Raw genomic sequence first — 144,179 nt, 5'->3', positions numbered from 1 at the left:
TCCTAGCGGGTACTTGGACTAGATAGGTTCCCTAGCGGGCACTTGGTCTATCTAGGTTAACAAGCGGGCACTTGGACTATCTAGGTTAACTAGCAATCACTTGGACTATGTAGGATAACTAGTGGGCACTTGGACTATGTAGGTAACCTAGTGGTCACTTGAACTGTCTAGGTTACCTAGCGTGCACTTGGATTATGTAGGTTAACTAGCGGGCATTGGACTATCTAGGTTAACTAGCGGGCCCTTGGACGATGTAGGTTAACTAGCGGGCCCTTGGACGATCTAGGTTAACTAGCGGGTATTTGGACTATGTAGGTTAACCAACGGGCCCTTGGACTATGTAGATTCCCTAGCGGGCACTTGGACTATGTATGTTCCAGAGCGGGCACTTGGACTATGTAGGTTCCCTAGCAGGCACTTGGACTATGTAGGTTCCCTAGCGGGCACTTGGACTATGTAGGTTAACTAGCGGACACTTGGACGATCTAGGTTAACTAGCGGGTATTTGGACTATGTAGGTTAACTAGCGGGCCCTTGGACTATGTAGATTAACTAGCAGCACTTGGACTATCTACTTTAACTAGCGGGGCCCTTGGACTATGTAGATTCCCTAGCGGGCAATTGGACTACGTAGGTTCCCTAGCGGGCACTTAGACTATGTAGGTTCCCTAGCGGGCACTTGGACTATGAATGTTCCCTACGGACACTTGAACTATGTAAGTTAACTACCGGGCACTTGGACTATGTATGTTAACTAACGGGCCCTTGGACTACTTAGGTTAACTAGCGGACACTTGCACTATGTAGGTTCCCTAGCGGGCACTTGATTATATAGGTTCCCTATCGGGCACTTGGAGAATGTAGGTTAACTAGGGGGCACTAGGACAATGTAGGTTACCTAGCGGACCCTTGGACTCTCTAGGTTACTTAGGGGGAACCTGGACTATATAGGTTAACTAGTGGGCACTTGGACTATCTAGGTTACCTAGCAGGCACTTGGACTATGTAGGTTAACTAGCGGTCACTTGGACTATCTAGGTTACCTAGCGGGCACTTGGACTATGTACGTTACCTAGCGGGCACTTGGACTATGTACGTTACCTAGCGGGCACTTGGACTATGTACGTTTCCTAGCGGGTACTTGGACTAGATAGGTTCCCTAGCGGGCACTTGGTCTATCTAGGTTAACTAGCGGGCACTTGGACTATCTAGGTTAACTAGCGATCACTTGGACTATCTAGGTTAACTAGCGGGCATTTGGACTATTAGGGCCCCTAGCGGGCATTTGGACTATATTGGTTACCTAGCGGGCACTTGGACTATGTTTGTTAACGAACGGGCACTTGGAATATGCAGGTAACCTAGCGGGCACTTGGACTGTCTAGGTTCCCTATCGGGCACTTGGACTATGTAGGTTAACTAGCGGGCATTTGGACTATGTAGGTTACCTAGCCGGCACTTGGACTATGTAGGTTCCCTATCGGGCACTTGTAGAATGTATGTTAACTAGGGGGCACTAGGACTATGTAGGTTACCTAGCGGGCCTTTGGACTATCTAAGTTACCTAGCGGGCATTTGGACTATATAGGCTCCCTAGCGGGCATTTGGACTATACAGATTACCTAGCGGGCACTTAGACTTTGTAGGTTACCTAGCGGGCACTTGGACTATCTAGGTTACCTAGCTGGCACTTGAACTATCTACATCACCTAGCGGGTACTTGGAGTATGTAGGTTACCTACCGGGCTGTTGGACTATCTAGGTTACCTAGCGGGCACTTGGACTATCTAGGTTAACTAAAGGGAACTTGGACTATGTAGGTTCCCTAGAAGGCACTTGGAGAATGTAGGTTAACTAGGGGACACTAGGACAATGTAGGTTACCTAGCGGGCCCTTGGACTATCTAGGTTACCTAGGGAGAACTTGGACTATGTAGGTAAACTAGCGGGCACTAGGACAATCTAGGTTAACTAGCGGGTACTTGGACTATGTAGGTTAACTAGCGGGCCCTTGGACTATGTAGATTAACTAGCAGCACTTGGACTATCTAAGTTAACTAGCGGGCCCTTGGACTATGTAGATTCCCTATCGGGCACTTGGACTATGTATTTTCCAGAGCGGGCACTTGAACTATGTAGGTTCCCTAGCGGGCACTTGGAGAATGTAGGTTAACTAGGGGACACTAGGTACAATATAGGTTACCTTGCGGGCCCTTGGACTATCTAGGTTACCTAGGGAGAACTTGGACTATGTAGGTTAACTAGTGGGCACTTGGACTATCTAGGTTACCTAGCAGGCACTTGGAATATGTAGGTTAACTAGCGGGCACCTGGACTATCTAGGTTACCTAGCGGGCACTTGAACTATGTACTTTCCCTAGCGGGCACTTGGACTATCTACGTTACCTAGCGGGCACTTGGACTATGTACGTTAACTAGCGGGCACTTGGACTATGTATGTTTCCTAGCGGGTACTTGGACTATCTATGTTAACTAGCGGGCACTTGGACTATGTAGGTTTCCTATCGGGCACTTGGACTATCTAGGTTACCTAGCAGGCACTTGGACTATGTACGTTAACTAGCGGGCACTTGGGTTATGTACGTTTCCTAGCGGGTACTTGGACTATCTATGTTAACTAGCGGGCACTTAGACTATGTAGGTTCCCTATGGGTCACCTGGACTAGGTAGGTTCCCTAGCGGGCACTTGGTCTATCTAGGTTAACTAGCGGGCACTTGGACTATCTAGGTTAACTAGTGAGCACTTGGACTATGTAGGATAACTAGTGGGCACTTGGACAATGTAGGTAACCTAGTGGTCACTTGAACTGTCTAGGTTACCTAGCGTGCACTTGGATTATGTAGGTTAACTAGCGGGCATTGGACTATCTAGGTTAACTATCGGGCCCTTGGACGATGTAGGTTAACTAGCGGGCCCTTGGACGATCTAGGTTAACTAGCGGGCATTTGGACTATGTAGGTTAACCAACGGGCCCTTGGACTATGTAGATTCCCTAGCGGGCACTTGGACTATGTATGTTCCAGAGCGGACACTTGGACTATGTAGGTTCCCTAGCAGGCACTTGGACTATGTAGGTTCCCTAGCGGGCACTTGGACTATGTAGGTTAACTAGCGGACACTTGGACGATCTAGGTTAACTAGCGGGTATTTGGACTATGTAGGTTAACTAGCGGGCCCTTGGACTATGTAGATTAACTAGCAGCACTTGGACTATCTACTTTAACTAGCGGGGCCCTTGGACTATGTAGATTCCCTAGCGGGCAATTGGACTACGTAGGTTCCCTAGCGGGCACTTAGACTATGTAGGTTCCCTAGCGGGCACTTGGACTATGAATGTTCCCTACGGACACTTGAACTATGTAAGTTAACTACCGGGCACTTGGACTATGTATGTTAACTAACGGGCCCTTGGACTACTTAGGTTAACTAGCGGACACTTGCACTATGTAGGTTCCCTAGCGGGCACTTGATTATATAGGTTCCCTATCGGACACTTGGAGAATGTAGGTTAACTAGTGGGCACTAGGACAATGTAGGTTACCTAGCGGACCCTTGGACTCTCTAGGTTACTTAGGGGGAACCTGGACTATATAGGTTAACTAGTGGGCACTTGGACTATCTAGGTTACGTAGCAGGCACTTGGACTATGTAGGTTAACTAGCAGTCACTTGGACTATCTAGGTTACCTAGCGGGCACTTGGACTATGTACGTTACCTAGCGGGCACTTGGACTATGTACGTTACCTAGCGGGCACTTGGACTATGTACGTTACCTAGCGGGCACTTGGACTATGTACGTTTCCTAGCGGGTACTTGGACTAGATAGGTTCCCTAGCGGGCACTTGGTCTATCTAGGTTAACTAGCGGGCACTTGGACTATCTAGGTTAACTAGCGATCACTTGGACTATCTAGGTTAACTAGCGGGCATTTGGACTATTAGGGCCCCTAGCGGGCATTTGGACTATATTGGTTACCTAGCGGGCACTTGGACTATGTAGGTTAACGAACGGGCACTTGGAATATGCAGGTAACCTAGCGGGCACTTGGACTGTCTAGGTTCCCTATCGGGCACTTGGACTATGTAGGTTAACTAGCGGGCATTTGGACTATGTAGGTTACCTAGCGGGCACTTGGACTATGTAGGTTCCCTATCGGGCACTTGTAGAATGTATGTTAACTAGGGGGCACTAGGACTATGTAGGTTACCTAGCGGGCCCTTGAACTATCTAAGTTACCTAGCGGGCATTTGGACTATATAGGCTCCCTAGCGGGCATTTGGACTATATAGATTACCTAGCGGGCACTTAGACTTTGTAGGTTACCTAGCGGGCTCTTGGATTATCTAGGTTACCTAGCTGGCACTTGAACTATCTACATCACCTAGCGGGTACTTGGAGTATGTAGGTTAACTAGGGGACACTAGGACAATGTAGGTTACCTAGCGGGCCCTGGACTATCTATGTTACCTAGGGAGAACTTGGACTATGTAGGTAAACTAGCGGGCACTAGGACAATCTAGGTTAACTAGCGGGTACTTGGGCAATGTAGGTTAACTAGCGGGCCCTTGGACTATGTAGATTAACTAGCAGCACTTGGACTATCTACATTAACTAGCGGGCCCTTGGACTATGTAGATTCCCTATCGGGCACTTGGACTATGTATGTTCCAGAGTGGGCACTTGAACTATGTAGGTTCCCTAGCGGGCACTTGGAGAATGTAGGTTAACTAGGGGACACTAGGTACAATATAGGTTACCTAGCGGGCCCTTGGACTATCTAGGTTACCTAGGGAGAACTTGGACTATGTAGGTTAACTAGTGGGCACTTGGACTATCTAGGTTACCTAGCAGGCACTTGGAATATGTAGGTTAACTAGCGGGCACTTGGACTATCTAGGTTACCTAGCGGGCACTTGAACTATGTACTTTCCCTAGCGGGCACTTGGACTATCTACGTTACCTAGCGGGCACTTGGACTATGTACGTTAACTAGCGGGCACTTGGACTATGTATGTTTCCTAGCGGGTACTTGGACTATCTATGTTAACTAGCGGGCACTTGGACTATGTAGGTTTCCTATCGGGCACTTGGACTATCTAGGTTACCTAGCAGGCACTTGGACTATGTACATTAACTAGCGGGCACTTGGATTATGTACGTTTCCTAGCGGGTACTTGGACTATCTATGTTAACTAGCGGGCACTTGGACTATGTAGGTTCCCTATGGGGCACCTGGACTAGGTAGGTTCCCTAGCGGGCACTTGGTCTATCTAGGTTAACTAGCGGGCACTTGGACTATCTAGGTTAACTAGTGAGCACTTGGACTATGTAGGATAACTAGTGGGCATTTGGACTATGTAGGTAACTAGTGGTCACTTGAACTGTCTAGGTTACCTAGCGTGCACTAGGATTATGTAGGTTAACTAGCGGGCATTGGACTATCTAGGTTAACTAGCGGGCCCTTGGACGATGTAGGTTAACTAGCGGGCCCTTGGACGATCTAGGTTAACTAGCGGGCATTTGGACTATGTAGGTTAACCAACGGGCCCTTGGACTATGTAGATTCCCTAGCGGGCACTTGGACTATGTATGTTCCAGAGCGGGCACTTGGACTATGTAGATTCCCTAGCGGGCAATTGGACTACGTAGGTTCCCTAGCGGGCACTTAGACTATGTAGGTTCCCTAGCGGGCACTTGGACTATGAATGTTCCCTACGGACACTTGAACTATGTAAGTTAACTACTGGGCACTTGGACTATGTATGTTAACTAACGGGCCCTTGGACTACTTAGGTTAACTAGCGGACACTTGCACTATGTAGGTTCCCTAGCGGGCACTTGATTATATAGGTTCCCTATCGGGCACTTGGAGAATGTAGGTTAACTAGGGGGCACTAGGACAATGTAGGTTACCTAGCGGACCCTTGGACTCTCTAGGTTACTTAGGGGGAACCTGGACTATATAGGTTAACTAGTGGGCACTTGGACTATCTAGGTTACCTAGCAGGCACTTGGACTATGTAGGTTAACTAGCGGTCACTTGGACTATCTAGGTTACCTAGCGGGCACTTGGACTATGTACGTTACCTAGCGGGCACTTGGACTATGTACGTTACCTAGCGGGCACTTGGACTATGTACGTTTCCTAGCGGGTACTTGGACTAGATAGGTTCCCTAGCGGGCACTTGGTCTATCTAGGTTAACTAGCGGGCACTTGGACTATCTAGGTTAACTAGCGATCACTTGGACTATCTAGGTTAACTAGCGGGCATTTGGACTATTAGGGCCCCTAGCGGGCATTTGGACTATATTGGTTACCTAGCGGGCACTTGGACTATGTTTGTTAACGAACGGGCACTTGGAATATGCAGGTAACCTAGCGGGCACTTGGACTGTCTAGGTTCCCTATCGGGCACTTGGACTATGTAGGTTAACTAGCGGGCATTTGGACTATGTAGGTTACCTAGCGGGCACTTGGACTATGTAGGTTCCCTATCGGGCACTTGTAGAATGTATGTTAACTAGGGGGCACTAGGACTATGTAGGTTGCCTAGCGGGCCTTTGGACTATCTAAGTTACCTAGTGGGCATTTGGACTATATAGGCTCCCTAGCGGGCATTTGGACTATACAGATTACCTAGCGGGCACTTAGACTTTGTAGGTTACCTAGCGGGCACTTGGACTATCTAGGTTACCTAGCTGGCACTTGAACTATCTACATCACCTAGCGGGTACTTGGAGTATGTAGGTTACCTACCGGGCTGTTGGACTATCTAGGTTACCTAGCGGGCACTTGGACTATCTAGGTTAACTAAAGGGAACTTGGACTATGTAGGTTCCCTAGAAGGCACTTGGAGAATGTAGGTTAACTAGGGGACACTAGGACAATGTAGGTTACCTAGCGGGCCCTTGGACTATCTAGGTTACCTAGGGAGAACTTGGACTATGTAGGTAAACTAGCGGGCACTAGGACAATCTAGGTTAACTAGCGGGTACTTGGACTATGTAGGTTAACTAGCGGGCCCTTGGACTATGTAGATTAACTAGCAGCACTTGGACTATCTACGTTAACTAGCGGGCCCTTGGACTATGTAGATTCCCTATCGGGCACTTGGACAATGTATTTTCCAGAGCGGGCACTTGAACTATGTAGGTTCCCTAGCGGGCACTTGGAGAATGTAGGTTAACTAGGGGACACTAGGTACAATATAGGTTACCTTGCGGGCCCTTGGACTATCTAGGTTACCTAGGGAGAACTTGGACTATGTAGGTTAACTAGTGGGCACTTGGACTATCTAGGTTACCTAGCAGGCACTTGGAATATGTAGGTTAACTAGCGGGCACCTGGACTATCTAGGTTACCTAGCGGGCACTTGAACTATGTACTTTCCCTAGCGGGCACTTGGACTATCTACGTTACCTAGCGGGCACTTGGACTATGTACGTTAACTAGCGGGCACTTGGACTATGTATGTTTCCTAGCGGGTACTTGGACTATCTATGTTAACTAGCGGGCACTTGGACTATGTAGGTTTCCTATCGGGCACTTGGACTATCTAGGTTACCTAGCAGGCACTTGGACTATGTACGTTAACTAGCGGGCACTTGGGTTATGTACGTTTCCTAGCGGGTACTTGGACTATCTATGTTAACTAGCGGGCACTTAGACTATGTAGGTTCCCTATGGGTCACCTGGACTAGGTAGGTTCCCTAGCGGGCACTTGGTCTATCTAGGTTAACTAGCGGGCACTTGGACTATCTAGGTTAACTAGTGAGCACTTGGACTATGTAGGATAACTAGTGGGCACTTGGACTATGTAGGTAACCTAGTGGTCACTTGAACTGTCTAGGTTACCTAGCGTGCACTTGGATTATGTAGGTTAACTAGCGGGCATTGGACTATCTAGGTTAACTAGCGGGCCCTTGGACGATGTAGGTTAACTAGCGGGCCCTTGGACGATCTAGGTTAACTAGCGGTCATTTGGACTATGTAGGTTAACCAACGGGCCCTTGGACTATGTAGATTCCCTAGCGGGCACTTGGACTATGTATGTTCCAGAGCGGACACTTGGACTATGTAGGTTCCCTAGCAGGCACTTGGACTATGTAGGTTCCCTAGCGGGCACTTGGACTATGTAGGTTAACTAGCGGACACTTGGACGATCTAGGTTAACTAGCGGGTATTTGGACTATGTAGGTTAACTAGCGGGCCCTTGGACTATGTAGATTAACTAGCAGCACTTGGACTATCTACTTTAACTAGCGGGGCCCTTGGACTATGTAGATTCCCTAGCGGGCAATTGGACTACGTAGGTTCCCTAGCGGGCACTTAGACTATGTAGGTTCCCTAGCGGGCACTTGGACTATGAATGTTCCCTACGGACACTTGAACTATGTAAGTTAACTACCGGGCACTTGGACTATGTATGTTAACTAACGGGCCCTTGGACTACTTAGGTTAACTAGCGGACACTTGCACTATGTAGGTTCCCTAGCGGGCACTTGATTATATAGGTTCCCTATCGGGCACTTGGAGAATGTAGGTTAACTAGTGGGCACTAGGACAATGTAGGTTACCTAGCGGACCCTTGGACTCTCTAGGTTACTTAGGGGGAACCTGGACTATATAGGTTAACTAGTGGGCACTTGGACTATCTAGGTTACGTAGCAGGCACTTGGACTATGTAGGTTAACTAGCAGTCACTTGGACTATCTAGGTTACCTAGCGGGCACTTGGACTATGTACGTTACCTAGCGGGCACTTGGACTATGTACGTTACCTAGCGGGCACTTGGACTATGTACGTTTCCTAGCGGGTACTTGGACTAGATAGGTTCCCTAGCGGGCACTTGGTCTATCTAGGTTAACTAGCGGGCACTTGGACTATCTAGGTTAACTAGCGATCACTTGGACTATCTAGGTTAACTAGCGGGCATTTGGACTATTAGGGCCCCTAGCGGGCATTTGGACTATATTGGTTACCTAGCGGGCACTTGGACTATGTAGGTTAACGAACGGGCACTTGGAATATGCAGGTAACCTAGCGGGCACTTGGACTGTCTAGGTTCCCTATCGGGCACTTGGACTATGTAGGTTAACTAGCGGGCATTTGGACTATGTAGGTTACCTAGCGGGCACTTGGACTATGTAGGTTCCCTATCGGGCACTTGTAGAATGTATGTTAACTAGGGGGCACTAGGACTATGTAGGTTACCTAGCGGGCCTTTGGACTATCTAAGTTACCTAGCGGGCATTTGGACTATATAGGCTCCCTAGCGGGCATTTGGACTATATAGATTACCTAGCGGGCACTTAGACTTTGTAGGTTACCTAGCGGGCACTTGGACTATCTAGGTTACCTAGCTGGCACTTGAACTATCTACATCACCTAGCGGGTACTTGGAGTATGTAGGTTACCTACCGGGCTGTTGGACTATCTAGGTTACCTAGCGGGCACTTGGACTATCTAGGTTAACTAAAGGGAACTTGGACTATGTAGGTTCCCTAGAAGGCACTTGGAGAATGTAGGTTAACTAGGGGACACTAGGACAATGTAGGTTACCTAGCGGGCCCTTGGACTATCTAGGTTACCTAGGGAGAACTTGGACTATGTAGGTAAACTAGCGGGCACTAGGACAATCTATGTTAACTAGCGGGTACTTGGACTATGTAGGTTAACTAGCGGGCCCTTGGACTATGTAGATTCCCTATCGGGCACTTGGACTATGTATGTTCCAGAGCGGGCACTTGAACTATGTAGGTTCCCTAGCGGGCACTTGGAGAATGTAGGTTAACTAGGGGACACTAGGTACAATATAGGTTACCTAGCGGGCCCTTGGACTATGTAGGTTAATTAGCGGGCCCTTGGACTATGTAGGTTAACTAGCGGTCCCTTGGACGATCTAGGTTAACTAGCGGGTACGTGAACTATGTAGGTTAACTAGCGGGCCCTTGGACTATGTAGATTAACAAGCGGCACTTGGACTATCTAGGTTAATTAGCGGGCCCTTGGACTATGTAGATTCCCTAGCGGGCACTTGGACTATGTAGGTTCCCTAGCAGGCCTTTGGACTATGTAGGTTCCAGAGCGGGCACTTGGACTATGTAGCTTCCCTAGCAGGCACTTGGACTATGTAGGTTCCCTAGCGGGCACTTGGACTATGTAGATTAACTAGCAGCACTTGGACTATCTACGTTAACAAGCGGGCCCTTGGACTATGTAGATTCCCTAGCGGGCAATTGGACTAGGTAGGTTCCCTAGCGGGCACTTGGACTATGTAGGTTCCCTAGCGGGCACTTGGACTATGAATGTTCCCTACGGACACTTGAACTATGTAAGTTAACTACCGGTCACTTGGACAATGTATGTTAACTAGAGGGCCCTTGGACTACTTAGATTAACTAGCGGACACTTGCACTATGTAGGTTCCCTATCGGGCACTTGGACTATGTAGGTTAACTAGCGGGCATTTGGACTATGTAGGTTACCTAGCGGGCACTTGGACTATGTAGGTTTCCTATCGGGCACTTGGACAATGTAGGTTATCTAGGGGGCACTAGGACAATGTAGGTTACCTAGCGGGTCCTTGGACTATCTAGGTTACCTAGGGGGAACCTGGACTATGTAGGTTAACTAGTGGGCACTTGGACTATCTAGGTTACCTAGCAGGCACTTGGACTATGTACGTTCCCTAGCGGGCACTTGGACTATGTACGTTACCTAGCGGGCACTTGGACTACGTAGGTTTCCTAGCGGGTACTTGGACTAGATAGGTTCCCTAGCGTGCACTTGGTCTATCTAGGTTACTAGCGGGCACTTGGACTATCTAGGTTAACTAGCGGGCATTTGGACTATTAGGGCCCCTAACGGGCATTTGGACTATATTGCTTACCTAGCGGGCACTTGGACTATGTAGGTTAACGAACGGGCACTTGGACTATGTAGGTAACCTAGTGGTCACTTGAACTCTCTAGGTTACCTAGCGGGCACTTGGACTATTTAGGTTAACTAGCGGGCCCTTGGACAATGTAGGTTAACTAGCGGGCCCTTGCATTATGGAGGTTAACTAGCGGGCCCATGGATTATGTAGGTTTACTAGCAGGCACTTGAACTGTCTAGGTTACCTAGTGGGCACTTGGATTATCTAGGTTAACGAACGGGCACTTGGACTATGTAGGTTACCTAGCCGCCACTTGGACTATCTAGGTTAGCTAACAGGCCCTTTGACTATCTAGGTTCTCTAGCAGGCACTTGTACTATCTAGGTTACCTAGCTGGCACTTGGACTATGTCGGTCAACTAGCGGGCCCTTGGCCTATCTTGGTTAGCTAACAGGCACTTAGATTATGTAGGTTAACTAGCGAGCACTTGGAATATGTATGTTAAGTAGCGGACACTTGCACTATGAAGGTTAACTAGTGGGCCCATGGACTATATAGTTTTACTAGCGGGCCCTTGGACTATCTAGGTTCCCTAAAGGGCACTTGGACTATCTAGGTTACGGAACGGGCACTTGGACTATCTAGGTTACCTAGCGGGCACTTGGACTATGTAGGTTAACTAGGGGGCCCTTGGACGATCTAGGTTACCTAGCGGGTACATGAAGTATCTAGGTTAACTAGCGGGCACTTGCAGTATCTAGGTTACCTAGCGGGCACTTGGACTATGTACGTTCCCTAGCGGGCACTTGGGCTATCTATGTTAACTATCGGGCACTTGGAATATGTAGGTTAACTAGCGGGCACTTGGACAATCTAGGTTAACTAGCGGGCACTTGGACGATCTAGGTTAACTAGCGGGCACTTGGACTATCAAAGTTAACAAGTGAGCCCTTGGACTATGTAGGTTAACTAGCGGGCCCTTGGACTATCTGTGTTACCTAGCGGGCACTTGGACTGTATAGGTTACCTAGCGGGCACTTGGACTATGTAGGTTACCTAGTAGGCACTTGGACAATCTAGGTTAACGAACGGGCACTTGGAATATGCAGGTAACCTAGCGGGCACTTGGACTGTCTAGGTTACCTAACGAGCACTTGGACTTCTAGGTTAACGAAAGGGCTCTAGGGGTATGTAGGTTGCCTACCGGTCACTTGGACTATCTAGGTTAGGTAACGGACACTTGGACTATCTAGGTTACCTAGCGGGAACTTGGACAATGTAAGTTACCTAGCGGGCACTTGGACTATCTAGGTTACCTAAAGGGCACTTTGACTATCTAGGTTACATAGCGGGCACTTGGACTATGTAGGTTACATAGCGGGCACTTGGACTATGTAGGTTAACTAGCGAGCACTTGGATTCTAGGTTTCCTAGCGGGCACTTGGACTATCTAGGTTACCTAGCGGGCCCTTGGACTATGTAGGTTTCCTAGCGGGCACTTGGACTATGTAGGTTAACTAGCGGACACTTGGACGATCTAGGTTAACTAGCGGGCACTTGGAATATCTAGGTTAACTAGCGGGTTCTTGGACTATGTAGGTTAACTAGAGGGCACTTGGACTATCTAGGTTAACTAGCTGACCTTGGACTATGTAGGTTAACAAGCGGTCACTTGGACTATCTAGGTTAACTAGCTGACCTTGGACTATGTAGTTTAACTAGCGAGCACTTGGACTATCTAGGTTAACTAGCGGGCACTTGCACAATGCAGGTTCCCTAGCGAGCACTTTGACTATGTAGGTTCCCTAGCGGGCACGTGGACTATATAGGTTCCCTATGGGCACTTGGACTATCTAGGTTCCCTAACGGGCACTTGGAATATACAGGTTCCCTATCGGGAACTTGGACTATGTAGGTTCCTCAGCGGGCACTTGGACTATGTAGGTTCCCTATCGGGCATTGGACTATGTAGGTTAACTAGCAGGCCCTTGGACTATCTAGGTTACCTAGCGGGCACTTGTACTATGTAGGTTAACTAGCGGACACTTGGACAATCTAGGTTACCTAGCTGGCACTTGAACTATGTACATACCCTAGCGGGCACTTGGACTATCTTGGTTACCTAGCGGGCACTTGGCCTATCTAGGTTAACGAACGGACACTTGGACTATGTAGGTTAACTAGCGGACACTTCGACTATCTAGGTTAGCCAACGGGCAATTGGACTATCTAGGTTACCTAGCGGGCACTTGGACTATTTAGGTTACCTAGCAGGCACTTTGACTATCTAGGTTAACTAACGGGCACTTGGACTATGTAGGTTGCCTAGCGAGCACTTGGACTATGTAGGTTCCCAGCGGGCACTTGGACTATGTAGGTTCCCTATCGGGTACTTGGACTGTCTAGGTTAACTAGCGGGCAATTGGACTGTCTGGGTTACCTAGTGGGCACTTGGACTATGTAGTTTACCTAGCACGCACTTGGACTATGTAGGTTAACTAGCGGGCACTTGGACTATCTAGGTTACCTAGAGGGCACTTGGACTATGTACGTTCCCTAGCGGGCACTTGGGCTATCTACGTTACCTAGCGGGCAATTGGACTATGTAGGTTAACGAACGGGCACTTGGACTATGTAGGTAACATAATGGTCACTTGGACTGTCTAGGTTACCTAGCGGGGACTTGGACTATGTAGGTTAACTAGCGGTCACTTGGCCTATGTAGGATCCCTATCAGATATTTGTACTACTTAGGTTAACTAGCGGGCACTTTGACTATCTAGGTTAACTAGCGGGCACTTGGACTATCTAGGTCAACTAGCGGGCCCTTGTACTATGTAGGTTAATTAGCGGGCACATGGACTATGTAGGTTAACTAGCGGGCACTTGGACTATGTACGTCCCCTAGTGGGCATTTTGACTATCTAGGATAACTAACGGGCACTAGGACTATCTAGGTTAACTAGCGGGCACTGGACTACCTAGGTTACCTAACAGGCACTTGGATTATGAAGGATCCCTAGCGGGCACGTGGACAATCTAAGTTAACTAGCGGGCACTTGGACGATCTAGGTTAACTAGCGGGCACTTGGACTATCAAAGTTAACAAGTGAGCGCTTGGACTATGTAGGTTAACTAGCGGGCCCTTGGACTATCTAAGTTAACGAACGGGCACTTGGAATATGCAGGTAACCTAGCGGGCACTTGGACTGTCTAGGTTACATAGCGGGCACTTGGAGTATGTAGGCTAACTAGCGAGCACTTGGACTCTAGGTTACCTAGCGGGCACTTGGACTATGTAGGTTTCCTAGCGGGCACTTTGACTATCTAGGTTAACGAACGGGCACTTGGAATATGTAGGTAACCTAGCGGGCACTTGGACAGTCTAGGTTACCTAGCTGGCACTAGAACTATCTAGGTTAACTTGCGGGCACTTGGACTATATAGGTCAACTAGCGGGCCCTTGTACTATGTAGGTTAACTAGCGAGAACTTGGAGTATCTAGATTAACTAGCGGACCTTGGTCTATGTACGTTAACTAGCGGGCCATTGGACTATGTAGGTTAACTAGCGGGCACTTGGACGATATAGGTTAACTAGAGGGCACTTGGACTATCTAGGTTAACTAAGGGGCACTTGGACTGTCAAAGTTAACAAGCGAGCCCTTGGACTATGTAGGTTAACTAGCGGGCCCTCGGACTATCTAGGTTACCTAGATAGCACTTGGACTATATAGGTTCCCTAGCGGGCACTTGCACTATCTAGGTTAACGAACGGGCACTTGGACTATGCAGGTAACCTAGCGGGCACTTGGACTGTCTAGGTTACATAGCGGGCACTTGGACTTCTAGGTTAACGAACGGGCACTTGGACTATGTAGGTTGCCTTGCAGGCACTTGGACTATCTAGGTTAGGTAACGGGCACTAGAACTATCTAGGTTACCTAGCGGGCACATGGACTATGTACGTCCTCTAGCGGCCACTTGGACTATCTAGGTTACCTAGCGGGCACTTGGACTATGTAGGTTAACTAGCAGACACTTGCATGATCTAGGTTAACTAGCGGGCCCTTACACTATGTAGGTTAACTAGTGGGCCCATGGATTATGTAGGTTTACTAGCAGGCTCTTGGACTATCTAGGTTAACTAGCGGGCACATGGACTATGTAGTTTCCCTAGCGGGCATTTGGACTATTTAGGTTACCAAGCGGGCACTTGGACTATGTAGGTTACCTAGCGAGCACTTGGACTATGTAGGTTCCCTAGCGGGCTCTTGGATTATGCAGGTTCCCTTTAGGGCACTTGGATTATGTAGGTTAACTAGTGGACACTTGGACTATCTAGGTTAACTAGAGGGCCCTTGGACGATTTAGGTTAACTAGCGGTCCCTTGGACGATCTAGGTTAACTAGCGGGTACGTGAACTATGTAGGTTAACTAGCGGGCCTTTGGACTATGTAGATTAACAACCGGCACTTGGACTATCTAGGTTAATTAGCGGGCCCTTGGACTATGTAGATTCCCTAGCGGGCACTTGGACTATGTAGGTTCCCTAGCAGGCCCTTGGACTATGTAGGTTCCAGAGCGGGCACTTGGACTATGTAGCCTCCCTAGCAGGCACTTGGACTATGTAGGTTCCCTAGCGGGCACTTGGACTATGTAGATTAACTAGCAGCACTTGGACTATCTACGTTAACAAGCGGGCCCTTGGACTATGTAGATTCCCTAGCGTGCAATTGGACTAGGTAGGTTCCCTAGCGGGCACTTGGACTATGTAGGTTCCCTAGCGGGCACTTGGACTATGAATGTTCCCTACGGACACTTGAACTATGTAAGTTAACTACCGGTCACTTGGACAATGTATGTTAACTAGAGGGCCCTTGGACTACTTAGGTTAACTAGCGGACACTTGCACTATGTAGGTTCCCTATCGGGCACTTGGACTATGTAGGTTAACTAGCGGGCATTTGGACTATGTAGGTTACCTAGCGGGCACTTGGACTATGTAGGTTTCCTATCGGGCACTTGGACAATGTAGGTTAACTAGGGGGCACTAGGACAATGTAGGTTACCTAGCGGGTCCTTGGACTATCTAGGTTACCTAGGGGGAACCTGGACTATGTAGGTTAACTAGTGGGCACTTGGACTATCTAGGTTACCTAGCAGGCACTTGGACTATGTACGTTCCCTAGCGGGCACTTGGACTATGTACGTTACCTAGCGGGCACTTGGACTACGTAGGTTTCCTAGCGGGTACTTGGACTAGATAGGTTCCCTAGCGGGCACTTGGTCTATCTAGGTTACTAGCGGGCACTTGGACTATCTAGGTTAACTAGCGAGCACTTGGACTATCTAGGTTAACTAGCGGGCATTTGGACTATTAGGGCCCCTAACGGGCATTTGGACTATATTGGTTACCTAGCGGGCACTTGGACTATGTAGGTTAACTAGCGGGCCCTTGGACAATGTAGGTTAACTAGCGGGCCCTTGCATTATGGAGGTTAACTAGCGGGCCCATGGATTATGTAGGTTTACTAGCAGGCACTTGGACTGTCTAGGTTACCTAGTGGGCACTTGGATTATCTAGGTTAACGAACGGGCACTTGGACTATGTAGGTTACCTAGCCGCCACTTGGACTATCTAGGTTAGCTAACAGGCCCTTTGACTATCTAGGTTCTCTAGCGGGCACTTGTACTATCTAGGTTACCTAGCTGGCACTTGGACTATGTCGGTCAACTAGCGGGCCCTTGGCCTATCTTGGTTAGCTAACAGGCCCTTAGATTATGTAGGTTAACTAGCGAGCACTTGGAATATGTATGTTAAGTAGCGGACACTTGCACTATGAAGGGTAACTAGTGGGCCCATGGACTATATAGTTTTACTAGCGGGCCCTTGGACTATCTAGGTTCCCTAAAGGGCACTTGGACTATCTAGGTTACGGAACGGGCACTTGGACTATCTAGGTTACCTAGCGGGCACTTGGACTATGTAGGTTAACTAGGGGGCCCTTGGACGATCTAGGTTACCTAGCGGGTACTTGAAGTATCTAGGTTAACTAGCGGGTACTTGCAGTATCTAGGTTACCTAGCGGGCACTTGGACTATGTACGTTCCCTAGCGGGCACTTGGGCTATCTATGTTAACTATCGGGCACTTGGAATATGTAGGTTAACTAGCGGGCACTTGGACAATCTAGGTTAACTAGCGGGCACTTGGACGATCTAGGTTAACTAGCGGGCACTTGGACTATCAAAGTTAACAAGTGAGCCCTTGGACTATGTAGGTTAACTAGCGGGCCCTTGGACTATCTGTGTTACCTAACGGGCACTTGGACTGTATAGGTTACCTAGCGGGCACTTGGACTATGTAGGTTCCCTATGGGGCACCTGGACTAGGTAGGTTCCCTAGCGGGCACTTTGTCTATCTAGGTTAACTAGCGGGCACTTGGACTATCTAGGTTAACTAGTGAGCACTTGGACTATGTAGGATAACTAGTGGGCACTTGAACTATGTAGGTAACCTAGTGGTCACTTGAACTGTCTAGGTTACCTAGCGTGCACTTGGATTATGTAGGTTAACTAGCGGGCATTGGACTATCTAGGTTAACTAGCGGGCCCTTGGATGATGTAGGTTAACTAGCGGGCCCTTGGACGATCTAGGTTAACTAGCGGGCATTTGGACTATGTAGGTTAACGAACGGGCCCTTGGACTATGTAGATTCCCTAGCGGGCACTTGGACTATGTTTGTTCCAGAGCGGGCACTTGGACTATGTAGATTCCCTAGCGGGCTATTGGACTACGTAGGTTCCCTAGCGGGCACTTAGACTATGTAGGTTCCCTAGCGGGCACTTGGACTATGAATGTTCCCTATGGACACTTGAACTATGTAAGTTAACTACCGGGCACTTGGACTATGTATGTTAACTAACGGGCCCTTGGACTACTTAGGTTAACTAGCGGACACTTGCACTATGTAGGTTCCCTAGCGGGCACTTGATTATATAGGTTCCCTATCGGGCACTTGGAGAATGTAGGTTAACTAGGGGGCACTAAGACAATGTAGGTTACCTAGCGGACCCTTGGACTCTCTAGGTTACTTAGGGGGAACCTGGACTATATAGGTTAACTAGTGGGCACTTGGACTATCTAGGTTACCTAGCAGGCACTTGGACTATGTAGGTTAACTAGCGGTCACTTGGACTATCTAGGTTACCTAGCGGGCACTTGGACTATGTACGTTACCTAGCGGGCACTTGGACTATGTACGTTACCTAGCGGGCACTTGGACTATGTACGTTTCCTAGCGGGTACTTGGACTAGATAGGTTCCCTAGCGGGCACTTGGTCTATCTAGGTTAACTAGCGGGCACTTGGACTATCTAGGTTAACTAGCGATCACTTGGACTATCTAGGTTAACTAGCGGGCATTTGGACTATTAGGGCCCCTAGCGGGCATTTGGACTATATTGGTTACCTAGCGGGCACTTGGACTATGTAGGTTAACGAACGGGCACTTGGAATATGCAGGTAACCTAGCGGGCACTTGGACTGTCTAGGTTCCCTATCGGGCACTTGGACTATGTAGGTTAACTAGCGGGCATTTGGACTATGTAGGTTACCTAGCGGGCACTTGGACTATGTAGGTTCCCTATCGGGCACTTGTAGAATGTATGTTAACTATGGGGCACTAGGACTATGTAGGTTACCTAGCGGGCCTTTGGACTATCTAAGTTACCTAGCGGGCATTTGGACTATATAGGCTCCCTAGCGGGCATTTGGACTATATAGATTACCTAGCGGGCACTTAGACTTTGTAGGTTACCTAGCGGGCACTTGGACTATCTAGGTTACCTAGCTGGCACTTGAACTATCTACATCACCTAGCGGGTACTTGGAGTATGCAGGTTACCTACCGGGCTGTTGGACTATCTAGGTTACCTAGCGGGCACTTGGACTATCTAGGTTAACTAAAGGGAACTTGGACTATGTAGGTTCCCTAGAAGGCACTTGGAGAATATAGGTTAACTAGGGGACACTAGGACAATGTAGGTTACCTAGCGGGCCCTTGGACTATCTAGGTTACCTAGGGAGAACTTGGACTATGTAGGTAAACTAGCGGGCACTAGGACAATCTAGGTTAACTAGCGGGTACTTGGACTATGTAGGTTAACTAGCGGGCCCTTGGACTATGTAGATTAACTAGCAGCACTTGGACTATCTACGTTAACTAGCGGGCCCTTGGACTATGTAGATTCCCTATCGGGCACTTGGACTATGTATTTTCCAGAGCGGGCACTTGAACTATGTAGGTTCCCTAGCGGGCACTTGGAGAATGTAGGTTAACTAGGGGACACTAGGTACAATATAGGTTACCTAGCGGGCCCTTGGACTATCTAGGTTACCTAGGGAGAACTTGGACTATGTAGGTTAACTAGTGGGCACTTGGACTATCTAGGTTACCTAGCAGGCACTTGGAATATGTAGGTTAACTAGCGGGCACTTGGACTATCTAGGTTACCTAGCGGGCACTTGAACTATGTACTTTCCCTAGCGGGCACTTGGACTATCTACGTTACCTAGCGGGCACTTGGACTATGTACGTTAACTAGCGGGCACTTGGACTATGTATGTTTCCTAGCGGGTACTTGGACTATCTATGTTAACTAGCGGGCACTTGGACTATGTAGGTTTCCTATCGGGCACTTGGACTATCTAGGTTACCTAGCAGGCACTTGGACTATGTACGTTAACTAGCGGGCACTTGGATTATGTACGTTTCCTAGCGGGTACTTGGACTATCTATGTTAACTAGCGGGCACTTGGACTATGTAGGTTCCCTATGGGGCACCTGGACTAGGTAGGTTCCCTAGCGGGCACTTGGTCTATCTAGGTTAACTAGCGGGCACTTGGACTATCTAGGTTAACTAGTGAGCACTTGGACTATGTAGGATAACTAGTGGGCACTTGGACTATGTAGGTAACCTAGTGGTCACTTGAACTGTCTAGGTTACCTAGCGTGCACTTGGATTATGTAGGTTAACTAGCGGGCATTGGACTATCTAGGTTAACTAGCGGGCCCTTGGACGATGTAGGTTAACTTGTGGACCCTTGGACGATCTAGGTTAACTAGCGGGCATTTGGACTATGTAGGTTAACCAACGGGCCCTTGGACTATGTAGATTCCCTAGCGGGCACTTGGACTATGTATGTTCCAGAGCGGGCACTTGGACTATGTAGGTTCCCTAGCAGGCACTTGGACTATGTAGGTTTCCTAGCGGGCACTTGGACTATGTAGGTTAACTAGCGGACACTTGGACGATCTAGGTTAACTAGCGGGTATTTGGACTATGTAGGTTAACTAGCGGGCCCTTGGACTATGTAGATTAACTAGCAGCACTTGGATTATCTACTTTAACTAGCGGGGCCCTTGGACTATGTAGATTCCCTAGCGGGCAATTGGACTACGTAGGTTCCCTAGCGGGCACTTAGACTATGTAGGTTCCCTAGCGGGCACTTGGACTATGAATGTTCCCTACGGACACTTGAACTATGTAAGTTAACTACCGGGCACTTGGACTATGTATGTTAACTAACGGGCCCTTGGACTACTTAGGTTAACTAGCGGACACTTGCACTATGTAGGTTCCCTAGCGGGCACTTGATTATATAGGTTCCCTATCGGGCACTTGGAGAATGTAGGTTAACTAGGGGGCACTAGGACAATGTAGGTTACCTAGCGGACCCTTGGACTCTCTAGGTTACTTAGGGGGAACCTGGACTATATAGGTTAACTAGTGGGCACTTGGACTATCTAGGTTACGTAGCAGGCACTTGGACTATGTAGGTTAACTAGCAGTCACTTGGACTATCTAGGTTACCTAGCGGGCACTTGGACTATGTACGTTACCTAGCGGGTACTTGGACTATGTACGTTACCTAGCGGGCACTTGGACTATGTACGTTTCCTAGCGGGTACTTGGACTAGATAGGTTCCCTAGCGGGCACTTGGTCTATCTAGGTTAACTAGCGGGCACTTGGACTATCTAGGTTAACTAGCGATCACTTGGACTATCTAGGTTAACTAGCGGGCATTTGGACTATTAGGGCCCCTAGCGGGCATTTGGACTATATTGGTTACCTAGCGGGCACTTGGACTATGTAGGTTAACGAACGGGCACTTGGAATATGCAGGTAACCTAGCGGGCACTTGGACTGTCTAGGTTCCCTATCGGGCACTTGGACTATGTAGGTTAACTAGCGGGCATTTGGACTATGTAGGTTACCTAGCGGGCACTTGGACTATGTAGGTTCCCTATCGGGCACTTGTAGAATGTATGTTAACTAGGGGGCACTAGGACTATGTAGGTTACCTAGCGGGCCTTTGGACTATCTAAGTTACCTAGCGGGCATTTGGACTATATAGGCTCCCTAGCGGGCATTTGGACTATATAGATTACCTAGCGGGCACTTAGACTTTGTAGGTTACCTAGCGGGCACTTGGACTATCTAGGTTACCTAGCTGGCACTTGAACTATCTACATCACCTAGCGGGTACTTGGAGTATGTAGGTTACCTACCGGGCTGTTGGACTATCTAGGTTACCTAGCGGGCACTTGGACTATCTAGGTTAACTAAAGGGAACTTGGACTATGTAGGTTCCCTAGAAGGCACTTGGAGAATGTAGGTTAACTAGGGGACACTAGGACAATGTAGGTTACCTAGCGGGCCCTTGGACTATCTAGGTTACCTAGGGAGAACTTGGACTATGTAGGTAAACTAGCGGGCACTAGGACAATCTAGGTTAACTAGCGGGTACTTGGACTATGTAGGTTAACTAGCGGGCCCTTGGACTATGTAGATTCCCTATCGGGCACTTGGACTATGTATGTTCCAGAGCGGGCACTTGAACTATGTAGGTTCCCTAGCGGGCACTTGGAGAATGTAGGTTAACTAGGGGACACTAGGTACAATATAGGTTACCTAGCGGGCCCTTGGACTATGTAGGTTAATTAGCGGGCCCTTGGACTATGTAGGTTAACTAGCGGTCCCTTGGACGATCTAGGTTAACTAGCGGGTACGTGAACTATGTAGGTTAACTAGCGGGCCCTTGGACTATGTAGATTAACAAGCGGCACTTGGACTATCTAGGTTAATTAGCGGGCCCTTGGACTATGTAGATTCCCTAGCGGGCACTTGGACTATGTAGGTTCCCTAGCAGGCCTTTGGACTATGTAGGTTCCAGAGCGGGCACTTGGACTATGTAGCTTCCCTAGCAGGCACTTGGACTATGTAGGTTCCCTAGCGGGCACTTGGACTATGTAGATTAACTAGCAGCACTTGGACTATCTACGTTAACAAGCGGGCCCTTGGACTATGTAGATTCCCTAGCGGGCAATTGGACTAGGTAGGTTCCCTAGCGGGCACTTGGACTATGTAGGTTCCCTAGCGGGCACTTGGACTATGAATGTTCCCTACGGACACTTGAACTATGTAAGTTAACTACCGGTCACTTGGACAATGTATGTTAACTAGAGGGCCCTTGGACTACTTAGATTAACTACCGGACACTTCCACTATGTAGGTTCCCTATCGGGCACTTGGACTATGTAGGTTAACTAGCGGGCATTTGGACTATGTAGGTTACCTAGCGGGCACTTGGACTATGTAGGTTTCCTATCGGGCACTTGGACAATGTAGGTTATCTAGGGGGCACTAGGACAATGTAGGATACCTAGCGGGTCCTTGGACTATCTAGGTTACCTAGGGGGAACCTGGACTATGTAGGTTAACTAGTGGGCACTTGGACTATCTAGGTTACCTAGCAGGCACTTGGACTATGTACGTTCCCTAGCGGGCACTTGGACTATGTACGTTACCTAGCGGGCACTTGGACTACGTAGGTTTCCTAGCGGGTACTTGGACTAGATAGGTTCCCTAGCGTGCACTTGGTCTATCTAGGTTACTAGCGGGCACTTGGACTATCTAGGTTAACTAGCGGGCATTTGGACTATTAGGGCCCCTAACGGGCATTTGGACTATATTGCTTACCTAGCGGGCACTTGGACTATGTAGGTTAACGAACGGGCACTTGGACTATGTAGGTAACCTAGTGGTCACTTGAACTCTCTAGGTTACCTAGCGGGCACTTGGACTATTTAGGTTAACTAGCGGGCCCTTGGACAATGTAGGTTAACTAGCGGGCCCTTGCATTATGGAGGTTAACTAGCGGGCCCATGGATTATGTAGGTTTACTAGCAGGCACTTGAACTGTCTAGGTTACCTAGTGGGCACTTGGATTATCTAGGATAACGAACGGGCACTTGGACTATGTAGGTTACCTAGCCGCCACTTGGACTATCTAGGTTAGCTAACAGGCCCTTTGACTATCTAGGTTATCTAGCAGGCACTTGTACTATCTAGGTTACCTAGCTGGCACTTGGACTATGTCGGTCAACTAGCGGGCCCTTGGCCTATCTTGGTTAGCTAACAGGCACTTAGATTATGTAGGTTAACTAGCGAGCACTTGGAATATGTATGTTAAGTAGCGGACACTTGCACTATGAAGGTTAACTAGTGGGCCCATGGACTATATAGTTTTACTAGCGGGCCCTTGGACTATCTAGGTTCCCTAAAGGGCACTTGGACTATCTAGGTTACGGAACGGGCACTTGGACTATCTAGGTTACCTAGCGGGCACTTGGACTATGTAGGTTAACTAGGGGGCCCTTGGACGATCTAGGTTACCTAGCGGGTACTTGAAGTATCTAGGTTAACTAGCGGGCACTTGCAGTATCTAGGTTACCTAGCGGGTACTTGGACTACGTACGTTCCCTAGCGGGCACTTGGGCTATCTATGTTAACTATCGGGCACTTGGAATATGTAGGTTAACTAGCGGGCACTTGGACAATCTAGGTTAACTAGCGGGCACTTGGACGATCTAGGTTAACTAGCGGGCACTTGGACTATCAAAGTTAACAAGTGAGCCCTTGGACTATGTAGGTTAACTAGCGGGCCCTTGGACTATCTGTGTTACCTAGCGGGCACTTGGACTGTATAGGTTACCTAGCGGGCACTTGGACTATGTAGGTTACCTAGTAGGCACTTGGACAATCTAGGTTAACGAACGGGCACTTGGAATATGCAGGTAAACTAGCGGGCACTTGGACTGTCTAGGTTACCTAACGAGCACTTGGACTTCTAGGTTAACGAAAGGGCTCTAGGGGTATGTAGGTTGCCTACCGGTCACTTGGACTATCTAGGTTAGGTAACGGACCCTTGGACTATCTAGGTTACCTAGCGGGAACTTGGACAATGTAAGTTACCTAGCGGGCACTTGGACTATCTAGGTTACCTAAAGGGCACTTTGACTATCTAGGTTACATAGCGGGCACTTGGACTATGTAGGTTACATAGCGGGCACTTGGACTATGTAGGTTAACTAGCGAGCACTTGGATTCTAGGTTTCCTAGCGGGCACTTGGACTATCTAGGTTACCTAGCGGGCCCTTGGACTATGTAGGTTTCCTAGCGGGCACTTGGACTATGTAGGTTAACTAGCGGGCACTTTGACTATCTAGGTTAACTAGCGGGTTCTTGGACTATGTAGGTTAACTAGAGGGCACTTGGACTATCTAGGTTAACTAGCTGACCTTGGACTATGTAGGTTAACAAGCGGTCACTTGGACTATCTAGGTTAACTAGCTGACCTTGGACTATGTAGTTTAACTAGCGAGCACTTGGACTATCTAGGTTAACTAGCGGGCACTTGCACAATGCAGGTTCCCTAGCGAGCACTTTGACTATGTAGGTTCCCTAGCGGGCACTTGGACTATATAGGTTCCCTATGGGCACTTGGACTATCTAGGTTCCCTAACGGGCACTTGGAATATACAGGTTCCCTATCGGGAACTTGGACTATGTAGGTTCCTCAGCGGGCACTTGGACTATGTAGGTTCCCTATCGGGCATTGGACTATGTAGGTTAACTAGCAGGCCCTTGGACTATCTAGGTTACCTAGCGGGCACTTGTACTATGTAGGTTAACTAGCGGACACTTGGACAATCTAGGTTACCTAGCTGGCACTTGAACTATGTACATACCCTAGCGGGCACTTGGACTATCTTGGTTACCTAGCGGGCACTTGGCCTATCTAGGTTAACGAACGGACACTTGGACTATGTAGGTTAACTAGCGGACACTTCGACTATCTAGGTTAGCCAACGGGCAATTGGACTATCTAGGTTACCTAGCGGGCACTTGGACTATTTAGGTTACCTAGCAGGCACTTTGACTATCTAGATTAACTAACGGGCACTTGGACTATGTAGGTTGCCTAGCGAACACTTGGACTATGTAGGTTCCCAGCGGGCACTTGGACTATGTAGGTTCCCTATCGGGTACTTGGACTGTCTAGGTTAACTAGCGGGCAATTGGACTGTCTGGGTTACCTAGTGGGCACTTGGACTATGTAGTTTACCTAGCACGCACTTGGACTATGTAGGTTAACTAGCGGGCACTTGGACTATCTAGGTTACCTAGAGGGCACTTGGACTATGTACGTTCCCTAGCGGGCACTTGGGCTATCTACGTTACCTAGCGGGCAATTGGACTATGTAGGTTAACGAACGGGCACTTGGACTATGTAGGTAACATAATGGTCACTTGGACTGTCTAGGTTACCTAGCGGGGACTTGGACTATGTAGGTTAACTAGCGGTCACTTGGCCTATGTAGGATCCCTATCAGATATTTGTACTACTTAGGTTAACTAGCGGGCACTTTGACTATCTAGGTTAACTAGCGGGCACTTGGACTATCTAGGTCAACTAGCGGGCCCTTGTACTATGTAGGTTAATTAGCGGGTACATGGACTATCTAGGTTAACTAGCGGACCTTGGACTATGTAGGTTAACTAGCGGGCACTTGGACTATGTACGTCCCCTAGTGGGCATTTGGACTATCTAGGTTAACTAACGGGCACTAGGACTATCTAGGTTAACTAGCGGGCACTGGACTACCTAGGTTACCTAACAGGCACTTGGATTATGAAGGATCCCTAGCGGGCACGTGGACAATCTAAGTTAACTAGCGGGCACTTGGACGATCTAGGTTAACTAGCGGGCACTTGGACTATCAAAGTTAACAAGTGAGCGCTTGGACTATGTAGGTAAACTAGCGGGCCCTTGGACTATCTAAGTTAACGAACGGGCACTTGGAATATGCAGGTAACCTAGCGGGCACTTGGACTGTCTAGGTTACATAGCGGGCACTTGGAGTATGTAGGCTAACTAGCGAGCACTTGGACTCTAGGTTACCTAGCGGGCACTTGGACTATGTAGGTTTCCTAGCGGGCACTTTGACTATCTAGGTTAACGAACGGGCACTTGGAATATGTAGGTAACCTAGCGGGCACTTGGACAGTCTAGGTTACCTAGCTGGCACTTGAACTATCTAGGTTAACTTCCGGGCACTTGGACTATATAGGTCAACTAGCGGGCCCTTGTACTATGTAGGTTAACTAGCGAGCACTTGGAGTATCTAGATTAACTAGCGGACCTTGGTCTATGTACGTTAACTAGCGGGCCCTTGGACTATGTAGGTTAACTAGCGGGCACTTGGACGATATAGGTTAACTAGAGGGCACTTGGACTATCTAGGTTAACTAAGGGGCACTTGGACTGTCAAAGTTAACAAGCGAGCCCTTGGACTATGTAGGTTAACTAGCGGGCCCTCGGACTATCTAGGTTACCTAGATAGCACTTGGACTATATAGGTTCCCTAGCGGGCACTTGCACTATCTAGGTTAACGAACGGGCACTTGGACTATGCAGGTAACCTAGCGGGCACTTGGACTGTCTAGGTTACATAGCGGGCACTTGGATTTCTAGGTTAACGAACGGGCACTTGGACTATGTAGGTTGCCTTGCGGGCACTTGGACTATCTAGGTTAGGTAACGGGCACTAGAACTATCTAGGTTACCTAGCGGGCACATGGACTATGTACGTCCCCTAGCGGCCACTTGGACTATCTAGGTTACCTAGCGGGCACTTGAACTATGTAGGTTAACTAGCGGACACTTGCATGATCTAGGTTAACTAGCGGGCCCTTACACTATGTAGGTTAACTAGTGGGCCCATGGATTATGTAGGTTTACTAGCAGGCTCTTGGACTATCTAGGTTAACTAGTGGGCACATGGACTATGTAGTTTCCCTAGCGGGCATTTGGACTATTTAGGTTACCAAGCGGGCACTTGGACAATGTAGGTTACCTAGCGAGCACTTGGACTATGTAGGTTCCCTAGCGGGCTCTTGGATTATGTAGGTTCCCTTTAGGGCACTTGGATTATGTAGGTTAACTAGTGGACACTTGGACTATCTAGGTTAACTAGAGGGCCCTTGGACGATTTAGGTTAACTAGCGGTCCCTTGGACGATCTAGGTTAACTAGCGGGTACGTGAACTATGTAGGTTAACTAGCGGGCCTTTTGGCTATGTAGATTAACAACCGGCACTTGGACTATCTAGGTTAATTAGCGGGCCCTTGGACTATGTAGATTCCCTAGCGGGCACTTGGACTATGCAGGTTCCCTAGCAGGCCCTTGGACTATGTAGGTTCCAGAGCGGGCACTTGGACTATGTAGCTTCCCTAGCAGGCACTTGGACTATGTAGGTTCCCTAGCGGGCACTTGGACTATGTAGATTAACTAGCAGCACTAGGACTATCTACGTTAACAAGCGGGCCCTTGGACTATGTAGATTCCCTAGTGTGCAATTGGACTAGGTAGGTTCCCTAGCGGGCACTTGGACTATGTAGGTTCCCTAGCGGGCACTTGGACTATGAATGTTCCCTACGGACACTTGAACTATGTAAGTTAACTACCGGTCACTTGGACAATGTATGTTAACTAGAGGGCTTTTGGACTACTTAGGTTAACTAGCGGACACTTGCACTATGTAGGTTCCCTATCGGGCACTTGGACTATGTAGGTTAACTAGCGGGCATTTGGACTATGTAGGTTACCTAGCGGGCACTTGGACTATGTAGGTTTCCTATCGGGCACTTGGACAATGTAGGTTAACTAGGGGGCACTAGGACAATGTAGGTTACCTAGCGGGTCCTTGGACTATCTAGGTTACCTAGGGGGAACCTGGACTATGTAGGTTAACTAGTGGGCACTTGGACTATCTAGGTTACCTAGCAGGCACTTGGACTATTTACGTTCCCTAGCGGGCACTTGGACTATGTACGTTACCTAGCGGGCACTTGGACTACGTAGGTTTCCTAGCGCGTACTTGGACTAGATAGGTTCCCTAGCGGGCACTTGGTCTATCTAGGTTACTAGCGGGCACTTGGACTATCTAGGTTAACTAGCGAGCACTTGGACTATCTAGGTTAACTAGCGGGCATTTGGACTATTAGGGCCCCTAACGGGCATTTGGACTATATTGCTTACCTAGCGGGCACTTGGACTATGTAGGTTAACGAACGGGCACTTGGACTATGTAGGTAACCTAGTGGTCACTTGAACTCTCTAGGTTACCTAGCGGGCACTTGGACTATTTAGGTTAACTAGCGGGCCCTTGGACAATGTAGGTTAACTAGCGGGCCCTTGCATTATGGAGGTTAACTAGCGGGCCCATGGATTATGTAGGTTTACTAGCAGGCACTTGGACTGTCTAGGTTACCTAGTGGGCACTTGGATTATCTAGGTTAACGAACGGGCACTTGGACTATGTAGGTTACCTAGCCGCCACTTGGACTATCTAGGTTAGCTAACAGGCCCTTTGACTATCTAGGCTCTCTAGCGGGCACTTGTACTATCTAGGTTACCTAGCTGGCACTTGGACTATGTCGGTCAACTAGCGGGCCCTTGGCCTATCTTGGTTAGCTAACAGGCACTTAGATTATGTAGGTTAACTAGCGAGCACTTGGAATATGTATGTTAAGTAGCGGACACTTGCACTATGAAGGTTAACTAGTGGGCCCATGGACTATATAGTTTTACTAGCGGGCCCTTGGACTATCTAGGTTCCCTAAAGGGCACTTGGACTATCTAGGTTACCGAACGGGCACTTGGACTATCTAGGTTACCTAGCGGGCACTTGGACTATGTAGGTTAACTAGGGGGCCCTTGGACGATCTAGGTTACCTAGCGGGTACTTGAAGTATCTAGGTTAACTAGCGGGCACTTGCAGTATCTAGGTTACCTAGCGGGCACTTGGACTATGTACGTTCCCTAGCGGGCACTTGGGCTATCTATGTTAACTATCGGGCACTTGGAATATGTAGGTTAACTAGCGGGCACTTGGACAATCTAGGTTAACTAGCGGGCACTTCTACGATCTAGGTTAACTAGCGGGCACTTGGACTATCAAAGTTAACAAGTGAGCCCTTGGACTATGTAGGTTAACTAGCGGGCCCTTGGACTATCTGTGTTACCTAGCGGGCACTTGGACTGTATAGGTTACGTAGCGGGCACTTGGACTATGTAGGTTACCTAGTAGGCACTTGGACAATCTAGGTTAACGAACGGGCACTTGGAATATGCAGGTAACCTAGCGGGCACTTGGACTGTCTAGGTTACCTAACGAGCACTTGGACTTCTAGGTTAACGAATGGGCTCTTGTGGTATGTAGGTTGCCTACCGGTCACTTGGACTATCTAGGTTAGGTAACGGACACTTGGACTATCTAGGTTACCTAGCGGGAACTTGGACAATGTAAGTTACCTAGCGGGCACTTGGACTAAATAGGTTGCCTAAAGGGCACTTTGACTATCTAGGTTACATAGCGGGCACTTGGACTATGTAGGTTACATAGCGGGCACTTGGACTATGTAGGTTAACTAGCGAGCACTTGGATTCTAGGTTTCCTAGCGGGCACTTGGACTATCTAGGTTACCTAGCGGGCCCTTGGACTATGTAGGTTTCCTAGCGGGCACTTGGACTATGTAGGTTAACTAGCGGACACTTGGACGATCTAGGTTAACTAGCGGGCACTTGGAATATCTAGGTTAACTAGCGGGTTCTTGGACTATGCAGGTTAACTAGAGGGCACTTGGACTATCTAGGTTAACTAGCTGACCTTGGACTATGTAGGTTAACAAGCGGTCACTAGGACTATCTAGGTTAGCTAGCTGACCTTGGACTATGTAGTTTAACTAGCGAGCACTTGGACTATCTAGGTTAACTAGCGGGCACTTGCACAATGCAGGTTCCCTAGCGAGCACTTTGACTATGTATGTTCCCTAGCGGGCACTTGGACTATATAGGTTCCCTATGGGCACTTGGACTATCTAGGTTCCCTAACGGGCACTTGGAATATACAGGTTCCCTATCGGGAACTTGGACTATGTAGGTTCCTCAGCGGGCACTTGGACTATGTAGGTTCCCTATCGGGCATTGGACTATGTAGGTTAACTAGCAGGCCCTTGGACTATCTAGGTTACCTAGCGGGCACTTGTACTATGTAGGTTAACTAGCGGACACTTGGACAATCTAGGTTACCTAGCTGGCACTTGAACTATGTACATACCCTAGCGGGCACTTGGACTATCTTGGTTACCTAGCGGGCACTTGGCCTATCTAGGTTAACGAACGGACACTTGGACTATGTAGGTTAACTAGCGGACACTTCGACTATCTAGGTTAGCCAACGGGCAATTGGACTATCTAGTTGGACTATCTAGGTTACCTAGCGGGCACTTGGACTATTTAGCTTACCTAGCAGGCACTTTGACTATCTAGGTTAACTAACGGGCACTTGGACTATGTAGGTTGCCTAGCGAGCACTTGGACTATGTAGGTTCCCAGCGGGCACTTGGACTATGTAGGTTCCCTATCGGGTACTTGGACTGTCTAGGTTAACTAGCGGGCAATTGGACTGTCTGGGTTACCTAGTGGGCACTTGGACTATGTAGTTTAGCTAGCACGCACTTGGACTATGTAGGTTAACTAGCGGGCACTTGGACTATCTAGGTTACCTAGAGGGCACTTGGACTATGTACGTTCCCTAGCGGGCACTTGGGCTATCTACGTTACCTAGCGGGCAATTGGACTATGTAGGTTAACGAATGGGCACTTGGACTATGTAGGTAACATAATGGTCACTTGGACTGTCTAGGTTACCTAGCGGGGACTTGGACTATGTAGGTTAACTAGCGGGCACTTGGACTATCTAGGTCAACTAGCGGGCCCTTGTACTATGTAGGTTAATTAGCGGGCACATGGACTATCTAGGTTAACTAGCGGACCTTGGACTATGTAGGTTAACTAGCGGGCACTTGGACTATGTACGTCCCCTAGTGGGCATTTGGACTATCTAGGTTAACTAACGGGCACTAGGACTATCTAGGTTAACTAGCGGGCACTGGACTACCTAGGTTACCTAACAGGCACTTGGATTATGAAGGATCCCTAGCGGGCACGTGGACAATCTAAGTTAACTAGCGGGCACTTGGACGATCTAGGTTAACTAGCGGGTACTTGGACTATCAAAGTTAACAAGTGAGCGCTTGGACAATGTAGGTTAACTAGCGGGCCCTTGGACTATCTAAGTTAACGAACGGGCACTTGGAATATGCAGGTAACCTAGCGGGCACTTGGACTGTCTAGGTTACATAGCGGGCACTTGGAGTATGTAGGCTAACTAGCGAGCACTTGGACTCTAGGTTACCTAGCGGGCACTTGGACTATCTAGGTTACCTAGCGGGCCCTTGGACTATGTAGGTTTCCTAGCGGGCACTTTGACTATCTAGGTTAACGAACGGGCACTTGGAATATGTAGGTAACCTAGCGGGCACTTGGACAGTCTAGGTTACCTAGCTGGCACTTGAACTATCTAGGTTAACTTGCGGGCCCTTGTACTATGTAGGTTAACTAGCGAGCACTTGGAGTATCTAGATTAACTAGCGGACCTTGGTCTATGTACGTTAACTAGCGGGCCCTTGGACTATGTAGGTTAACTAGCGGGCACTTGGACAATATAGGTTAACTAGAGGGCCCTTGGACTATCTAGGTTAACTAAGGGGCACTTGGACTGTCAAAGTTAACAAGCGAGCCCTTGGACTATGTAGGTTAACTAGCGGGCCCTCGGACTATCTAGGTTACCTAGATAGCACTTGGACTATATAGGTTCCCTAGCGGGCACTTGCACTATCTAGGTTAACGAACGGGCACTTGGACTATGCAGGTAACCTAGCGGGCACTTGGACTGTCTAGGTTACATAGCGGGCACTTGGACTTCTAGGTTAACGAACGGGCACTTGGACTATGTAGGTTGCCTTGCGGGCACTTGGACTATCTATGTTAGGTAACGGGCACTAGAACTATCTAGGTTACCTAGCGGGCACATGGACTATGTACGTCCCCTAGCGGCCACTTGGACTATCTAGGTTACCTAGCGGGCACTTGGACTATGTAGGTTAACTAGCGGACACTTGCATGATCTAGGTTAACTAGCGGGCCCTTACACTATGTAGGTTAACTAGTGGGCCCATGGATTATGTAGATTTACTAGCAGGCTCTTGGACTATCTAGGTTAACTAGCGGGCACATGGACTACGTAGTTTCCCTAGCGGGCATTTGGACTATTTAGGTTACCAAGCGGGCACTTGGACTATGTAGGTTACCTAGCGAGCACTTGGACTATGTAGGTTCCCTAGCGGGCTCTTGGATTATGTAGGTTCCCTTTAGGGCACTTGGATTATGTAGGTTAACTAGCGGACACTTGGACTATCTAGGTTAACTAGAGGGCCCTTGGACGATTTAGGTTAACTAGCGGTCCCTTGGACGATCTAGGTTAACTAGCGGGTACGTGAACTATGTAGGTTAACTAGCGGGCCCTTGGACTATGTAGATTAACAAGCGGCACTTGGACTATCTAGGTTAATTAGCGGGCCCTTGGACTATGTAGATTCCCTAGCGGGCACTTGGACTATGTAGGTTCCCTAGCAGGCCCTTGGACTATGTAAGGTTCCAGAGCGGGCACTTGGACTATGTAGATTAACTAGCAGCACTTGGACTATCTACGTTAACAAGCGGGCCCTTGGACTATGTAGATTCCCTAGCGTGCAATTGGACTAGGTAGGTTCCCTAGCGGGCACTTGGACTATGTAGGTTCCCTAGCGGGCACTTGGACGATGAATGTTCCCTACGGACACTTGAACTATGTAAGTTAACTACCGGTCACTTGGACAATGTATGTTAACTAGAGGGCCCTTGGACTACTTATGTTAACTAGCGGACACTTGCACTATGTAGGTATCTTATCGGGCACTTGGACTATGTAGGTTAACTAGCGGGCATTTGGACTATGTAGGTTACCTAGCGGGCACTTGGACTATGTAGGTTTCCTATCGGGCACTTGGACAATGTAGGTTATCTAGGGGGCACTAGGACAATGTAGGTTACCTAGCGGGTCCTTGGACTATCTAGGTTACCTAGGGGGAACCTGGACTATGTAGGTTAACTAGTGGGCACTTGGACTATCTAGGGTACCTAGCAGGCACTTGGACTATGGACGTTCCCTAGCGGGCACTTGGACTATGTACGTTACCTAGCGGGCACTTGGACTACGTAGGTTTCCTAGCGGGTACTTGGACTAGATAGGTTCCCTAGCGGGCACTTGGTCTATCTAGGTTACTAGCGGGCACTTGGACTATCTAGGTTAACTAGCGAGCACTTGGACTATCTAGGTTAACTAGCGGGCATTTGGACTATTAGGGCCCCTAACGGGCATTTGGACTATATTGGTTACCTAGCGGGCACTTGGACTATGTAGGTTAACGAACGGGCACTTGGACTATGTAGGTAACCTAGTGTCACTTGAACTCTCTAGGTTACCTAGCGGGCACTTGGACTATTTAGGTTAACTAGCGGGCCCTTGGACAATGTAGGTTAACTAGCGGGCCCTTGCATTATGGAGGTTAACTAGCGGGCCCATGGATTATGTAGGTTTACTAGCAGGCACTTGGACTGTCTAGGTTACCTAGTGGGCACTTGGATTATCTAGGTTAACGAACGGGCACTTGGACTATGTAGGTTACCTAGCCGCCACTTGGACTATCTAGGTTAGCTAACAGGCCCTTTGACTATCTAGGTTCTCTAGCGGGCACTTGTACTATCTAGGTTACCTAGCTGGCACTTGGACTATGTCGGTCAACTAGCGGGCCCTTGGCCTATCTTGGTTAGCTAACAGGCACTTAGATTATGTAGGTTAACTAGCGAGCACTTGGAATATGTATGTTAAGTAGCGGACACTTGCACTATGAAGGTTAACTAGTGGGCCCATGGACTATATAGTTTTACTAGCGGGCCCTTGGACTATCTAGGTTCCCAAAAGGGCACTTGGACTATCTAGGTTACCGAACGGGCACATGGACTATCTAGGTTACCTAGCGGGCACTTGGACTATGTAGGTTAACTAGGGGGCCCTTGGACGATCTAGGTTACCTAGCGGGTACTTGAAGTATCTAGGTTAACTAGCGGGCACTTGGACTATGTACGTTCCCTAGCGGGCACTTGGGCTATCTATGTTAACTATCGGGCACTTGGAATATGTAGGTTAACTAGCGGGCACTTGGACAATCTAGGTTAACTAGCGGGCACTTGGACGATCTAGGTTAACTAGCGGGCCTTGGACTATCAAAGTTAACAAGTGAGCCCTTGGACTATGTAGGTTAACCAGCGGGCCCTTGGACTATCTGTGTTACCTAGCGGGCACTTGGACTGTATAGGTTACCTAGCGGGCACTTGGACTATGTAGGTTACCTAGTAGGCACTTGGACAATCTAGGTTAACGAACGGGCACTTGGAATATGCAGGTAACCTAGCGGGCACTTGGACTGTCTAGGTTACCTAACGAGCACTTGGACTTCTAGGTTAACGAATGGGCTCTAGTGGTATGTAGGTTGCCTACCGGTCACTTGGACTATCTAGGTTAGGTAACGGACACTTGGACTATCTAGGTTACCTAGCGGGAACTTGGACAATGTAAGTTACCTAGCGGGCACTTGGACTATATAGGTTACCTAAAGGGCACTTTGACTATCTAGGTTACATAGCGGGCACTTGGACTATGTAGGTTACATAGCGGGCACTTGGACTATGTAGGTTAACTAGCGAGCACTTGGATTCTAGGTTTCCTAGCGGGCACTTGGACTATCTAGGTTACCTAGCGGGCCCTTGGACTATGTAGGTTTCCTAGCGGGCACTTGGACTATGTAGGTTAACTAGCGGACACTTGGACGATCTAGGTTAACTAGCGGGCACTTGGAATATCTAGGTTAACTAGCGGGTTCTTGGACTATGTAGGTTAACTAGAGGGCACTTGGACTATCTAGGTTAACTAGCTGACCTTGGACTATGTAGGTTAACAAGCGGTCACTTGGACTATCTAGGTTAACTAGCTGACCTTGGACTATGTAGTTTAACTAGCGAGCACTTGGACTATCTAAGTTAACTAGCGGGCACTTGCACAATGCAGGTTCCCTAGCGAGCACTTTGACTATGTATGTTCCCTAGCGGGCACTTGGACTATATAGGTTCCCTATGGGCACTTGGACTATCTAGGTTCCCTAACGGGCACTTGGAATATACAGGTTCCCTATCGGGAACTTGGACTATGTAGGTTCCTGAGCGGGCACTTGGACTATGTAGGTTCCCTATCGGGCATTGGACTATGTAGGTTAACTAGCAGGCCCTTGGACTTTCTAGGTTACCTAGCGGGCACTTGTACTATGTAGGTTAACTAGCGGACACTTGGACAATCTAGGTTACCTAGCTGGCACTTGAACTATGTACATACCCTAGCGGGCACTTGGACTATCTTGGTTACCTAGCGGGCACTTGGCCTATCTAGGTTAACGAACGGACACTTGGACTATGTAGGTTAACTAGCGGACACTTCAACTATCTAGGTTAGCCAACGGGCAATTGGACTATCTAGTTGGACTATCTAGGTTACCTAGCGGGCACTTGGACTATTTAGGTTACCTAGCAGGCACTTTGACTATCTAGGTTAACTAACGGGCACTTGGACTATGTAGGTTGCCTAGCGAGCACTTGGACTATGTAGGTTCCCAGCGGGCACTTGGACTATGTAGGTTCCCTATCGGGTACTTGGACTGTCTAGGTTAACTAGCGGGCAATTGGACTGTCTGGGTTACCTAGTGGGCACTTGGACTATGTAGTTTACCTAGCACGCACTTGGACTATGTAGGTTAACTAGCGGGCACTTGGACTATCTAGGTTACCTAGAGGGCACTTGGACTATGTACGTTCCCTAGCGGGCACTTGGGCTATCTACGTTACCTAGCGGGCAATTGGACTATGTAGGTTAACGAATGGGCACTTGGACTATGTAGGTAACATAATGGTCACTTGGACTGTCTAGGTTACCTAGTGGGGACTTGGACTATGTAGGTTAACTAGCGGTCACTTGGCCTATGTAGGATCCCTATCGGACATTTGTACTACTTAGGTTAACTAGCGGGCACTTGGACTATCTAGGTCAACTAGCGGGCCCTTGTACTATGTAGGTTAATTAGCGGGCACATGGACTATCTCGGTTAACTAGCGGACCTTGGACTATGTAGGTTAACTAGCGGGCACTTGGACTATGTACGTCCCCTAGTGGGCATTTGGACTATCTAGGTTAACTAACGGGCACTAGGACTATCTAGGTTAACTAGCGGGCACTGGACTACCTAGGTTACCTAACAGGCACTTGGATTATGAAGGATCCCTAGCGGGCACGTGGACAATCTAAGTTAACTAGCGGGCACTTGGACGATCTAGGTTAACTAGCGGGCACTTGGACTATCAAAGTTAACAAGTGAGCGCTTGGACTATGTAGGTTAACTAGCGGGCACTTGGACTATCTAAGTTAACGAACGGGCACTTGGAATATGCAGGTAACCTAGCGGGCACTTGGACTGTCTAGGTTACATAGCGGGCACTTGGAGTATGTAGGCTAACTAGCGAGCACTTGGACTCTAGGTTACCTAGCGGGCACTTGGACTATCTAGGTTACCTAGCGGGCCCTTGGACTATGTAGGTTTCCTAGCGGGCACTTTGACTATCTAGGTTAACGAACGGGCACTTGGAATATGTAGGTAACCTAGCGGGCACTTGGACAGTCTAGGTTACCTAGCTCTCACTTGAACTATCTAGGTTAACGAACGGGCACTTGGACTATCTAGGTTAACTTGCGGGCACTTGGACTATATAGGTCAACTAGCGGGCCCTTGTACTATGTAGGTTAACTAGCGAGCACTTGGAGTATCTAGATTAACTAGCGGACCTTGGTCTATGTACGTTAACTAGCGGGCCCTTGGACTATGTAGGTTAACTAGCGGGCACTTGGACGATATAGGTTAACTAGAGGGCACTTGGACTATCTAGGTTAACTAAGGGGCACTTGGACTGTCAAAGTTAACAAGCGAGCCCTTGGACTATGTAGGTTAACTAGCGGGCCCTCGGACTATCTAGGTTACCTAGATAGCACTTGGACTATATAGGTTCCCTAGCGGGCACTTGCACTATCTAGGTTAACGAATGGGCACTTGGACTATGCAGGTAACCTAGCAGGCACTTGGACTGTCTAGGTTACATAGCGGGCACTTGGACTTCTAGGTTAACGAACGGGCACTTGGAATATGTAGGTAACCTAGCGGGCACTTGGACAGTCTAGGTTACCTAGCTCTCACTTGAACTATCTAGGTTAACGAACGGGCACTTGGACTATCTAGGTTAACTTGCGGGCACTTGGACTATATAGGTCAACTAGCGGGCCCTTGTACTATGTAGGTTAACTAGCGAGCACTTGGAGTATCTAGATTAACTAGCGGACCTTGGTCTATGTACGTTAACTAGCGGGCCCTTGGACTATGTAGGTTAACTAGCGGGCACTTGGACGATATAGGTTAACTAGAGGGCACTTGGACTATCTAGGTTAACTAAGGGGCACTTGGACTGTCAAAGTTAACAAGCGAGCCCTTGGACTATGTAGGTTAACTAGCGGGCCCTCGGACTATCTAGGTTACCTAGATAGCACTTGGACTATATAGGTTCCCTAGCGGGCACTTGCACTATCTAGGTTAACGAACGGGCACTTGGACTATGCAGGTAACCTAGCAGGCACTTGGACTGTCTAGGTTACATAGCGGGCACTTGGACTTCTAGGTTAACGAACGGGCACTTGGACTATGTAGGTTGCCTTGCGGGCACTTGGACTATCTAGGTTAGGTAACGGGCACTAGAACTATCTAGGTTACCTAGCGGGCACATGGACTATGTAGGTTAACTAGCGGACACTTGCATGATCTAGGTTAACTAGCGGGCCCTTACACTATGTAGGTTAACTAGTGGGCCCATGGATTATGTAGGTTTGCTAGCAGGCTCTTGGACTATCTAGGTTAACTAGCGGGCACATGGACTATGTAGTTTCCCTAGCGGGCATTTGGACTATTTAGGTTACCAAGCGGGCACTTGGACTATGTAGGTTACCTAGCGAGCACTTGGACTATGTAGGTTCCCTAGCGGGCACTTGGAGAATGTAGGTTCCTTTTAGGGCACTTGGATTATGTAGGTTAACTAGCGGACACTTGGACTATCTAGGTTAACTAGAGGGCCCTTGGACGATTTAGGTTAACTAGCGGTCCCTTGGACGATCTAGGTTAACTAGCGGGTACGTGAACTATGTAGGTTAACTAGCGGGCCCTTGGACTATGTAGATTAACAAGCGGCACTTGGACTATCTAGGTTAATTAGCGGGCCCTTGGACTATGTAGATTCCCTAGCGGGCACTTGGACTATGTAGGTTCCCTAGCAGGCCCTTGGACTATGTAGGTTCCAGAGCGGGCACTTGGACTATGTAGCTTCCCTAGCAGGCACTTGGACTATGTAGGTTCCCTAGCGGGCCCTTGGACTATGTAGATTAACTAGCAGCACTTGGACTATCTACGTTAACAAGCGGGCCCTTGGACTATGTAGATTCCCTAGCGTGCAATTGGACTAGGTAGGTTCCCTAGCGGGCACGTGGACTATGTAGGTTCCCTAGCGGGCACTTGGACTATGAATGTTCCCTACGGACACTTGAACTATGTAAGTTAACTACCGGTCACTTGGACAATGTATGTTAACTAGAGGGCCCTTGGACTACTTAGGTTAACTAGCGGACACTTGCACTATGTAGGTTCCCTATCGGGCACATGGACTATGTAGGTTAACTAGCGGGCATTTGGACTATGTAGGTTACCTAGCGGGCACTTGGACTATGTAGGTTTCCTATCGGGCACTTGGACAATGTAGGTTAACTAGGGGGCACTAGGACAATGTAGGTTACCTAGCGGGTCCTTGGACTATCTAGGTTACCTAGGGGGAACCTGGACTATGTAGGAACCTGGACTATCTAGGTTACCTAGCAGGCACTTGGACTATTTACGTTCCCTAGCGGGCACTTGGACTACGTAGGTTTCCTAGCGGGTACTTGGACTAGATAGGTTCCCTAGCGGGCACTTGGTCTATCTAGGTTACTAGCGGGCACTTGGACTATCTAGGTTAACTAGCGAGCACTTGGACTATCTAGGTTAACTAGCGGGCATTTGGACTATTAGGGCCCCTAACGGGCATTTGGACTATATTGGTTACCTAGCGGGCACTTGGACTATGTAGGTTAACGAACGGGCACTTGGACTATGTAGGTAACCTAGTGGTCACTTGAACTCTATAGGTTACCTAGCGGGCACTTAGACTATTTAGGTTAACTAGCGGGCCCTTGGACAATGTAGGTTAACTAGCGGGCCCTTGTATTATGGAGGTTAACTAGCGGGCCCATGGATTATGTAGGTTTACTAGCAGGCACTTGGACTGTCTAGGTTACCTAGTGGGCACTTGGATTATCTAGGTTAACGAACGGGCACTTGGACTATGTAGGTTACCTAGCCGCCACTTGGACTATCTAGGTTAGCTAACAGGCCCTTTGACTATCTAGGTTCTCTAGCAGGCACTTGTACTATCTAGGTTACCTAGCTGGCACTTGGACTATGTCGGTCAACTAGCGGGCCCTTGGCCTATCTTGGTTAGCTAACAGGCACTTAGATTATATAGGTTAACTAGCGAGCACTTGGAATATGTATGTTAAGTAGCGGACACTTGCACTATGAAGGTTAACTAGTGGGCCCATGGACTATATAGTTTTACTAGCGGGCCCTTGGACTATCTAGGTTCCCTAAAGGGCACTTGGACTATCTAGGTTACCGAACGGGCACTTGGACTATCTAGGTTACCTAGCGGGCTCTTGGACTATGTAGGTTAACTAGCGGGCCCTTGGACTATCTGTGTTACCTAGCGGGCACTTGGACTGTATAGGTTACCTAGCGGGCACTTGGACAATCTAGGTTAACGAACGGGCACTTGGAATATGCAGGTAAACTAGCGGGCACTTGGACTGTCTAGGTTACCTAACGAGCACTTGGACTTCTAGGTTAACGAAAGGGCTCTAGGGGTATGTAGGTTGCCTACCGGTCACTTGGACTATCTAGGTTAGGTAACGGACACTTGGACTATCTAGGTTACCTAGCGGGAACTTGGACAATGTAAGTTACCTAGCGGGCACTTGGACTATCTAGTTTACCTAAAGGGCACTTTGACTATCTAGGTTACATAGCGGGCACTTGGACTATGTAGGTTACATAGCGGGCACTTGGACTATGTAGGTTAACTAGCGAGCACTTGGATTCTAGGTTTCCTAGCGGGCACTTGGACTATCTAGGTTACCTAGCGGGCCCTTGGACTATGTAGGTTTCCTAGCGGGCACTTGGACTATGTAGGTTAACTAGCGGACACTTGGACGATCTAGGTTAACTAGCGGGCACTTGGAATATCTAGGTTAACTAGCGGGTTCTTGGACTATGTAGGTTAACTAGAGGGCACTTGGACTATCTAGGTTAACTAGCTGACCTTGGACTATGTAGGTTAACAAGCGGTCACTTGGACTATCTAGGTTAACTAGCTGACCTTGGACTATGTAGTTTAACTAGCGAGCACTTGGACTATCTAGGTTAACTAGCGGGCACTTGCACAATGCAGGTTCCCTAGCGAGCACTTTGACTATGTATGTTCCCTAGCGGGCACTTGGACTATATAGGTTCCCTATGGGCACTTGGACTATCTAGGTTCCCTAACGGGCACTTGGAATATACAGGTTCCCTATCGGGAACTTGGACTATGTAGGTTCCTCAGCGGGCACTTGGACTATGTAGGTTCCCTATCGGGCATTGGACTATGTAGGTTAACTAGCAGGCCCTTGGACTATCTAGGTTACCTAGCGGGCACTTGTACTATGTAGGTTAACTAGCGGACACTTGGACAATCTAGGTTACCTAGCTGGCACTTGAACTATGTACATACCCTAGCGGGCACTTGGACTATCTTGGTTACCTAGCGGGCACTTGGCCTATCTAGGTTAACGAACGGACACTTGGACTATGTAGGTTAACTAGCGGACACTTCGACTATCTACGTTAGCCAACGGGCAATTGGACTATCTAGTTGGACTATCTAGGTTACCTAGCGGGCACTTGGACTATTTAGGTTACCTAGCAGGCACTTTGACTATCTAGGTTAACTAACGGGCACTTGGACTATGTAGGTTGCCTAGCGAGCACTTGGACTATGTAGGTTCCCAGCGGGCACTTGGACTATGTAGGTTCCCTATCGGGTACTTGGACTGTCTAGGTTAACTAGCGGGCAATTGGACTGTCTGGGTTACCTAGTGGGCACTTGGACTATGTAGTTTACCTAGCACGCACTTGGACTATGTAGGTTAACTAGCGGGCACTTGGACTATCTAGGTTACCTAGAGGGCACTTGGACTATGTACGTTCCCTAGCGGGCACTTGGGCTATCTATGTTACCTAGCGGGCAATTGGACTATGTAGGTTAACGAACGGGCACTTGGACTATGTAGGTAACATAATGGTCACTTGGACTGTCTAGGTTACCTAGCGGGGACTTGGACTATGTAGGTTAACTAGCGGTCACTTGGCCTATGTAGGATCCCTATCGGACATTTGTACTACTTAGGTTAACTAGCGGGCACTTTCACTATCTAGGTTAACTAGCGGGCACTTGGACTATCTAGGTCAACTAGCGGGCCCTTGTACTATGTAGGTTAATTAGCGGGCACATGGACTATCTAGGTTAACTAGCGGACCTTGGACTATGTAGGTTAACTAGCGGGCACTTGGACTATGTACGTCCCCTAGTGGGCATTTGGACTATCTAGGTTAACTAACCGGCACTAGGACTATCTAGGTTAACTAGCGGGCACTGGACTACCTAGGTTACCTAACAGGCACTTGGATTATGAAGGATCCCTAGCGGGCACGTGGACAATCTAAGTTAACTAGCGGGCACTTGGACGATCTAGGTTAACTAGCGGGCACTTGGACTATCAACGTTAACAAGTGAGCGCTTGGACTATGTAGGTTAACTAGCGGGCCCTTGGACTATCTAAGTTAACGAACGGGAACTTGGAATATGCAGGTAACCTAGTGGGCACTTGGACTGTCTAGGTTACATAGCGGGCACTTGGAATATGTAGGCTAACTAGCGAGCACTTGGACTCTAGGTTACCTAGCGGGCACTTGGCCTATCTAGGTTACCTAGCGGGCCCTTGGACTATGTAGGTTTCCTAGCGGGCACTTTGACTATCTAGGTTAACGAATGGGCACTTGGAATATGTAGGTAACCTAGCGGGCACCTGGACAGTCTAGGTTACCTAGCTGGCACTTGAACTATCTAGGTTAAAGAACGGGCACTTGGACTATCTAGGTTAACTTGCGGGCACTTGGACTATATAGGTCAACTAGCGGGCCCTTGTTCTATGTAGGTTAACTAGCGAGCACTTGGAGTATCTAGATTAACTAGCGGACCTTGGTCTATGTACGTTAACTAGCGGGCCCTTGGACTATGTAGGTTAACTAGCGGGCACTTGGACTATCTAGGTTAGCTAACGGGCACTTGGACTATCTAGGTTAACTAGCGTGCACTTGGACAATCTAGGTTAACTAGCGGGCACTTGGATGATCAAAGTTAACTAGCGGGCACTTGGACTATCTAGGTTAGCTAACGGGCACTTGGACTAAGTACGTCCCCTAGTGGGCACTTGGACACCCTAGGTTAACTAACGGGCACTAGGACTATCTAGGTTAACTAGCGGGCACTTGCAGTATCTAGGTTACCTAGCGGGCACTTGGACTATATACGTTCCCTAGCGGGCACTTGGGCTATCTATGTTAACTATCGGGCACTTGGAATATGTAGGTTAACTAGCGGGCACTTGGACAATCTAGGTTAACTAGCGGGCACTTGGACGATCTAGGTTAACTAGCGGGCACTTGGACTATCAAAGTTAACAAGTGAGCCCTTGGACTATGTAGGTTAACTAGCGGGCCCTTGGACTATCTGTGTTACCTAGCGGGCACTTGGACTGTATAGGTTACCTAGCGGGCACTTGGACTATGTAGGTTACCTAGTAGGCACTTGGACAATCTAGGTTAACGAACGGGCACTTGGAATATGCAGGTAACCTAGCGGGCACTTGGACTGTCTAGGTTACCTAACGAGCACTTGGACTTCTAGGTTAACGAATGGGCTCTTGTGGTATGTAGGTTGCCTACCGGTCACTTGGACTATCTAAGTTAGGTAACGGACACTTGGACTATCTAGGTTACCTAGCGGGAACTTGGACAATGTAAGTTACCTAGCGGGCACTTGGACTATCTAGGTTACCTAAAGGGCACTTTGACTATCTAGGTTACATAGCGGGCACTTGGACTATGTAGGTTACATAGCGGGCACTTGGACTATGTAGGTTAACTAGCGAGCACTTGGATTCTAGGTTTCCTAGCGGGCACTTGGACTATGTAGGTTACCTAGCGGGCCCTTGGACTATGTAGGTTTCCTAGCGGGCCCTTGGACTATCTGTGTTACCTAGCGGGCACTTGGACTGTATAGGTTACCTAGCGGGCACTTGGACAATCTAGGTTAACGAACGGGCACTTGGAATATGCAGGTAAACTAGCGGGCACTTGGACTGTCTAGGTTACCTAACGAGCACTTGGACTTCTAGGTTAACGAAAGGGCTCTAGGGGTATGTAGGTTGCCTACCGGTCACTTGGACTATCTAGGTTAGGTAACGGACACTTGGACTATCTAGGTTACCTAGCGGGAACTTGGACAATGTAAGTTACCTAGCGGGCACTTGGACTATCTAGGTTACCTAAAGGGCACTTTGACTATCTAGGTTACATAGCGGGCACTTGGACTATGTAGGTTACATAGCGGGCACTTGGACTATGTAGGTTAACTAGCGAGCACTTGGATTCTAGGTTTCCTAGCGGGCACTTGGACTATCTAGGTTACCTAGCGGGCCCTTGGACTATGTAGGTTTCCTAGCGGGCACTTGGACTATGTAGGTTAACTAGCGGACACTTGGACGATCTAGGTTAACTAGCGGGCACTTGGAATATCTAGGTTAACTAGCGGGTTCTTGGACTATGTAGGTTAACTAGAGGGCACTTGGACTATCTAGGTTAACTAGCTGACCTTGGACTATGTAGGTTAACAAGCGGTCACTTGGACTATCTAGGTTAACTAGCTGACCTTGGACTATGTAGTTTAACTAGCGAGCACTTGGACTATCTAGGTTAACTAGCGGGCACTTGCACAATGCAGGTTCCCTAGCGAGCACTTTGACTATGTATGTTCCCTAGCGGGCACTTGGACTATATAGGTTCCCTATGGGCACTTGGACTATCTAGGTTCCCTAACGGGCACTTGGAATATACAGGTTCCCTATCGGGAACTTGGACTATGTAGGTTCCTCAGCGGGCACTTGGACTATGTAGGTTCCCTATCGGGCATTGGACTATGTAGGTTAACTAGCAGGCCCTTGGACTATCTAGGTTACCTAGCGGGCACTTGTACTATGTAGGTTAACTAGCGGACACTTGGACAATCTAGGTTACCTAGCTGGCACTTGAACTATGTACATACCCTAGCGGGCACTTGGACTATCTTGGTTACCTAGCGGGCACTTGGCCTATCTAGGTTAACGAACGGACACTTGGACTATGTAGGTTAACTAGCGGACACTTCGACTATCTAGGTTAGCCAACGGGCAATTGGACTATCTAGTTGGACTATCTAGGTTACCTAGCGGGCACTTGGACTATTTAGGTTACCTAGCAGGCACTTTGACTATCTAGGTTAACTAACGGGCACTTGGACTATGTAGGTTGCCTAGCGAGCACTTGGACTATGTAGGTTCCCAGCGGGCACTTGGACTATGTAGGTTCCCTATCGGGTACTTGGACTGTCTAGGTTAACTAGCGGGCAATTGGACTGTCTGGGTTACCTAGTGGGCACTTGGACTATGTAGTTTACCTAGCACGCACTTGGACTATGTAGGTTAACTAGCGGGCACTTGGACTATCTAGGTTACCTAGAGGGCACTTGGACTATGTACGTTCCCTAGCGGGCACTTGGGCTATCTATGTTACCTAGCGGGCAATTGGACTATGTAGGTTAACGAACGGGCACTTGGACTATGTAGGTAACATAATGGTCACTTGGACTGTCTAGGTTACCTAGCGGGGACTTGGACTATGTAGGTTAACTAGCGGTCACTTGGCCTATGTAGGATCCCTATCGGACATTTGTACTACTTAGGTTAACTAGCGGGCACTTTCACTATCTAGGTTAACTAGCGGGAACTTGGACTATCTAGGTCAACTAGCGGGCCCTTGTACTATGTAGGTTAATTAGCGGGCACATGGACTATCTAGGTTAACTAGCGGACCTTGGACTATGTAGGTTAACTAGCGGGCACTTGGACTATGTACGTCCCCTAGTGGGCATTTGGACTATCTAGGTTAACTAACCGGCACAAGGACTATCTAGGTTAACTAGCGGGCACTGGACTACCTAGGTTACCTAACAGGCACTTGGATTATGAAGGATCCCTAGCGGGCACGTGGACAATCTAAGTTAACTAGCGGGCACTTGGACGATCTAGGTTAACTAGCGGGCACTTGGACTATCAACGTTAACAAGTGAGCGCTTGGACTATGTAGGTTAACTAGCGGGCCCTTGGACTATCTAAGTTAACGAACGGGAACTTGGAATATGCAGGTAACCTAGTGGGCACTTGGACTGTCTAGGTTACATAGCGGGCACTTGGAATATGTAGGCTAACTAGCGAGCACTTGGACTCTAGGTTACCTAGCGGGCACTTGGCCTATCTAGGTTACCTAGCGGGCCCTTGGACTATGTAGGTTTCCTAGCGGGCACTTTGACTATCTAGGTTAACGAACGGGCACTTGGAATATGTAGGTAACCTAGCGGGCACCTGGACAGTCTAGGTTACCTAGCTGGCACTTGAACTATCTAGGTTAAAGAACGGGCACTTGGACTATCTAGGTTAACTTGCGGGCACTTGGACTATATAGGTCAACTAGCGGGCCCTTGTTCTATGTAGGTTAACTAGCGAGCACTTGGAGTATCTAGATTAACTAGCGGACCTTGGTCTATGTACGTTAACTAGCGGGCCCTTGGACTATGTAGGTTAACTAGCGGGCACTTGGACTATCTAGGTTAGCTAACGGGCACTTGGACTATCTAGGTTAACTAGCGTGCACTTGGACAATCTAGGTTAACTAGCGGGCACTTGGATGATCAATGTTAACTAGCGGGCACTTGGACTATCTAGGTTAGCTAACGGGCACTTGGACTAAGTACGTCCCCTAGTGGGCACTTGGACACCCTAGGTTAACTAACGGGCACTAGGACTATCTAGGTTAACTAGCGGGCACTTGCAGTATCTAGGTTACCTAGCGGGCACTTGGACTATATACGTTCCCTAGCGGGCACTTGGGCTATCTATGTTAACTATCGGGCACTTGGAATATGTAGGTTAACTAGCGGGCACTTGGACAATCTAGGTTAACTAGCGGGCACTTGGACGATCTAGGTTAACTAGCGGGCACTTGGACTATCAAAGTTAACAAGTGAGCCCTTGGACTATGTAGGTTAACTAGCGGGCCCTTGGACTATCTGTGTTACCTAGCGGGCACTTGGACTGTATAGGTTACCTAGCGGGCACTTGGACTATGTAGGTTACCTAGTAGGCACTTGGACAATCTAGGTTAACGAACGGGCACTTGGAATATGCAGGTATCCTAGCGGGCACTTGGACTGTCTAGGTTACCTAACGAGCACTTGGACTTCTAGGTTAACGAATGGGCTCTTGTGGTATGTAGGTTGCCTACCGGTCACTTGGACTATCTAAGTTAGGTAACGGACACTTGGACTATCTAGGTTACCTAGCGGGAACTTGGACAATGTAAGTTACCTAGCGGGCACTTGGACTATCTAGGTTACCTAAAGGGCACTTTGACTATCTAGGTTACATAGCGGGCACTTGGACTATGTAGGTTACATAGCGGGCACTTGGACTATGTAGGTTAACTAGCGAGCACTTGGATTCTAGGTTTCCTAGCGGGCACTTGGACTATGTAGGTTACCTAGCGGGCCCTTGGACTATGTAGGTTTCCTAGCGGGCACTTGGACTATGTAGGTTAACTAGCGGACACTTGGACGATCTAGGTTAACTAGCGGGCACTTGGAATATCTAGGTTAACTAGCGGGTTCTTGGACTATGTAGGTTAACTAGAGGGCACTTGGACTATCTAGGTTAACTAGCTGACCTTGGACTATGTAGGTTAACAAGCGGTCACTTGGACTATCTAGGTTGACTAGCTGATCTTGGACTATGTAGTTTAACTAGCGAGCACTTGGACTATCTAGGTTAACTAGCGGGCACTTGCACAATGCAGGTTCCCTAGCGAGCACTTTGACTATGTAGGTTCCCTAGCGGGCACTTGGACTATATAGGTTCCCTATGGGCACTTGGACTATCTAGGTTCCCTAACGGGCACTTGGAATATACAGGTTCCCTATCGGGAACTTGGACTATGTAGGTTCCTGAGCGGGCACTTGGACTATGTAGGTTCCCTATCGGGCATTGGACTATGTAGGTTAACTAGCAGGCCCTTGGACTATCTAGGTTACCTAGCGGGCACTTGTACTATGTAGGTTAACTAGCGGACACTTGGACAATCTAGGTTACCTAGCTGGCACTTGAACTATGTACATACCCTAGCGGGCACTTGGACTATCTTGGTTACCTAGCGGGCACTTGGCCTATCTAGGTTAACGAACGGACACTTGGACTATGTAGGTTAACTAGCGGACACTTCGACTATCTACGTTAGCCAACGGGCAATTGGACTATCTAGTTGGACTATCTAGGTTACCTAGCGGGCACTTGGACTATTTAGGTTACCTAGCAGGCACTTTGACTATCTAGGTTAACTAACGGGCACTTGGACTATGTAGGTTGCCTAGCGAGCACTTGGACTATGTAGGTTCCCAGCGGGCACTTGGACTATGTAGGTTCCCTATCGGGTACTTGGACTGTCTAGGTTAACTAGCGGGCAATTGGACTGTCTGGGCTACCTAGTGGGCACTTGGACTATGTAGTTTACCTAGCACGCACTTGGACTATGTAGGTTAACTAGCGGGCAATTGGACTATGTACGTCCCCTAGTGGGCACTTGGACACCCTAGGTTAACTAACGGGCACTAGGACTATCTAGGTTAACTAGCGGGCACTTGGACTATCTAGGTCAACTAGCGGGCCCTTGGACTATCTAGGTTAGCTAACTGGCACTTGGACTATGTAGGTTAACTAGCAGACACTTGCACGATCTAGGTTAACTAGCGGGCTCTTGCACTATGTAGGTTAACTAGTGGGCCCATTGACTATGTTGGTTAACTAGCGTGCACTTGGACGATCTAGGTTAACTAGCGGGCACTTGGACTATGTAGGTTCCCTAGCGGGCATTTGGACTATATAGATAACCCAGCGGGCACTTAGAATTTGTAGGTTAGCTAGAGGGCCCTTGGACTATGTAGGTTAACTACAGGGCCATTGGGCTATGTAGGTTACCTAGCGGGCACTTGGACGATCTAGGTTAACTAGCGGGTACTTGGACTATGTAGGTTAACTAGCGGGCCCTTGGACTATGTAGATTAGCTAGCGGCACTTGGACTATCAACGTTAACTAGCGGGCCCTTGGACTATGTAGATTCCCTAGCGGGCATTTGGACTACATAGATAACCTAGCGGGCACTTAGATTTTGTAGGTTACCTAGCGGGCACTTGGACTATCTAGGTTACCTAGCTGGCACTTGAAATATCTACGTTACCTAGCGGGTTCTTGGAGTATGTAGGTTACCTAGCGGGCTGTTGGACTATCTAGGTTACCATGCGGGCACTTGGACTATCTAGGTTAACTAACGGGCCCTTGGACTATGTAGGTTCCCTAATGGGCCCTTGGACTATGTAAGTTCCCTAGCGGGCAATTGGACTATGTAGTTTCCCTAGCGGGCCCTTGGACTATGTAAGTTCCCTAGCGGGCACTTGGACTATGTAGGTTCCCTAGCGGGCACTTGGATTATGTAGGTTCCCTATCGGGCACTTGGACTATGTAGGTTAACTAGCGGGCCTTTGGACTATCTAGGTTAACTAACGGGCACTTGGACTATCTAGATTAACTAGCGGGCCCTTGGACTATCTAGGTTTACTAGCGGGCACTTGGACTATCTAGGTTAACTAGCGGGCACTTGGACTATGTAGTTTCCCTAGCGGGCATTTGGATTATTTAGGTTACCTATTGTGCACTTGGATTATGTAGGTTACCTAGCGGGCAATGGACGATCTAGGTTAACTAGCGGGTACTTGGACTATGTAGGTTAACTAGCGGGCCCTTGGACTATGTAGATTAGCTAGCGGCACTTGGACTATCAACGTTAACTAGCGGGCCCTTGGACTATGTAGATTCCCTAGCGGGCATTTGGACTACATAGATAACCTAGCGGGCACTTAGATTTTGTAGGTTACCTAGCGGGCACTTGGACTATCTAGGTTACCTAGCTGGCACTTGAACTATCTACGTTACCTAGCGGGTTCTTGGAGTATGTAGGTTACCTAGCGGGCTGTTGGACTATCTAGGTTACCATGCGGGCACTTGGACTATCTAGGTTAACTAACGGGCCCTTGGACTATGTAGGTTCCCTAATGGGCCCTTGGACTATGTAAATTCCCTAGCGGGCAATTGGACTATGTAGTTTCCCTAGCGGGCCCTTGGACTATGTAAGTTCCCTAGCGGGCACTTGGACTATGTAGGTTCCCTAGCGGGCACTTGGATTATGTAGGTTCCCTATCGGGCACTTGGACTATGTAGGTTAACTAGCGGGCCTTTGGACTATCTAGGTTAACTAACGGGCACTTGGACTATCTAGGTTAACTAGCGGGCACTTGGACTATGTAGTTTCCCTAGCGGGCATTTGGATTATTTAGGTTACCTATTGTGCACTTGGATTATGTAGGTTACCTAGCGGGCACTTGGACTATGTAGGTTAACTAGAAGGCACTTGGACTATCAAGGTTACCTAGCGGGCCATTGGACTATGTAGGTTACCAGCGGGCACTTGGACTATCTAGGTTAACGAACGTGCACTCGGACTATGTAGGTTAACTAGGGGACACTTCGACTATCTAGGTTAGCTAATGGGCAATTGGACTATCTAGGTTACCTAGCGGGCACTTGGACTATGTAGGTTCCCTTGCGGGCACTTGGATTATTTAGGTTACCTAGCAGGCACTTTGACTATCTAGGTTAACTAAGGGTCGCTTGAACTATGTAGGTTGCCTAGTGAGCACTTGTACTATGTAGGTTTCCTAGCGAGCACTTGGACTATGTAGGTTCCCTATTAGGTACTTGGACTGTCTAGGTTAACTAGGGGACAATTGGACTGTGTAGGTTACCTAGTGGGAACTTGGACTATGTAGGATAACTAGCGGGCACTTGGAATATCAAGGTTAACTAGCGGGCCCTTGGACTATGTAGGTTAACTAGCGGGAACTTGGACTATCTAGATTAACTAGCAGGTTCTAGGACTATGTAGGTTAACTAGCGGGCACTTGGACTATCTAGGTTAACTAGCTGACCTTGGACTACGTAGGGTAACAAGCGGTCACTTGGACTATCTAGGTTAACTAGCTGACCTTGGACTATGTAGGTTAACTAGCGGGCACTTGGACTATCTAGGTTAAGTAGCGGGCACTTGCACAATGTAGGTTCCCTAGCGAGCATTTTGACTATGTAGGTTCCCTAGCGGGCACTTGGACTATATAGGTTCCCTATGGGCACTTGGAATATACAAGTTCCCTAACGGGCACTTGGACTATGTAGGTTCCTCAGCGGGCACTTGGACCATGTAGGTTCCCTATAGGGCATTGGACTATGTAGGTTAACTAGCAGGCCCTTGGACTATCTAGGTTACCTAGCGGGCACTTGTACTATGTAGGTTAACTAGCGGACACTTGGACAATCCAGGTTACCTAGCGGGCACTTGAACTATGTACATACCCTAGCGGGCACTTGGACTATCTTGGTTACCTAGAGGGCACTTGGCCTATCTAGGTTAACGAACGGACACTTGGACTATGTAGCTTAACTAGCGGACACTTCGACTATCTAGGTTAGCCAACGGGCAATTGGACTATCTAGGTTACCTAGCGGGCACTTGGACTATTTAGGTTACCTAGCAGGCACTTTGACTATCTAGGTTAACTAACGGGCACTTGGATTATGTAGGTTGCCTAGCGGGCACTTGGACTATGGAGGTTCCCAGCGGGCACTTGGACCCTGTAGGTTCCCTATCGGGTACTTGGACTGTCTAGGTTAACTAGCGGGCAATTGGACTGTCTGGGTTTCCTAGTGGGCACTTGGACTATGTAGTTTACCTAGCACGCACTTGTACTATATAGGTTAACTAGCGGGCACTTGGACTATCTAGGTTACCTAGAGGGCACTTGGACTATGTACGTTCCCTAGCGGGCACTTGTGCTATCTACGTTACCTAGCGGGCAATTGGACTATGTCGGTTAACGAACGGGCACTTGGACTATGTAGGTAACATAATGGTCACTTGGACTGTCTAGGTTACCTAGCGGGGACTTGGACTATGTAGGTTAACTAGCGGTCACTTGGACTCTGTAGGATCCCTATCGGACATTTGTGCTACTTAGGTTAACTAGCGGGCACTTTGACTATGTAGGTTAACTAGCGGGAACTTGGACTATCTAGGTCAACTAGCGGGCCCTTGTACTATGTAGGCTAACTAGTGGGCACTTGGACTATCTAGGGTAACTAGCGGACCTTGGACTATGTAGGTTAACTAGCGGGCACTTGGACTATCTAGGTTAACTAGCGGGCACTTGGATGATCAATGTTAACTAGCGGGCACTTGGACTATCTAGGTTAGCTAACGGGCACTTGGACTAAGTACATCCCCTAGTGGGCACTTGGACACCCTAGGTTAACTAACGGGCACTAGGACAATCTAGGTTAACTAGCGGGCACTTGGACTATGTAGGTCAACTAGTGGGCCCTTGGACTATCTAGGTTAGCTAACTGGCACTTGGACTATGTAGGTTAACTAGCAGACACTTGCTCAATCTAGGTTAACTAGCGGGCTCTTGCACTATGTAGGTTAACTAGTGGGCCCATTGACTATGTTGGTTAACTAGCGGGCACTTGGACGATGTAGGTTAACTAGCGGGCACTTGGACTATGTAGGTTCCCTAGCGGGCATTTGGACTATATAAATAACCTAGCGGGCACTTAGACTTTGTAGGTTACCTAGCGGGCCCTTGGACTATGTAGGTTAACTAGCGGACAGTTGGGCTATGTAGGTTACCTAGGGGGCACTTGGACGATCTAGGTTAACTAGCGGGTACTTGGACTATGTAGTTTAACTAGCGGCACCTGGACTATCTACGTTAACTAGCGGGCCCTTGGACTATGTAGATTCCCTAGCGGGCATTTGGACTACATAGATAACCTAGTGGGCACTTAGATTTTGTAGGTTACCTAGCGGGCACTTGGACTATCTAGGTTACCTAGCTGGCACTTGAACTATCAACGTTACCTAGCTGGTTCTTGGAGTATGTAGGTTACCTAGCGGGCTGTTGGACTATCTAGGTTACCAAACGGGCACTTGGACTATCTAGGTTAACTAATGGGCACTTGGACTATGTAGGTTCCCAGGCGGGCCCTTGGACTATGTAAGTTCCCTAGCGGGCAATTGGACTATGTAGTTTCCCTAGCGGGCCCTTGGACTATGTAAGTTCCCTAGCGGGCACTTGGACTATGTAGGTTCCCTAGCGGGCACTTGGATTATGTAGGTTCCCTATCGGGCACTTGGACTATGTAGGTTAACTAGCGGGCCCTTGGACTATCTAGGTTAACTAGCGGGTACTTGGACTATCTAGATTAACTAGCGGGCCCTTGGACTATCTAGGTTTACTAGCGGGCACTTGGACTATCTAGGTTAACTAGCGTGCACTTGGACTATATAGTTTCCCTAGAGGGCATTTGGATTATTTAGGTTACCTATTGTGCACTTGGATTATGTAGGTTACCTAGCGGGCACTTGGACTATGTAGGTTAACTAGAAGGCACTTGGACTATCAAGGTTACCTAGCGGGCCATTGGACTGTGTAGGTTACCAGCGGGCACTTGGACTATCTAGGTTAACGAACGTGCACTTGTACTATGTAGGTAACCTAGCGGGCATTGGACTGTCTAGGTTACGTAGCGGGCACTTGGCCTATCGACGTTAACGAACGGGCACTTGGACTTGTAGTTTAACTGGGGGACACTTCGACTATCTAGGTTAGCTAATGGGCAATTGGACTATCTAGGTTACCTAGCGGGCACTTGGACTATGTAGGTTCCCTTGTGGGCACTTGGACTATGTAGGTTCCCTTGCGGGCACTTGGACTATTTAGGTTACATAGCAGGCACTTTGACTATCTAGGTTAACTAACGGGCACTTGGATTATGTAGGTTCCCTTGCGAGCACTTGGACTATGTAGGTTCCCTATCAGGTACTTGGACTGTCTAGGTTAACTAGGGGGCAATTGGACTGTGTAGGTTACCTAGCGGGAACATGGACTATGTAGGTTAACTAGCGGACACTTGGACGATCTAGGTTAACTAGCGGGCACTTGGAATATCTAGGTTAACTAGCGGGTTCTTGGACTATGTAGGTTAAGTAGCGGGCACTTGGACTATCTAGGTTAACTAGCTGACCTTGGACTATGTAGGTTAACAAGCGGTCACTTGGACTATCTAGGTTAACTAGCTGACCTTGGACTATGTAGGTTAACAAGCGGTCACTTGGACTATCTAGGTTAACTAGCTGACCTTGGACTATGTAGGTTCCCTAGCGGGCACTTGGACTATCTAGGTTAACTAGCGGGCACTTGCACAATGTAGGTTCCCTAGCGAGCACTTTGACTATGTAGGTTCCCTAGCGGGCACTTGGATTGTATAGGTTCCCTATGGGCCCTTGGACTATCTAGGTTCCCTAACGGGCATTTGGAATATACAGGTTCCCTATCGGGAACTTGAACTATGTAGGTTCCTCAGCGGGCACTTGGACTATGTAGGTTCCCTATCGGGCATTGGACTATGTAGGTTAACTAGCAGGCCCTTGGACTATCTAGGTTACCTAGCGGGCACTTGTACTATGTAGGTTAACTAGCGGACACTTGGACAATCTAGGTTACCTAGCGGGAACTTGAACTATGTACATACCCTAGCGGGCACTTGGACTATCTTGGTTACCTAGAGGGCACTTGGCCTATCTAGGTTAACGAACGGACACTTGGACTATGTAGCTTAACTAGCGGACACTTCGACTATCTAGGTTAGCCAACGGGCAATTGGACTATCTAGGTTACCTAGCGGGCACTTGGACTATTTAGGTTACCTAGCAGGCACTTTGACTATCTAGGTTAACTAACGGGCACTTGGACTATGTAGGTTGCCTAGCGAGCACATGGACTATGTAGGTTCCCAGCGGGCACTTGGACAATGTAGGTCCCCTATCGGGTACTTGGACTGTCTAGGTTAATTAGCGGGCATTTGGACTGTGGGTTTCCTAGTGGGCACTTGGACTATGTAGTTTACCTAGCACGCACTTGGACTATATAGGTTAACTAGCGGGCACTTGGACTATCTAGGTTACCTAGAGGGCACTTGGACTATGTACGTTCCCTAGCGGGCACTTGGGCTATCTACATTACCTAGCAGGCAATTGGACTATGTAGGTTAACGAACGGGCACTTGGACTATGTAGGTAACATAATGGTCACTTGGACTGTCTAGGTTACCTAGCGGGGACTTGGACTATGTAGGTTAACTAGCGGTCACTTGGACTATGTAGGATCCCTATCAGACATTTGTACTACTTAGGTTAACTAGGGGGCACTTTGACTATCTAGGTTAACTAGCGTGAACTTGGACTATCTAGGTCAACTAGCGGGCCCTTGCACTATGTAGGTTAACTAGCTGGCACTTGGACTATCTAGGTTAACTAGCGGACCTAGGACTATGTAGGTTAACTAGCGGGCACTTGGACGATATAGGTTAACTAGAAGGCACTTGGACTATCTAGGTTATATAGCGGGCACTTGGATGATCAATGTTAACTAGCGGGCACTTGGACTATCTAGGTTAGCTAACGGGCACTTGGACTAAGTACGTCCCCTAGTGGGCACTTGGACACCCTAGGTTAACTAACGGGCACTAGGACTATCTAGGTTAATTAGCGGGCACTTGGACTATGTAGGTCAACTAGCGTGCCCTTGGACTATCTAGGTTAGCTAACTGGCGCTTGGACTGTGTAGGCTAACTAGCAGACACTTGCACGATCTAGGTTAACTAGCGGGCTCTTGCACTATGTAGGTTAACTAGTGGGCCCATTGACTATGTTGGTTAACTAGCGGGCACTTGGACGATGTAGGTTACCTAGCGGGCACTTGGACTATGTAGGTTCCCTAGCAGGCATTTGGACTATATAGATAACCTAGCGGGCACTTAGATTTTGTAGGTTAACTAGCGGGTACTTGTACTATGTAGGTTAACTAGCGGGCCCTTGGACTATGTAGATTAACTAGCGGCACTTGGACTATCTACGTTAACTAGTGGGCCCTTGGACTATGTAGATTCCCTAGCGGGCATTTGGACTGCATAGATAACCTAGCGGGCACTTAGATTTTGTAGGTTACCTAGCGGGCACTTGGACTATCTAGGTTACCTAGCTGGCACTTGAACTATCTACGTTAACCAGCGGGTTCTTGGAGTATGTAGGTTACCTAGCGGGCTGTTGCACTATCTTGGTTTCCAAGCGGGCACTTGGACTATCTAGGTTAACTAACGGGCCCTTGGACTATCTAGGTTCCCTAGCGGGCCCTTGGACTATGTAAGTTCCCTAGGGGGCACTTGGACTATGTAGGTTCCCTAGCGGGCACTTGGATTATGTAGGTTCCCTATCGGGCACTTGGACTATGTAGGTTAACTAGCGGGCCCTTGGACTATCTAGGTTAACTAGCGGGCACTTGGACTATCTAAATTAACTAGCGGGCCCTTGGACTATCTAGGTTTACTAGCGGGCACTTGGACTATCTAGGTTAACTAGCGGGCACTTGGACTATGTAGTTTCCCTAGCGGGCATTTGGATTATTTAGGTTACCTATTGTGCACTTGGATTATGTAGGTTACCTAGCGGGCACTTGGACTATGTAGGGTAACTAGAAGGCACTTGGACTATCAAGGTTACCTAGCGGGCCATTGGACTAGGTAGGTTACCAGCGGGCACTTGGACCATCTAGGTTAACGAATGGGAACTTGGAATATGTAGGTAACCTAGCGGGCACTTGGACAGTCTAGGTTACCTAGCTGGCACTTGGACTATCTAGGTTAACGAACCGGCACTTGGACTATCTAGGTTAACTAGCGGGCACTTGGACTATCTAGGTCAACTAGCGGGCCCTTGGACTATGTAGGTTAACTAGAGGGCACTTGGACTATCTAGGTTACCTAGCGGGCACTTGGAATATGTACGTCCCCTAGTGGGCACTGGGTCTATCTAGGTTCACTAACGGGCACTTGGACTATGTAGGTTCCCTAGCGGGCACTTGGACTATGTAAGTTCCTTAGCGGGCCCTTGGACTATGTAGGTTAACTAGCGGGCACTTAGACTATCTAGGTTACCTAGCGGGCACTTGGACTATGTACATACCCTAGCGGGCACTTGGACTATCTAGGTTACCTAGCGGGCACTTGGACTATGTACGTCCCCTAGTGGGCACTTGGACTATCTAGGTTAACTAACGGGCAATGGGACTATCTAGGTTTAGTAGCGGGCACGTGGACTATCTAGGTTACCAAGCGGACACTTGGACTATGTAGGTCAACAAGCGGGCCCTTAGACTATCTAGGTTAACTAGAGGGCACTGGGACTATGTAGGTTAACTAGCGGACACTTGGACGATCTAGGTTAACTAGCGGACACTTGGATTAACTAGGTTACGTAGTTGGCACTTGACCCATGTAGGTTAACTAGTTGGCCCTTGGACTATCTAGGTTAGCTAACGGGGCACTTGGACTATGTAGGTTAATTAGCGTGCACTTGGACTATGTAGGTGCCCTAGCATGTATTTGGACCACATAGATTACCTAGGGGGCACTTGGACTATCTAGGTTACCTAGCGGGCACTTGGACTATCCAGGTTCCCTAGCGGGCACTTGGACTACATAGGTTCCCTAGCAGGCACTCGGACTATGAAGGTTACTAGCGGCATTTGGACTATGTAGGTTACCTAGCGGGCACTTGGACTATGTAGGTTCCCTATCGGGCACTTGGACAATGTAGGTTAACTAGCGGGCGCTAGGACTATGTAGGTGCCCTAGCGGGCCTTTGGACTACATAGATTACCAAACGCACCCTTGGACTTTGTAGGTTACCTAGCGGGCACTTGGACTATCTAGGTTACCTAGCGGGCACTTGGATTATCTAGGTTCCCTAGCGGGCTCTTGGACTATATAGGTTCCCTAAAGGGCACTTGGACTATGTAGGTTCCCTAGCAAGCACTCGGACTATGAAGGTTCCCTAGCGGGCACTTGGACTATGTAGGTTCCCTAGCAGGCCTTTGACTATGTAAGTTCTCTAATGGGCACTTGGACTATGTGGGTTCCCTAGCGGGCATTTGGACTATCTAGGTTAACGAACGGGCCCTTGGACTATGTAAGTTACCTAGCGGGCACTTGGACTATGTATGTTAGCTAACGGGCACTTGGACTATCTAAGTTACCTAGCGGGCAAATGGACTATGTAGGTTACCTAGCGGCCCTTGGACTATGTAGGTTACATAGCGGGCACTTGGACTATCTAGGTTAACGAACGGGCACTTGGACTATGTAGGTTAGCTAACAGGAACTTGGACTATCTAGGTTAACTAGCGGGCACTTGGACGATGCAGGTTCCCTAGCAGGCACTTTGACTATGTAGGTTCCTTAGTGGGCACTTGGATTATGTAGGTTCCCTTCTTGCACTTGGACTATGTAGGTTACTAGCGGGCATTTGGACTATGTAGGGTCCCTATCGGGCACGTGGACAATGTTGGTTAACTAGTGGGCGCTAGGACTATGTAGGTTACCTAGCGGGCACTTGGACTATGTAGGTATACTAGCGGGCACTTGGACTATCTAGGTTAACTAGCGGACACTTGGACGGACTAAGTTAACGAGCGGGCCCTTGGACTATGTAGGTTACCTAGCGGGCACTTGGACGATCTAGGTTAACTAGCGGGCACTTGGACTATGTAGGTTAACTAGCAGGCACTTGGACTATCTAGGTAACCTTGCGGGCACTTGGACAATGCAGGTTCCCTAGCGGACACTTGGACTATGTTAGTTTCCTATCGGGCTCTTGAACTATGTAGGTTACCTAGCGGGCCCTTGGACTATGTAGGTTAACTAGAGGGCACTTGGACTATCTAGGTTACCTAGCGGGCACTTGGACTATGTACGTCCCCTAGTGGGCACTGGGTCTATCTAGGTTCACTAACGGGCACTTGGACTATTTAGGTTCCCTAGCGGGCACTTGGACTATGTAAGTTCCTTAGCGGGCCCTTGGACTATGTAGGTTAACTAGCGGGCACTTGGACTATGTACATACCCTAGCGGGCACTTGGACTATCTAGGTTACCTAGCGGGCACTTGGACTATGTACGTCCCCTAGTGGGCACTTGGACTATCTAGGTTAACTAACGGGCAATGGGACTATCTAGGTTTAGTAGCGGGCACGTGGACTATCTAGGTTACCAAGCGGGCACTTGGACGATGTAGGTCAACAAGCGGGCCCTTAGACTATCTAGGTTAGCTAGAGGGCACTGGGACTATGTAGGTTAACTAGCGGACACTTGGACGATCTAGGTTACCTAGCGGACACTTGGATTAGCTAGGTTACGTAGTGGGCACTTGACCCATGTAGGTTAACTAGTTGGCCCTTGGACTATCTAGGTTAGCTAACGGGGCACTTGGACTATGTAGGTTAATTAGCGTGCACTTGGACTATGTAGGTGCCCTAGCGGGTATTTGGACCATATAGATTACCTAGGGGGCACTTGGACTATCCAGGTTCCCTAGCGGGCACTTGGACTACATAGGTTCCCTAGCAGGCACTCGGACTATGAAGGTTACTAGCGGGCATTTGGACTATGTAGGTTACCTAGTGGGCACTTGGACTATGTAGGTTCCCTATCGGGCACTTGGACAATGTAGGTTAACTAGCGGGCGCTAGGACTATGTAGGTGCCCTAGCGGGCCTTTGGACTACATAGATTACCAAGCGCGCCCTTGGACTTTGTAGGTTACCTAGCGGGCACTTGGACTATCTAGGTTACCTAGCGGGCACTTGGACTATCTAGGTTCCCTAGCGGGCTCTTGGACTATATAGGTTCCCTAAAGGGCACTTGGACTATGTAGGTTCCCTAGCAAGCACTCGGACTATGAAGGTTCCCTAGCGGGCACTTGGACTATGTAGGTTCCCTAGCAGGCCTTTGACTATGTAAGTTCTCTAATGGGCACTTGGACTATGTGGGTTCCCTAGCGGGCATTTGGACTATCTAGGTTAACGAACGGGCCCTTGGACTATGTAAGTTACCTAGCGGGCACTTGGACTATGTATGTTAGCTCACGGGCACTTGGACTATCTAAGTTACCTAGCGGGCAAATGGACTATGTAGGTTACCTAGCGGCCCTTGGACTATGTAGGTTACATAGCGGGCACTTGGACTATCTAGGTTAACGAACGGGCACTTGGACTATGTAGGTTAGCTAACAGGAACTTGGACTATCTAGGTTAACTAGCGGGCACTTGGACGATGCAGGTTCCCTAGCAGGCACTTTGACTATGTAGGTTCCTTAGTGGGCACTTGGATTATGTAGGTTCCCTTCTTGCACTTGGACTATGTAGGTTACTAGCGGGCATTTGGACTATGTAGGGTCCCTATCGGGCACGTGGACAATGTTGGTTAACTAGTGGGCGCTAGGACTATGTAGGTTACCTAGCGGGCACTTGGACTATGTAGGTATACTAGCGGGCACTTGGACTATCTAGGTTAACTAGCGGACACTTGGACGGACTAAGTTAACGAGCGGGCCCTTGGACTATGTAGGTTACCTAGCGGGCACTTGGACTATCTAGGTTACCTAACGGGCACTTGGACGATCTAGGTTAACTAGCGGGCACTTGGACTATGTAGGTTAACTAGCGGGCACTTGGACTATTTAAGTAAACTAGCGGGCACTTGGACAATGCAGGTTCCCTAGCTGGCACTTGGACTATCTAGGTTCACTAACGGGCACTTGGACTATGTATGTTCCCTAGCGGGCACTTGGACTATGTACGTCCCTTAGCGGACACTTGTACTATGTTGGTTCCCTATCGGGCACTTGAAGTATGTAGGTTAACTAGCGGTCCCTTGGACTATGTAGGTTAACTAACGGGCACTTAGACTATCTAGGTTACCTAGCGAGCACTTGGACTATATACATACCCTAGCGGGCACTTGGACTATCTAGGTTACCTAGCGGGCACTTGGACTATGTACGTCCCCTAGTGGGCACTTGGTCTATCTAGGTTCATTAACGGGCACTTGTACTATGTAGGTTACCATGCGGGCACTTGGACTATGTAAGCCCCTTAGCGGGCACTTGGACTATGTTGGTTCCCTATCGGGCACTTGGACTATGTAGGTTAACTAGCGGGCCCTTGGACTATGTAGGTTAACTAGCGGGCACTTGGATTATCTAGGTTAACTAGCGGGCACTTAGACGATGTAGGTTAACTAGCGGGCACTTGGACTATCTAGGTTAACTAGCGGGCACTTGGACTATCTAGATTAACTAGCGGACCCTTGGACTATCTAGGTTTACTAGTGGGCACTTGGACTATCTAGGTTAACTAGCGGGCACTTGGACTATGTAGATTCCCTAGCGGGCATTTGGATTATTTAGGTTACCTAGTGGGCACTTGGACTATGTAGGTTACCTAGCGGGCACTTGGACTATGTAGGTTAACTAGAAGGCACTTGGACTATCAAGGTTACCTAGCGGGCCCTTGGACTATGTAGGTTACCAGCGGGCACTTGGACTATCTAGGTTGAAGAATGTGCACTTGGTCTATGTAAGTAACCTAGCGGGCACTTGGACTTTCTAGGTTACTTAGCAGACACGTGGCCTATGTACGTTAACGAACGGGCACTTGGACTATGTAGGTTAACTAGCGGACACTTCTATTATCTAGGTTGGCTAACTGGCAATTCGACTATCTAGGTTACCTAGCGGGCACTTGGACTATGTAGGTTCACTGGCGGGCACTTGGATTATTTAGGGTTACCTAGCAGGCACTTTGACTATCTAGGTTAACAAACGTGCACTTGGAATATGTAGGTAACCTAGCGGGCACTTGGACTGTCTAGGTTACCTAGCAGGCACTTGGCCTATCTATGTTAACAAACGGGCACTTGGACTATGTAGGTTAACTAGCGGACACTTCGACTATCTAGGTTAGCTAACGAGCAATTGGACTATGTAGGTTCCCTAACGGGCACTTGGACTATGTAGGTTCCTCTGCGGGCACTTGGACTATGTAGGTTCCCTATCAGGCACTTGGACTATGTAGGTTAATTAGCGGGCCCTTGAACTATGTAGATTAACTAGCGGTACTTGCACTATCTATGTTAAGTAGCGAGCCCTTTGACTATGCAGATTCCCTAGCGGGCACTTCGACTACGTAGGTTCCCTAGCGGGCACTTAGACTCTGTATGTTCCCTAGCGGGCACTTGGACTATATATGTTCCTTACGGACACTTGAACTATGTAAGTAACTACTGGGCACTTGGACTATGTAGGTTAACTAGGGGGCCCTTAGACTATCCAGGTTACCTAGCGGGCACTTGGACTATGTAGGTTAACTACCGGGCACTTGCACTATCTAGGTTACCTAGCGGGCACATGGACTATGTACGTTCCCTAGTGGGCACTTGGACTATCTATGTTAACTTGCGGGCACTTGGACTATGTAGGTTAACTAGGGGACACTTGCACTATGTAGGTTACCTAGTGGCACTTGGACTATCTAGGTTTAACTAGCGGGCACTTGGACTATCTGGGTTAACTTGCGTGCACTTGAACTATGTAGGTTCCTTAGCGGGCACTTGGACTATCTAGTTTACCTAGCGGGCACTTGGACTATGTAGGTTACCTAGCGGGCCCTTGGACTATCTAGGTTACATAGCTGGAACTTGGACTATATAGGTTACCTTGCGGGCACTTGGACTATGTAGGTTAACCAAAGACACTTGGACGATCTAGTTTAAACAGTGGGCCCTTGGACTATGTAGGTTAACGAACGGGCATTGGGACTATGTAACATACCTAGCAGGCACTTGGACTGTCTAGGTTACCTAGCGGGCACTTGGACTATCTAGGTTAACGAACGGGCACTTGGACTATCTAGGTTACCTAGCGGGCACTTGGACTATGTAGGTTACCTAGCGGGCACTTGCACTATCTAGGTTACCTAGCGGGCACTTGGACTATGTAGGTTAATTAGTGGGCACTTGGACTATCTAGGTTACCGAATGGGCATTTGGACTATGTAGGTTACCTAGCGGGCACTTGCACTATCTAGGTTACCTAGCGGGCACTTGGACTATGTACGTTCCCTAGCGGACACTTGGACTATCTAGGTTAACTAGAGGGCCCTGGGACTATGTAGGTTAACTAGCGGGCCCTTGGATTATCTAGGTTAACTAGCGGGCACTTGGACTATCTAGGTTTACTAGCGGGCACTTGGACTATCTAGGTTAAGTAGCGGGCACTTGGACTATCTAGGTTAACTAGCGGGCACTTGGACTATCTAGATTAACTAGCGGGCCCTTGGACTATCTAGGTTAACTAGCGGGCACTTGGACTATGTAGTTTCCCTAGCGGGCATTTGGATTATTAAGGTTACCTAGTGGGCACTTGGACTATGTAGGTTACCTAGCGGGCACTTGGACTATGTAGGTTAACTAGAAGGCACTTGGACTATCAAGGTTACCTAGCGGGCCCTTGGACTATGTAGGTTACCAGCGGGTACTTGGACTATCTATGTTAACGAACGTGCACTTGGACTATGTAGGTAACCTAGCGGGCACTTGGACTGTCTAGGTTACCTAGCAGGCACTTGGCCTATCTATGTTAACGAACTTGCACTTGGACTATGTAGGTTAACTGGCGGACACTTCGACTATCTAGGTTAGCTAACGGGCAATTGGACTATGTAGGTTCCCTATCGCGTACTTGGACTGTCTAGGTTAACTAGGGGGCAATTGGACAGTCTAGGTTACCTAGTGGGCACTTGGACTATGTAGTTTTCCTAGGAGGCACTTGGACTATGTTGGTTAACTAGCGGGCACTTGGACTATCTAGGTTACCTAGCGGGCACTTGGACTATGTACGTTCCTTAGCGGGCACTTGGGCTATCTACGTTACCTAGCGGGCACTTGGAATATACAGGTTAACGAACGGGCACTTGGACTATGTATGTAACCTAATGGTCACTTGGACTGTCTAGGTTACCTAGCGGGAACTTGGACTATGTAGGTTAACTAGCGGGCACTTGGACTATCAAGGTTAACTAGCGGGCCCTTGCTCTATGTAGGTTAACTAGCAGGCCTTTGGACTATGTAAGTTAACTAGAGGGCACTTTGATGATCCTTGTTAACTTGCGGGCACTTGGACTATCTAGGTTAACTAGCGGGCACTTGGACTATCTAGATTAACTAGCGGGCCCTTGGACTATCTAGGTTTACTAGCGGGCCTTGGACTATCTAGATTAACTAGCGGACACTTGGACTATGTAGGTTCCCTAGCGGGCACTTTGACTATGTAGGTTCCCTAGCGGGCACTTGGACTATAAAAGTTAACTAGCGGGCCCTTGGACTATATAGGTTAACTAGCGTGCACTTGGACGATCTAGGCTAAGTAGCGGGTACTTGGACTATGTAGGTTATCTAGCGGGCGCTTGGACTATGTAGATTCCCTAGCGGGCTCTTGGATTCTGTGTGTTCCCTACGGACACTTGAACTATGTAGGTTCCCTAGCAGGCACTTGGACTATGTAGGTTCCAGAGGGGGCACTTGGACTATGTAAGTTAACTACCGGGCACTTGGACTATGTAGGTTAACTAGCGGGCCCTTGGACTATCCAGGTTACCTAGCGGGTACTTGGACTTTGTAGGTTAACTACCGGGCACATGCACTATCTAGGTTACCTAGCGGGCACTTGGACTATGTGTGTTCTCTAGCGGGCACTTGGACTATCTATGTTAACTAGTGGGCCCTTGGACTATGTAGGTTAACTAGGGGACACTTGCACTATGTAGGTTACCTAGCGGCACTTGGACTATGTAGGTTAACTAGCGTGCATTTGGACTATGTAGGTTAACTAGAGGACACTTAGACAATCTATGTTAACTAGTGGGCCCTTGGACTATGTAGGTTAACGAACGGGCATTTGGACTATCTAGGTTACCTAGCAGACACTTGGACTGTCTAGGTTACCTAGCGGACACTTTGCTATCTAGGTTAACGAACGGGCACTTGGACTATCTAGGTTGCCTAGCGGGCATTTGGACTATGTAAGTTACCTAGCGGGCACTTGGACTATCTAGGTTACCTAGCGGGCACTTAGACTATGTAGGTTAACTAGTGGGCACTTGGACTATGTATGTTGCATAGCGGGCAATTGGACTATCTAGGTTAGGTAACGGGCACTTGGACTATATAGGTTACCTAGCGGGCCTTTTGACTATGTAGGTTACCTAGCGGGGACTTGGACTATCTAGGTTAACGAAAGGGCACTTGGACTATGTAGGTTACCTAGCGGGCACTTGGATTATCTAGGTTAGCTAACAGGAACTTGGAATATCTAGGTTACCTACCGGGCACTTGGACTATGTAGGTTACCTTGCGGGAACTTGTACTATCTAGGTTACCTAACGGGAACTTGGACTATGTAGGTTAACTAGCGGACACCTGGACGATCTAGGTTAACTAGCGGGCACTTGGAATATCTAGGTTAACTAGCGGGCACTAGGACTATGTAGGTTAACTAGCGGGCACTTGGACTATCTAGGTTAACTAGCGGGTTCTTGGATTATCTAGGTTAACTAGTGGGTTCTTGGACTATCTAGGTTAACTAGCGGGCACTTGGACTATCTAGGTTAACTAGCTGACCTTGGACTATGTAGGTTAACTAGTGGGCACTTGGACTATTTGGTTAACTAGCTGACCTTGGACTATGTAAGTTAACTAGCGGGCACTTGGAATATCTAGGTTAACTAGCGGGCACTTGCACAAAGCAGGTTCCCTAGCGGGCACTTTGACTATGTAGGTTCCCTAGTGGGCACCTGGACTATATAGGTTCCCTACGGGCACTTGGACTATCTAGGTTCCCTAACGGGCACTTGGAATATGTAGGTTCCCTATCGGGCACTTGGACTATGTAGGTTCCTCTGCGGGCACTTGGACTATGTAGGTTCCCTATCAGGCACTTGGAGTATGTAGGTTAACTAGCGGGCCCTTGAGCTATGTAGATTAACTACCGGCAATTGGACTATCTATGTTAACTAGAGGGCCCTTTGACTATGTAGATTCCCTAGCGGGCCCTTCGACTATGTAGGTTCCCTAGCGGGCACTTAGACTCTGTATGTTCCCTAGCGGGCACTTGGACTATATATGTTCCTTACGGACACTTGAACTATGTAAGTTAACTACCGGGCACTTGGACTATGTAGGTTAACTAGCGGGCCCTTAGACTATCCAGGTTACCTAGCGGGCACTTGGACTATGTAGGTTAACTACCGTGCACTTGCACTGTCTAGGTTACCTAGCGGGCACTTGGACTATGTACGTTCCCTAGTGGGCACTTGGACTATCTATGTTAACTAGCGGGCACTTGGACTATGTAGGTTAACTAGGGGACACTTGCACTATGTAGGTTACTTAGCGGCACTTGGACTATCTAGGTTAACTAGCGGGCACTTGGACTATCTGGGTTAACTAGCGTGCCCTTGGACTATGTAGGTTCCTTAGCGGGCACTTGGACTATCAAGTTTACCTAGCGGGCACTTGGACTATGTAGGTTAACTAGCGGGCCCTTGGACTATCTAGGTTACATAGCTGGAACTTGGACTATATAGGATACCTTGCGGGCACTTGGACTATGTAGGTTAACCAAAGACACTTGGACGATCTAGGTTAAATAGTGCCCTTGGACTATGTAGGTTAACGAAAGGGCATTTGGACTATGTAGGTTACCTAGCAGGCACTTGGACTGTCTAGGTTACCTAGCGGGCACTTGGACTATCTAGGTTAACGAACGGGCACTTAGACTATCTAGGTTACCTAGTGGGCACTTGGACTATGTAGGTTACCTAGCGGGCACTTGGACTATGTAGGTTAACTAGAAGACACTTGGACTATCAATGTTACCTAGCGGGCCCTTGGACTATGTAGGTTACCAGCGGGCACTTGGACTATCTAGGTTAACGAACGGGCACTTGGGCTATGTAGGTTACTTAGCGGGCACTTGGACTATGTAGGATCCCTATCGGACATTTGGACAACTTAGGTTACCTAGCGGGCACTTGGACTATCTAGGTTAACGAACGGGCACTTGGACTATGTAGGTTAACCAGCGGACACTTCGACTATCTTAGGTTAGCTAACGGGCAATTGGACTATCTAGGTTACCTAGCGGGAACTTTGGACTATGTAGGTTAACTAGCGGGCACTTGGACTATTTAGGTTACCTAGAAGGCACTTTGACTATCTAGGTTAACTAACGGGCACTTGGAATATGTAGGTTGCCTAGCGAGCACTTGGACTATGTAGGTTCCCAGCGGGCACTTGGACTATGTAGGTTCCCTACCGTTACTTGGACTATCTAGGTTAACTAGCGGGCAATTGGACTGTCTAGGTTACCTAGTGGGCACTTGGACTATGTATTTTTCTAGCAGGCACTTGGACTATCTAGGTTACCTAGCGGGCACTTGGACTATGTAGGTAACATAATGGTCACTTAGACTGTCTAGGTTACCTAGCGGGGACTTGGACTATGTAGGTTAACTAGCGGGCACTTGGACTATGTAGGATCCCTTTCGGACATTTGTACTACTTAGGTTAACTAGCGGGTACTTTGACTATGTAGGTTAACTAGCGGGCCCTTGTACTATGTAGGTTAACTATCGGGCACTTGGATTATCTAGGTTAACTAGCGGGCACTTGGACGATCTAGGTTAACTAGCGGGCACTTGGACTATCTAGGTTAACTAGCGGGCACTTGGACTATCTAGATTAACTAGCGGGCCCTTGGACTATCTAGGTTTACTAGCGGGCACTTGGACTATCTAGGTTAACTAGCGGGCACTTGGACTATGTAGATTCCCTAGCGGGCATTTGGATTATTTAGGTTACCTAGTGGGCACTTGGACTATGTAGGTTACCTAGCGGGCACTTGGACTATGTAGGTTAAGTAGATGACACTTGGACTATCAAGGTTACCTAGCGGGCCCTTGGACTATGTAGGTTACCAGCAGACACTTGGACTATCTAGGTTAACGAACTGGCACTTGGACTATGTAGGTTACCTAGCGGGCACTTGGACTATGTAGGATCCCTATCGGACATTTGGACTACTTAGGTTACCTAGCGGGCACTTGGACTATCTAGGTTAACGAACGGGCGCTTGGACTATGTAGGTTAACTAGCGGACACTTCGACTATCTAGGTTAGCTAACGGGCAATTGGACTATCTAGGTAACCTAGCGGGCACTTGGACTATGTAGGTTAACTAGCGGGCACTTGGACTAGTTAGGTTACCTAGCAGGCACTTTGACTATCTAGGTTAACTAACGGGCACTTGGACTATGTAGGTTGCCTAGCGAGCACTTGGATTATGTAGGTTCCCAGCAGGCACTTGGAGTATGTAGGTTCCCTACCGTTACTTGGACTATCTAGGTTAACTAGCGGGCAATTGGACTGTCTAGGTTACCTAGTGGGCACTTGGACTATGTATTTTTCTAGCAGGCACTTGGACTATGTAGGTTAACTAGCGAGCACTTGGACTATGTAGGTAACATAATGGTCACTTGGACTGTCTAGGTTACCTACCGGGGACTTGAACTATGTAGGTTAACTAGCGGGCACTTGGACTATGTAGGATCCCTATCGAACATTTGTACTACTTAGGTTAACTAGCGATCACTTTGACTATCTAGGTTAACTAGCGGGCCCTTGTACTATGTAGGTTAACTAGCGGGCACTTGGACTATCTAGGTTAACTAACGGACCTTGGACTATGTAGGTTAACTAGCGGGCACTTGGACTATGTACATCCCGTAGTGGGCACTTGGACTATCTAGGTTAACTAACGGGAACTAGGACTATCTTGGTTAACTAGCGGGCATTTGGACTATGTAGGTTACCTAGCAGGGAATTGAATTATGAAGGATCCCTAGCGGGCACTTGGACTATCTAGGTTACCTAGCGGGCACATGGACTATGTAGGTTAACTAGCAGACACTTGCACGATCTAGATTAACTAGCGGGCCCTTGCACTATGTAGGTTAACTAGCGGGCCCATGGATTATGTAGGTTTACTAGCAGGCACTTGGACTATCTAGGTTAACTAGCGGGCACATGGACTATGTAGTTTCCCTAGCGGGCATTTGGACTATTAAGGTTACCAAGCGGGAACATGGACTATGTAGGTTACCTAGCGGGCACTTGGACTATCTAGGTTAACTAGCAGGCACTTTGACAATCTAGGTTAACTAAAGGGCCCTTGGAATATGTAGGTTGCCTAGCGGGCACATGGACTATGTAGGTTCCTTAGCGGGCCCTTGGATTATGTAGGTTCCCTATTGGGCACTTGGATTATATTGGTTTCCTATCGGGCACTTGGACTATGTAGGTTAACCAGCGGGCACTTGGACTGTCTAGGTCACCTAGCGGGCACTTGGACTACCTAGGTTAACGAACGGGCACTTGGATTATGTAGGTAACCTAGCCTGCACTTGGACAGTCTAGGTTACCTAGCGGGCACTTTAACTATCTAGGTTAACGAATGGACACTTGGACTATGTAGGTTACCTAGCGGGCACTTGGACTATGTAGGATCCCTATCAGATATTTGTACTACTTAGGTTAAGTAGCGGGCAATTTGACTATGTAGGTTAAATAGCGGGCACTTGGACTATCTGAGTTTCCTAGCAGGCACTTGGACTATGTACATACCCTAGCGCGCACTTGGACTATCTAGGTTACCTGGCGGGCACATGGATTTTTTACGTCCCCTAGTGGGCAATTGGAACATCTAGGTTAACTAAAGGCCACTAGGACTATCGAGGTTAACTAGGGAGCACTTGGACTATCTAGGTTACCTAGCAGGCACTTGGATTATGAAGGATCCCTAGCGGGCACTTGGACAATCTAGGTTAACTAGCGGGCACTTGGACGATCTAGGTTAACTAGCGGGCACTTGGACTATCAAAGTTAACAAGTGAGCCCTTGGACTATGTAGGTTAACTAGCGTGCCCTTGTACTATCTTGGTTTCCTAGCGGGCACTTGGACTATATAGGTTACCTAGTGGGCACTTGGACTCTCTAAGTTAACGAACGGGCACTTGGAATATGCAGGCAACCTAGCGGTCACTTGGACTGTCTAGGTTACCTAGCGGGCACTTGGACTTCTAGGTTAACGAACGGGCACTTGGACTATGTAGGTTGCTCAGCGGGCACTTGGACTATCTAGGTTAGGTAACGGGCAATATGAGTATGTAGGTTACCTAGCGGGAACTTGGACAATATAAGTTACCTAGCGGGCACTTGGACTATCTAGGTTACCTAACGGGCACTTTGACTATCTAGGTTACAAAGCGGGCACTTGGACTATGTAGGTTAACTAGCGAGCTATTGGACTATGTAGATTTCCTAGCGGGCACTTGGACTGTCTAGGTTAACGAACGGGCACTTGGACTATGTAGGTTACCTAGTGGGCACTTGGACTATGTAGGATTCCTATCGGACATTTGGACTACTTAGGTTACCTAGCGGGCACTTGGACTATCTAGGTTAACTTGAGGACCTTGGACTACGTAGGTTCACTAGCGGGCCCTTGGACTATGTAGTTTAACTAGCGGGCACTTGGACGATCTAGGTTAACTAGAGGGCACTTGGACTATCTAGGTTAACTAGCATGCACTTGGACTATCTAGGTTAACTAGCGGGCACTTGGATGATCAATGTTAACTAGTGGGCACTTGGACTATCTAGGTTAGCCTACGTGAACTTGGACAAAGTACGTCCCCTAGTGGGCACTTGGACACTCTAAGTTAACTAACGGTCACTGGGACTACCTAGGTTAACTAGCGGGCACTTGGACTATGTAAGTCAACTAGCGGGCCCTTGGACTATCTAGGTTAGCTAACTGGCACTTGGACTATGTAGGTTAACTAGCAGACACTTGCACGATCTAGGTTAACTAGCGGGCTCTTGCACTATGTAGGTTAACTAGTGGGCCCATTGACTATGTTGGTTAACTAGCGGGCACTTGGACGATGTAGGTTAACTAGCGGGCACTTGGACTATGTAGGTTCCCTAGCGGGCATTTGGACTATATAGATAACCTAGCGGGCACTTAGACTTTGTAGGTTACCTAGCGGGCACTTGGACGATCTAGGTTAACTAGTGGGCCCTTGGATTATATAGGTTACCTAGCGGGCACTTGGACGATCTAGGTTAACTAGCGGGTACTTGGACTATGTAGGTTAACTAGCAGGCCCTTGGACTATGTAGATTAACTAACGGCACTTGGACTATCTACGTTAACCAGAGGGCCCTTGGACTATGTAGATACCATAGTGGGCATTTGGACTATATAGATAACCTAGCGGGCCCTTAGATTTTGTAGGTTACCTAGCGGGCACTTGGACTATCTAGGTTACCTAGATGGCACTTGAACTATCTATGTTACCTAGTGGGTTCTGGAAGTATGTAGGTTACCTAGCGGGCTGTTGGACTATCTAGGTTACCAAGCGGGCACTTGGACTATCTAGGTTAACTAACGGGCCCTTGGATTATGTAGGTTCCCTAGCGGGCCCTTGGACTATGTAAGTTCCCTAGTGGGCACTTGGACTATGTAGGTTTCCTGGCGGGCATTTGGACTATCTAAGTTACCTAATGGGCACCTGGACTATGTAGGTTCCCTAGCGGGCACTTGAATTATGTAGGTTCCCTATCGGGCACTTGGACTATGTAGGTTACCTATCGGGCACTTGGATTATGTAGGTTAACTAGAAGGCACTTGGACTATGAAGGTTACCTAGCGGGCCCTTGGACTATGTAGGTTACCAGCGAGACTTGGTATATCTAGGTTAACGAACGTGCCCTTGGACTATGTAGGTAACCTAGCGGATACTTGGACGGTCTAGGTAACCTAGCAGGCACTTGGCCTATCTACGTTAACGAACGGGCACTTGGACTATGTAGGTTAACTAGCGGACACTTCGACTATCTAGGTTAGCTAACGGGCAATTGGACTATCTAGGTTACCTAGCGGGCGCTTGGACTATGTAGTTTCCCTAGCGGGCACTTGGACTATTTAGGTTACCTAGGAGGCACTTTGACTATCTAGGTTAACGAACGTGCACTTGGACTATGTAGGTAACCTAGCGGGCACTTGGACTGTCTAGGTTACCTAGCAGGCACTTGGCCTATCTACGTTAACGAACGGGCACTTGGACTATGTAGGTTAACTAGCGGACACTTCGACTATCTAGGTTAGCTAACGGGCAATTGGACTATCTAGCTTACCTAGCGGGCACTTGGACTATGTAGGTTGCCTAGCCTGCACTTGGACTATGTAGGTTCCCTAGAGAACACTTGGACTATGTAGGTTACCTATCGGGTACTTGGACTGTCTAGGTTAACTAGGAGGCAATTGGACAGTCTAGGTTGCCTAGTGGGCACTTGGACTATGTAGTTTACCTAGGAGGCACTTGGACTATGTTGGTTAACAAGAGGGCACTTGGACTATCTAGGTTAACGAACGGGCACTTAGACTATCTAGGTTACCTAGTGGGCACTTGGACTATGTAGGTTACCTAGCGGGCACTTGGACTATGTAGGTTAACTAGAAGACACTTGGACTATCAAGGTTACCTAGCGGGCCCTTGGACTATGTAGGTTACCAGCGGGCACTTGGACTATCTAGGTTAACGAACGGGCACTTGGGCTATGTAGGTTACTTAGCGGGCACTTGGACTATGTAGGATCCCTATCGGACATTTGGACAACTTAGGTTACCTAGCGGGCACTTGGACTATCTAGGTTAACGAACGGGCACTTGGACTATGTAGGTTAACCAGCGGACACTTCGACTATCTTAGGTTAGCTAACGGGCAATTGGACTATCTAGGTTACCTAGCGGGAACTTTGGACTATGTAGGTTAACTAGCGGGCACTTGGACTATTTAGGTTACCTAGAAGGCACTTTGACTATCTAGGTTAACTAACGGGCACTTGGAATATGTAGGTTGCCTAGCGAGCACTTGGACTATGTAGGTTCCCAGCGGGCACTTGGACTATGTAGGTTCCCTACCGTTACTTGGACTATCTAGGTTAACTAGCGGGCAATTGGACTGTCTAGGTTACCTAGTGGGCACTTGGACTATGTATTTTTCTAGCAGGCACTTGGACTATCTAGGTTACCTAGCGGGCACTTGGACTATGTAGGTAACATAATGGTCACTTAGACTGTCTAGGTTACCTAGCGGGGACTTGGACTATGTAGGTTAACTAGCGGGCACTTGGACTATGTAGGATCCCTTTCGGACATTTGTACTACTTAGGTTAACTAGCGGGTACTTTGACTATGTAGGTTAACTAGCGGGCCCTTGTACTATGTAGGTTAACTATCGGGCACTTGGATTATCTAGGTTAACTAGCGGGCACTTGGACGATCTAGGTTAACTAGCGGGCACTTGGACTATCTAGGTTAACTAGCGGGCACTTGGACTATCTAGATTAACTAGCGGGCCCTTGGACTATCTAGGTTTACTAGCGGGCACTTGGACTATCTAGGTTAACTAGCGGGCACTTGGACTATGTAGATTCCCTAGCGGGCATTTGGATTATTTAGGTTACCTAGTGGGCACTTGGACTATGTAGGTTACCTAGCGGGCACTTGGACTATGTAGGTTAAGTAGATGACACTTGGACTATCAAGGTTACCTAGCGGGCCCTTGGACTATGTAGGTTACCAGCAGACACTTGGACTATCTAGGTTAACGAACTGGCACTTGGACTATGTAGGTTACCTAGCGGGCACTTGGACTATGTAGGATCCCTATCGGACATTTGGACTACTTAGGTTACCTAGCGGGCACTTGGACTATCTAGGTTAACGAACGGGCGCTTGGACTATGTAGGTTAACTAGCGGACACTTCGACTATCTAGGTTAGCTAACGGGCAATTGGACTATCTAGGTAACCTAGCGGGCACTTGGACTATGTAGGTTAACTAGCGGGCACTTGGACTAGTTAGGTTACCTAGCAGGCACTTTGACTATCTAGGTTAACTAACGGGCACTTGGACTATGTAGGTTGCCTAGCGAGCACTTGGATTATGTAGGTTCCCAGCAGGCACTTGGAGTATGTAGGTTCCCTACCGTTACTTGGACTATCTAGGTTAACTAGCGGGCAATTGGACTGTCTAGGTTACCTAGTGGGCACTTGGACTATGTATTTTTCTAGCAGGCACTTGGACTATGTAGGTTAACTAGCGAGCACTTGGACTATGTAGGTAACATAATGGTCACTTGGACTGTCTAGGTTACCTACCGGGGACTTGAACTATGTAGGTTAACTAGCGGGCACTTGGACTATGTAGGATCCCTATCGAACATTTGTACTACTTAGGTTAACTAGCGATCACTTTGACTATCTAGGTTAACTAGCGGGCCCTTGTACTATGTAGGTTAACTAGCGGGCACTTGGACTATCTAGGTTAACTAACGGACCTTGGACTATGTAGGTTAACTAGCGGGCACTTGGACTATGTACATCCCGTAGTGGGCACTTGGACTATCTAGGTTAACTAACGGGAACTAGGACTATCTTGGTTAACTAGCGGGCATTTGGACTATCTAGGTTACCTAGCAGGCAATTGAATTATGAAGGATCCCTAGCGGGCACTTGGACTATCTAGGTTACCTAGCGGGCACATGGACTATGTAGGTTAACTAGCAGACACTTGCACGATCTAGATTAACTAGCGGGCCCTTGCACTATGTAGGTTAACTAGCGGGCCCATGGATTATGTAGGTTTACTAGCAGGCACTTGGACTATCTAGGTTAACTAGCGGGCACATGGACTATGTAGTTTCCCTAGCGGGCATTTGGACTATTAAGGTTACCAAGCGGGAACATGGACTATGTAGGTTACCTAGCGGGCACTTGGACTATCTAGGTTAACTAGCAGGCACTTTGACAATCTAGGTTAACTAAAGGGCCCTTGGAATATGTAGGTTGCCTAGCGGGCACATGGACTATGTAGGTTCCTTAGCGGGCCCTTGGATTATGTAGGTTCCCTATTGGGCACTTGGATTATATTGGTTTCCTATCGGGCACTTGGACTATGTAGGTTAACTAGCGGACACTTCGACTATCTAGGTTAGCTAACGGGCAATTGGACTATCTAGCTTACCTAGCGGGCACTTGGACTATGTAGGTTGCCTAGCCTGCACTTGGACTATGTAGGTTCCCTAGAGAACACTTGGACTATGTAGGTTACCTATCGGGTACTTGGACTGTCTAGGTTAACTAGGAGGCAATTGGACAGTCTAGGTTGCCTAGTGGGCACTTGGACTATGTAGTTTACCTAGGAGGCACTTGGACTATGTTGGTTAACAAGAGGGCACTTGGACTATCTAGGTTAACGAACGGGCACTTAGACTATCTAGGTTACCTAGTGGGCACTTGGACTATGTAGGTTACCTAGCGGGCACTTGGACTATGTAGGTTAACTAGAAGACACTTGGACTATCAAGGTTACCTAGCGGGCCCTTGGACTATGTAGGTTACCAGCGGGCACTTGGACTATCTAGGTTAACGAACGGGCACTTGGGCTATGTAGGTTACTTAGCGGGCACTTGGACTATGTAGGATCCCTATCGGACATTTGGACAACTTAGGTTACCTAGCGGGCACTTGGACTATCTAGGTTAACGAACGGGCACTTGGACTATGTAGGTTAACCAGCGGACACTTCGACTATCTTAGGTTAGCTAACGGGCAATTGGACTATCTAGGTTACCTAGCGGGAACTTTGGACTATGTAGGTTAACTAGCGGGCACTTGGACTATTTAGGTTACCTAGAAGGCACTTTGACTATCTAGGTTAACTAACGGGCACTTGGAATATGTAGGTTGCCTAGCGAGCACTTGGACTATGTAGGTTCCCAGCGGGCACTTGGACTATGTAGGTTCCCTACCGTTACTTGGACTATCTAGGTTAACTAGCGGGCAATTGGACTGTCTAGGTTACCTAGTGGGCACTTGGACTATGTATTTTTCTAGCAGGCACTTGGACTATCTAGGTTACCTAGCGGGCACTTGGACTATGTAGGTAACATAATGGTCACTTAGACTGTCTAGGTTACCTAGCGGGGACTTGGACTATGTAGGTTAACTAGCGGGCACTTGGACTATGTAGGATCCCTTTCGGACATTTGTACTACTTAGGTTAACTAGCGGGTACTTTGACTATGTAGGTTAACTAGCGGGCCCTTGTACTATGTAGGTTAACTATCGGGCACTTGGATTATCTAGGTTAACTAGCGGGCACTTGGACGATCTAGGTTAACTAGCGGGCACTTGGACTATCTAGGTTAACTAGCGGGCACTTGGACTATCTAGATTAACTAGCGGGCCCTTGGACTATCTAGGTTTACTAGCGGGCACTTGGACTATCTAGGTTAACTAGCGGGCACTTGGACTATGTAGATTCCCTAGCGGGCATTTGGATTATTTAGGTTACCTAGTGGGCACTTGGACTATGTAGGTTACCTAGCGGGCACTTGGACTATGTAGGTTAAGTAGATGACACTTGGACTATCAAGGTTACCTAGCGGGCCCTTGGACTATGTAGGTTACCAGCAGACACTTGGACTATCTAGGTTAACGAACGGGCACTTGGACTATGTAGGTTACCTAGCGGGCACTTGGACTATGTAGGATCCCTATCGGACATTTGGACTACTTAGGTTACCTAGCGGGCACTTGGACTATCTAGGTTAACGAACGGGCGCTTGGACTATGTAGGTTAACTAGCGGACACTTCGACTATCTAGGTTAGCTAACGGGCAATTGGACTATCTAGGTAACCTAGCGGGCACTTGGACTATGTAGGTTAACTAGCGGGCACTTGGACTAGTTAGGTTACCTAGCAGGCACTTTGACTATCTAGGTTAACTAACGGGCACTTGGACTATGTAGGTTGCCTAGCGAGCACTTGGATTATGTAGGTTCCCAGCAGGCACTTGGAGTATGTAGGTTCCCTACCGTTACTTGGACTATCTAGGTTAACTAGCGGGCAATTGGACTGTCTAGGTTACCTAGTGGGCACTTGGACTATGTATTTTTCTAGCAGGCACTTGGACTATGTAGGTTAACTAGCGAGCACTTGGACTATGTAGGTAACATAATGGTCACTTGGACTGTCTAGGTTACCTACCGGGGACTTGAACTATGTAGGTTAACTAGCGGGCACTTGGACTATGTAGGATCCCTATCGAACATTTGTACTACTTAGGTTAACTAGCGATCACTTTGACTATCTAGGTTAACTAGCGGGCCCTTGTACTATGTAGGTTAACTAGCGGGCACTTGGACTATCTAGGTTAACTAACGGACCTTGGACTATGTAGGTTAACTAGCGGGCACTTGGACTATGTACATCCCGTAGTGGGCACTTGGACTATCTAGGTTAACTAACGGGAACTAGGACTATCTTGGTTAACTAGCGGGCATTTGGACTATGTAGGTTACCTAGCAGGGAATTGAATTATGAAGGATCCCTAGCGGGCACTTGGACTATCTAGGTTACCTAGCGGGCACATGGACTATGTAGGTTAACTAGCAGACACTTGCACGATCTAGATTAACTAGCGGGCCCTTGCACTATGTAGGTTAACTAGCGGGCCCATGGATTATGTAGGTTTACTAGCAGGCACTTGGACTATCTAGGTTAACTAGCGGGCACATGGACTATGTAGTTTCCCTAGCGGGCATTTGGACTATTAAGGTTACCAAGCGGGAACATGGACTATGTAGGTTACCTAGCGGGCACTTGGACTATCTAGGTTAACTAGCAGGCACTTTGACAATCTAGGTTAACTAAAGGGCCCTTGGAATATGTAGGTTGCCTAGCGGGCACATGGACTATGTAGGTTCCTTAGCGGGCCCTTGGATTATGTAGGTTCCCTATTGGGCACTTGGATTATATTGGTTTCCTATCGGGCACTTGGACTATGTAGGTTAACCAGCGGGCACTTGGACTGTCTAGGTCACCTAGCGGGCACTTGGACTACCTAGGTTAACGAACGGGCACTTGGATTATGTAGGTAACCTAGCCTGCACTTGGACAGTCTAGGTTACCTAGCGGGCACTTTAACTATCTAGGTTAACGAATGGACACTTGGACTATGTAGGTTACCTAGCGGGCACTTGGACTATGTAGGATCCCTATCAGATATTTGTACTACTTAGGTTAAGTAGCGGGCAATTTGACTATGTAGGTTAAATAGCGGGCACTTGGACTATCTGAGTTTCCTAGCAGGCACTTGGACTATGTACATACCCTAGCGCGCACTTGGACTATCTAGGTTACCTGGCGGGCACATGGATTTTTTACGTCCCCTAGTGGGCAATTGGAACATCTAGGTTAACTAAAGGCCACTAGGACTATCGAGGTTAACTAGGGAGCACTTGGACTATCTAGGTTACCTAGCAGGCACTTGGATTATGAAGGATCCCTAGCGGGCACTTGGACAATCTAGGTTAACTAGCGGGCACTTGGACGATCTAGGTTAACTAGCGGGCACTTGGACTATCAAAGTTAACAAGTGAGCCCTTGGACTATGTAGGTTAACTAGCGTGCCCTTGTACTATCTTGGTTTCCTAGCGGGCACTTGGACTATATAGGTTACCTAGTGGGCACTTGGACTCTCTAAGTTAACGAACGGGCACTTGGAATATGCAGGCAACCTAGCGGTCACTTGGACTGTCTAGGTTACCTAGCGGGCACTTGGACTTCTAGGTTAACGAACGGGCACTTGGACTATGTAGGTTGCTCAGCGGGCACTTGGACTATCTAGGTTAGGTAACGGGCAATATGAGTATGTAGGTTACCTAGCGGGAACTTGGACAATATAAGTTACCTAGCGGGCACTTGGACTATCTAGGTTACCTAACGGGCACTTTGACTATCTAGGTTACAAAGCGGGCACTTGGACTATGTAGGTTAACTAGCGAGCTATTGGACTATGTAGATTTCCTAGCGGGCACTTGGACTGTCTAGGTTAACGAACGGGCACTTGGACTATGTAGGTTACCTAGTGGGCACTTGGACTATGTAGGATTCCTATCGGACATTTGGACTACTTAGGTTACCTAGCGGGCACTTGGACTATCTAGGTTAACTTGAGGACCTTGGACTACGTAGGTTCACTAGCGGGCCCTTGGACTATGTAGTTTAACTAGCGGGCACTTGGACGATCTAGGTTAACTAGAGGGCACTTGGACTATCTAGGTTAACTAGCATGCACTTGGACTATCTAGGTTAACTAGCGGGCACTTGGATGATCAATGTTAACTAGTGGGCACTTGGACTATCTAGGTTAGCCTACGTGAACTTGGACAAAGTACGTCCCCTAGTGGGCACTTGGACACTCTAAGTTAACTAACGGTCACTGGGACTACCTAGGTTAACTAGCGGGCACTTGGACTATGTAAGTCAACTAGCGGGCCCTTGGACTATCTAGGTTAGCTAACTGGCACTTGGACTATGTAGGTTAACTAGCAGACACTTGCACGATCTAGGTTAACTAGCGGGCTCTTGCACTATGTAGGTTAACTAGTGGGCCCATTGACTATGTTGGTTAACTAGCGGGCACTTGGACGATGTAGGTTAACTAGCGGGCACTTGGACTATGTAGGTTCCCTAGCGGGCATTTGGACTATATAGATAACCTAGCGGGCACTTAGACTTTGTAGGTTACCTAGCGGGCACTTGGACGATCTAGGTTAACTAGTGGGCCCTTGGATTATATAGGTTACCTAGCGGGCACTTGGACGATCTAGGTTAACTAGCGGGTACTTGGACTATGTAGGTTAACTAGCAGGCCCTTGGACTATGTAGATTAACTAACGGCACTTGGACTATCTACGTTAACCAGAGGGCCCTTGGACTATGTAGATACCATAGTGGGCATTTGGACTATATAGATAACCTAGCGGGCCCTTAGATTTTGTAGGTTACCTAGCGGGCACTTGGACTATCTAGGTTACCTAGATGGCACTTGAACTATCTATGTTACCTAGTGGGTTCTGGAAGTATGTAGGTTACCTAGCGGGCTGTTGGACTATCTAGGTTACCAAGCGGGCACTTGGACTATCTAGGTTAACTAACGGGCCCTTGGATTATGTAGGTTCCCTAGCGGGCCCTTGGACTATGTAAGTTCCCTAGTGGGCACTTGGACTATGTAGGTTTCCTGGCGGGCATTTGGACTATCTAAGTTACCTAATGGGCACCTGGACTATGTAGGTTCCCTAGCGGGCACTTGAATTATGTAGGTTCCCTATCGGGCACTTGGACTATGTAGGTTACCTATCGGGCACTTGGATTATGTAGGTTAACTAGAAGGCACTTGGACTATGAAGGTTACCTAGCGGGCCCTTGGACTATGTAGGTTACCAGCGAGACTTGGTATATCTAGGTTAACGAACGTGCCCTTGGACTATGTAGGTAACCTAGCGGATACTTGGACGGTCTAGGTAACCTAGCAGGCACTTGGCCTATCTACGTTAACGAACGGGCACTTGGACTATGTAGGTTAACTAGCGGACACTTCGACTATCTAGGTTAGCTAACGGGCAATTGGACTATCTAGGTTACCTAGCGGGCGCTTGGACTATGTAGTTTCCCTAGCGGGCACTTGGACTATTTAGGTTACCTAGGAGGCACTTTGACTATCTAGGTTAACGAACGTGCACTTGGACTATGTAGGTAACCTAGCGGGCACTTGGACTGTCTAGGTTACCTAGCAGGCACTTGGCCTATCTACGTTAACGAACGGGCACTTGGACTATGTAGGTTAACTAGCGGACACTTCGACTATCTAGGTTAGCTAACGGGCAATTGGACTATCTAGCTTACCTAGCGGGCACTTGGACTATGTAGGTTGCCTAGCCTGCACTTGGACTATGTAGGTTCCCTAGAGAACACTTGGACTATGTAGGTTACCTATCGGGTACTTGGACTGTCTAGGTTAACTAGGAGGCAATTGGACAGTCTAGGTTGCCTAGTGGGCACTTGGACTATGTAGTTTACCTAGGAGGCACTTGGACTATGTTGGTTAACAAGAGGGCACTTGGACTATCTAGGTTACCTAGCGGGCACTTGGCCTATGTACGTTCCCTAGCGTGCACTTGGGCTATCTACGTTACCTAGCGGGCACTTGGACTATGTAGGTTAACGAACGGGCACTTGGACTATGTAGGTTACCTAGCAGACACTTGGACTGTCTAGGTTACCTAGCGGCACTTGGAGTATGTAGGTTAACTAGCGTGCATTTGGACTATATAGGTTAACTAGAGGACACTTAGACGATCTAGGTTAACTAGTGGGCCCTTGGACTATGTAGGTTAACGAACGGGCATTTGGACTATGTAGGTTACCTAGCAGACACTTGGACTGTCTAGGTTACCTAGCGGGCACTTGGACTATCTAGGTTGATTAGCGGGCACTTGTACAATGCAGGTTCTCTAGCGGACAATTTGACTATGTAGGTTCCCTAGCGGGCACTTGGACTATATAGGTTCCCTAAGGGCACTTTGACCATGTAGGTTAACTAGCGGGCACTTGGACTATGTAGGTTCCCTATCGGGCATTGGACTATGTAGGTTAACTAGCAGGACCTTGGACTAACTAGTTACCTAGCGGGCACTTGAACTATGTACATACCCTAGTGGGCACTTGGACTATCTAGGTTACCTAGCGGGCACTTGGACTATGTACGTCCCCTAGCAGGCACTTGGACTATCTATGTTAACTTGAGGGCCCTTGGACTATGTAGGTTAACTAATGGACATTTGGACTCTCTAGATTAACTAGCGGGCCCTTGGACTATCTAGGTTAACTAGCGGGCACTTGGACTATGTAGTTTCCCTAGCGGGCATTTGGATTATTTAGTTTACCTATCGGGCACTTGGACTATGTAGGTTAACGAACGGGCACTTGGACTATGTAGGTAACCTAGTGGTCACTTGAACTGTCTAGGTTACCTAGCGGGCCCTTGGAGTATGTAGGTTAACTAGGGGGCACTTGGACTATCTAGGTTAACTAGCGGGCCCTTGGACTATGTAGGTTAACTAGCGGGCACTTGGACGATCTAGGTTAACTAGTGGGTACTTGGATTATGTAGGTTAACTAGCGGGCCCTTGCACTATGTTGATTAACTAGCGGCACTTGGACTATCTACATTAAGTAGCGGGCACTTGGACTACGTAGGTTCCCTAGCGGGCACTTAGACTCTGTATGTTCCCTAGTGGGCACTTGGACTATATATGTTCCTTACGGACACTTGAACTATGTAAGTTAACTACCGGGCACTTGGACTATGTAGGTTAAATAGCGGGCCCTTAGACTATCTAGGTTACCTAGCGGGCACTTGGACTATGTAGGTTAACTACCGGGCACTTGCACTATCTAGGTTACCTAGCGAGCACTTGGACTATGTACGTTCCCTAGCGGGCACTTGGACTATCTATGTTAACTAGCGGGCACTTGGACTATGTAGGTTAACTAGGGTACACTTGCACTATGTAGGTTGCCTAGCTACCACTTGAAATATCTACGTTACCTAGCGTGTTCTTGGAGTATGTAGGTTACCTTGCGGTCTGTTGGACTATCTAGGTTACCAAGCGGGCACTTGGACTATCTAGGTTAAATAAAGGGCACTTGGACTATGTAGGTTCCCTAGCGGGCCCTTGGACTATGTAAGTTCCCTAGCGGGCACTTGGACTATGTGGGTTTCCTGGCGAGCATTTGGACGATCTAGGTTACCTAACGGGCACTTGGACTATGTAGGTTCCCTAGCGGGCATTTGGACGACCTAGGTTACCTAACGGGCACTTGGACTATGTAGGTTCCCTAGCGGGCATTTGGATTATGTAGGTTACCTAGCGGAAACTTGTACTATGTAGGTTCCTTATCGGGCACATAGAGAATGTAGGTTAACTAGGGGGCACTAGGACTATGTAGGTTACCTAGCGGGCCCTTGGACTATCCAGGTTACCTAGCGGGCATTTGGACTATGTAGGCTCCCTAACGGGCATTTGGACTATATAGTTTACCTAGTGGGAACTTCGACTTTGTAGGTTACCTACCGGGCACTTGGACTATCTAGGTTACCTAGCTGTCACTTGAACTATCTACGTTACCTAGCGGGTACTTGGAGTATGTAGGTTACCTACCGGGCTGTTGGACTATCTAGGTTAAGAAGCGGGCACTTGGACTATCTAGGTTAACTAACGGGCACTTTGACTATGTAGGTTCCCTAGCGGGCCCTTGGACTATGTAAGTTCCCTAGCAGGCACTTGGACTATGTGGGTTCCCTAGCGGGCATTTGGACTATCTAGGTTACCTAACGGGCACTTGGACTATGTGGGTTCCCTAGCGGGCATTTGGACTATCTCGGTTACCTAGCGGGCACTTAGACTATGTACGTTCCCTAGCGGGCACTTGGACTATCTAGGTTACTTAGCGGGCATTTGAAGTATGTATGTTACCTAGCGGGCACTTGGACTATGTATGTTTCCTAGCGGATACTTGGACTATCTATGTTAACTAGCGGGCACTTGGACAATGTAGGTTCCCTATCGGGCACTTGGACTAGATAGGTTCCCGAGCGGGCACTGGGTCTATCTAGGTTAACTAGCGGGCACTTGGACTATCTATGTTAACTAGCGAGCACTTGGACTATGTAGGTTAACTAGCGGGCATTTGGACTATGTAGGTTAACGAACGGGCACTTGGACTATGTAGGTAACCTAGTGGTCACTTGAACTGTCTAGGTTACCTAGCGGGCACTTGGAGTATGTAGGTTAACTAGGGGGCACTTGGACTATCTAGGTTAACTAGCGGGTCCTTGGACGATGTTGGTTAACTAGCGGGCCCTTGGACTATGTAGGTTAACTAGCGGGCCCTTGGACTATGTAGGTTAACTAGCGGGCACTTGGACGATCTAGGTTAACTAGAGGGTATTTGGACTACGTAGGTTAACTAGCGGGCCCTTGGACTATGTTGATTAACTAGCGGCACATGGACTATCTACATTAAGTAGCGGGCCCTTGGACTATGTAGATTCCCTAGCGGGCACTTGGACTATGTATGTTCCAGAGCGGGCACTTGGACTATTTACGTTAACTAGCGGGCCCTTGGACTATGTAGATTCCCTAGCGGGCACTTGGACTACGTAGGTTCCCTAGCGGGCACTTAGACTCCGTATGTTCCCTAGCGGGCACTTGGACTATATATGTTCCTTACGGACACTTGAACTATGTGAGTTAACTACCGGGCACTTGGACTATGTAGGTTAACTAGCGGGCCCTTAGACTATCTAGGTTACCTAGTGGGCACTTGGACTATGTAGGTTCCTTAGCGGGCACTTGGACTATCTAGTTTACCTAGCGGGCACTTGGACTACGTAAGATAACTAGCGGGCCCTTTGACTATCTAGGTTACATAGCTGGAACTTGGACTATATAGGTTACCTTGCGGGCACTTGGACTATGTAGGTTAACTAGCGGGCACTTGCACTATCTAGGTTACCTGGCGGGAACTTGGACTATGTACGTTCCCTAGCGGGCACTTGGACTATCTATGTTAACTAGAGGGCACTTGGACTATGTAGGTTAACTAGGGGACACTTGCACTATGTAGGTTACCTAGCGGCACTTGGACTATCTAGGTTAACTAGCGGGCACTTGGACTATCTGGGTTAACTAGCGTGCACTTGGACTATGTAGGTTCCTTAGCGGGCACTTGGACTATCTAATTTACCTAGCGGGCACTTGGACTACGTAAGTTAACTAGCGGGCCCTTGGACTATCTAGGTTACATAGCTGGAACTTGGACTATATAGGTTACCTTGCGGGCACTTGGACTATGTAGGTTAACCAAAGACACTTGGACGATCTAGGTTAAATAGTGGGCCATTGGACTATGTAGGTTAACGAACAGCATTTGGACTATGTAAGTTACCTAGCAGGCACTTGGACTGTCTAGGTTACCTAGCAGGCACTTGGACTATCTAGGTTAACGAACGGGCACTTGGACTATATAGGTTAACTAGCGGGCACTTGGACTATGTAGGTTACCTAGCGGGCACTTGCACTATCTAGGGTACCTAGCGTGCACTTGGACTATGTAGGTTACCTAGCGGGCACTTGGCCTATCTAGGTTAACGAAAGGGCACTTGGACTATGTAGGTTACCTAGCGGGCACTTGGATTATCTAGGTTAACTAACAGGAACTTGGAATATCTAGGTTACCTAGTGGGCACTTGGACTATGTAGGTTACCTTGCGGGCACTTGTACTATCTAGGTTACCTAACGGGAACTTGGACTATGTAGGTTAACTAGCGTACACTTGGACGTTCTAGGTTAACTAGCGGGCACTTGGAATATCTAGGTTAACTAGCGGGCCCTTGGACTATGTAGGTTAACTAGCGGGCACTGGGACTATCTAGGTTAACTAGCAGGTTCTTGGACTATGTAGGTTAACTAGCGGGCACTTGGACTATCTAGGTTAACTAGCTGACGTTGGACTATGTAGGTTAACTATCCGGCACTTCGACTATCTAGGTTAACTAGCGGGCACTTGGACTATCTAGGTTAACTAGCGGGAACTTCCACAATACAGGTTCCCTAGCGGGCACTTTGACTATATAGGTTCCCTAGCGGGCACTTGGACTATATAGGTTCCCTACGGGCACTTGGACTATCTAGGTTCCCTAACGGTCACTTGGACTATGTAGGTTCCTCTGCGGGCAATTGGACTATGTAGGCTCCCTATCAGGCACTAGGACTATGTAGGTTAACTAGCGGGCACTTGGATGATCTAGGTTAACTAGCGGGCACTTGGACTATCTAGGTTAACTAGCGGGCACTTGGACTATCTAGGTTAATTAGCGGGCACTTGTACAATGCAGGTTCCCTAGCGGGCACTTTGACTATGTAGGTTCCCTAGCGGGCACTTGGACTATATAGGTTCCCTGAGGGCACTTGGACTATCTAGGTTCCCTAACGGGCACTTGGAATATGAAGGTTCCCTATCGGGCACTTGGTCTATGTAGGTTCCTCAGCGGGCACTTGGACTTTGTAGGTACCCTATCGGGCATTGGACTATATAGGTTAACTAGCAGGACCTTGGACTATCTAGGTTACCTAGGGGCCACTTGGACTATGTAGGTTAACTAGCGGACACTTGGACAATCTAGGTTACCCAGCGGGCAATTGAACTATGTACATACCCTAGCGGGCACTTGGACTATCTAGGTTACCTAGCGGGCACTTGGACTATGTACGTCCCCTAGCGGGCACTTGGACTATCTAGGTTAACTAGAGGGCCCTTGAACTATGTAGGTTAATTAGCGGGCACTTGGATTATCTGGGTTAACTACCGGGCACTTAGACGATCTAGGTTAACTAGCGGGCACTTGGACTATCTAGGTTAACTAGCGGGCACTTGGACGATGTAAGTTAACTAGCGGGCCCTTGGACTATGTAGGTTAACTAGCGGGCCCTTGGACTATGTTGATTAACTAGCGGAACTTGGACTATCTACGTTAAGTAGCGGGCCCTTGGACTATGGAGATTCCCTAGCGGGCACTTGGACTATGTATGTTCCAGAGCGGGCACTTGGACTATGTAGGTTCCCTAGCAGGCACTTGGACTATGTAGGTTCCCTAGCGGGCACTTGTACTATATAGGTTAACTAGCGGACACTTGGACGATCTAGGTTAACTAGCGGGTAGTTGGACAATGTAGGTTAACTATCGGGCCCTTGATCTATGTAGATTAACTAGCGGCACTTGGACTATCTACGTTAACTAGAGGGCCCTTGGACTATGTAGATTCCCTAGCGGGGACTTGGACTACATAGGTTACCTAGCGGGCACTTAGACTCTGTATGTTCCCTAGCGGGCACTTGGACTATATATGTTCCTTACGGACACTTGAACTATGTAAGTTAACTACCGGGCACTTGGACTATGTAGGTTAACTAGCGGGCCCTTAGACTATCTAGGTTACCTAGCGGGCACTTGGACTATGTAGGTTAACTACCGGGCACTTGCACTATCTAGGTTACCTAGCGGGCATTTGGACTATGTACGTTCCCTAGCGGGCACTTGGACTATCTATGTTAACTATCAGGCACTTGGATTATGTAGGTTAACTAGGGGACACTTGAACTATGTAGGTTACCTAGAGGCACTTGGACTATCTAGGTTACCTAGCTGTCACTTGAACTATCTACGTTACCTAGCGGGTACTTGGAGTATGTAGGTTACCTACCGGGCTGTTGGACTATCTAGGTTACCAAGCGGGCACTTGGACTATCTAGGTTAACTAACGGGCACTTTGACTTTGTAGGTTCCCTAGCAGGCACTTGGACTATGTGGGTTCCCTAGCGGGCATTTGGACAATCTAGGTTACCTAACGGGCACTTGGAGTATGAGGGTTCCCTAGCGGGCATATGGACTATCTAGGTTACTTAGCGGGCATTTGGAGTATGTACGTTACCTAGCGGGCACTTGGAGTATGTACGTTACCTAGCGGGCACTTGGACTATGTACGTTTCCTAGCGGATACTTGGACTATCTATGTTAACTAGCGGGCACTTGGACAATGTAGGTTCCCTATCGGGCACTTGGACTAGATAGGTTCCCTAGCGGGCACTGTGTCTATCTAGGTTAACTAGCGGGCACTTGGACTATCTATGTTAACTAGCGAGCACTTGGACTATCTAGGTTAACTAGCGGGCATTTGGACTATTAGGGTCCCTAGCGGTCATTTGGGGTATATTGGTTACCTAGCGGGCACTTGGAGTATATTGGTTACCTAGCGGGCACTTGGACTATGTAGGTTAATGAATGGGCACTTGGACTATGTATGTTCCAGAGCGGGCACTTGGACTATCTAGGTTAACTAGCGGGCCCTTGGACTATGTAGATTCCCTAGCGGGCACTTGGACTACGTAGGTTCCCTAGCGGGCACTTAGACTCCGTATGTTCCCTAGCGGGCACTTGGACTATATATGTTCCTTACGGACACTTGAACTATGTGAGTTAACTACCGGGCACTTGGACTATGTAGATTAACTAGCGGGCCCTTAGACTATCTAGGTTACCTAGCGGGCACTTGGACTATGTAGGTTAACTAGCGGGCACTTGCACTATCTAGGTTACCTAGCGGGCACTTGGACTATGTACGTTCCCTAGCGGGCACTTGGACTATCTATGTTAACTAGAGGGCACTTGGACTATGTAGGTTAACTAGGGGACACTTGCACTATGTAGGTTACCTAGCGGCACTTGGACTATCTAGGTTAACTAGCGGGCACTTGGACTATCTGGGTTAACTAGCGTGCACTTGGACTATGTAGGTTCCTTAGAGGGCACTTGGACTATCTAGTTTACCTAGGGGGCACTTGGACTATGTAGGTAACCTAGTGGTCACTTGAACTGTCTAGGTTACCTAGCGGGCACTTGGAGTATGTAGGTTAACTAGGGGGCACTTGGACTATCTAGGTTAACTAGCGGGCACTTGGACGATCTAGGTTAACTAGAGGGTCCTTGGACTATGTAGGTTAACTAGCGGGCCCTTGGACTATGTTGATTAACTAGCGGCACATGGACTATCTACATTAAGTAGCGGGCCCTTGGTCTACGTAGATTCCCTAGCGGGCACTTGGACTATGTATGTTCCAGAGCGGGCACTTGGACTATCTACGTTAACTAGCGGGCCCTTGGACTATGTAGATTCCCTAGCGGGCACTTGGACTACGTAGGTTCCCTAGCGGGCACTTAGACTCCGTATGTTCCCTAGCGGGCACTTGGACTATATATGTTCCTTACGGACACTTGAACTATGTGAGTTAACTACCGGGCACTGGGACTATGTAGGTTAACTAGCGGGCCCTTAGACTATCTAGGTTACCTAGCGGGCACTTGGACTATGTAGGTTAACTAGCGGGCACTTGCACTATCTAGGTTACCTAGCGGGCACTTGGACTATGTACGTTCCCTAGCGGGCACTTGGACTATCTATGTTAACTAGAGGGCACTTGGACTATGTAGGTTAACTAGGGGACACTTGCACTATGTAGGTTACCTAGCGGCACTTGGACTATCTAGGTTAACTAGCGGGCACTTGGACAATCTGGGTTAACTAGCGTGCACTTGGACTATGTAGGTTCCTTAGAGGGCACTTGGACTATCTAGTTTACCTAGGGGGCACTTGGACTATGTAGGTAACCTAGTGGTCACTTGAACTGTCTAGGTTACCTAGCGGGCACTTGGAGTATGTAGGTTAACTAGGGGGCACTTGGACTATCTAGGTTAACTAGCGGGCCCTTGGACGATGTTGGTTAACTAGCGGGCCCTTGGACTATGTAGGTTAACAAGCGGGCCCTTGGACTATGTAGGTTAACTAGAGGGCACTTGGACGATCTAGGTTAACTAGAGGGTCCTTGGACTATGTAGGTTAACTAGCGGGCCCTTGGACTATGTTGATTAACTAGCGGCACATGGACTATCTACATTAAGTAGCGGGCCCTTGGACTATGTAGATTCCATAGCGGTCACTTGGACTATGTATGTTCCAGAGCGGGCACTTGGACTATCTACGTTAACTAGTGGGCCCTTGGACTATGTAGATTCCCTAGCGGGCACTTGGACTACGTAGGTTCCCTAGCGGGCACTTAGACTCCGTATGTTCCCTAGCGGGCACTTGGACTATATATGTTCCTTACGGACACTTGAACTATGTGAGTTAACTACCGGGCACTTGGACTATGTAGGTTAACTAGCGGGCCCTTAGACTATCTAGGTTACCTAGCGGGCACTTGGACTATGTAGGTTAACTAGCGGGCACTTGCACTATCTAGGTTACCTGGCGGGAACTTGGACTATGTACGTTCCCTAGCGGGCACTTGGACTATCTATGTTAACTAGAGGGCACTTGGACTATGTAGGTTAACTAGGGGACACTTGCACTATGTAGGTTACCTAGCGGCACTTGGACTATCTAGGTTAACTAGCGGGCACTTGGACTATCTGGGTTAACTAGCGTGCACTTGGACTATGTAGGTTCCTTAGAGGGCACTTGGACTATCTAGTTTACCTAGGGGGCACTTGGACTATGTAGGTTAACTAGAGGGCCCTTGGACTATCTAGGTTACATAGCTGGAACTTGGACTATATAGGTTACCTGCGGGCACTTGGACTATGTAGGTTAACCAAAGACACTTGGACGATCTAGGTTAAATAGTGGGCCCTTGGACTATGTAGGTTAACGAACGGGCATTTGGACTATGTAAGTTACCTAGCAGGCACTTGGCTGTCTAGGTTACCTAGCAGGCACTTGGACTATCTAGGTTAACGAACGGGCACTTGGACTATCTAGGTTAACTAGCGGGCAGTTGGACTTTGTAGGTTATCTAGCGGGCACTTGCACTATCTAGGTTACCTAGCGGGCACTTGGACTATGTAGGTTAATTAGCGGGCACATGGACTATCTAGGTTACCGAAGGGGCATTTGGACTATGTAGGTTACCTAGGGGGCACTTGGACTTCTACGTTAATGAATGGGCCCTTGGACTATGTAGGTTACCTAGCGGGCACTTGGATTATCTAGGTTAGCTAACAGGAACTTGGAATATCTAGGTTACCTAGTGGGCACTTGGACTATGTAGGTTACCTTGCGGGCACTTGTACTATCTAGGTTACCTAACGGGAACTTGGACTATGTAGGTTAACTAGCGTACACTTGGACGATCTAGGTTAACTAGCGGGCACTTTGAATATCTAGGTTAACTAGCGGGCCCTTGTACTATGTAGGTTAACTAGCGGGCACTTGGACTATCTAGGTTAACTAGCAGGTTCTTGGACTATGTAAGTTAACTAGCGGGCACTTGGACTATCTAGGTTAACTAGCTGACCTTGGACTATGTAGGTTAACTATCGGGCACTTCGACTATCTAGGTTAACTAGCGGGCACTTGGACTACCTAGGTTAACTAGCGGGCACTTGCACAATACTGGTTCCCTAGCGGGCACTTTGACTATATAGGTTCCCTAGCGGGCACTTTGACTATATAGGTTCCCTCCGGGCACTTGGACTATCTAGGTTCCCTAACGGGCACTTGGACTATGTAGGATCCTCTGCGGGCAATTGGACTATGTAGGTTTCCTATCAGGGACATGGACTATGTAGGTTAACTAGCGGGCACTTGGATGATCAAGGTTAACTAGTGGGCACTTGGACTATCTAGGTTAATTAGCGGGCACTTGTACAATGCAGGTTCCCTAGCGGGCACTTTGACGATGTAGGTTCCCTAGCGGGCACTTGGACTATATAGGTTACCTACGGGCACTTGGACTATCTAGGTTCCCTAACGGGCACTTGGAATATGTAGGTTCCCTATCGGGCACTTGGTCTATGTAGGTTCCTCAGCGGGCACTTGGACTCTTTAGGTTCCCTATCGGTCATTGGACTATGTAGGTTAACTAGCAGGCCCTTTGACTATCTAGGTTACCTAGCGCGCACTTGGACTATCTAGATTAACTAGCGGGCCCTTGGACTATCTAGGTTAACTAGCGGGCACTTGGACTATCTAGGTTAACTAGCGGGCACTTGGACTATCTAGATTAACTAGCGGGCCCTTGGACTATCTAGGTTTACTACCGGGCACTTGGACTATCTAGGTTAACTAGCGGGCACTTGGACTATGTAGTTTCCCTAGCGGGCATTTGGATTATTTAGGTTACCTAGTGGGCACTTGGACTATGTAGGTTACCTAGCGGGCACTTGGACTATGTACATCCCCTAGCAGGCATTTGGACTATCTAGGTTAACTAGTGGACCCTTGGACTATGTAGGTTAACTAGGGGGCACTTGGAATATCTAGGTTAACTAGCGGGCACTTAGACGATCTAGGTTAACTAACGGGCACTTTGACTATGTAGGTTCCCTAGCGGGCCCTTGGACTATGTAAGTTCCCTATCGGGCACTTGGACTAGGTAGATTCCTTAGCGGGCATTTGGAATATCTAGGTTACCTAACGTGCACTTGGACTATGTGGGTTCGCTAGCGGGCATTTCGACTATCTAGGTTACCAAGCGGGCACTTGGACTATGTACGTTACCTAGCGGGCACTTGGACTATGTACGTTTCCTAGCGGGTACTTGGACTATCTATGTTAACTAGCGGGCACTTGGACTATGTAGGTTCCCTATCGGGCACTTGGACTAGATAAGTTCCCTAGCGGGCACTTGGTCTATCTAGTTAAACTAGCGGGCACTTGGACTATCTATGTTAACTAGCGAGCACTTGGACTATCTAAGTTAATTAGCGGGCATTTGGACTATTAGGGTCCCTAGCGGGCATTTGGAGTATATTGGTTACCTAGCGGGCACTTGGACTATGTAGGTTAACGAACGGGCACTTAGACTATGTAGGTAACCTAGTGGTCACTTGAACTGTCTAGGTTACCTAGCGGGCACTTGGAGTATGTAGGTTAACTAGGGGGCACTTGGACTATCTAGGTTAACTAGCGGGCCCTTGGACGATGTAGGTTAACTAGCGGGCCCTTGGACTATGTAGGTTAAGTAGCAGGCCCTTGGACTATGTTGATTAACTAGCGGCACTTGGACTATGTATGTTAAGTAGCGGGCCCTTGGACTATGTAGATTCCCTAGCGGGCACTTGGACTATGTATGTTCCAGAGCGGGCACTTGGACTATGTAGGTTCCCTAGCAGGCACTTTGACTATGTAGGTTAACTAGCGGACACTTGAACGATCTAGGTTAACTAGCGGATAGTTGGACTATGTAGCTTAACTAGCGGGCCCTTGAACTATGCAGATTAACTAGCGGCTCTTGGAGTATCTACGTTAAATAGAGGGCCCTTGGACTATGTAGATTCCCTAGCGGGGACTTGGACAACGTAGGTTCCCTAGCGGGCACTTAGACTCTGTATGTTCCCTAGCGGGCACTTGGACTATATATGTTTCTTACGGACACTTGAAATATGTAAGTTAACTACCGGGCACTTGGACTATGTAGGTTAACTAGCGGGCCCTTAGACTATCTAGGTTACCTAGCGGGCACTCGGACTATGTAGGTTAACTACCGGGCATTTGCACTATCTAGGTTACCTAGCGGGCACTTGGACTATGTACGTCCCCTAGCGGGCACTTGGACTATCTATGTTAACTAGCAGGCACTTGGACTATGTAGGTTAACTAGGGGACACTTGCACTATGTAGGTTACCTAGCGGCACTTGGACTATCTAGGTTAACTAGCGGGCACTTGGACTATCTGTGTTAACTAGCGTGCACTTGGACTACGTAGGTTCCTTAGCGGGCACTTGGACTATCTAGGTTACCTAACGGGAACTTGGACTATGTAGGTTAACTAGCGTACACTTGGACGTTCTAGGTTAACTAGCGGGCACTTGGAATATCTAGGTTAACTAGCGGGAACTTGGACTATGTAGGTTAACGAACGGGCACTTGGACTATGTAGGTAACCTAATGGTCACTTGAACTGTCTAGGTTACCTAGCGGGCACTTGGAGTATGTAGGTTAACTAGGGGTCACTTGGACTATCTAGGTTAACTAGCGGGCCCTTGGACGATGTAGGTTAACTAGCGGGCCCTTGGACTATGTAGGTTAACTAGCGGGCCCTTGGACTATGTTGATTAACTAGCGGCACTTGGACTATCTACGTTAAGTAGCTGGCCCTTGGACTATGTAGAGTCCCTAGCGGGCACTTGGACTATGTATGTTCCAGCGCGGGCACTTGGACTATGTAGATTCCCTAGCAGGCACTTAAACTATGTAGGTTCCCTAGCGGGCACTTGTACTATGTAGGTTAACTAGCGGACACTTGGACGATCTAGGTTAACTAGCGGGTAGTTGGACTATGTAGGTTAACTAGCGGGCCCTTGAACTATGTAGATTAACTAGCGGCACTTGGACTATCTACGTTAACTAGAGGGCCCTTGGACTATGTAGATTCCCTAGCGGGGACTTGGACTACATAGGTTACCTAGCGGGCACTTAGACTCTGTATGTTCCCTAGCGGGCACTTGGACTATATATGTTCCTTACGGACACTTGAACTATGTAAGTTAACTACCGGGCACTTGGACTATGTAGGATAAGTAGCGGGCCCTTAGACTATCTAGGTTACCTAGCGGGCAATTGGACTATATAGGTTAACTACCGGGCACTTGCACTATCTAGGATACCTATCGGGCACTTGGACTATGTACGTTCCCTAGCGGGCACTTGGACTATCTATGTTAACAGGCGGGCACTTGGGCTATGTAGGTTAACTAGGGGACACTTGCACTATGTAGGTTACCTAGTGGCACTTGGACTATCTAGGTTAACTAGCGGGCACTTGGACTATCTGGGTTAACTAGCGTGCACTTGGACTATGTAGGTTCCTTAGGGGGCACTTGGACTATCTAGTTTACCTAGAGGGCACTTGGACTATGTAGGTTAACTAGCGGGCCCTTGGACTATCTAGGTTACATAGCTGGAACATGGACTATCTAGGTTACCTTGCGGGCACTTGGACTATGTAGGTTAACCAAAGACACTTGGACGATCTTGGTTAAATAGTGGGCCCTTGGACTATGTAGGTTAACGAACGGGCATTTGGACTATGTAAGTTACCTAGCAGGCACTTGGACTGTCTAGGTTACCTAGCGGGCACTTGGACTATCTAGGTTAACGAACGGGCACTTGGACTATCTAGGTTAACTAGCGGGCAGTTGGACTATGTAGGTTAACTAGCAGGCACTTGGACTATCTAGGTTACCTAACGGGCACTTGGACTATCTTGGTTTCTTAGCGGGCACTTGGACTATATAGGTTACCTAGCGGGCCCTTGGACTATGTAGGTTACCTAGCGGGCACTTGGACTATCTAGGTTAACGAAAGGGCACTTGGACTATGTAGGTTACATAGCGGGCACTTGGACTTCTAGGTTAACGAATGGGCACTTGGACTATGTATGTTGCATAGCGGGGAATTAGATTATCTAGGTTAGGTAACGGGCACTTGGACTATCTAGGTTACCTAGCGGGAACTTGGACTATGTAGGTTACCTAGCAGGCACTTGGACTATCTAGGTTACCTAACGGGCACTTGGACTATCTTGGTTTCTTAGCGGGCACTTGGACTATATAGGTTACCTAGCAGGCCCTTGGACTATGTAGGTTACCTAGTGGGCACTTGGACTATCTAGGTTAACGAAAGGGCACTTGGACTATGTAGGTTACATAGCGGGCACTTGGATTATCTAGGTTAGCTAACAAGAACTTGGAATATCTAGGTTACCTAGCGGGCACTTGGACTATGTAGGTTATCTTGCGGGCACTTGTACTATGTAGGTTACCTAACGGGAACTTGGACTATGTAGGTTAACTAGCATACACTTGGACGATCTAGGTTAACTAGCGGGAACTTGGAATATCTAGGTTAACTAGCGGGCCCTTGGACTATGTAGGTTAACTAGCAGGCACTTGGACTATCTAGGTTAACTAGCTGACCTTGGACTATGTAGGTTAACTATCAGGCACTTCGACTATCTAGCTTAACTAGCGGGCACTTGCACAATGCAGGTTCCCTAGCGGGCACTTTGACTATGTAGTTTCCCTAGCGGGCATTTGGATTATTTAGGTTACCTAGTGGGCACTTGGACTATGTAGGTTACCTAGCGGGCACTTGGAATATGTAGGTTAACTAGAAGGCACTTGGACTATCAAGGTTACCTAGCGGGCCCTTGGACTATGTAGGTTACCAGCGTGCACTTGGACTATCTAGGTTAACGAACGTGCACTTGGACTATGTAGGTAACCTAGCGGGCACTTGGAATGTCTAGGTTACCTAGCAGGCACTGGCCTATCTACGTTAACAAACGGGCACTTGGAATATGTACGTTAACTAGCGGACACTTCGATTATCTAGGTTAGCTAATGGGCAATTGGACTATCTAGGTTACCTAGCGGGCACTTGGACTATGTAGGTTCCCTATCGGGTACTTGGACTGGCTATGTTAACTAGGGGGCAATTGGACAGTCTAGGTTACCTAGTGGGCACTTGGACTATGTAGTTTACCTAGGAGGCACTTGGACTATGTTGGTTAACTAGCGGGCACTTGGACTATCTAGGTTACCTAGCGGGCACGTGGACTATGTACGTTCCATAGCGGGCACTTGGGCTATCTACGTTCCCTAGCGGGCACGTGGACTATGTAGGTTAACGAACGGGCACTTGGACTATGTATGTAACCTTATGGTCACTTGGACTGTCTAGGTTATCTAGCGGGGACTTGGACTATGTAGGTTAACTAGCGGGCACTTGGACTATCAAGGTTAACTAGTGGGCCCTTGCTCTATGTAGGTTAACTAGCTGGCCTTTGGACTATGTAAGTTAACTAGAGGGCATTTTGATGATCCTGGTTAACTAGTGGGCACTTGGACTATCTAGGTTAACTAGCGGGCACTTGGACTATCTAGGTTAACTAGCGGGCACTTGGACTATCTAGATTAACTAGCGGGCCCTTGGACTATCTAGGTTTACTAGCGGGCACTTGGACTATCTAGGTTACCTAGCGGGCACTTGGACTATGTACTTCCCCTAGCGGGCACTTGGACTATCTAGTTTAACAAGAGGGCCCTTGGACTATGTAGGTTAACTAGCGGGCACTTGGATTATCTAGGTTAACTAGCAGGCACTTAGACGATCTAGGTTAACTAGCGGGCACTTGGACTATCTAGGTTAACTAGCGGGCCCTTGGACTATCTAGATTAACTAGCGGGCCCTTGGACTATCTAGGTTTACTAGCGGGCACTTGGACTATCTAGGTTAACTAGCGGGCACTTGGACTATGTAGTTTCCCAGCGGGCATTTGGATTATTTAGGTTACCTAGTGGGCACTTGGACTATGTAGGTTACCTAGCGGGCACTTGGACTATGTAGGTTAACTAGAAGACACTTGGACTATCAAGGTTACCTAGCGGGCCCTTGGACTATATAGGTTACCAGCGGGCACTTGGACTGTCTAGGTTACCTAGCAGGCACTTGGCCTATCTACGTTAACGAACGGGCACTTGGACTATGTAGGTTAACTAGCGGACACTTCGACTATCTAGGTTAGCTAACGGACAATTGGACTATCTAGGTTACCTAGCTTGCCCTTGGACTATGTAGGTTGCCTAGCGAGCAATTGGACTATGTAGGTTACCTAGCGAGCACTTGGACTATGTAGGTTCCCTATCGGGTACTTGGACTGTCTAGGTTAACTAGGGGGCAATTGGACAGTCTAGGTTACCTAGTGGGCACTTGGACTATGTAGTTTACCTAGGAGGCACTTGGACTATGTTGGTTAACTAACGGGCACTTGGACTATCTAGGTTACCAAGCGGGCACTTGGACTATGTACGTTCCCTAGCGGGCACTTGGGCTATCTACGTTACCTAGCGGGCACTTGGAATATATAGGTTAACGAACGGGCACTTGGACTATGTAGGTAACCTAATGGTCACTTGGACTGTCTAGGTTACCTAGCGGGACTTGGACTATGTAGGTTAACTAGCGGGCACTTAGACTATCAAGGTTAACTAGCGGGCCCTTGCTCTATGTAGGTTAACTAGCAGGCCTATGGACTATGTAAGTTAACTAGATGGCATTTTGATGATCCTGGTTAACTAGCGGGCACTTGGACTATCTAGATTAACTAGCGGGCACTTGGACTATCTAGGTTAACTAGCGGGCACTTGGACTATCTATGTTAACTAGTGGGCACTTGGACTATCTATGTTAACTACCGGCCACTTAGACTATGTAGGTTAACTAGGGGACACTTGCACTATGTAGGTTACCTAGCGGCACTTGGACTATGTAGGTTAACTAGCGTGCATTTTGACTATGTAGGTTAACTAGAAGACACTTAGACGATCTAGGTTAACTAGTGGGCCCTTGGACTATGTAGGTTAACGCACGGGCATTTGGACTATGTAGGTTACCTAGCAGACACTTGGACTTTCTAGGTTACCTAGCGGGCACTTGGCTATCTAGGTTAACGAACGGGCACTTGGACTATCTAGGTTGCCTAGCGGGCATTTGGACTATGTAAGTTACCTAGTGGGCACTTGGACTATCTAGGTTACCTAGCGGTCAATTGGACTATGTAGGTTAATAGCGTGCACTTGGACTATGTAGGTTACCTAGCGGGCACTTGGACTATCTAGGTTAACGAAAGGGCACTTGGACTATGTAGGTTACCTAGCGGGCACTTGGATTATCTAGGTTAGCTAATAGGAACTTGGAATATCTAGGTTACCTAGCAGGCACTTGGACTATGAAGGTTAGCTAGCGGACACTTGTACGATCTAGGTTAACTAGCGGGCACTTGGAATATCTAGGTTAACTAGAGGGCCCTAGGACTATGTAGGTTAACTAGCGGGCACTTGGACTATCTAGGTTAACTAGCGGGTTCTTGGACTATGTAGGTTAACTAGCGGGCACTTGGACTATCTAGGTTAACTAGCTGACCTTGGACTATGTAGGTTAACTAGCGGGCACTTGGACTATCTAGGTTAACTATCGGGCACTTGCACAATGCAGGATCCCTAGCGTGCACTTTGACTATGTAGGTTCCCTAGCGGGCACTTGGAATATATAGGTTCCCTACGGGCACTTGGACTATCTAGGTTCCCTAACGGGCACTTGGAATATGTAGGTTCCCTATCGGGCACTTGGACTATGTAGGTTCCTCTGCGGGCACTTGGACTATGTAGGTTCCCTATCAGGCACTTGGACTATGTAGGTTAACTAGCGGGCACTTATACTATGTAGATTAACTAGCGGCACTTGGACTATCTACGTTAACTAGCGGGCCCTTGGACTATGTACATTCCCTAGCGGGCACTTCGACTACGTAGTTTCCCTAGCGGGCACTTAGACTCTGTATGTTCCCTAGCGGGCACTAGGACTATATATGTTCCTTACGGACACTTGAACTATGTAAGTTAACTAACGGGCACTTGGACTATGTAGGTTAACTAGCGGGCCCTTAGACTATCCAGGTTACCTAGCGGGCACTTGGACTATGTAGGTTAACTACCGGGCACTTGCACTATCTAGGTTACCTAGCGGGCACTTGGACTATGTACGTTCCCTAGCGGGCACTTGGACTATCTATGTTATCTAGCGGGCACTTGGACTATGTAGGTTAACTAGTGGACACTTGCACTATGTAGGTTACCTAGTGGCACTTGGACTATCTAGGTTAAGTAGCGGGCATTTGGACTATCTGGGTTAACTAGCGTGCACTTGGACTATGTAGGTTCCTTAGCGGGCACTTGGACTATCTAGTTTACCTAGCGGGCACTTGGACTATGTAGGTTAACTAGCGGGCCCATGGACTATCTAGGTTACATAGCTGGAACTTGGACTATATAGGTTACATTGCGGGCACTTGGACTATGTAGGTTAACAAAAGACACTTGGACGATCTAGGTTAACTAGTGGGTACTTGGACTATGTAGGTTACCTAGCGGGCACTTGCACTATCTAGGTAACCTAGCGCGCACTTGGACTATCTAGGTTACCGAACGGGCATTTGGACTATGTAGGTTACCTAGCGGGCACTTGGACTTCTAGGTTAACGAATGGGCACTTGGACTATGTATGTTGCATAGCGGGCAATTGGATTATCTAGGTTAGGTAACGACACTTGGACTATCTAGGTTACCTAGCGGGAATTTGGAATATGTAGGTTCCCTATCGGGCACTTGGACTATGTATGTTCCTCAGCGGGCACTTGGACTATGTAGGTTCCCTATCAGGCACTTGGACTATGTAGGTTAACTAGCGGGCCCTTGAACTATGTAGATTAACTAGCGGGCACTTGGACTATCTAGGTTACTTAGCGGGCACTTGGAATATGTACGTTACCTAGCGGGCACTTGGACTATGTTCGTTTCCTAGCGGGTACTTGGACTATCTATGTTAACTAGCGGGCACTTGGACTATGTAGGTTCACTATCGGGCACTTGGACTAGATAGGTTCCCTAGCGGGCACTTGGTCTATCTAGGTTAACTAGCGGGCATTTGGACTATTAGTTTCCCTAATGGGCATTTTGAGTATATTGGTTACCTAGCGGGCACTTGGACTATGTAGGTTAACGAACGGGCACTTGGACTATGTAGGTAACCTTGTGGTCACTTGAAGTGTCTAGATTACCAAGCGGGCACTTGGAGTATGTAGGTTAACTAGGGGGCACTTGGACTATCTAGGTTAACTAGCGGGCCCTTGGACGATGTAGGTTAACTAGCGGGCACGTGGAGGATCTAGGTTAACTAGCGAGTACTTGGACTATGTAGGTTAACTAGCGGGCCCTTGGACTATGTTGATTAACTAGCGGCACTTGGACTATCTACATTATGTAGCGAGCCCTTGGACTATGTAGATTCCCTAGCGGGCACTTGGACTATGTTAGTTCCAGAGCGGGCACTTGGACAATCTACGTTAACTAGAGGACCCTTGGACTATGTAGATTCCCTAGCGGGCACTTGGACTACGTAGGTTCCCTAGGGGGCACTTAGACTCTGTATGTTCCCTAGCGGGCACTTGGACTATATATGTTCCTTACGGACACTTGAACTATGTAAGCTAACTACCGGGCACTTGGACTATGTAGGATAACTAGCGGGCCCTTAGACTATCTAGGTTACCTAGCGGGCACTTGGATTATGTAGGTTAACTACCGGGCACTTGCACTATCTAGGTTAACTAGCGGGCACTTGGACTATGTACGTTCCCTAGCGGGCACTTGGACTATCTATGTTAACAAGCGGGCACTTGGACTATGTAGGTTAACTAGGGGACACTTGCACTATGTATGTTACCTAGCGGCACTTCAACTTTCTAGGTTAACTAGCGGGCACTTAGACTATCTGGGTTAACTAGCGTGCACTTGGACTATGTAGGTTCCTTAGCGGGCACTTGGACTATCTAGTTTACCTAGCGGGCACTTGGACTATGTAGGTTAACTAGCGGGCCCTTGGACTATCTAGGTTACATAGCTGGAACTTGGGGTATGTAGGTTACCTTGCGGGCACTTGGACTATGTAGGTTAACCAAAGACACTTGGACGATCTAGGTTAAATAGTGGGCCCTTGGACTATGTAGGTTAACGAACGGGCATTTGGACTATGTAAGTTACCTAGCAGGCACTTGGACTGTCTAGGTTACCTAGCGGGCACTTGGACTATCTAGGTTAACGAAAGGGCACTTGGACTATCTAGGTTACCGAACGGGCATTTGGACTATGTAGGTTACCTAGCGGGCACTTGGACTTCTAGGTTAACGAATGGGCACTTGGACTATGTATGTTGCATAGCGGGCAATTGGATTATCTAGGTTAGGTAACGACACTTGGACTATCTAGGTTACCTAGCGGGAATTTGGAATATGTAGGTTCCCTATCGGGCACTTGGACTATATAGGTTCCTCAGCGGGCACTTGGACTATCTTGGTTTCTTAGCGGGCACTTGGATTATCTAGGTTAGCTAACAGAAACTTGGAATATCTAGGTTACCTAGCGGGCACTTGGACTATGTAGGTTATCTTGCCGGCACTTGTACTATCTAGGTTACCTAACGGGAACATGGACTATGTAGGTTAACTAGCGTACACTTGGACGATCTACGTTAACTAGCCGGCACTTGGAATATCTAGGTTAACTAGCGGGCCCTTGGACTATGTAGGTTAACTAGCGGGCACTTGGACTATCTAGGTTGACTAGCAGGTTCTTGGACTATGTAGGTTAACTAGCGGGCACTTGGACTATCTAGGTTAACGAGCTGACCTTGGACTATGTAGGTTAACTATCGTTCATTTCGACTATCTAGGTTAACTAGCGGGCACTTGGACTATCTAGGTTAACTAGCGGGCACTTGCACAGTGCAGGGTCCCTAGCGGGCACTTTGACTATGTAGGTTCCCTAGCGGGCACTTGGACTATATAGGTTCTCTACGGGCACTTGGACTATCTAGGTTCCCAAACGGGCTCTTGGACTATGTAGTTTCCTCTGCGGGCACTTGGACTATATAGGTTCCCTATCAGGCACTTGGACTATGTAGGTTAACTAGCGGGCACTTGCACTATCTAGGTTACCTAGTGGGCACTTGGACTATGTAGGTTAATTCGCGGGCACTTGGACTATCTAGGTTACCGAACGGGCATTTGGACTATGTAGGTTACCTAGCGGGCACTTGGACTATCTAGGTTGCCTAATGGGCACTTGGACTATCTTGGTTTCTTAGCGGGCACTTGGACTATATAGGTTACCTAGCGGGCCCTTGGACTATGTAAGTTACCTAGCGGGCACTTGGACTATTTAGGTTAACGAAAGGGCACTTGGACTATGTAGGTTACCTAGCGGGCACTTGGATCATCTAGGTTAGCTAACAGGAACTTGGAATATCTAGGTTACCTAGTGGGCACTTGGACTATGTAGGTTACCTTGCGGGCACTTGTACTATCTAGATTACCTAACGGGAACTTGGACTATGTAGGTTAACTAGCATACACTTGGACGATCTAGGTTAACTAGCGGGCACTTGGACTATCTATGTTAACTAGCAAGCACTTGGATTATCTAGGTTAACTAGCGGGTATTTGGAATATTAGGGTCCCTAGCGGGCATTTGGAGTATATTGGTTACCTAGCGGGCACTTGGATTATGTAGGTTAACGAACGGGCACTTGGACTATGTAGGTAACCTAGTGGTCACTTGAACTGTCTAGGTTACCTAGCGGGCACTTGGAGTATGTAGGTTAACTAGGGGGCACTTGGACTATCTAGGTTAACTAGCGGGCCCTTGGACGATGTAGGTTAACTAGCGGGCCCTTGGACTATGTAGGTTAACTAGCGGGCCCTTGGAATATGTTGATTAACTAGCGGCACTTGGACTATCTATGTTAAGTAGCGGGCCCTTGGACTATGTAGATTCCCTAGCGGGCACTTGGACTATGTATGTTCCAGAGCGGGCACTTGGACTATGTAGGTTCCCTAGCAGGCACTTGGACTATGTAGGTTCCCTAGCGGGCACTTTTACTATGTAGGTTAACTACCGGACACTTGGACGATCTAGGTTAACTAGCGGGTAGTTGGACTATGTAGGTTAACTAGCGGGCCCTTGTACTATGTAGATTAACTAGTGGCACTTGGACTATCTACGTTAACTAGAGAGCCCTTGGCCTATGTAGATTCCCTAGCGGGCACTTGGACTACGTATGTTCCCTAACGGGCACTTAGACTCTGTATGTTCCCTAGCGGGCACTTGGAGTATATATGTTCCTTACGGACACTTGAACTATGTAAGTTAACTAACGTGCACTTGGACTATATAGGTTAACTAGCGGGCCCTTAGACTATCTAGGTTACCTAGCGGGCACTTGGACTATGTAGGTTAACTAGGGGACACTTGCACTATGTAGGTTACCTAGCGGCACTTGGACTATCTAGGTTAACTAGCGGGCACTTGGACTATCTGGGTTAACTAGCGTGCACTTGGACAAGTAGGTTCCTTAGCGGGCACTTGGACTATCTAGTTTACCTAGGGGGCACTTGGACTATGTAGGTTAACTAGCGGGCCCTTGGACTATCTAGGTTACATAGCTGGAACTTGGACTATATAGGTTACATTGCGGGCACTTGGACTATGTAGGTTAACCAAAGACACTTGGACGATCTAGGTTAAATAGTGGGCTCTTGGACTATGTAGGTTAACGAATGGGCATTTGGACTATGTAAGTTACCTAGCAGGCACTTGGACTGTCTAGGTTACCTAGCGGGCACTTGGTCTATCTAGGTTAATGAACGTGCACTTGGACTATCTAGGTTAACCAGCGGGCACTTGGACTATGTAGGTTACCTAGCGGGCACTTGCACTATCTAGGTTACCTAGTGGGCAGTTGGACTATGTAGGTTAATTCGCGGGCACTTGGACTATCTAGGTTACCGAACGGGCATTTGGACTATGTAGGTTACCTAGCGGGCACTTGGACTTCTAGGTTAACGAATGGGCACTTGGACTATGTATGTTGCATAGCGGGCAATTGGATTATCTAGGTTAGGTAACTGGCACTTTGACTATCTAGGTTACCTAGCGGGAACTTGGACTATGTAGGTTACCTAACAAGCACTTGCACTATCTAGGTTACCCAGCGGGCACTTGGACTATGTACGTTCCCTAGCGGGCTCTTGGACTATCTATGTTAACTAGCGGGCACTTGGACTATGTAGGTTAACTAGGGGACACTTGCACTATGTAGGTTACCTAGCGGCACATGGACTATCTAGGTTAAGTAGCGGACACTTGGACTATCTGGTTTAACCAGTGTGCACTTGGACTATGTAGGTTTCTTAGCGGGCACTTGGACTATCTAGTTTACCTAGCGGGCACTTGGACTATGTAGGTTAACTAGCGGGCCCTTGGACTATCTAGGTTACATAGCTGGAACTTGGACTATATAGGTTACCTTGCGGGCACTTGGACTATGTAGGTTAACCAAAGACACTTGGACGATCTAGGTTAAATAGTGGGCCCTTGGACTATGTAGGTTAACGAACGGGCATTTGGACTATGTAAGTTACCTAGCAGGCACTTGGACTGGCTAGGTTACCTAGCGGGCACTTGGACTATCTAGGTTAACGAACGGGCACTTCGACTATCTAGGTTAACTAGCGGGCACTTGGACTATGTAGGTTACCTAGCCAGCACTTGGACTATCTAGGTTAACTAGCGGGCACTGGGACTATCTTGGTTTCTTAGCGGGCACTTGCAGAATGCAGGTTCCCTAGCGGGCACTTTGACTATGTAGGGTCCCTAGAGGGCACTTGGACTATATAGGTTCCCTACGGGCACTTGGACTATCTAGGTTCCCTAACGGGCACTTGGACTAAGTAGGTTCCTCTGCGGGCACTTGGACTATGTAGGTTCCCTATCAGGCAATTGGACTATGTAGTTTATCTAGCGGGCACTTGGATGATCAAGGTTAACTAGCGGGTACTTGGACTATCTAGGTTAACTAGCGGGCACTTGGACTATCTAGGTTAATTAGTAGGCAGTTGTACAGTGGAGGTTCCCTAGCGGGCACTTTGACTATGTAGGTTCCCTAGCGGGCACTTGGACTATATAGGTTCCCTACGGGCACTTGGACTATCTAGGTTCCCTAACGGGCACTTGGAATATGTAGGTTCCCTATCGGGCACTTGGACTATGTAGGTTCCTCAGGGGCCACTTGGACTTTGTAGTTTCCCTATCGGGCATTGGACTATGTAGGTTAACTAGCAGGACCTTGGACTATCTAGGTTACCTAGGGGGCACTTGGACTATGTAGGTTAACTAGCGGACACTTGGACAATCTAGGTTTCTTAGCGGGCAATTGAACTATGTACATACCCTAGCGGGCATTTGGACTATCTAGGTTACCTAGCGGGCACTTGGACTGTCTAGGTTACCTAGCTGGCACTTGGCCTATCTACGTTAACGAACGGGCACTTGGACTATGTAGGTTAACTAGCGGACCCTTCGATTATCTAGGTTAGCTAACGGGCAATTGGACTATCTAGGTTACCTAGCGGGCACTTGGACTATTTAGGTTACCTAGCAGGCACTTTGACTATGTAGGTTAACGAACGTGCACTTGGACTATGTAGGTAACCTAGCGGGCACTTCGACTGTCTAGGTTACCTAGCAGGCACTTGGCCTATCTACGTTAACGAACGGGCACTTGGAATATGTAGGTTAACTAGCGGACACTTCGACTATCTAGGTTAGCTAACGGGCAATTGGGCAATCTAAGTTACATAGCGGGCACTTGGACTATGTAGGTTGCCTAGCGAGCACTTGGACTATGTAGGTTCCCTAGTGAGCACTTGGACTATGTAGATTCCCTATCGGGTACTTGGACTGTATAGGTTAACTAGGGGGCAATTGGACAGTCTAAGTTACCTAGAGGGCACTTGGACTATGTACGTTACCTAGCGGGCACTTGGACTATGTATGTTTCCTAGCGGGTACTTGGACTATCTATGTTAACTAGCGGGCACTTGGACTATGTAGGTTCCCTAGCGGGCATTCGGTCTATCTAGGTTAACTAGCGGGCACTTGGACTATCTATGTTAACTAGCAAGCACTTGGACTATCTAAGTTAACTAGCGGGCATTTGCACTATTAGGGTCCATAGCGGGCATTTGGAGTATATTAGTTACCTAGCGGGCACTTGGACCTTGTAGATTAACTAGCAGGCCCTTGGACTATGTTGATTAACTAGCGGCACTTGGACTATCTACGTTAAGTAGCAGGCCCTTGGACTATGTAGATTCCCTAGCGGGCACTTGGACTATGTATGTTCCAGAGCGGGCACTTGGACTATGTAAGTTCCCTAGCAGGCACTTGGACTGGCTAGGTTACATAGCGGGCACTTGGACTATCTAGGTTAATGAACGGGCACTTGGACTAGCTAGGTTAACTAGCGGTCACTTGGACTATGTAGGTTACCTAGCAAGCACTTGGACTATCTAGGTTAACTAGCGGGCACTGGGACTATCTTGGTTTCTTAGCGGGCACTTGCAGAATGCAGGTTCCCTAGCGGGCACTTTGACTATGTAGGGTCCCTAGAGGGCACTTGGACTATATAGGTTCCCTACGGGCACTTGGACTATCTAGGTTCCCTAACGGGCACTTGGACTAAGTAGGTTCCTCTGCGGGCACTTGGACTATGTAGGTTCCCTATCAGGCACTTGGACTATGTAGTTTATCTAGCGGGCACTTGGATGATCAAGGTTAACTAGCGAGCACTTGGACTATCTAGGTTAACTAGCGGGCATTTGCACTATTAGGGTCCCTAGCGGGCATTTGGAGTATATTAGTTACCTAGCGGGTACTTGGACCTTGTAGATTAACTAGCGGGCCCTTGGACGATGTAGGTTAACTAGCGGGCCCTTGGACTATGTAGGTTAACTAGCAGGCCCTTGGACTATGTTGATTATCTAGCGGCACTTGGACTGTCTACGTTAAGTAGCAGGCCCTTGGACTATGTAGATTCCCTAGCGGGCACTTGGACTATGTATGTTCCAGAGCGGGCACTTGGACTATGTAAGTTCCCTAGCAGGCACTTGGACTATGTAGGTTCCCTAGCGGGCACTTGTACTATGTAGGTTAACTAGCGGACACGTGGACGATCTAGGTTAACTAGCGGGTAGTTGGACTATGTAGCTTAACTAGCGGGCCCTTAAACTATGTAGATTAACTAGCGGCACTTGGACTATCTACGTTAACTAGAGGGCCCTTGGACTATGTAGATTCCCTAGCGGGCACTTGGGCTACGTAGGTTCCCTAGCGGGCACTTAGACTCTGTATGTTCCCCAGCGGGCACTTGGACTATATATGTTCCTTACGGACACTTGAGCTATGTAAGTTAACTACCGGGCACGTGGACTATGTAGGTTAACTAGCGGGCCCTTAGACTATCTAGGTTACCTAGCGGGCACTTGGACTATGTAGGTTAACTACCGGGCACTTGCAGTATCTAGGTTACCTAGCGGGCACTTGGACTATGTACGTTCCCTAGCGGGCTCTTGGACTATCTATGTTAACTAACGGGCACTTGGACTATGTAGGTTAACTAGGGGACACTTGCACTATGTAGGTTACCTAGCGGCACTTGGACTATCTAGGTTAACTAGCGGACACTTGGACTATCTGGTTTAACCAGTGTGCACTTGGACTATGTAGGTTTCTTAGCGGGCACTTGGACTATCTACTTTACCTAGCGGGCACTTGGACTATGTAGGTTAACTAGCGGGCCCTTGGACTATCTAGGAAACTTAGCTGTAACTTGGACTATATAGGTTACCTTGCGGGCACTTGGACTATGTAGGTTAACTAGCGGGCCCTTGGACTATCTAGGTTACTTAGCTGTAACTTGGACTATGTAGGTTAATTAGCGGGCACTTGGAATATCTAGGTTACCGAATCGGCATTTGGACTATGTAGGTTACCTAGCGGGCACTTGGACTTCTAGGTTAACGAATGAGCACTTGGACTATGTATGTTGCATAGTGGGCAATTGGATTATCTAGGTTAGGTAACGGGCACTTGAACTATCTAGGTTACCTAGCGGGAACTTGGACTATGTAGGTTACCTAGCAGGCACTTGGACTATCTAGGTTACCAAAGGGCACTTGGACTATCTTGGTTTCTTAGCGGGCACTTGGACTATATAGGTTACCTAGTGGGCTTGGACTATGTAGGTTACCTAGCGGGCACTTGGACTATCTAGGTTAGCTAACAGGAACTTGGAATACCTAGGTTACCTAGCGGGCACTTGGACTATGTAGGTTACCTTGCGGGCACTTGTACTATCTAGGTTACCTAACGGGAACTTGGACTATGTAGGTTAACTAGCGTACACTTGGACGATCTAGTTTAACTAGCGGGTACTTGGAATATCTAGGTTAACTAGCGGGCCCTTGGACTATGTAGGTTAACTAGTGGGCACTTGGACCATCTAGGTTAACTAGCAGGTTTTTGGACTATGTAGGTTAACTAGCGGGCACTTGGACTATCTAGGTTAACTAGCTGACCTTGGACTATGTAGGTTAACTATCGGGCACTTCGACTATCTAGGTTAACTAGCGGGCACTAGGACTATCTAGGTTAACTAGCGGGCACTTGCACAGTGCAGGTTCCCTAGCGGGCACTTTGACTATGTAGGTTCCCTAGCGGGCACTTGGACTATATAGGTTCCCTACGGGCACTTGGACTATCTAGGTTCCCTAACGGGCACTTGGACTATGTAGGTTCCTCTGCGGGCACTTGGACTATGTAGGTTCCCTATTAGGCACTTGGACTATGTAGGTTAACTAGCGGGCACTTGGATGATCATGGTTAACTAGCGGGCACTTGGACTATCTAGGTTAACTAGCGGGCACTAGGACTATCTAGGTTAACTAGCGGGCACTTGCACAATGCAGGTTCCCTAGCGGGCACTTTGACTATGTAGGTTCCCTAGCGGGCACTTGGACTATATAGGTTCCCTGCGGGCACTTTGACTATCTAGGTTCCCTAACGGGCACTTGGAATATGTAGGTTCCCTATCGGGCACTTGGACTATGTAGGTTAACTAGCAGGACCTTGGACTATCTAGGTTACCTAGGGGGCACTTGGACTATGTAGGTTAACTAGCGGACACTTGGACAATCTAGGTTTCCTAGCGGGCAATTGGACTATGTACGTCCCGTAGCGGGCACTTGGACTATCTAGGTTAACTAGCGAGCACTTGGACTATCTAGATTAACTAGCGGGCATTTGGACTATTAGGGTCCCTAGCGGGCATTTGGAGTATATTAGTCACCTAGCGGGCACTTGGACCTTGTAGATTAACTAGCAGGCCCTTGGACTATGTTGATTAACTAGCGGCACTTGGACTATCTACGTTAAGTAGCAGGCCCTTGGACTATGTAGATTCCCTAGCGGGCACTTGGACTATGTATGTTCCAGAGCGGGCACTTGGACTATGTAGGTTCCCTAGTAGGCACTTGGACTATGTAGGTTCCCTAGCGGGCACTTGTACTATGTAGGTTAACTAGCGGGCCCTTGGACTATCTAGGTTACTTAGCTGTAATTTGGACTATATAGGTTACCTTGCGGGCACTTGGACTATGTAGGTTAACTAGCGGGCCCTTGGACTATCTAGGTTACTTAGCTGTAACTTGGACTATATAGGTTACCTTGCGGGCACTTGGACTATGTAAGTTACCTAGCACGCACTTGGACTATCTAGGTTACCTAGCAGGCACTTGGACTATCTAGGTTAACGAACGGGCACTTGGACTATCTAGGTTAACTAGCGGGCACTTGGACTATGTAGGTTACCTTGCGGGCACTTGGACTATGTAGGTTAATTAGCGGGCACTTGGAATATCTAGGTTACCGAATCGGCATTTGGACTATGTAGGTTACCTATCGGGCACTTGGACTTCTAGGTTAACGAATGAGCACTTGGACTATGTATGTTGCATAGTGGGCAATTGGATTATCTAGGTTAGGTAACGGGCACTTGAACTATCTAGGTTACCTAGCGGGAACTTGGACTATGTAGGTTACCTAGCAGGCACTTGGACTATCTAGGTTACCAAAGGGCACTTGGACTATCTTGGTTTCTTAGCGGGCACTTGGACTATATAGGTTACCTAGTGGGCTTGGACTATGTAGGTTACCTAGCGGGCACTTGGACTATCTAGGTTAGCTAACAGGAACTTGGAATACCTAGGTTACCTAGCGGGCACTTGGACTATGTAGGTTACCTTGCGGGCACTTGTACTATCTAGGTTACCTAACGGGAACTTGGACTATGTAGGTTAACTAGCGTACACTTGGACGATCTAGTTTAACTAGCGGGTACTTGGAATATCTTGGTTAACTAGCGGGCCCTTGGACTATGTAGGTTAACTAGTGGGCACTTGGACTATCTAGGTTAACTAGCAGGTTTTTGGACTATGTAGGTTAACTAGCGGGCACTTGGACTATCTAGGTTAACTAGCTGACCTTGGACTATGTAGTTTAACTATCGGGCACTTCGACTATCTAGGTTAACTAGCGGGCACTAGGACTATCTAGGTTAACTAGCGGGCACTTGCACAGTGCAGGTTCCCTAAGGGCACTTTGACTATGTAGGTTCCCTAGCGGGCACTTGGACTATATAGGTTCCCTACGGGCACTTGGACTATCTAGGTTCCCTAACGGGCACTTGGACTATGTAGGTTCCTCTGCGGGCACTTGGACTATGTAGGTTCCCTATCAGGCACTTGGACTATGTAGGTTAACTAGCGGGCCCTTGGACTATGTAGGTTAACTAGCAGGCCCTTGGACTATGTTGATTAACTAGCGGCACTTGGACTGTCTACGTTAAGTAGCAGGCCCTTGGACTATGTAGATTCCCTACGGGCACTTGGACTATGTATGTTCCAGAGCGGGCACTTGGACTATGTAAGTTCCCTAGCAGGCACTTGGACTATGTAGGTTCCCTAGCGGGCACTTGTACTATGTAGGTTAACTAGCGGACACGTGGACGATCTAGGTTAACTAGCAGGTAGTTGGACTATGTAGCTTAACTAGCGGGCCCTTAAACTATGTAGATTAACTAGCGGCACTTGGACTATCTACGTTAACTAGAGGGCCCTTGGACTATGTAGATTCCCTAGCGGGCACTTGGGCTACGTAGGTTCCCTAGCGGGCACTTAGACTCTGTATGTTCCCCAGCGGGCACTTGGACTATATATGTTCCTTACGGACACTTGAGCTATGTAAGTTAACTACCGGGCACGTGGACTATGTAGGTTAACTAGCGGGCCCTTAGACTATCTAGGTTACCTAGCGGGCACTTGGACTATGTAGGTTAACTACCGGGCACTTGCAGTATCTAGGTTACCTAGCGGGCACTTGGACTATGTACGTTCCCTAGCGGGCTCTTGGACTATCTATGTTAACTAGCGGGCACTTGGACTATGTAGGTTAACTAGGGGACACTTGCACTATGTAGGTTACCTAGCGGCACTTGGACTATCTAGGTTAACTAGCGGACACTTGGTCTATCTGGTTTAACCAGTGTGCACTTGGACTATGTAGGTTTCTTAGCGGGCACTTGGACTATCTAGTTTACCTAGCGGGCACTTGGACTATGTAGGTTAACTAGCGGGCCCTTGGACTATCTAGGTTACTTAGCTGTAACTTGGACTATATAGGTTACCTTGCGGGCACTTGGACTATGTAGGTTAACTAGCGGGCCCTTGGACTATCTAGGTTACTTAGCTGTAACTTGGACTATATAGGTTACCTTGCGGGAACTTGGACTATGTAAGTTACCTAGCACGCACTTGGACTATCTAGGTTACCTAGCAGGCACTTGGACTATCTAGGTTAACGAACGGGCACTTGGACTATCTAGGTTAACTAGCGGGCACTTGGACTATGTAGGTTACCTTGCGGGCACTTGGACTATATAGGTTAATTAGCGGGCACTTGGAATATCTAGGTTACCGAATCGGCATTTGGACTATGTAGGTTACCTAGCGGGCACTTGGACTTCTAGGTTAACGAATGAGCACTTGGACTATGTATGTTGCATAGTGGGCAATTGGATTATCTAGGTTAGGTAACGGGCACTTGAACTATCTAGGTTACCTAGCGGGAACTTGGACTATGTAGGTTACCTAGCAGGCACTTGGACTATCTAGGTTACCAAAGGGCACTTGGACTATCTTGGTTTCTTAGCGGGCACTTGGACTATATAGGTTACCTAGTGGGCTTGGACTATGTAGGTTACCTAGCGGGCACTTGGACTATCTAGGTTAGCTAACAGGAACTTGGAATACCTAGGTTACCTAGCGGGCACTTGGACTATGTAGGTTACCTTGCGGGCACTTGTACTATCTAGGTTACCTAACGGGAACTTGGACTATGTAGGTTAACTAGCGTACACTTGGACGATCTAGTTTAACTAGCGGGTACTTGGAATATCTAGGTTAACTAGCGGGCCCTTGGACTATGTAGGTTAACTAGTGGGCACTTGGACCATCTAGGTTAACTAGCAGGTTTTTGGACTATGTAGGTTAACTAGCGGGCACTTGGACTATCTAGGTTAACTAGCTGACCTTGGACTATGTAGGTTAACTATCGGGCACTTCGACTATCTAGGTTAACTAGCGGGCACTAGGACTATCTAGGTTAACTAGCGGGCACTTGCACAGTGCAGGTTCCCTAGCGGGCACTTTGACTATGTAGGTTCCCTAGCGGGCACTTGGACTATATAGGTTCCCTACGGGCACTTGGACTATCTAGGTTCCCTAACGGGCACTTGGACTATGTAGGTTCCTCTGCGGGCACTTGGACTATGTAGGTTCCCTATTAGGCACTTGGACTATGTAGGTTAACTAGCGGGCACTTGGATGATCATGGTTAACTAGCGGGCACTTGGACTATCTAGGTTAACTAGCGGGCACTAGGACTATCTAGGTTAACTAGCGGGCACTTGCACAATGCAGGTTCCCTAGCGGGTACTTTGACTATGTAGGTTCCCTAGCGGGCACTTGGACTATATAGGTTCCCTGCGGGCACTTTGACTATCTAGGTTCCCTAACGGGCACTTGGAATATGTAGGTTCCCTATCGGGCACTTGGACTATGTAGGTTAACTAGCAGGACCTTGGACTATCTAGGTTACCTAGGGGGCACTTGGACTATTTAGGTTAACTAGCGGACACTTGGACAATCTAGGTTTCCTAGCGGGCAATTGGACTATGTACGTCCCGTAGCGGGCACTTGCACTATCTAGGTTACCTAGCGGGCACTTGGACTATGTAGGTTAATTAGCGGGCACTTGGACTATCTAGGTTACCGAACAGGCATTTGGACTATGTAGGTTACCTAGCGGGCACTTGCACTATCTAGGTTACCTAGCGGGCACTTGGACTATGTACGTACCCTAGCGGACACTTGGACTATCTAGGTTAACTAGAGGGCCCTGGGACTATGTAGGTTAACTAGCGGGCACTTGGATTATCTAGGTTAACTAGCGGGCACTTAGACGATCTAGGTTAACTAGCGGGCACTTGGACTATCTAGGTTAACTAGCGGGCACTTGGACTATCTAGATTAACTAGCGGGCCCTTGGACTATCAAGGTTTACTAGCGGGCACTTGGTCTATCTAGGTTAACTAGCGGGCACTTGGACTATGTAGTTTCCCTAGCGGGCATTTGGATTATTTAGGTTACCTAGTGGGCACTTGGACTATGTAGGTTAACTAGAAGGCACTTGGACTATCAAGGTTACCTAGCGGGCCCTTGGACTATGTAGGTTACCAGCGGGCACTTGGACTATCTAGGTTAAGGAAAGTGCACTTGGACTATGTAGGTAACCTAGCGGGCACTTGAACTGTCTAGGTTACCTAGCAGGCACTTGGCCTATCTACGTTAACGAATTTGCACTTGGACTATGTAGGTTAACTAGCGGACACTTCGACTATCTAGGTTAGCTAACGGGCAATTGGACTATGTAGGTACCCTATCGGGTACTTGGACTGTCTAGGTTAACTAGGGGGCAATTGGACAGTCTAGGTTACCTAGTGGGCACTTGGACTATGTAGTTTACCTAGGAGGCACTTGGACTATGTTGGTTAACTAGCGGGCACTTGGACTATCTAGGTTACCTAGCGGGCACTTGGACTATGTATGTTCCCTAGCGGGCACTTGGGCTATCTACGTTACCTAGCGGGCACTTGGAATATATAGGTTAACGAACGGGCACTTGGACTATGTAGGTAATCTAATGGTCACTTGGACTGTCTAGGATACCTAGCGGGACTTGGACTATGTGGGTTAACTAGCGGGCACTTGGACTATCAAGGTTAACTAGCGGGCCCTTGCTCTATGTAGGTTAACTAGCTGGCCCTTAGACTATCCAGGTTACCTAGCGGGCACTTGGACTATGTAGGTTAACTACCGGGCACTTGCACTATCTAGGTTACCTAGCGGGCACTTGGACTATGTACATTCCCTAGTGGGCACTTGGACTATCTATGTTAACTAGCGGGCACTTGGACTATGTAGGTTAACTAGGGGACACTTGCACTATGTAGGTTACCTAGTGGCACTTGGACTATCTAGGTTAACTAGCGGGCACTTGGACTATCTAGGTTAACTAGCGTGCACTTGGACTATGTAGGTTCCTTAGCGGGCACTTGGACTATCTAGTTTACCTAGCGGGCACTTGGACTATGTAGGTTAACTAGCGGGCCCTTGGACTATCTAGGTTACATAGCTGGAACTTGGACTATATAGGTTACCTTGGGGGCACTTGGACTATGTAGGTTAACCAAAGACACTTGGACGATCTAGGTTAAATAGTGGGCCCTTGGACTATGTAGGTTAACGAACGGGCATTTGGACTATGTAAGTTACCTAGCAGGCACTTGGACTGGATAGGTTACCTAGCGGGCACTTGGACTATCTAGGTTAACGAACGGGCACTTGGACTATCTAGGTTAACTAGCGGGCACTTGGACTATGTAGGTTACCTAGCAAGCACTTGGACTATCTAGGTTAACTAGCGGGCACTGGGACTATCTTGGTTTCTTAGCGGGCACTTGCACAGTGCAGGTTCCCTAGTGGGCACTTTGACTATGTAGGGTCCCTAGAGGGCACTTGGACTATATAGGTTCCCTACGGGCACTTGGACTATCTAGGTTCCCTAACGGGCACTTGGACTAAGTAGGTTCCTCTGCGGGCACTTGGACTATGTAGGTTCCCTATCAGGCACTTGGACTATGTAGTTTAACTAGCGGGTACTTGGACTATCTAGGTTAACTAGCGGGCACTTGGACTATCTAGGTTAATTAGTGGGCACTTGTACAGTGGAGGTTCCCTAGCGGGCACTTTGACTATGTAGGTTCCCTAGCGGGCACTTGGACTATATAGGTTCCCTACGGGCACTTGGACTATCTAGGTTCCCTAAAGGGCACTTGGACTATGTAGGTTCCCTATCGGGCACTTGGACTATGTAGGTTCCTCAGCGTGCACTTGGACTTTGTAGTTTCCCTATCGGGCATTGGACTATGTAGGTTAACTAGCAGGACCTTGGACTATCTAGGTTACCTAGGGGGCACTTGGAGTATGTAGGTTAACTAGCGGATACTTGGACAATCTAGGTTTCCTAGCGGGCAATTGAACTATGTACTTACCCTAGCGGGCACTTGGACTATCTAGGTTACCTAGCGGGCACTTGGACTGTCTAGGTTACCTAGCAGGCACTTGGCCTATCTACGTTAACGAACGGGCACTTGGACTATGTAGGTTAACTAGCGGACCCTTCGATTATCTAGGTTAGCTAACGGGCAATTTGACTATCTAGGTTACCTAGCGGGCACTTGGACTATGTAGGTTCCCTAGCGGGCACTTGGACTATTTAGGTTACCTAGCAGGCACTTTGACTATCTAGGTTAACGAACGTGCACTTGGACTATGTAGGTAACCTAGCGGGCACTTGGACTGTCTGGGTTACCTAGCAGGCACTTGGCCTATCTACGTTAACGAACGGGCACTTGGAATATGTAGGTTAACTAGCGGACACTTCAACTATCTAGGTTAGCTAACGGGCAATTGGACAATCTAGGTTACATAGCGGGCACTTGGACTATGTAGGTTCCCTATCGGGTACTTGGACTGTCTAGGTTAACTAGGGGGCAATTGGACAGTCTAGGTTACCTAGTGGGCACTTGGACTATGTACGTTACCTAGCGGGCACTTGGACTATGTACGTTTTCTAGCGGGTACTTGGACTATCTATGTTAACTAGTGGGCACTTGGACTATGTAGGTTCCCTATCGGGCACTTGGACTAGATAGGTTCCCTAGCGGGCACTTGGTCTATCTAGGTTAACTAGCGGGCACTTGGACTATCTATGTTAACTAGCGAGCACTTGGACTATCTAGGTTAACTAGCGGGCATTTGCACTATTAGGGTCCCTAGCGGGCATTTGGAGTATATTAGTTACCTAGCGGGCACTTGGACCTTGTAGATTAACTAGCGGGCCCTTGGACGATGTAGGTTAACTAGCGGGCCCTTGGACTGTGTAGGTTAACTAGCAGGCCCTTGGACTATGTTGATTAACTAGCGGCACTTGGACTATCTACGTTAAGTAGCAGGCCCTTGGACTATGTAGATTCCCTAGAGGGCACTTGGACTATGTATGTTCCAGAGCGGGCACTTGGACTATGTAGGTTCCCTAGCGGGCACTTGGACTATATAGGTTCCCTACGGGCACTTGGACTATCTAGGTTCCCTAAAGGGCACTTGGAATATGTAGGTTCCCTATCGGGCACTTGGACTATGTAGGTTCCTCAGCGTGCACTTGGACTTTGTAGTTTCCCTATCGGGCATTGGACTATGTAGGTTAACTAGCAGGACCTTGGACTATCTAGGTTACCTAGGGGGCACTTGGAGTATGTAGGTTAACTAGCGGATACTTGGACAATCTAGGTTTCCTAGCGGGCAATTGAACTATGTACTTACCCTAGCGGGCACTTGGACTATCTAGGTTACCTAGCGGGCACTTGGACTGTCTAGGTTACCTAGCAGGCACTTGGCCTATCTACGTTAACGAACGGGCACTTGGACTATGTAGGTTAACTAGCGGACCCTTCGATTATCTAGGTTAGCTAACGGGCAATTTGACTATCTAGGTTACCTAGCGGGCACTTGGACTATGTAGGTTCCCTAGCGGGCACTTGGACTATTTAGGTTACCTAGCAGGCACTTTGACTATCTAGGTTAACGAACGTGCACTTGGACTATGTAGGTAACCTAGCGGGCACTTGGACTGTCTGGGTTACCTAGCAGGCACTTGGCCTATCTACGTTAACGAACGGGCACTTGGAATATGTAGGTTAACTAGCGGACACTTCAACTATCTAGGTTAGCTAACGGGCAATTGGACAATCTAGGTTACATAGCGGGCACTTGGACTATGTAGGTTCCCTATCGGGTACTTGGACTGTCTAGGTTAACTAGGGGGCAATTGGACAGTCTAGGTTACCTAGTGGGCACTTGGACTATGTACGTTACCTAGCGGGCACTTGGACTATGTACGTTTTCTAGCGGGTACTTGGACTATCTATGTTAACTAGTGGGCACTTGGACTATGTAGGTTCCCTATCGGGCACTTGGACTAGATAGGTTCCCTAGCGGGCACTTGGTCTATCTAGGTTAACTAGCGGGCACTTGGACTATCTATGTTAACTAGCGAGCACTTGGACTATCTAGGTTAACTAGCGGGCATTTGCACTATTAGGGTCCCTAGCGGGCATTTGGAGTATATTAGTTACCTAGCGGGCACTTGGACCTTGTAGATTAACTAGCGGGCCCTTGGACGATGTAGGTTAACTAGCGGGCCCTTGGACTGTGTAGGTTAACTAGCAGGCCCTTGGACTATGTTGATTAACTAGCGGCACTTGGACTATCTACGTTAAGTAGCAGGCCCTTGGACTATGTAGATTCCCTAGAGGGCACTTGGACTATGTATGTTCCAGAGCGGGCACTTGGACTATGTAGGTTCCCTAGCAGGCACTTGGACTATGTAGGTTCCCTAGCGGGCACTTGTACTATGTAGGTTAACTAGCGGACACGTGGACGATCTAGGTTAACTAGCGGGTAGTTGGACTATGTAGCTTAACTAGCGGGCCCTTAAACTATGTAGATTAACTAGCGGCACTTGGACTATCTACGTTAACTAGAGGGCACTTGGACTATGTATGTTGCATAGTGGGCAATTGGATTATCTAGGTTAGGTAACGGGCACTTGAACTATCTAGGTTACCTAGCGGGAACTTGGACTATGTAGGTTAACTAGCGGGCACTTGGACTATCTAGGTTAACTAGCTGACCTTGGACTATGTAGGTTAACTATCGGGCACTTCGACTATCTAGGTTAACTAGCGGGCACTAGGACAATCTAGGTTAACTAGCGGGCACTTGCACAGTGCAGGTTCCCTAGCGGGCACTTTGACTATGTAGGTTCCCTAGCGGGCACTTGGACTATATAGGTTCCCTACGGGCACTTGGAATATCTAGGTTCCCTAACGGGCACTTGGACTATGTAGGTTCCTCTGCGGGCACTTGGACTATGTAGGTTCCCTATTAGGCACTTGGACTATGTAGGTTAACTAGCGGGCACTTGGATGATCAAGGTTAACTAGCGGGCACTTGGACTATATAGGTTAACTAGCGGGCACTAGGACTATCTAGGTTAACTAGCGGGCAATTGCACAATGCAGGTTCCCTAGCGGGCACTTTGACTATGTAGGTTCCCTAGTGGGCACTTGGACTATATAGGTTCCCTGCGGGCACTTGGACTATCTAGGTTTCCTAACGGGCACTTGGAATATGTAGGGTCCCTATCGGGCACTTGGACTATATAGGTTAACTAGCAGGACCTTGGACTATCTAGGTTACCTAGGGGGCACTTGGACTATGTAGGTTAACTAGCGGACACTTGGACAATCTAGGTTACCTAGCGGGCAATTGGACTATGTACGTCCCTTAGCGGGCACTTGGACTATCTGGGTTAACTAGAGTGCACTTGGACTATGTAGGTTCCTTAGCGGGCACTTGGACTATCTAGTTTACCTAGCGGGCACTTGGACTATGTAGGTTAATTAGCGGGCACTTGGACTATCTAGGTTACCGAACGGGCATTTGGACTATGTAGGTTACCTAGCGGGCACTTGCACTATCTAGGTTACCTAGCGGGCACTTGGACTATGAACGTCCCCTAGCGGACACTTGGACTATCTAGGTTAACTAGAGGGCCCTGGGACTATGTAGGTTAACTAGCGGGTACTTGGATTATCTAGGTTAACTAGCGGGCACTTAGACGATCTAGGTTAACTAGCGGGTACTTGGACTATCTAGGTTAACTAGCGGGCACTTGGACTATCTAGATTAACTAGCGGGCCCTTGGACTACCTAGGTTTACTAGCGTGCACTTGGACTATCTAGGTTAACTAGCGGGCACTTGGACTATGTAGTTTCCCTAGCGGGCATTTGGATTATTTAGGTTACCTAGTGGGCACTTGGACTATGTAGGTTACCTAGCGTGCACTTGGACTATGTAGGTTAACTAGAAGGCACTTGGACTATCAAGGTTACCAAGCGGGCCCTTGGACTATGTAGGTTACCAGCGGGCACTTGGACTATCTAGGTTAACGAACGTGCACTTGGACTATGTAGGTAACCTTGCGGGCACTTGGACTGTCTAGGTTACCTAGCAGACACGTGGCCTATCTACGTTAACGAAAGGGCTCTTGGACTATGTAGGTTAACTAGCGGACACTTCGACTATCTAGGTTAGCTAACGGGCAATTGCACTATCTAGGTTACCGAGCGGGCACTTGGACTATTTAGGGTTACCTAGCAGGCACTTTGACTATCTAGGTTAACGAACGTGCACTTGGACTATGTAGGTAACCTAGCGGGCACTTGGACTGTCTAGGTTACCTAGCAGGCACTTGGCCTATCTACGTTAACGAACGGGCACTTGGACTATGTAGGTTAACTAGCGGACACTTCGATTATCTATGTTAGCTACCGGGCAATTGGACTATCTAGGTTGCCTAGCGGGCGCTTGGACTATGTAGGTTCCCTAGCGGGCACTTGGACTATTTAGGGTTACCTAGCAGGCACTTTGACTATGTAGGTTAACGAACTTGCACTTGGACTATGTAGGTAACCTAGCGGGCACTTGGACTGTATAGGTTACCTAGCAGGCACTTGGCCTATCTATGTTAACAAACGGGCACTTGGACTATGTAGGTTAACTAGCAGACCCTTGAACTATGTAGATTAACTAGCGGTATTTGGACTATCTATGTTAACTAGCGGGCCCTTTGACTATGTAGATTCCCTAGCGGGCACATCGACTACGTAGGTTCCCTAGCGGGCACTTAGACTCTGTATGTTCCCTAGCGGGCACTTGGACTATATATGTTCCTTACGGACACTTGAACTATGTAAGTTAACTACCGGCCACTTGGACTATGTAGGTTAACTAGCGGGCCCTTAGACTATCCAGGTTACCAAGCGGGCACTTGGACTATGTAGGTTAACTACCGGGCACTTGCACTATCTAGGTTACCTAGCGGGAACTTGGACTATGTACGTTCCCTAGTGGGCACTTGGACTATCTATGTTAACTAGCGGGCACTTGGACTATGTAGGTTAACCAGGGGACACTTGCACTATGTAGGTTACCTAGTGGCACTTGGACTATCTAGGTTAACTAGCGGGCACTTGGACTATCTGGGTTAACTAGCGTGCACTTGGACTATGTAGGTTCCTTAGCGGGCACTTGGACTATCTAGTTTACCTAGCGGGCACTTGGACTATGTAGGTTAACTAGCGGGCCCTTGGACTATCTAGGTTACATAGCTGGAACTTGGACTATATAGGTTACCTTGGGAGCACTTGGACTATGTAGGTTAACCAAAGACACTTGGACGATCTAGGTTAAATAGTGGGCCCTTGGACTATGTAGGTTAACGAACGGGCATTTGGACTATGTAAGTTACCTAGCAGGCACTTGGACTGTCTGGGTTACCTAGCGGGCACTTGGACTATCTAGGTTAACGAACGGGAACTTGGACTATCTAGGTTAACTAGCGGGCACTTGGACTATGTAGGTTACCTTGTGGGCACTTGCACTATCTAGGTTACGTAGCGGGCACTTGGACTATCTAGGTTAACGAACGGGCACTTGGACTATCTATGTTAACTAGCGGACACTTGGACTATGTAGGTTACCTTGCGGGCACTTGGACTCTGTAGGTTAATTAGCGGGCACTTGGAATATCTAGGTTACCGAATGGGCATTTGGACTATGTAGGTTACCTAGCGGGCACTTGGACTTCTAGGTTAACGAATGGGCACTTGGACTATGTATGTTGCATAGTGGGCAATTGGATTATCTAGGTTAGGTAACGGGCACTTGAACTATCTAGGTTACCTAGCGGGAACTTGGACTATGAAGGTTAACTAGCGGGCACTTGGACTATCTAGGTTAACTAGCTGACCTTGGACTATGTAGGTTAACTATCGGCACTTCGACTATCTAGGTTAACTAGCGGGCACTAGGACTATCTAGGTTAACTAGCGGGCACTTGCACAGTGCAGGTTCCCTAGCGGGCACTTTGACTATGTAGGTTCCCTAGCGGGCACTTGGACTATATAGGTTCCCTACGGGCTGTTGGACTATCTAGGTTCCCTAACGGGCACTTGGACTATGTAGGTTCCTCTGCGGGCACTTGGACTATGTAGGTTCCCTATTAGGCACTTGGACTATGTAGGTTAACTAGCGGGCACTTGGATGATCAAGGTTAACTAGCGGGCACTTGGACTATCTAGGTTAACTAGCGGGCACTTGCACAATGCAGGTTCCCTAGCGGGCACTTTGACTATGTAGGTTCCCTAGCGGGCACTTGGACTATATAGGTTCCCTGCGGGCACTTGGACTATCTAGGTTTCCTAACGGGCACTTGGAATATGTAGGTTCCCTATCGGGCACTTGGACTATGTAGGTTAACTAGCAGGACCTTGGACTATCTAGGTTACCTAGGGGGCACTTGGACTATGTAGGTTAACTAGCGGACACTTGGACTATCTAGGTTACCTAGCGGGCAATTGGACTATGTACGTCCCGTAGCGGGCACTTGGACTATCTAGGTTAACTAGAGGGCCCTTGGACTATGTAGGTTAACTAGCGGGCACTTGGACTATCTAGGTTAACTAGCGGGCACTTGGACTATCTAGATTAACTAGCGGGCCCTTGGACTATCTAGGTTTACTAGCGGGCACTTGGACTATCTAGGTTAACTAGCGGGCACATGGACTATGTAGTTTCCCTAGCAGGCATTTGGATTATTTAGGTTACCTAGTGGGCACTTGGACTATGTAGGTTACCTAGCGGGCACTTGGACTATGTAGGTTAACTAGAAGGCACTTGGACTATCAAGGTTACCAAGCGGGCCCTTGGACTATGTAGGTTACCAGCGGGCACTTGGACTATCTAGGTTAACGAACATGCACTTGGACTATGTAGGTAACCTAGAGGGCACTTGGACTGTCTAGGTTACCTAGCAGACACGTGGCCTATCTATGTTAACGAAAGGGCACTTGGACTATGTAGGTTAACTAGCGGACACTTCGATTATCTATGTTAGCTAACGGGCAATTGGACTATCTAGGTTACATAGCGGGCGCGTGGACTATGTAGGTTCCCTAGCGGGCACTTGGACTATTTAGGGTTACCTAGCAGGCACTTTGACTATCTAGGTTAACGAACGTGCACTTGGACTATGTAGGTAACCTAGCAGGCACTTGGACTGTCTAGGTTACCTAGCAGGCACTTGGCCTATCTATGTTAACAAACGGGCACTTGGACTATGTAGGTTAACTAGTGGACACTTCGACTATCTAGGTTAGCTAACGGGCAATTGGACTATGTAGGTTCCCTAACGGGCACTTGGACTATGTAGGCTCCTCTGCGGCCACTTGAACTCTGTAGGTTCCCTATCAGGCACTTGGACTATGTAGGTTAACTAGCGGGCCCTTGAACTATGTAGATTAACTAGCGGTACTTGGACTATCTATGTTAACTAGCGGGCCCTTTGACTATGTAGATTCCCTAGCGGGCACTTCGACTATGTAGATTCCCTAGCGGGCACTTAGACTCTGTATGTTCCCTAGCGGGCACTTGGATTATATATGTTCCTTATGGACACTTGAACTATGTAAGTTAACTAACGGGCACTTCGACTATGTAGGTTAACTAGCGGGCCTTTAGACTATCCAGGTTACCTAGCGGGCACTTGGACTATGTAGGTTAACTACCGGGCACTTGCACTATCTAGGTTACCTAGCGGGCACTTGGACTATGTACGTTCCCTAGTGGGCACTTGGAATATCTATGTTAACTAGCGGGCACTTGGACTATGTAGGTTAACTAGGGGACACTTGCACTATGTAGGTTACCTAGTGGCACTTGGACTATCTAGGTTAACTAGCGGGCACTTGGACTATCTGGGTTAACTAGCTTGCACTTGGACTATGTAGGTTCCTTAGCGGGCACTTGGACTATCTAGTTTACCTAGCGGGCACTTGGACTATGTAGGTTAACTAGCGGGCCCTTGGACTATCTAGGTTACATAGCTGGAACTTGGACTATATAGGTTACCTTGGGGGCACTTGGACTATGTAGGTTAACCAAAGACACTTGGACGATCTAGGTTAAATAGTGGGCCCTTGGACTATGTAGGTTAACGAATGGGCATTTGGACTATGTAAGTTACCTAGCAGGCACTTGGACTGTCTGGGTTACCTAGCGGGCACTTGGACTATCTAGGTTAACGAACGGGAACTTGGACTATCTAGGTTAACTAGCGGGCACTTGGACTATGTAGGTTACCTAGTGGGCACTTGCACTATCTAGGTTACGTAGCGGGCACTTGGAATATCTAGGTTAACGAACGGGCACTTGGACTATCTATGTTAACTAGCGGACACTTGGACTATGTAGGTTACCTTGCGGGCACTTGGACTCTGTAGGTTAATTAGCGGGCACTTGGAATATCTAGGTTACCGAATGGGCATTTGGACTATGTAGGTTACCTAGCGGGCACTTTTACTTCTAGGTTAACGAATGGGCACTTGGACTATGTATGTTGCATAGTGGGCAATTGGATTATCTAGGTTAGGTAACGGGCACTTGAACTATCTAGGTTACCTAGCGGGAACTTGGACTATGAAGGTTAACTAGCGGGCACTTGGACTATCTAGGTTAACTAGCTGACCTTGGACTATGTAGGTTAACTATCGGGCACTTCGACTATCTAGGTTAACTAGCGGGCACTAGGACTATCTAGGTTAACTAGCGGGCACTTGCACAGTGCAGGTTCCCTAGCGGGCACTTTGACTATGTAGGTTCCCTAGCGGGCACTTGGACTATATAGGTTCCCTACGGGCACTTGGACTATCTAGGTTCCCTAACGGGCACTTGGACTATGTAGGTTCCTCTGCGGGCACTTGGACTATGTAGGTTCCCTATTAGGCACTTGGACTATGTAGGTTAACTAGCGGGCACTTGGATGATCAAGGTTAACTAGCGGGCACTTGGACTATCTAGGTTAACTAGCGGGCACTTGCACAATGCAGGTTCCCTAGCGGGCACTTTGACTATGTAGGTTCCCTAGCGGGCACTTGGACTATATAGGTTCCCTGCGGGCACTTGGACTATCTAGGTTTCCTAACGGGCACTTGGAATATGTAGGTTCCCTATCGGGCACTTGGACTATGTAGGTTAACTAGCAGGACCTTGGACTATCTAGGTTACCTAGGGGGCACTTGGACTATGTAGGTTAACTAGCGGACACTTGGACTATCTAGGTTACCTAGCGGGCAATTGGACTATGTACGTCCCGTAGCGGGCACTTGGACTATCTAGGTTAACTAGAGGGCCCTTGGACTATGTAGGTTAACTAGCGGGCACTTGGACTATCTAGGTTAACTAGCGGGCACTTGGACTATCTAGATTAACTAGCGGGCCCTTGGACTATCTAGGTTTACTAGCGGGCACTTGGACTATCTAGGTTAACTAGCGGGCACATGGACTATGTAGTTTCCCTAGCAGGCATTTGGATTATTTAGGTTACCTAGTGGGCACTTGGACTATGTAGGTTACCTAGCGGGCACTTGGACTATGTAGGTTAACTAGAAGGCACTTGGACTATCAAGGTTACCAAGCGGGCCCTTGGACTATGTAGGTTACCAGCGGGCACTTGGACTATCTAGGTTAACGAACATGCACTTGGACTATGTAGGTAACCTAGAGGGCACTTGGACTGTCTAGGTTACCTAGCAGACACGTGGCCTATCTATGTTAACGAAAGGGCACTTGGACTATGTAGGTTAACTAGCGGACACTTCGATTATCTATGTTAGCTAACGGGCAATTGGACTATCTAGGTTACATAGCGGGCGCGTGGACTATGTAGGTTCCCTAGCGGGCACTTGGACTATTTAGGGTTACCTAGCAGGCACTTTGACTATCTAGGTTAACGAACGTGCACTTGGACTATGTAGGTAACCTAGCAGGCACTTGGACTGTCTAGGTTACCTAGCAGGCACTTGGCCTATCTATGTTAACAAACGGGCACTTGGACTATGTAGGTTAACTAGTGGACACTTCGACTATCTAGGTTAGCTAACGGGCAATTGGACTATGTAGGTTCCCTAACGGGCACTTGGACTATGTAGGCTCCTCTGCGGCCACTTGAACTCTGTAGGTTCCCTATCAGGCACTTGGACTATGTAGGTTAACTAGCGGGCCCTTGAACTATGTAGATTAACTAGCGGTACTTGGACTATCTATGTTAACTAGCGGGCCCTTTGACTATGTAGATTCCCTAGCGGGCACTTCGACTACGTAGATTCCCTAGCGGGCACTTAGACCCTGTATGTTCCCTAGCGGGCACTTGGATTATATATGTTCCTTATGGACACTTGAACTATGTAAGTTAACTAACGGGCACTTCGACTATGTAGGTTAACTAGCGGGCCTTTAGACTATCCAGGTTACCTAGCGGGCACTTGGACTATGTAGGTTAACTACCGGGCACTTGCACTATCTAGGTTACCTAGCGGGCACTTGGACTATGTACGTTCCCTAGTGGGCACTTGGAATATCTATGTTAACTAGCGGGCACTTGGACTATGTAGGTTAACTAGGGGACACTTGCACTATGTAGGTTACCTAGTGGCACTTGGACTATCTAGGTTAACTAGCGGGCACTTGGACTATCTGGGTTAACTAGCGTGCACTTGGACTATGTAGGTTCCTTAGCGGGCACTTGGACTATCTAGTTTACCTAGCGGGCACTTGGACTATGTAGGTTAACTAGCGGGCCCTTGGACTATCTAGGTTACATAGCTGGAACTTGGACTATATAGGTTACCTTGGGGGCACTTGGACTATGTAGGTTAACCAAAGACACTTGGACGATCTAGGTTAAATAGTGGGCCCTTGGACTATGTAGGTTAACGAACGGGCATTTGGACTATGTAAGTTACCTAGCAGGCACTTGGACTGTCTGGGTTACCTAGCGGGCACTTGGACTATCTAGGTTAACGAACGGGAACTTGGACTATCTAGGTTAACTAGCGGGCACTTGGACTATGTAGGTTACCTAGTGGGCACTTGCACTATCTAGGTTACGTAGCGGGCACTTGGACTATCTAGGTTAACGAACGGGCACTTGGACTATCTATGTTAACTAGCGGACACTTGGACTATGTAGGTTTCCTTGCGGGCACTTGGACTCTGTAGGTTAATTAGCGGGCACTTGGAATATCTAGGTTACCGAATGGGCATTTGGACTATGTAGGTTACCTAGCGGGCACTTGGACTTCTAGGTTAACGAATGGGCACTTGGACTATGTATGTTGCATAGTGGGCAATTGGATTATCTAGGTTAGGTAACGGGCACTTGAACTATCTAGGTTACCTAGCGGGAACTTGGACTATGAAGGTTAACTAGCGGGCACTTGGACTATCTAGGTTAACTAGCTGACCTTGGACTATGTAGGTTAACTATCGGGCACTTCGACTATCTAGGTTAACTAGCGGGCACTAGGACTATCTAGGTTAACTAGCGGGCACTTGCACAGTGCAGGTTCCCTAGCGGGCACTTTGACTATGTAGGTTCCCTAGCGGGCACTTGGACTATATAGGTTCCCTACGGGCACTTGGACTATCTAGGTTCCCTAACGGGCACTTGGACTATGTAGGTTCCTCTGCGGGCACTTGGACTATGTAGGTTCCCTATTAGGCACTTGGACTATGTAGGTTAACTAGCGGGCACTTGGATGATCATGGTTAACTAGCGGGCACTTGGACTATCTAGGTTAACTAGCGGGCACTAGGACTATCTAGGTTAACTAGCGGGCACTTGCACAATGCAGGTTCCCTAGCGGGTACTTTGACTATGTAGGTTCCCTAGCGGGCACTTGGACTATATAGGTTCCCTGCGGGCACTTTGACTATCTAGGTTCCCTAACGGGCACTTGGAATATGTAGGTTCCCTATCGGGCACTTGGACTATGTAGGTTAACTAGCAGGACCTTGGACTATCTAGGTTACCTAGGGGGCACTTGGACTATGTAGGTTCCTCTGCGGGCACTTGGACTATGTAGGTTCCCTATTAGGCACTTGGACTATGTAGGTTAACTAGCGGGCACTTGGATGATCAAGGTTAACTAGCGGGCACTTGGACTATCTAGGTTAACTAGCGGGCACTTGCACAATGCAGGTTCCCTAGCGGGCACTTTGACTATGTAGGTTCCCTAGCGGGCACTTGGACTATATAGGTTCCCTGCGGGCACTTGGACTATCTAGGTTTCCTAACGGGCACTTGGAATATGTAGGTTCCCTATCGGGCACTTGGACTATGTAGGTTAACTAGCAGGACCTTGGACTATCTAGGTTACCTAGGGGGCACTTGGACTATGTAGGTTAACTAGCGGACACTTGGACTATCTAGGTTACCTAGCGGGCAATTGGACTATGTACGTCCCGTAGCGTGCACTTGGACTATCTAGGTTAACTAGAGGGCCCTTGGACTATGTAGGTTAACTAGCGGGCACTTGGACTATCTAGGTTAACTAGCGGGCACTTAGACGATCTAGGTTAACTAGCGGGTACATGGACTATCTAGGTTAACTAGCGGGCACTTGGACTATCTAGATTAACTAGCGGGCCCTTGGACTACCTAGGTTTACTAGCGTGCACTTGGACTATGTAGGTTACCTAGCGGGCACTTGGACTATGTAGTTTCCCTAGCGGGCATTTGGATTATTTAGGTTACCTAGTGGGCACTTGGACTATGTAGGTTACCTAGCGGGCACTTGGACTATGTAGGTTAACTAGAAGGCACTTGGACTATCAAGGTTACCAAGCGGGCCCTTGGACTATGTAGGTTACCAGCGGGCACTTGGACTATCTAGGTTAACGAACGTGCACTTGGACTATGTAGGTAACCTTGCGGGCACTTGGACTGTCTAGGTTACCTAGCAGACACGTGGCCTATCTACGTTAACGAAAGGGCTCTTGGACTATGTAGGTTAACTAGCGGACACTTCGACTATCTAGGTTAGCTAACGGGCAATTGCACTATCTAGGTTACCGAGCGGGCACTTGGACTATTTAGGGTTACCTAGCAGGCACTTTGACTATCTAGGTTAACGAACGTGCACTTGGACTATGTAGGTAACCTAGCGGGCACTTGGACTGTCTAGGTTACCTAGCAGGCACTTGGCCTATCTACGTTAACGAACGGGCACTTGGACTATGTAGGTTAACTAGCGGACACTTCGATTATCTATGTTAGCTAACGGGCAATTGGACTATCTAGGTTGCCTAGCGGGCGCTTGGACTATGTAGGTTCCCTAGCGGGCACTTGGACTATTTAGGGTTACCTAGCAGGCACTTTGACTATGTAGGTTAACGAACTTGCACTTGGACTATGTAGGTAACCTAGCGGGCACTTGGACTGTATAGGTTACCTAGCAGGCACTTGGCCTATCTATGTTAACAAACGGGCACTTGGACTATGTAGGTTAACTAGCAGACCCTTGAACTATGTAGATTAACTAGCGGTATTTGGACTATCTATGTTAACTAGCGGGCCCTTTGACTATGTAGATTCCCTAGCGGGCACATCGACTACGTAGGTTCCCTAGCGGGCACTTAGACTCTGTATGTTCCCTAGCGGGCACTTGGACTATATATGTTCCTTACGGACACTTGAACTATGTAAGTTAACTACCGGGCACTTGGACTATGTAGGTTAACTAGCGGGCCCTTAGACTATCCAGGTTACCAAGCGGGCACTTGGACTATGTAGGTTAACTACCGGGCACTTGCACTATCTAGGTTACCTAGCGGGAACTTGGACTATGTACGTTCCCTAGTGGGCACTTGGACTATCTATGTTAACTAGCGGGCACTTGGACTATGTAGGTTAACTAGGGGACACTTGCACTATGTAGGTTACCTAGTGGCACTTGGACTATCTAGGTTAACTAGCGGGCACTTGGACTATCTGGGTTAACTAGCGTGCACTTGGACAAGTAGGTTCCTTAGCGGGCACTTGGACTATCTAGTTTACCTAGCGGGCACTTGGACTATGTAGGTTAACTAGCGGGCCCTTGGACTATCTAGGTTACATAGCTGGAACTTGGACTATATAGGTTACCTTGGGGGTACTTGGACTATGTAGGTTAACCAAAGACACTTGGACGATCTAGGTTAAATAGTGGGCCCTTGGACTATGTAGGTTAACGAACGGGCATTTGGACTATGTAAGTTACCTAGCAGGCACTTGGACTGTCTAGGTTACCTAGCGGGCACTTGGACTATCTAGGTTAACGAACGGGAACTTGGACTATCTAGGTTAACTAGCGGGCACTTGGACTATGTAGGTTACCTAGTGGGCACTTGCACTATCTAGGTTACCTAGCGGGCACTTGGACTATGTAGGTTAATTAGCGGGCACTTGGACTATCTAGGTTACCGAACGGGCATTTGGACTATGTAGGTTACCTAGCGGGCACTTGCACTATCTAGGTTACCTAGCGGGCACATGGACTATGTAGGTTAATTAGCGGGCACTTGGACTATCTAGGTTACCGAACAGGCATTTGGACTATGTAGGTTACCTAGCGGGCACTTGCACTATCTAGGTTACCTAGCGGGCACTTGGACTATGTACGTCCCCTAGCGGACACTTGGACTATCTAGGTTAACTAGAGGGCCCTGGGACTATGTAGGTTAACTAGCGGGCACTTGGATTATCTAGGTTAACTAGCGGGCACTTAGACGATCTAGGTTAACTAGCGGGCACTTGGACTATCTAGGTTAACTAGCGGGCACTAGGACTATCTAGATTAACTAGCGGGCCCTTGGACTATCAAGGTTTACTAGCGGGCACTTGGACTATCTAGGTTAACTAGCGGGCACTTGGACTATGTAGTTTCCCTAGCGGGCATTTGGATTATTTAGGTTACCTAGTGGGCAATTGGACTATGTAGGTTAACTAGAAGGCACTTGGACTATCAAGGTTACCTAGCGGGCCCTTGGACTATGTAGGTTACCAGCGGGCACTTGGACTATCTAGGTTAAGGAAAGTGCACTTGGACTATGTAGGTAACCTAGCGGGCACTTGAACTGTCTAGGTTACCTAGCAGGCACTTGGCCTATCTACGTTAACGAACTTGCACTTGGACTATGTAGGTTAACTAGCGGACACTTCGACTCTCTAGGTTAGCTAACGGGCAATTGGACTATGTAGGTACCCTATCGGGTACTTGGACTGTCTAGGTTAACTAGGGGGCAATTGGACAGTCTAAGTTACCTAGTGGGCACTTGGACTATGTAGTTTACCTAGGAGGCACTTGGACTATGTTGGTTAACTAGCGGGCACTTGGACTATCTAGGTTACCTAGCGGGCACTTGGACTATGTATGTTCCCTAGCGGGCACTTGGGCTATCTACGTTACCTAGCGGGCACTTGGAATATATAGGTTAACGAACGGGCACTTGGACTATGTAGGTAATCTAATGGTCACTTGGACTGTCTAGGATACCTAGCGGGACTTGGACTATGTAGGTTAACTAGCGGGCACTTGGACTATCAAGGTTAACTAGCGGGCCCTTGCTCTATGTAGGTTAACTAGCAGGCCTTTGGACTATGTAAGTTAACTAGAGGGCACTTTGATGATCCTTGTTAACTTGCGGGCACTTGGACTATCTAGGTTAACTAGCGGGCACTTGGACTATCTAGATTAACTAGCGGACACTTGGACTATGTAGGTTCCCTAGCGGGCACTTTGACTATGTAGGTTCCCTAGCGGGCACTTGGACTATAAAAGTTAACTAGCGGGCCCTTGGACTATATAGGTTAACTAGCGTGCACTTGGACGATCTAGGCTAACTAGCGGGCACTTGGACTTTGTAGGTTAACTACCGGGCACATGCACTATCTAGGTTACCTAGCGGGCACTTGGACTAACTATGTTAACTATCGGCCACTTGGACTATGTAGGTTAACTAGGGGACACTTGCACTATGTAGGTTACCTAGCGGCACTTGGACTATGTAGGTTAACTAGCGTGCATTTGGACTATGTAGGTTAACTAGAGGACACTTAGACGATCTATGTTAACTAGTGGGCCCTTGGACTATGTAGGTTAACGAACGGGCATTTGGACTATGTAGGTTACCTAGCGGGCATTTGGACTATGTAAGTTACCTAGCGGGCACTTGGACTATCTAGGTTACCTAGCAGGCACTTGGATTATGTAGGTTAACTAGTGGGCACTTGGACTATGTATGTTGCATAGCGGGCAATTGGACTATCTCGGTTAGGTAACGGGCACTTGGACTATATAGGTTACCTCGCGGGCCCTTTGACTATGTAGGTTACCTAGCGGGCACTTGGACTATCTAGGTTAACGAAAGGGCACTTGGACAATGTAGGTTACCTAGCGGGCACTTGGATTATCTAGGTTAGCTAACAGGAACATGGAATATCTAGGTTACCTAGCGGGCACTTGGACTATGTAGGTTACCTTGCGGGCACTTGTACTATCTAGGTTACCTAACGGGAACTTGGACTATGTAGGTTAACTAGCGTACACTTGGAATATCTAGGTTAACTAGCGGGCCCTAGGACTATGTAGGTTAACTAGCGGGCACTTGGACTATCTAGGTTAACTAGCGGGTTCTTGGACTATGTAGGTTAACTAGCGGGCACTTGGACTATCAAGGTTAACTAGGGGGCCCTTGCTCTATGTAGGTTAACTAGCAGTCCTTTGGACTATGTAAGTTAACTAGAGGGCACTTTGATGATCCTTGTTAACTAGCGGGCGCTTGGACTATCTAGTTTAACTAGCGGGCACTTGGACTATCTAGATTAACTAGCGGACACTTGGACTATGTAGGTTCCCTAGCGGGCACTTTGACTATGTAGGTTCCCTAGCGGGAACTTGGACTATAAAAGTTAACTAGCGGGCCCTTGGACTATATAGGTTAACTAGCGTGCACTTGGACGATCTAGGCTAACTAGCGGGTACTTGGACTATGTAGATTATCTAGCGGGCCCTTGTACTATGTAGATTCCCTCGCGGGCACTTGGATTATGTGTGTTCCCTACGGACACTTGAACTATGTAGGTTCCCTAGCAGGCACTTGGACTATGTAGGTTCCAGAGGGGGCACTTGGACTATGTAAGTTAACTACCAGGCACTTGGACTATGTAGGTTAACTAGCGGGCCCTTGGACTATCCAGGTTACCTAGCGGGCACTTGGACTTTGTAGGTTAACTACCGGGCACATGCACTATCTAGGTTACCTAGCGGGCACTTGGACTATGTATGTTCCCTAGCGGGCACTTGGACTATGTAGGTTAACTAGGGGACACTTGCACTATGTAGGTTACCTAGCGGCACTTGGACTATGTAGGTTAACAAGCGTGCATTTGGTGTATGTAAGTTAACTAGAGGACACTTAGACGATCTATGTTAACTAGTGGGCCCTTGGACTATGTAGATTAACGAACGGGCATTTGGACTATGTAGGTTACCTAGCAGACACTTGGACTGTCTAGGTTACCTAGCGGGCACTTGGCTATCTAGGTTAACGAACGGGCACTTGGACTATCTAGGTTGCCTAGCGGGCATTTGGACTATGTAAGTTACCTAGCGGGCACTTGGACTATCTAGGTTACCTAGCGGGCAATTGGACTATGTAGGTTAACTAGCGGGCACTTGGACTATGTATGTTGCATAGCGGGCAATTGGACTATCTAGGTTATGTAACGGGCACTTGGACTATATAGGTTACCTAGCGGGCCCTTTGACTATGTAGGTTACCTAGCGGGCACTTGGACTATCTAGGTTAAAGAAAGGGCACTTGGACTATGTAGGTTACCTAGCGGGCACTTGGATTATCTAGGTTAGCTAACAGGAACTTGGAATATCTAGGTTACCTACCGGGCACTTGGACTATGTAGGTTACCTTGCGGGCACTTGTAACATCTAGGTTACCTAACGGGAACTTGGACTATGTAGGTTAACTAGCGGACACTTGGACGATCTAGGTTAACTAGCAGGCACTTGGAATATCTAGGTTAACTAGCGGGACCTAGGACTATGTAGGTTAACTAGCGGGCACTTGGACTATCTAGGTTAACTAGCGGGATCTTGGACTATGTAGGTTAACTAGCGGGCACTTGGACTATCTAGGTTAACTAGCTGACCTTGGACTATGTAGGTTAACTAGTGGGCACTTGGACTATCTAGGTTAACTAGCTGACCTTGGACTATGTAAGTTAACTAGCGGGCACTTGGACTATCTAGGTTAACCAGCGGGCACTTGCACAATGCAGGTTCCCTAGCGGGCACTTTGACTATGTAGGTTCCCTAGTTGGCACTTGGACTATATAGGTTCCCTACGGGCGTTGGACTATCTAGGTTCCCTAACGGGCACTTGGAATATGTAGGTTCCATATCGGGCACTTGGACTATGTAGGTTCCTCTGCGGGCACTTGGACTATGTAGGTTCCCTATCAGGCACTTGGACTATGTAGGTTAACTAGCGGGTCCTTGAACTATGTAGAGTAACTAGCGGCACTTGGACTATCTATGTTAACTAGCGGGCCCTTTGACTATGTAGATTCCCTAGCGGGCACTTCGACTATGTAGGTTCCCTAGCGGGCACTTAGACTCTGTATGTTCCCTAGCGGGCACTTGGACTATATATGTTCCTTACGGACACTTGAACTATGTAAGTTAACTACCGGGCACTTGGACTATGTAGGTTAACTAGAAGGCACTTGGACTATCAAGGTTACCTAGCGGGCCCTTGGACTATGTAGGTTACCAGCGGGCACTTGGACTATCTAGGTTAACGAACGTGCACTTGGACTATGTAGGTAACCTAGCGGGCACTTGGACTGTCTAGGTTACCTAGCAGGCACTTGGCCTATCTACGTTAACGAACTTGCACTTGGACTATGTAGGTTAACTAACGGACACTTCGACTCTCTAGGTTAGCTAACGGGCAATTGGACTATGTAGGTTCCCTATCGGGTACTTGGACTGTCTAGGTTAACTAGGGGGAAATTGGACAGTCTAGGTTACCTAGTGGGCACTTGGACTATGTAGTTTACCTAGGAGGCACTTGGACTATGTTGGTTAACTAGCGGGCACTTGGACTATCTAGGTTACCTAGAGGGCACTTGGACTATGTACGTTCCCTAGCGGGCACTTGGGCTATCTACGTTACCTAGCGGGCACTTGGAATATATAGGTTAACGAACGGGCACATGGACTATGTAGGTAACCTAATGGTCACTTGGACTGTCTAGGTTACCTAGCGGGAACTTGGACTATGTAGGTTAACTAGCGGGCACTTGGACTATCAAGGTTAACTAGGGGGCCCTTGCTCTATGTAGGTTAACTAGCAGTCCTTTGGACTATGTAAGTTAACTAGAGGGCACTTTGATGATCCTTGTTAACTAGCGGGCGCTTGGACTATCTAGGTTAACTAGCGGACACTTGGACTATCTAGATTAACTAGCGGACACTTGGACTATGTAGGTTCCCTAGCGGGCACTTTGACTATGTAGGTTCCCTATCGGGAACTTGGACTATAAAAGTTAACTAGCGGGCCCTTGGACTATATAGGTTAACTAGCGTGCACTTGGACGATCTAGGCTAACTAGCGGGTACTTGGACTATGTAGATTATCTAGCGGGCCCTTGGACTATGTAGATTCCCTAGCGGGCACTTGGATTCTGTGTATTCCCTACGGACACTTGAACTATGTAGGTTCCCTAGCAGGCATTTGGACTATGTAGGTTCCAGAGGGGGCACTTGGACTATGTAAGTTAACTACCAGGCACTTGGACTATGTAGGTTAACTAGCGGGCACTTGGACTATCTATGTTAACTAGTGGGCACTTGGACTAACTATGTTAACTACCGGCCACTTGGACTATGTAGGTTAACTAGGGGACACTTGCACTATGTAGGTTACCTAGCGGCACTTGGACTATGTAGGTTAACTAGCTAGCGTGCATTTGGTGTATGTAAGTTAACTAGAGGACACTTAGACGATCTATGTTAACTAGTGGGCCCTTGGACTATGTAGATTAACGAACGGGCATTTGGACTATGTAGGTTACCTAGCAGACACTTGGACTGTCTAGGTTACCTAGCAGGCACTTGGCTATCTAGGTTAACGAACGGGCACTTGGACTATCTAGGTTGCCTAGCGGGCATTTGGACTATGTAAGTTACCTAGCGGGCACTTGGACTATTTAGGTTACCTAGCGGGCAATTGGACTATGTAGGTTAACTAGCGGGCACTTGGACTATGTATGTTGCATAGCGGGCAATTGGACTATCTAGGTTATGTAACGGGCACTTGGCTATATAGGTTACCTAGCGGGCCCTTTGACTATGTAGGTTACCTAGCGGGCACTTGGACTATCTAGGTTAACGAAAGGGCACTTGGACTATGTAGGTTACCTAGCGGGCACTTGGATTATCTAGGTTAGCTAACAGGAACTTGGAATATCTAGGTTACCTACCGGGCACTTGGACTATGTAGGTTACCTTGCGGGCACTTGTAATATCTAGGTTACCTAACGGGAACTTGGACTATGTAGGTTAACTAGCGGACACTTGGACGATCTAGGTTAACTAGCAGGCACTTGGAATATCTAGGTTAACTAGCGGGACCTAGGACTATGTAGGTTAACTAGCGGGCACTTGGACTATCTAGGTTAACTAGCGGGATCTTGGACTATGTAGGTTAACTAGCGGGCACTTGGACTATCTAGGTTAACTAGCTGACCTTGGACTATGTAGGTTAACTAGTGGGCACTTGGACTATCTAGGTTAACTAGCTGACCTTGGACTATGTAAGTTAACTAGCGGGCACTTGGCCTATCTAGGTTAACCAGCGGGCACTTGCACAATGCAGGTTCCCTAGCGGGCACTTTCACTATGTAGGTTCCCTAGTTGGCACTTGGACTATATAGGTTCCCTACGGGCACTTGGACTATCTAGGTTCCCTAATGGGCAATTGGAATATGTAGGTTCCATATCGGGCACTTGGACTATGTAGGTTAACTAGCGGACACTTGGGCGATCTAGGTTAACTAGCAGGCACTTGGAATATCTAGGTTAACTAGCGGGACCTAGGACTATGTAGGTTAACTAGCGGGCACTTGGACTATCTAGGTTAACTAGCGGGATCTTGGACTATGTAGGTTAACTAGCGGGCACTTGGACTATCTAGGTTAACTAGCTGACCTTGGACTATGTAGGTTAACTAGTGGGCACTTGGACTATCTAGGTTAACTAGCTGACCTTGGACTATGTAAGTTAACTAGCGGGCACTTGGCCTATCTAGGTTAACCTGCGGGCACTTGCACAATGCAGGTTCCCTAGCGGGCACTTTGACTATGTAGGTTCCCTAGTTGGCACTTGGACTATATAGGTTCCCTACGGGCACTTGGACTATCTAGGTTCCCTAATGGGCAATTGGAATATGTAGGTTCCATATCGGGCACTTGGACTATGTAGGTTCCTCTGCGGGCACTTGGACTATGTAGGTTCCCTATCAGGCACTTGGACTATCTAGGTTACATAGCTGGAACTTGGACTATATAGGTTACTTTGCGGGCACTTGGACTATGTAGGTTAACCAAAGACACTTGGACGATCTAGGTTAAATAGTGGGCCCTTGGACTATGTAGGTTAACAAACGGGCACTTGGACGATGTAGGTTACCTAGCAGGCACTTGGACTGTCTAGGTTACCTAGCGGGCACATGGACTATCTATGTTAACTAGTGGGCACTTGCACTAACTATGTTAACTACCGGCCACTTGGACTATGTAGGTTAACTAGGGGACACTTGCATTATGTAGGTTACCTAGCGGCACTTGGACTATGTAGGTTAACTAGCGTGCATTTGGACTATGTAGGTTAACTAGAGGACACTTAGACGATCTATGTTAACTAGTGGGCCCTTGGACTATGTAGGTTAACGAACGGGCATTTGGACTATGTAGGTTATCTAGCAGACACTTGGACTGTCTAGGTTACCTAGCGGGCACTTGGCTATCTAGGTTAACGAACGGGCACTTGGACTATCTAGGTTGCCAAGCAGGCATTTGTACTATGTAAGTTACCTAGCGGGCACTTGGACTATCTAAGTTACCTAGCGGGCAATTGGACTATGTAGGTTAACTAGCGGGCACTTGGACTATGTATGTTGCATAGCGGGCAATTGGACTATATATGTTCCTTACGGACACTTGAACTATGTAAGTTAACTACCGGGCACTTGGACTATGTAGGTTAACTAGCGGGCCCTTAGACTATCCAGGTTACCAAGCGGGCACTTGGACTATGTAGGTTAACTACCGGGCACTTGCACTATCTAGGTTACCTAGCGGGAACTTGGACTATGTACGTTCCCTAGTGGGCACTTGGACTATCTATGTTAACTAGCGGGCACTTGGACTATGTAGGTTAACTAGGGGACACTTGCACTATGTAGGTTACCTAGTGGCACTTGGACTATCTAGGTTAACTAGCGGGCACTTGGACTATCTGGGTTAACTAGCGTGCACTTGGACTATGTAGGTTACCTTGCGGGCACTTGGACTCTGTAGGTTAATTAGCGGGCACTTGGAATATCTAGGTTACCGAATGGGCATTTGGACTATGTAGGTTACCTAGCGGGCACTTGGACTATGTAGGTTCCCTAGCGGGCACTTGGACTATTTAGGTTTACCTAGCAGGCACTTTGACTATGTAGGTTAACGAACTTGCACTTGGACTATGTAGGTAACCTAGCGGGCACTTGGACTGTATAGGTTACCTAGCAGGCACTTGGCCTATCTATGTTAACAAACGGGCACTTGGACTATGTAGGTTAACTAGCAGACCCTTGAACTATGTAGATTAACTAGCGGTATTTGGACTATCTATGTTAACTAGCGGGCCCTTTGACTATGTAGATTCCCTAGCGGGCACATCGACTACGTAGGTTCCCTAGCGGGCACTTAGACTCTGTATGTTCCCTAGCGGGCACTTGGACTATATATGTTCCTTACGGACACTTGAACTATGTAAGTTAACTACCGGGCACTTGGACTATGTAGGTTAACTAGCGGGCCCTTAGACTATCCAGGTTACCAAGCGGGCACTTGGACTATGTAGGTTAACTACCGGGCACTTGCACTATCTAGGTTACCTAGCGGGAACTTGGACTATGTACGTTCCCTAGTGGGCACTTGGACTATCTATGTTAACTAGCGGGCACTTGGACTATGTAGGTTAACTAGGGGACACTTGCACTATGTAGGTTACCTAGTGGCACTTGGACTATCTAGGTTAACTAGCGGGCACTTGGACTATCTGGGTTAACTAGCGTGCACTTGGACTATGTAGGTTCCTTAGCGGGCACTTGGACTATCTAGTTTACCTAGCGGGCACTTGGACTATGTAGGTTAACTAGCGGGCCCTTGGACTATCTAGGTTACATAGCTGGAACTTGGACTATATAGGTTACCTTGGGAGCACTTGGACTATGTAGGTTAACCAAAGACACTTGGACGATCTAGGTTAAATAGTGGGCCCTTGGACTATGTAGGTTAACGAACGGGCATTTGGACTATGTAAGTTACCTAGCAGGCACTTGGACTGTCTGGGTTACCTAGCGGGCACTTGGACTATCTAGGTTAACGAACGGGAACTTGGACTATCTAGGTTAACTAGCGGGCACTTGGACTATGTAGGTTACCTAGTGGGCACTTGCACTATCTAGGTTACGTAGCGGGCACTTGGACTATCTAGGTTAACGAACGGGCACTTGGACTATCTATGTTAACTAGCGGACACTTGGACTATGTAGGTTACCTTGCGGGCACTTGGACTCTGTAGGTTAATTAGCGGGCACTTGGAATATCTAGGTTACCGAATGGGCATTTGGACTATGTAGGTTACCTAGCGGGCACTTGGACTTCTAGGTTAACGAATGGGCACTTGGACTATGTATGTTGCATAGTGGGCAATTGGATTATCTAGGTTAGGTAACGGGCACTTGAACTATCTAGGTTACCTAGCGGGAACTTGGACTATGAAGGTTAACTAGCGGGCACTTGGACTATCTAGGTTAACTAGCTGACCTTGGACTATGTAGGTTAACTATCGGGCACTTCGACTATCTAGGTTAACTAGCGGGCACTAGGACTATCTAGGTTAACTAGCGGGCACTTGCACAGTGCAGGTTCCCTAGCGGGCACTTTGACTATGTAGGTTCCCTAGCGGGCACTTGGACTATATAGGTTCCCTACGGGCACTTGGACTATCTAGGTTCCCTAACGGGCACTTGGACTATGTAGGTTCCTCTGCGGGCACTTGGACTATGTAGGTTCCCTATTAGGCACTTGGACTATGTAGGTTAACTAGCGGGCACTTGGATGATCAAGGTTAACTAGCGGGCACTTGGACTATCTAGGTTAACTAGCGGGCACTTGCACAATGCAGGTTCCCTAGCGGGCACTTTGACTATGTAGGTTCCCTAGCGGGCACTTGGACTATATAGGTTCCCTGCGGGCACTTGGACTATCTAGGTTTCCTAACGGGCACTTGGAATATGTAGGTTCCCTATCGGGCACTTGGACTATGTAGGTTAACTAGCAGGACCTTGGACTATCTAGGTTACCTAGGGGGCACTTGGACTATGTAGGTTAACTAGCGGACACTTGGACTATCTAGGTTACCTAGCGGGCAATTGGACTATGTACGTCCCGTAGCGGGCACTTGGACTATCTAGGTTAACTAGAGGGCCCTTGGACTATGTAGGTTAACTAGCGGGCACTTGGACTATCTAGGTTAACTAGCGGGCACTTGGACTATCTAGATTAACTAGCGGGCCCTTGGACTATCTAGGTTTACTAGCGGGCACTTGGACTATCTAGGTTAACTAGCGGGCACATGGACTATGTAGTTTCCCTAGCAGGCATTTGGATTATTTAGGTTACCTAGTGGGCACTTGGACTATGTAGGTTACCTAGCGGGCACTTGGACTATGTAGGTTAACTAGAAGGCACTTGGACTATCAAGGTTACCAAGCGGGCCCTTGGACTATGTAGGTTACCAGCGGGCACTTGGACTATCTAGGTTAACGAACATGCACTTGGACTATGTAGGTAACCTAGAGGGCACTTGGACTGTCTAGGTTACCTAGCAGACACGTGGCCTATCTATGTTAACGAAAGGGCACTTGGACTATGTAGGTTAACTAGCGGACACTTCGATTATCTATGTTAGCTAACGGGCAATTGGACTATCTAGGTTACATAGCGGGCGCGTGGACTATGTAGGTTCCCTAGCGGGCACTTGGACTATTTAGGGTTACCTAGCAGGCACTTTGACTATCTAGGTTAACGAACGTGCACTTGGACTATGTAGGTAACCTAGCAGGCACTTGGACTGTCTAGGTTACCTAGCAGGCACTTGGCCTATCTATGTTAACAAACGGGCACTTGGACTATGTAGGTTAACTAGTGGACACTTCGACTATCTAGGTTAGCTAACGGGCAATTGGACTATGTAGGTTCCCTAACGGGCACTTGGACTATGTAGGCTCCTCTGCGGCCACTTGAACTCTGTAGGTTCCCTATCAGGCACTTGGACTATGTAGGTTAACTAGCGGGCCCTTGAACTATGTAGATTAACTAGCGGTACTTGGACTATCTATGTTAACTAGCGGGCCCTTTGACTATGTAGATTCCCTAGCGGGCACTTCGACTATGTAGATTCCCTAGCGGGCACTTAGACTCTGTATGTTCCCTAGCGGGCACTTGGATTATATATGTTCCTTATGGACACTTGAACTATGTAAGTTAACTAACGGGCACTTCGACTATGTAGGTTAACTAGCGGGCCTTTAGACTATCCAGGTTACCTAGCGGGCACTTGGACTATGTAGGTTAACTACCGGGCACTTGCACTATCTAGGTTACCTAGCGGGCACTTGGACTATGTACGTTCCCTAGTGGGCACTTGGAATATCTATGTTAACTAGCGGGCACTTGGACTATGTAGGTTAACTAGGGGACACTTGCACTATGTAGGTTACCTAGTGGCACTTGGACTATCTAGGTTAACTAGCGGGCACTAGGACTATCTGGGTTAACTAGCTTGCACTTGGACTATGTAGGTTCCTTAGCGGGCAATTGGACTATCTAGTTTACCTAGCGGGCACTTGGACTATGTAGGTTAACTAGCGGGCCCTTGGACTATCTAGGTTACCGAACGGGCATTTGGACTATGTAGGTTACCTAGCGGGCACTTGCACTATCTAGGTTACCTAGCGGGCACATGGACTATGTACGTCCCCTAGCGGACACTTGGACTATCTACGTTAACTAGAGGGCCCTGGGACTATGTAGGTTAACTAGCGGGTACTTGGATTATCTAGGTTAACTAGCGGGCACTTAGACGATCTAGGTTAACTAGCGGGCACTTGGACTATCTAGATTAACTAGCGGGCCCTTGGACTACCTAGGTTTACCAGCGTGCACTTGGACTATCTAGGTTAACTAGCGGGCACTTGGACTATGTAGTTTCCCTAGCGGGCATTTGGATTATTTAGGTTACCTAGTGGGCACTTGGACTATGTAGGTTACCTAGCGGGCACTTGGACTATGTAGGTTAACTAGAAGGCACTTGGACTATCAAGGTTACCAAGCGGGCCCTTGGACTATGTAGGTTACCAGTGGGCACTTGGACTATCTAGGTTAACGAACGTGCACTTGGACTATGTAGGTAACCTAGCGGGCACTTGGACTGTCTAGGTTACCTAGCAGACACGTGGCCTATCTACGTTAACGAAAGGGCTCTTGGACTATGTAGGTTAACTAGCGGACACTTCGACTATCTAGGTTAGCTAACGGTCAATTGGACTATCTAGGTTACCTAGCGGGCACTTGGACTATTTAGGGTTAACTAGCAGGCACTTTGACTATCTAGGTTAACGAACGTGCACTTGGACTATGTAGGTAACCTAGCGGGCACTTGGACTGTCTAGGTTACCTAGCAGGCACTTGGCCTATCTACGTTAACGAACGGGCACTTGGACTATGTAGGTTAACTAGCGGACACTTCGATTATCTATGTTAGCTAATGGGCAATTGGACTATCTAGGTTGCCTAGCGGGCGCTTGGACTATGTAGGTTCCCTAGCGGGCACTTGGACTATTTAGGGTTACCTAGCAGGCACTTTGACTATGTAGGTTAACGAACTTGCACTTGGACTATGTAGGTAACCTAGCGGGCACTTGGACTGTATAGGTTACCTAGCAGGCACTTGGCCTATCTATGTTAACAAACGGGCACTTGGACTATGTAGGTTAACTAGCAGACCCTTGAACTATGTAGATTAACTAGCGGTATTTGGACTATCTATGTTAACTAGCGGGCCCTTTGACTATGTAGATTCCCTAGCGGGCACATCGACTACGTAGGTTCCCTAGCGGGCACTTAGACTCTGTATGTTCCCTAGCGGGCACTTGGACTATATATGTTCCTTACGGACACTTGAACTATGTAAGTTAACTACCGGGCACTTGGACTATGTAGGTTAACTAGCGGGCCCTTAGACTATCCAGGTTACCAAGCGGGCACTTGGACTATGTAGGTTAACTACCGGGCACTTGCACTATCTAGGTTACCTAGCGGGAACTTGGACTATGTACGTTCCCTAGTGGGCACTTGGACTATCTATGTTAACTAGCGGGCACTTGGACTATGTAGGTTAACTAGGGGACACTTGCACTATGTAGGTTACCTAGTGGCACTTGGACTATCTAGGTTAACTAGCGGGCACTTGGACTATCTGGGTTAACTAGCGTGCACTTGGATTATGTAGGTTCCTTAGCGGGCACTTGGACTATCTAGTTTACCTAGCGGGCACTTGGACTATGTAGGTTAACTAGCGGGCCCTTGGACTATCTAGGTTACATAGCTGGAACTTGGACTATATAGGTTACCTTGGGGGTACTTGGACTATGTAGGTTAACCAAAGACACTTGGACGATCTAGGTTAAATAGTGGGCCCTTGGACTATGTAGGTTAACGAACGGGCATTTGGACTATGTAAGTTACCTAGCAGGCACTTGGACTGTCTAGGTTCCCTAGCGGGCACTTGGACTATCTAGGTTAACGAACGGGAACTTGGACTATCTAGGTTAACTAGCGGGCACTTGGACTATGTAGGT

This window comes from Tenrec ecaudatus, chromosome 2, assembly GCF_050624435.1.
Source record: "Tenrec ecaudatus isolate mTenEca1 chromosome 2, mTenEca1.hap1, whole genome shotgun sequence".
NCBI classification, from domain to species: Eukaryota; Metazoa; Chordata; class Mammalia; order Afrosoricida; family Tenrecidae; genus Tenrec; species Tenrec ecaudatus.
This window is presented reverse-complemented; position numbering follows the sequence as displayed.